This window comes from Miniopterus natalensis, chromosome 5 (assembly GCF_054644295.1).
Source record: "Miniopterus natalensis isolate mMinNat1 chromosome 5, mMinNat1.hap1, whole genome shotgun sequence".
Classification (NCBI taxonomy): domain Eukaryota; kingdom Metazoa; phylum Chordata; class Mammalia; order Chiroptera; family Miniopteridae; genus Miniopterus; species Miniopterus natalensis.
The window spans coordinates 70,829,839-70,951,734 of NC_142085.1; the positions used below are offsets into that span (position 1 = coordinate 70,829,839).

The 121,896-nt window shown below is 38.8% G+C and overlaps 2 protein-coding genes across 4 annotated transcripts; one reads left to right on the top strand and one right to left on the bottom strand.

The window, feature by feature from the left end:
- The first annotated feature begins 65,216 nt into the window (after positions 1-65,216).
- Positions 65,217-74,990, top strand: ARG1 (arginase 1). 2 transcript variants are annotated; one of them, XM_016204896.2, is made up of 8 exons: positions 65,217-65,288; positions 67,923-67,995; positions 70,365-70,539; positions 72,353-72,512; positions 73,729-73,823; positions 74,165-74,269; positions 74,471-74,607; positions 74,824-74,990. In XM_016204896.2, the coding sequence occupies exons 1-8, from the start codon at positions 65,232-65,234 to the stop codon at positions 74,988-74,990; spliced, it is 969 nt and encodes a 322-aa protein (XP_016060382.1). In that variant the 5' UTR covers positions 65,217-65,231. The 2 variants fall into 2 exon arrangements, with proteins under 2 accessions (XP_016060382.1, XP_087673308.1); XM_087817182.1 differs by lacking the exons at positions 72,353-72,512; positions 73,729-73,823 and having other exon boundaries at positions 65,232-65,288.
- A 5,838-nt stretch (positions 74,991-80,828) lies between these two features.
- On the bottom strand, positions 80,829-121,517 carry MED23 (mediator complex subunit 23). 2 transcript variants are annotated; one of them, XM_087817626.1, is made up of 30 exons: positions 121,447-121,515; positions 121,063-121,094; positions 120,814-120,901; positions 118,427-118,551; positions 116,852-116,963; positions 115,373-115,471; positions 114,413-114,514; positions 113,948-114,017; positions 112,496-112,608; positions 110,809-110,904; positions 110,243-110,260; positions 105,030-105,230; positions 103,028-103,171; positions 101,052-101,197; positions 99,913-100,158; positions 98,057-98,199; positions 96,638-96,812; positions 94,772-94,935; positions 93,550-93,674; positions 92,426-92,628; positions 92,159-92,339; positions 90,552-90,722; positions 89,930-90,146; positions 88,246-88,482; positions 87,114-87,279; positions 86,485-86,557; positions 84,996-85,210; positions 84,386-84,506; positions 83,515-83,646; positions 80,829-81,953 (listed from the first exon to the last, which is right to left on the bottom strand). In XM_087817626.1, the coding sequence occupies exons 1-30, from the start codon at positions 121,492-121,494 to the stop codon at positions 81,786-81,788; spliced, it is 4,131 nt and encodes a 1,376-aa protein (XP_087673752.1). In that variant the 5' UTR covers positions 121,495-121,515; the 3' UTR covers positions 80,829-81,785. The 2 variants fall into 2 exon arrangements, with proteins under 2 accessions (XP_087673752.1, XP_087673751.1); XM_087817625.1 differs by lacking the exon at positions 110,243-110,260 and having other exon boundaries at positions 121,447-121,517.
- Between the last annotated feature and the right edge of the window lie 379 nt (positions 121,518-121,896).

Genomic DNA, 121,896 nt, shown 5'->3' on the forward strand with positions numbered 1-121,896 from the left:
CCACAGGGTACCTAGCGCATCTAGAGAACTGAAGTAAAAGTGGTATGGCTATAGCTGGAGCAGATAGTGAGATACAGAGAGCAGCTCAAGAAGAGGTAGAGGTAAATGGGGCCAACATCAAGGGGCCTCCCAATATTTATTTAAATGTAGCGGAAAGCCACTGAAGAGTTTTAGGTGGGCAAGCAACACAACCGATCTGAATTTTAAAAGATTCTTCTGGTTGTTGGAGGGAGGATCGATGGAAGGTCTTTTGCAGGATCCAGGTAAGGGCTGGCAGTCACTTAGGCCAGGGTGGGGCTATGGAGATAGAAAGATAAATCTCCCATTTATGTAGGACACACAACTAAGAATATTGAAAGGCGTGGGTGAGGAATAGGGGTGAGGGAAAGGGGAGAGCTAGAGATGTTCCCAGATTTTCTGCCTTTAGGATTGAGGTGGATAGTGCTGTCATTTTCCGGAGGGAAAATTCTGGTAGAGGAGCAGGTTCACCGGGAAGAGACGAGTGTCATTTTGAGAATGTTGTGTTTAACGTCCCTGTGGACATCCAAATGGAGACGCTGGTAGTTGTATATCTATGGGCTTGAGTTCAGGGGAGAGAGCTAGGATAGAGAGAGAAAGGACTGGGAATTATTAGCCTCAGGATGATAATTAAACCCAAGGAGGCGGGTGGAATGACCCAGGGAAAGTGGGCTAGGAAGAAAAGAGAGTTCTGAAGAACATCGACATTTAAAAAAAAGGAAAGGGAGGGCGGAGCTGACTATCATAAGTAAGAAGAAAGTGCCAGAGGGAAGGCAAACAAATCCAGGAGACACACGGTTTCAGGGAAGCTGGAGAAAGCTTGGGTTTCAAGGAGAGAGCGAGCACAAGTATAAAAACTTGCTGAGAAGTAAAGCAAAATAAGTATAGAAAATAAAATGAGATGAAATGTAGTCCAGACAGCAAGAGGCAGAAAGCAAATGCAACTTGAAGTCAGCACAAAGAAACAGGAAGCAAGCAATGAAAGGACTGAAGTTAGATCTAATGTAACGGCCAGGCCAGCAAGGCAAGGGACGAAATAAAGACCTTCAGGCTGCTTTTAAAGTAAAAATTCAAATATATGTTGTTTACAGGGTGCTGTGCAGAAACACAAGATACCACTGACAGTTTTTGATGGAATAAGCAAACACTGCTTGGAAAATGTAAATAGTAAAATTAATGAATAAATATGGACTGATTCTACAAAGAAGCTAGTACAGGCTCAGGAGTTTAGACAGTGATTAAACTTGAAAACCTGTAAGATGAAAATGTTCTGAAAAAAATCATTAAAATGAATTTAAAAGCAGGTTTTTTGGGGGGGGGTGGAGGTGAGATGAGGAGGGTGACATCAAACCATTTTATTAAGGGAATTGAGGAGAGGGTGGAAGGGCTGGGAGGACAATGAGAGCTGATGTCCTCCACCTGGCCGGGATCTTCCTAGCTTCTCAATCACTGAAAGCCAAAAACAGTTTCATTTTTATTTTTTTAAAAAAATCAATAAATAATCAATAAAAGAAATAAATAAATATAAATAAATAAAAGTTTCAATAAAAGAAACTGAAAATATTTCTTTAAAAGATTTGAGGGTTGAAAGGTCTTATCTATTATGTCTTTAAGTTTAACAAATAACTTAATTCCTTGCTACATATATAAATCAAGTATGGAAAAGTTAAAACATTTTTCAAAATTGAAAGAAATAAATCGGACTTTATCAAAATTAGAAACTTCTGTGCATCAAAGGACATCATCAAGAAAGTAAAAAAAAAAATAATAATGGATGGAATGGGAAAAATATTTGCAAATCATAAAGGTTTAGTGTCCAGAACTTATAACCAACAATTAATGGTGACAATTAAATGTGACAATAAAAAGACAAATAACCCAATTTTAAAATGACCAAGGTATTTGAACAGACTTTTATCCAAAGAATTGAAATGGCCAATAATCCCATGAAAAGATGTTTAGTGCCATTAGTCATTAAGAAAATGCAAATCAAAACCACAATGAGATACCATTTCATACCCACTCAGATGATTAGAATCTGTATCTTCCAAAACCATAAACTCAACTTTCATCTTAAGAAACTAGAAAAAGAAGAGTAAATGAAACATAAAGTAAGCAGAAAAAATGATATAGTATCAGCTGAAGTCAATGAAATAAAAGAGAGAAAACAATATGGAAAATGAATACAACATAAAACTGGTACATAGAGGAGATTAATAAAATTGATATAACTCTAGAATCTAACATCAGGAATGAGAGAGGAGACGTGACTACACATTTTGCACATATTGAAAGAATAACAAAGGAATATTTTGAAAAACTTTATGCCAATGACTTTGACAACTTATGTGAAATTAAAGCATCACTTGAAAGACAGAAACTATCAAATGCCATTCAAGAAAAAGTAGATAAACAATATCTATTAAAGAAGTTGAATTTGTAGTAAAATTTTAAACAAAAGACTGATGAAAGCAACCAAAGGTCTAACTGGAGAGGTACTGCATGAAAATGAAAAGGAAGGTTCGATATTATTAAGATGCCAATTCTTCTTAAATTGATCTTTACATTCAAAGCAATCCAAATAAAATCCTAGCAAGTTATTTTGTGGATAATGACCAACTAATTCTAAAGTTTATATGAAAAGACAAAAGACCAGAATATGCGACACAATATTGAAGAAGCAGAATAAATTCAGAAGACTGACTACCTGATTTCAAGACATCATAAAGCTATGGTAATCAATAAAGTGCAATATTGACAAAATAATAGAAAGTAGGTCAATGGAACAAAATTAATAACCTAGAAAAAGGCCCATACAAAGAAGATATACAGATGGCAAATAAACATATGCACAGGTGTTATGCATGTTATGAAAAGATGTTATGAAAATAAGCTGTCAACATGAAATTAAATTTTAAAAAATGAGGTACTACTATATACCTATTAGAATGGGTAAAATCCAAAGATACTAATGACAGTGTCCCAGAAAAAAAATTTTGCTTTGTTAAAGAATGCTCATAACAACATTGCAATAGCAAAAATAAAATAACCCCTCTAAACCTGGAAATAGTCAAAATGCCTGTCAGCAGCAGAATAGCTCAGTATGTTGAAGCATATTCTCACAATGCAGTCTTAGAGCAGTTTAAACAAACGAATCATGCCCATAAGAAACAACAGGGATGAAGCACAGACAGAAAGCTGAGTCCTAAAAGCAAGCTGTAGACAATTACATAGCACATGAGACAGTTTTTATAAAGCAAATGTGAACAATATGTTGTTCAGTCATGGATTCGTATGTGATAAAACAATTTTTGGAAACCCAAGGGAAAACTAAATTCACAACTGGCTGGTGGAGGGGGAGGAGAAGTGGGGGGGAGGTGGAAGAGGGTACAGGGGGGATAAATGGTGATGGATGGAGACCTGACTTGGGGTGGTGAACACACAATACAGTGGACAGGTGATGTGCTGTAGAATTGTGCACCTGAAACCTGTATAATTTTGTTAACCAGTGTCACCCCAATGAATTCAATAAAAATGAAAGACATGTATAAATTTCAACGAAAAAGAGGAGGGGGAACTGGCTAGTGGATTCTTTGGGGCCTGGGGTTGAAGATGACCGTGTTGTAGTTCTTAAGTCAGGTGGTGGTTTCATTTAAAAAAAATTATATTTCAGACCTTGTAAGTTTTATATATTATATTGTATGTATCAAATATAACACAATTTTAACTTTTGAAAAAGAGGTCTACACACAACCTAAGTTTGAGAAACACTATCCCAGAAAATGACAATGATTTTTATCTTTGAAAGAATTGAAAATTAGTGTTAACAAGTCTCTTTCATGCCATTAAAAAAACAAAAACAAAACCTGCCCTGGCAGGGTGGCTCAGTTGGTTGGGGCATCATCCTGTACACCAAAAGGTTATGGGTTTGATTTCCCGTCAGGGCACACACCTAGGTTGTGGGTTGTATCCCCGATCGGGGCAAGTACATGAGCCAACCAATCAATGTTTCTCTTGCACAATGATGTTTCTCTCTCTCTCTCTCCCCCCCTCCTTCCTCTTTCTCTAAGAAATCAACAAACATATCCTTGGGTGAAGATAAAAAGAAAAGAAAAGAAGAAAAGAAAAAAGAAAAGGAAAGGAAGGGGAAGGGGGAGGGGGAGGGAAAGGAAAGGAGAGGAAAGGAGAGGGAAGGGAAGGGAAGGGAAGGGAAGGGAAGGGAAGGGAAGGGAAGGGAAGGGAAGGGAAGGGAAGGGAAGGGAAGGGAAGGGAAGGGAAGGGAAGGGAAGGGGAAAGGGAAAGGGAAAGGGAAAGGGAAAGGAGAACCACAACAAAGTACTCTTGGAAGGCTAAAATTTAATATAATCTCTTATTACTTTTGGTACTTTAAAATGTAGTTTAGTTAAGTGAATGAGTTGTATCCTCAAAACGTTAAAAGTCATTTTCCAAAGATTGTAGCTTTTGCTTTGGAAACCTTGAGCTTTAGCTGTTACTTCTAGCAGTGCTATAAATAGCAGGACCCAGCTCTGTTGAGATAATCACTGTGGTGTGACAATGAATCACGTTGCCTGTACATGGAGGAAGACTTCGTGTTTTATTCCTTACCCATTTGGCTTATTGGAAAGTGATCTCAAATTTTTTGAGTCCAGGGGGCCAGGGCATGCCCCTCGTAATCCCAGCAAACACTGTTTTTCCGACCCATTGAAGAATGTTCCCACAGGCCCTGACACTTGCACTGATAAGAAGCTAGCTCTCTATTAAAATCAATAGCTGAGCTTCTATTTTGAATTTAAAGAGCTTAGTTCATACTTGGTATCATCCCCTGGCATCAAAGGCTGAGTATAGATGAGCAAAACTGAACAATCTTACTGCCTTAAGCAGGTTTTCCCCCTGAGGTGTTATTAGCAGGAGAATAGACACCCCTATTAGCTTAAGAGACCCAGATTTACAATTTATTAAGAAGAAAATTAATATAGACTTTACCTGGAATGACCAATGTGTTATTGGTTAAAATATGGAGGCAATAGAGGTTCACCTTTTTTTATTTTATAAAAGGATAGATTACACTATGTGTCCAAGCAAATATTAGTACTGGAGAGTAGATTCATGTCCTTGAAAAGGTCTGAAGGCAGGAAACACTTCCTGAGTACTTTATTTTTCTGGAGGTCTTCATACAACCTGGGGGAAATTTCTGAATCTAGTCAGAAAGAAATCTTTGATTTTCAAAAACACTTTTCAGCATTTCATGAATTTAAGACAATAAATATATTTAACAAATGCCATTTCCATTTTAAATCAACCTTCCTCGGTTAGTGAGCATGGGATTTTGACCTTTAGAAAGGATGAAAATATTTTACGAACTTTCAATGTGTGAAAAGTGGCAGAGCAAGAACCATCTTCATTCTTGACATCATGAAGGCTGGCACTCACTGATGGCTCTCCACTGGCCAGGCGCCAGGCTGAGCTCTTGAGTCCTCGCAATCAATCCTCAGATCACTATGAGGTCCGTGGTATTATCGTCCCCAATTGACAAATGAAGTTTGGAGCCTTAGAGATTAAAGTCTGCACTGCTTAGTCCCGAGACTGGCGCATTCACAACTCCCATACATGAACAAATACAAAATGTCTATCTGTACAAGACGATGGTATACAGGAGACATGGAGAAATTTATCTTCTATCAGTCCTTTTAGTAACACAGTTGACTCCTTGCAAGGGGATCAAAGGTCAAGGAATGGTTTGGAAGAGTTGGCACTTTTCCCTTTCTCTTCAAGGTTTCCTCTCTCCATCTCACCATGAGCAGTGAGTCTCCTGCCATCCAGTTCCTTCCCGAGAACTACTCAGGTTCTCATCCATCACTGCCATCCCTTCATTGTTCTGGCCATTGGTTTACCAACCAATTCAACAAACGCATGCTGGACTCCCACTCTAGATAAAGAAGTGGATAAACAAGGCAGAATGCCTGTCTAGTTGGCAGAGAAGATGCCATATAAGCGATGCATTCAATTACAACCCACTGGCGGTGCAGTGCTGTCTCCCTCCTGCACACGCTGAGTGCTCTTTTGGGATCATTTATGCCTGTGACAGATCCAGAGGTGTGCACGCTTGCAAGTGTGTGCATCTTTTGGTCTCTTAGATGCTGTCAACTCCTTCATGTGTAAACAAGGTGGTGCTTTACTCCAGGGGATGCTTCTGCAAAGCTAGGCTTTTCCACAGACTTGACTCATGTGGCCTTGTATTTGTAGATGTTTATAGCAAAGTCTAGAAATAAAAAGAATTTACTTCAAGTTTTAAAAAAGTATCAGCTGTTGACACTTGCAGTTCTTAAAAGAACTCTGTGTGACTGGAAGACAAGTACAAATATAAAACATTACATTTAAAACAGAAAATTATATCAATTTGCACTAAATTACAGATCCCAACTAATCTAATAATTTTGCTGTATGTGTGAGACAGTGAATAGTTTGGACATTTTTGTTTCAAGAATTACTAAAATTATTTCTTATCACTGATGTTTCTTTCTTCCTCTCCCTCTTCCCTCCTCTCTCTGAAATCAATAAATCTATTTTAAAATGAATTACTAAAATTATTTATGTGATATTTTATAAATAGGATGAGTTGGAGAATTTTCACTATTAAACCCTTAGAAGTTCCAGTTCTTTAAGAGTTAGCATTTCAATTTCTACAAAACTGTCCTAAAGAAATAATCAAATAGGGACACAAAAATTTAAGTATAAGCATCTCCAACATAGTATAATTTATATAATACTAAAAAAAAAGGATAAAAATGAAATAATCAAGAGGAAAATGGACATATAAAATATTTTCATGAAATAAGTTAATAATAATGTTAAGTTAAAAAGAAAAGATAAAGACTAGAAGACAACTATGATAATAATCTCAATTGTGTAATAACTATGCCTTCACCCAAATGGGATGCCCTCCAGCAGCCATATTTCTTTTCTGTGACTGTGACCCCTACCCAATGAATTTAGGATCAGGATTGGGATTGAAAGATACTCTTTTCTGGCTGCACATGGAGCTCTGTGCACGTGGAGCTGGAGAGAAAGAGGGCAAGAGAGAGAGAGAGAATAATAGATAAATAGGTGCTTGGATTCCTGAAGGCCTCAAGTACTATATTAAGGCCCTTACTAGTACCACTTCCTTCTTTCCCTTTCCACATAAACTGATGCCATTGCATTAAAAAATTACTCACCTTGGATGTTCATGTTAAGCTGATCCCATTTGTATAAAGATGTTGAAGTTGGGAGGGATTACCCAAGATGCCCAGGTTGCAGGCTCGATCCCCAGTAGGGGGCATACTGAAGGCAGTCCATCAATGATTCTCTCTCATCATTGATGTTTCTATCTCTAGCTCCCTCTCCCTTCCTCTCTCTAAAATCAATCAAAATAAAAAAACAAAGAAAAAAGGTAAAATCGTGCTGGAAAGGTAAAATCTCTGCCCTGCAACTGACTCATCAGGCAGGGATAACAGGCACAGATCAAGATCAAGCCAGCTGATAAGTTAACAGGAAACATTTCTGTGAAAGCCATGTTGCGGCAATAAAGTTTCATAATGGTTCCCTTCTTTGAGAGGCTCTTACTCTCTTACTCACTGAAAAATCTTGTTTTCTGTTATCTAGACTATCAAAGAGTTTACTCTTTGAAATCGTAAAATTAAGAATACAGCATCTCACTCCCCTTCCAGGAGGATTTCAGTCCTTTGACACAGAGAAAGAGCCTTGATTTCCAACCCATGTGCAGAGCCTCAGATAAGGGATTTCTAGCCACATCATTTCACATCTATCTTAACTTTGTGGTTTCCCGGGGAAAAGGACTCCGGCTCCACTTTGTAGTCCCGACTTCATGTTGGCTCTTTCATCCACAGCCCTGCTTTGCTCTGAGCCCATCAAAGCAATGCTCCTCTTAAATCCTATAAACCTATTTTTCTTTCTTCCATGAGGCACCCTACAGTTCCTCTGGTTTATGGTCTCCTTTATTGTAAAAATGTCAAGAAATGTGATTTTTCAGACTACAGTTTTCTCTGCTAGTGGCCTTTGGCCTATTGGGCTAGAACACATGGAAATGGTAATGGGGACTATCTTCATGCAATAGGATTGTCCTATGTATATTATACTTTCCCCAATTTTCAGTGAGAAATTATTTCTTTCATAATGTACGAAGGTTAGGCACTATAATTTTTGACTGAAATTAATCATATAAGCCTCACATTACACAAACACAGCACAATACTAATCATAATTATATCTGGATGGTAAAATTATGGGTGATTTATTTTTCCTTCCTTGAGCTTTTATGCTTTTTTTCCTCCCTAAAATCATTATAATAAAAACATGTTACTTTTTAAATTAGAAATGTCAGCAGTTACTATTTAAATACATTTGACAAAAAATTCTGCTTATTAAAAAAATGAAAGTCATGTTTCTTTACAATTATACTGCAGCAAGGGAGGGAGACAAATTCAGGGCCTGGCCAGAGAAGAGGAAAGAAGTGGTGCTTCTCCCAGTGAGAGGGTGGTAGCGATCTCCGTCACCTCTACAAGTGAGCTTGACCTCGGTCCTCATTTCCCTTTGGGCTCTGTGATCCAGAAGCTATGGTTATGTTTATGCCTTTTGGAAGCACAGTTTATTTTAGGGCCTTATCAAGAAAAGGCTGGAAGCCTTTGATTTAGGAATAATGAAATGCGAATTGCTCTTCTACTCTCTTCAATGCTCTAATGGTTTAATAACACCCCCAGTTTGATAACTAAGGCAGAGGAGGGGTCATTCTAGTGCTTTGGACTCAAACCAGAAATTAACTTTTCAGAAGTTTTATTGTCTCACTCATGGTGTGGCTTTATTGAAGTTCATCTTATGGTACTGTGCAGTGTTTCTGAGGCTCCTTTGACACTCTCAGTTAAAATTAAATGCTACAGGGAAGAAAATGATAAAGAAAAACTTTAAAACATTGTGATAAGATATATAAGCACATAAAATTTTCATTTTAATCATCTTTATTATTAACATATTTTTAAAAAAGTAATAGCATTTTATTTTTATTTATTATTATCATTTTTAAATATGTCTTTATTGGTTTCAGAGAGAGGAAGGGAGAGGGAAAGGGAGAGAGAGAGAAACATCAATGATGAGCGAGTCATTGCTCGGCTGCCTCCTGCACGCCCCCCGCTGGGGATCAAGCCCACAACCCAGGCAGGTGCCCTGACCGGGAATCAAACCGCGTTCTTCTGGATCATAGGTCAATGCTCAACAGCCGAGCCATGCCGGCTGGGCTCATTTTAATCTTCTTAAGTGTACAATTTAGTGACATTTATTACATTCACAATGTTATGCAACTATCATGACTATGTATTTCCAAAATCCTTTCAGCATCCCAAATAGGAACTCTGTACCATTAAAAAATAACTCCCCATTTTCTTCCCCTACTCAACCCTTGGTAACCTCTAATCTACCTGTTGTCTCTATGAGTTTGCCTATTCTAGATATTTCATATAAGGACAATATTTGTCTTTTAATGTCTGACTAATTTTATGTTACATTGTTTTCAAGGTTCATCCATATTGTAGCACATACCATTGCTTCATTCATTCCTTCTCATTGCTGAATAATAGTCCATTGTATATATATTCTTCATTTTGTTTATTCATTCATCTGTTAGTAGACACTTGGGGTTCTTTCCACCTTTTGGCTATTTTGAAAAACACTGCTACGAACGTTGGCATACAAATATCTGTTTGAATCCATGTTTTCAATTCTCTTGGAACTATTCCTGGGAGAAAAATTATTGAGTCATATGATAATTCTACTTTTAACTTTTTGAAAAACTGCCATACTATTTTTCACAGTGGGTGCACCATTTTAAATTCCATCAGTAATTTACAAGGGTTCCAATTTAGGAATGAAGGTAAATTTGGGACCTGATTTCTAATTCTAATTCTTCTAAGGATTTGGCATATCGTTTTAGCAAACCTAATTCTGAGTGGCATATCTCATTTTTTAATGCATTGTTTTTTCTTTTTCTATTGAATTACAAATGTCAACTGTCTCTGAGGACAGATAAGGAGATTAATTAATCACTTGCCTTGGTGCCTATGCTTGTAGATTACCCTTGGATAATTACTCTGGTATTTCAATAGCTAAAATCTTTTGGCTGGATTTCAAGATGGACCTTTTCAATGCCCAGTTCCAAATTTACAAAGATGATTATGAGGATATAATATATATATACTATATTGTATAATTATAAATTATATATTATAAAAGAAACTATAAATTATTTATTATATAATTATATATTAAGTATATAATTATATTTGCAGTATAATTATACTTTCATTATATTCTATTGTAATAAAAAATGCCTAGAAATAAAGGTCACTTTTGTACTATATATAATGAAATAGTTATTCTATTTTGGGGGAAAATAACCTAGGAAAGAAATTCCCACTTTTACTGTATATATATATCAGATATATATGTGTGTGTGTGTGTGTGTGTGTGTGTGCATATATGTTTAACAAAGGCATTTAGTTTATTCTCATCGGTGTCGCTGATGTTCTCATTCAGATACATATTTTTTGAGGAAAGATTCATGTTTTCAGATTAGCTAACTTTAATTCCAAATGTGACTAGAAGTCACACCCACTTTCCTAAAAAGCACGCTAATCCTTCCATATGGTAGTTTTCTATTTTGCTCCTAATTGTTCTTGGCGTTTGGCAGTGGAGTGTCTCAAGTGTTAGAATCACTAAACTCAGATGTCATACAATCTAATTGGTAGCAAGATGTTTAAGGGGCATGCGATCTCTGGTTATTACTACCTGGCTATCCTGGTTTTGTGAACTTTCAAGGAGACCCTGGTAAAGCTGCATGTGTCTCATGCACTGGCCTCCCTGGAGAAATGTCACATTTCAAACATGGAATTGCCTGGGGGGAAAATCACCATCCACATCCTCTCACACTGTCATTCCAAAAGCAAAGTGCCAGCAATCTCCCATTTCCCCCTCCAGGTTTACCTTCCTCCTGTTCTCTCTGCCCTCCAAGCCCTCTGGCTTCTGGTTAGGTTAGGTCACTGGGGAGCCAGCAAGGAAATCAGAGGAAGAAGATTGAAGATACAGATTTATGTCTCTTGCTCTGTTGCTGAGCAGTTGCCTCAGGCTGGCTGGAAACTTTATCAAAAGGTCACTATCAAGGACTTCTATTCTAGACAATTCTCTTTCTTTCTGGCTTCTAGTCCCTCCCTCCCTCCCTCCCTCCCTCCCTCCTAGACCAAGGTTCCTGCATGATTCTTTGTGGTTCTCCTACTTTTATAATGAATTTATTTGTAAATAAATTCTTCTTCAATTAGTTTAACATGACTGCCCATCTGTGTATTCTGTAGGGGACCCTGAATGATACAGGCAAGAAAAGGATTTTGGCCTCTTTAAATAAAGGTCACCTTGGGTAAGCTAGCAGTTTTCTATCTTGGGTTGTGACAGTTCTGGGTGACACTATTTATTTCAATAGGTATCGTGAAATGTTCAAAATGGTTTCAACTGTAATTTAAACCTAAAAACTTGACATTTGGTCCTTGTAACAGGTGGGAGTGAAGGCATATGATTGTTAGAATCATTGGCTCAGTCAGACTTGAGTTGATAATTGGCCATTAAAAAAGGTCCATTCCAGGAAGCTGGGCATAAGACCAAAAAGTGTCAAACACACGTGCCAAGGATGAGACGGGAAGACAGTAGGAAATATTGGATATTGTGAATTATAGAGTGGATGCTTTGCCTAAAGGCATTCAAATTCAAATTAATAAAAAAAACTAAGCTGTGATTTTGGGGATGCAAACACAACTGCATCGAAAAGTGACACATGTTTACCAATAATTGTAAGTCAAGCGAGTGACTATGTCTGAGGTGGGAGAGGGAGGGTGTTGTCATCAGGAAGGGACAGAAGGGTCCTTCTGGGGGTGTTGTGTTAGTTTGCTAGGGATGCCATAACAAAATACCACAGGCTGGCTTGGCAGTGTAAACAAAAAAATTGGCATGGCCCTCTGCACATCCAAGGTTTCCCTTCTTGTAAGGGCACCGGTCATATTGGATTAGGGCTCACCCTAATGACATCTTTTAACCTTAATTACCCCTTTAAAGGCCCTCTCTCTAAAAGCAGTCACATTTGGAGGTACTGATGGCTAGGGCTTCAACATAAGGATTGGGGGGGGTGCACAGTTCAGCTCGTAACAGGTGCTGATGCTCTATCTCTAAACTAGAAGATAGTTTCATGGGTATTTAATTTATAATTATTAAACTCTATACTTATGTATTAAGCATTTTTATGATTTTTATGTGTATTTCATAACTTTGAAAAGTTAAACAAATAAACATACCATGCTGGCCAAAAGCACAGTTCTGGGCCACCCTTTCTGACTCCTTATGTAGGCTAATAGCATTCATTTCTAGGAAGAGCATAAAGAATAAGGCATATAGTAGGACAAGGCCATTCATCTCAGCACTATTTTTTCTTCTCAAGAATGTTACAGTACAAAATTTTAGGATACTTTTTCAGAATACTTACTACATAAATAGTTTACCTGATTTTAGTTTTGGCATCTTTGAATATTAAAACTGTGTGTGTGTTTAATACAAATTCAGGTGTGTCCATACTCCTCACTTGCCCAGATCTGCGGGCACGATAGCACCTACCCTCCTGTGAGTTTATGCTTCAAATATGTCCACTGGGTTGTGGATGACTTTGTGAAACTGATGGCTCTGGTAATGGAGCTGTTCTATTAAAAGAGAACAGAATTTCCAAAAGGAGCAGTGTTACAATGCAGAAGGGGGGGAGGTGTTTTGTTTTCTACGCTCACCGGGGAAATAGGATGTTCATCACAAAGCAGAAGTTTGTCATGGTGTGTCCCTTCCCACACGCTGCCATCCAGATAGCCTAAAATGTGCTAGGATTTTGCATTATCTGCTTGTCGTAGGAAGGATCAAAAACTAGGCTGTGTAGTGTTACTTGGAAGGTACCAAAAAGCCTTTCTCCCCCCAGGAGAGTTTATTCACTAGCCTGCTACAGATAAGAGATTCCCAACATTCCAGTTTCTTACCTACCCACTCTCCAGCAGCTTGCCAGGTAATGAGTGGAATGCAAAGATGAAACGGATGCGGGATAGGAACTGGAGTTCCCCCTCTAGTGAGGGAACCAGGGAGCAAAATGGTAATTACAACATAGCATGGGGAAGCAATAATAGACGTCTATCTATGCAGGGGACTATAGAAACAGAAGGGGCAATCAAGGCAATTTGGAGGTTCAGGGAGTTCTTCCCAGAAGTGATTCTGTGCTTAAATGTAAAGGAGACTTAAAGGTTAATCAGGTTACAAGTCAGGTGATAATGTCCCAAGGAGGTGGAACCACATGAAAAAGTCACAGGGCATTAGCCACTTCAGGGTGTACCACTATGGTCGTGTCCATGTTCCTAAGGCCAAAAAATGAAAAATGTGTTTGGAGAGGTGGGAGACGTATTTTATGTTAGAAGGGGTGACATCATATTTCTTTTAGATGCCTTAATCTGGCTGCTGTATGAAGGACAGACTTGAAGGAAAAAGCATATAAATTAGAATGACTCATTAGGAGAAATGATGAGAGTCTGAACTCAGGGGGTAGCAGTGTGGACAGATAGGAAAGAAGAGATTTGCAGAATTGACAGGGCTTGGGAGTGATGCAAAGCTACACCTAGTTTCCAGATTTCAGCTTTGATGACTTTATGAATGAAAGTGGCACTAAGAGAGATAGGCAGGCCTGGGAGCAAGGTGGATGGATCATTTAGTTTGGGACTGGATGAGTGTGACCATGATAAGTAGTTAGATGTAGGTCCAGAAGTTCAAGAGAATTTGTCCTCACTGCCGTAGGTAAAGGTTCGGAAGTCGTTAGCACACCGGGGCTTTGGGATCAGGAGAGGAGATGAGATCATCCTCCTAAAACTGCCGGGTAGAATGAAAGCAGTGAACAAGAATGGAACCCTAGGAAATGCACAAGTGGAAGGGTAGGCAGAGGGTGATGAGCCCAAAGAGGACACAGGCAAGAAACTAAAATATAAGAGGGGAAAAAACCCAAGGAAGTCAAATATAGTGAAAGCCAAAAAGGTAGAAAGTTTCAAAAAAAAAAAAGGGAGCAATTAATATTGCAAAAATAGTGTGCTAATTCAGCACAAAATAACTTAGAAATATCCACGGGATTTGATAATCAAGAGGTGACTTATACAGCAGACTGCTGGCGGGAGAAGCCATGATGCTAGGGCTGTGCCACTCTTCTGAGATGTTCGGGTAAGATGGGGAAGGGAAGGCTGGGGCAGGGAGGCTATTTGTATGACGGGCAATACTTGACATATTCATAGGCTGAGGGGACAGAGCCAGGGGACAGGGAGAAGAGAGCATGACCGAGTAAGGGCCGTGAGTGGCTGGAAGTGAGAATGAAAGCAGAGACGGGATGTATCCACTTCCTAGGCTCCTGTAACAGCACCGCCAGCGGGAGTCACGAACAACAGAAATTTCTTCTCTCACTGGAAGCTTAAGTCCTCAAGAAAAGCTGTTCCCTGTTAAAGCAACCAAAGGCTGTCAGTCTGTCAAAACCTCCATTCTTTAGTCTCCAGGTTGAAAAACTCTTTTAGTCCCCTCCTAAAAACGACCAGAAGTCTTACAGTAGAGTAGACAATAATATCATTTTCGCCATGTCCAAAAGCGGTAGGTTGTGGTATAGCTGAGAGTTTCAGAGCCAGACCGGCGAGCGTGAGGCCTTTCCGTCTCCGAGCTGGGTAGACGGATAAAGCCTCAGTTCACCGGGAAGGGGAGCAGTCCCCTTCCTCCCTTCCTCCCTGCTACAGCAGCACAGGGCAGCCAGCTCAGGGGATGGGGTCCCCAACCTCAGTGGGCGACCCTTGATCAGTGGACTGGTGAACGTGCTGTTTCCGTTGCCAGCATTTCCCAGTGTCTTCTGTGGAACACTAGTTCACTGCGGTGTTTGTTCTCATTTAATTTTGGGAAATGCCACATTCTCTTCTATCACCATCTTAGAGACTCAAAACACACATTTTTATATTAATGCTGCAGATGAAGCCCTCACTAAGAAAGTTGCTTAATTTAGTGTTTCCTGTTTGTACTTGATTACAGGACTCTGTTTTCACATTTTACTTATTACCAACCATAGAAGTAGCCTTGCAAGAAGTACCCTTTGGGAAATGTTGCACGAGTATTTAATCATTGCTTGCAAATGATTTATGTTGAGCTTTAAAGCACCGAAGGACTATTTTATAGTCTATTTTCATCTAAATTATTTATATCTAAAGTATGTTCTCTTAGGCTAATATAAAAATTATCCTTAGCATCTTTATCTTGGAGGAGATGATTTGGTGAAATCCTGTGCCAAAGGAAATTGGCAGAGTTTTAAAAATTCTCTCCAAGTAAACATTCAATACACAAAGTAATTATTCAATACACAAAGTAAACATTCAATTGTGACTGTACACAGACACTTACAGGGCACTTTGGAAGTCCTTATACAACTTTGAACTGTAATAACTGTGTAAACACAGGCAATGCCTAACATTTTTCTAGGATAGACTTAAACATAACTGTGGCATTATGTTAGCCACCTGTCAACATGATTTCTCAACACATTATAAATACACAGCATACCATTTTGTCTGCTGAAAAGTTTTGTAAATTGCATCTCTCATTTAGTGAACACTGAACCAAAGATTTTTAAACAAATGCTCTGTCACAAATGTACAAATAAATAACATATATGTATTCATGCTTATTTTACATCTGATTCTGATAATGAAACCCCACAATCATCACTAACAAGAACAGAGCATGACCTGGAATCTGCATTCTCTTGACACGTGTTACAACAATATAGTGCCGTAGCAATTAGAGAGTTTCTTCTTGAGATGACCTGGAACTTCTCATTGGGAAAAATGTTTCTAGAGCCAAACCTGGGTCTCTGAAGGAATCAGTCATCTTGTAGGAGTAGGACATACCTCACAGGAATACAGTATTCCTCAACCATGTCCCTGCCTCACATGTTTTAGATTCATGCGCCTTTTCAGCTATTTCAAGTCTTACTGACACCTCAACTACAGGATATTAATTTTCAAAACATTTTATCCACATAAGGAAAAAACACCATGGATGGTGTGTGCATTAGATTGTGTCAAGGCCACCAAAAGATATCAAGTCCTAAGCTCTGGACTTGTAAATGATATCTTATTTAAAAAAAGGGTCTTGGCATATTTAATTACATTTGCAGATGTGATTAAATTAAGGATTTAAAATAAGGAGAATATCTTGTGCTAAAAAAAGAAAGAAAGTGCTATTAGGATTATTCATGATCTACTGCTTCCTTTCATTCCTTCCCTCCTGATTACCCTCTTTCACACCTTTCTCCCTCCCACCCTTGGTCTCTCCCTTCTTCCCTTCTTTTATTTTTACACTCTTTCTTGTTATCTTCCTGTCTTCTCTATACAACATGTGGAGAAAACAAACAAACAAACAAACAATTTTTAAAACCACAGGAAAGAGATAGTGGTTTTAAGCAATTGCAGTTAAAATAGCTTAATTTTGGAAATGTTACCAAACATATGCATTGAATGAACTGGTAAGGTCTCACCCAGGCACTGGAAAGGACCAGTGGCAGTGAGGGTGCTGCAGCTTTTAAGCTTCATGAACTTCCCAGTGACTCCACCTCTGCACCAAGGCAATCTCATTTCTTCTGATGCAAAGAAGAAATACTTTACTGACTAAGCTTCTAAGATGTGATCTAAGACAGACTTTTTCTTTTTTTTTTTTAATCTTTACCCGAGGACATGTTTTCACTGATCTTTAGAGAGAGAGGGTGGGAAAGAGAGGGAGAAGCATCGATGTGAGAGAGAAACATCTACCGGTGGCCTCCCATACTCACCCTGCCTCGGGATCTAACCCACCACCTTTTTGGTGTATGGACCAACACGCCAATCAACTGAGCCACCCAACTGGGGCAAGACAGACTTCTTTTTACAGAATTCTACTCTGTAGTTGATAGTGATGTAAGGATCACTGATTCTTATTTCAAGCCATCATTTCCCCTCATTAACAGTAGATTCTAAAGGAGTATGACTTTCAATTGATATTTTCATGTTTCACACTTTGAAAAAAGAGATAAAGGTAGTGCACCTATCACTCTACACCCTCCACCACCCCCTTCCAATAGTTTTCTTGGATCTAAAAACCACCCTCATGTGAAGTAGATAAAAGTACTACTGGGAGCATTTCCAAACAGAAGCATATGCACCAAAATGCTTCACACACTAATGAAATTTCTGTCATCACATTATTTTCATCTAAAGGTTTCAAACACTTGGAGCACAGATTATGAAATGACGTGTAGGCTGAAAAACTATGTCATTTTCAAGGACATTTTACATTTCTGAGAACACCCTGCTGATTTAACTAAAGAAGAAAAGCTTTATGCACGTCTAAGACCCAGCTGCAGGGTTTCAGCAATCATCTGTTCTTTTGTTTTCTCATCACGTGGCTCTACTTTTTTTCTGAAGCATGCATGAAATGACAATATGAAAATTGAATTCTTTTATCCTTGAATCTGACAGCAAGCCAAAGTCATACTGTTGCTCACACAGTCATGCAAAACTCATAAGAAATTTTAATGACTTTGAAAAATATTGAAAAGTAACCAGAAGCTTAATTTAAATTTGCATGTAATACGTGCTCAATAAATATTTGTTGATTGATATTCTAAAAACAAAACTGCTCTTGAGGAATGCACTTTCTCAGTATTTTTTGAAGTGAGATTACACATAGAAACAAGTAGGAAAGAAACATCTTTTGGAGCTACTTTGGAATTAACAGTATCTCAAAAATTATCTTGATTTAGCAATATTTAGTGGCATAAAATTTTATTCATTCTATCCTCATTATAAGATTAAAATCTATTAGGATTAGAAATTTTAAGATTGAATTTTTAAGATTGTCAATCTATAATTGACTCTAATTTACCAATTGGTCATCACAGCATTTTTTTAAAAGAAATAAATCTTCACTGATTTCAGAGAGAGGAAGGAAGAGGAAGAGAGAGTTGAAACATCAATGATGAGAGAGTCATTGATCAACTGCCTCTGGCACGCCCCTGACTGGGGACCAAGTCCGCAACCCGGGCCTGGGCCCTGACCGGGACTCGAACAGCGATCTCCTGGATCCTAAGTTGATGCTCAACCACTGAGCCACGCCTGGCCTGGCTGTTATCATTGCATTTTTTAAACAAACATTGAATCAATATATGATATATACTAAAGTATGAAATAAATAAAATGGTATGAAGACTATTTAAAGATTTTGTCCAAGAACTCTTAACACGGAAAGAAAACAAAATATTACCATTAAATGCAACTTGGCTAGTAAAAGAAGTAAAATACGAACTGAAAATAAATGTTTTTTTGTTTTGTTTTTCAGAACAGGAGACTGTCTTTATAGTAATTGCTATTTTCCTTTTGGTTATAGGGTCTTTCTTGAGCCTCTGGGTTTTTAGTCAATGGCACCTGTGCACTTACATGCACTTAATTCACACCCTTTTACTTACTTCAGGGAAATAATACCTTTGCTAGAAATCCTTGTGAAAATCATGAAAAATCACCAAGATTTCCTGGAATTGAGGACTCGGTTTAAGTTTTGGACTTTTCAATGTTAATTTAATATGCATGCTTAGCTAAGTCATTTAATTGATCAAAATCCAGCTTTCCCATCTGTGAAATTAATAATAACGACCACGGCTCAGTCCAGATCGATGATGATGATGATGATGATAAACTTCAGAGTAAAGTCCAACTCTGCACAGCAGGTAACACTGCTTTCCCCTCCTTTCCTCAACCCCCACTTCACCTGGCCTTTTTTTCTGCCACTCCTATATTACCTCAGATGTAAAATAGGTTCTGGCAAGACAAAGAAATTTACTGATCCTCAAGTTCACCCTGAAGTTTGTCAACTCTGATTCTCTAACCTCATGCATTCATGCTGGTCTAGACCAGAGATCCTCAATCCTGGTACATGTTAGGCTCACTCAAGGAGCTTAAATCCACCCCCAAATCACTTCTCTAAGCATCAGTATTTTCTAAAAACCTCTCCAATTTGCTTCAAAACCCTAACATAATATGGGGAAGAGGGTGGGAATGTGTGAAGGTATAAATGAGACCAGGTTAGCTCTACCTAAATAATTGTTGAAATTGCATCATGAGTACAAGGGGGTTCAGCATTGTACTTTGTAAATGTTTGAAATTTTCCACAATAAGATGTATTTTTGCAAGAGAGTCCAAGTAAATATGTAAACAGAATCTGCTTCCTGAGGATCTCAACCTTGTAATAGAGACTATGAAAGTAGAATCTTTATTCTTTCTTATTTTTAATTTCTCCACTAATTAATTAATTAATTAGCTATTTAATTAATTAAACAAAATCTTATTCTGTGCTGGAATAGTCCTAGCCCCATGTCAGGTTCTGGAGACTCCTTATGAGGCTTATAGTATAGTTAGATGAGACATATTTGTAAACAAATAGGCTATCGGTCCTGGGGTAGATGATATGTTCAGAGTAGAGTAGGGCATAAAGGGTGTGTGTGTGTAGAGGTGATTTGCACCTTGGGAAAGAATCAAGAATTGCTTCATACAAGTGTGACTCTGAAGATGAGTTTGGTGAAATTCTACCCACCCTTTAAGATCCAGCTCAGATTAAACAAAGATAATCACTGTTTCCACTCTGTGTTGTAACCCTTTGCTTCTACACATTGTTTCAGTTACATTAGGCCTCATGTTATTGTAAATTCTCTGAGATTAAGAATTGTTTCGTCTTTGCATCCTTCAAAACCCTCTAGAAAAGTGACCTGAACATTATAAGGACTCAACAAAAGGATGCAAATTCAATAGCATAGATTATCCTTATACTTTATTGCTACGTTAAACAATTTTGTCATATTGTTTGGCATCTGAGTTGACCCATGTACCTTAATTGGCAAATAATATTAATTTAGAAAAGAGAACTCGTTTAAAAGAAAAATATATCAAGTTGGAAAGAGAACCCCTTTTGTGTTGGTCAAAAATGGGCACTGCTCTTTTCTGAGAGCTATAAATACACACCCTAATTTTTCTGCTCACTGAAAGAGGCCCACTATCTAGCCAAGTGCAGCCATGAATGTTAATTTAGTTCTATTGAGAGCACCTGGAACTCAAAGGCTTTTCCTTCTCTTGCTTGTACAAGAGCTGTTTTATCTGCTGCACAGAATTTGGAATGACCCAATTCTGTCATTTTGGTGGGAACAAATAATTAAAAGAAAGTTGGTTGACAGAGATAAAAAGCACAGAAAAAGAAAAAAGCAAAGCACAGGAAAAAATATCAGTGAGGTGCTTTCTTGGCACTTTTGCTTCAAATGAAGCCCTATTTTTGCTTTGAACTTGATAAATACAAGGCTGTTTCTAATGCTTGGCTTACAAGTTCTGGCCTGAAGGCTCACACCGGAGTAAACCTACAAATCAAGGGTGGAACAAGGAGTGACTCGGCTCAAGAATGACAGTGGCACAAGCAGCACAAGGAAGGACTCTCTGCCTGCCTGTTGGGAGACTGACTAGATCCTTAACCCGGCTGTTTCTTGAACACTTAAGCCTAATCATTTGCAGCCACTGCACAGAAGCAGGCAATTTAGAGATGAACTCCATTATGAGAAACAAATTCCCAAATAAATGTTTCTGCTATCAATTACATAGTTTTTGCTTTTGCTTTTTCGGACACCAGTGAGGACAGAACCATGACATGGTGGGTCAGGATTCAATATAAGTATATTTACTGCAGAAAAGCTGTTTTAAACACTAGAAAACCGGTATTTTTAGAAAAGTGACGAGATACCACAGCCACAGGCATTTTAAAAACATACTGTCTGCTTTTTGCTGACTAACACCAAGAGCAATTAGAAACACAGGATAAAATAGTACAAAATATCTACTTGAAAGCGTCAGAGACCTACCAAGGTGGTTATGGCTTAGGGGACCAAAATCCCAGAGAGGAAAAAAGTACAGTCATGTGAAGTAAAATGACATGAGGCCGACATTCAGCCAGCTCAGCTCTCACAGCGTTGCCAGTTCAAGAGCAGCATTGAGAAGCTATGAAACAGAACTCCTACTAGTCTTAGGAGACTGAATTTAAAAAAAAAAAAAAGGATTCAGAATATTCTAAAGAGGACAGACCCAGGTTTTCAGTTGGGGTCTCAAAAATGCGTACACTGGGAGCAGGAGAAACCCTGGCAATGGAGCTCAGCTTTGAAATAGCTCAATCTGTGATTAGATTAAGGTGATTTGTCCTTGCCTTGATTGGTTGCCAGAAGGAAAAACACCTTGGAGAACCTTACGTTTTATTTGGATTTTTAAAAATACCCAATATCTGACATTCAGTAATAGGAAACAAGATGAAATAACTAAATACCAAGAGAAAAAACAAGAAAACACAAACTGACCCATAGAAGATCTAAATTTTGGAGTCCTCAGACAGAATTTAAAATATCTATGATGATTGGGTTCAAATATTTCAGTAGAGGACTAGAAGCCTATATTTTAAAAATCAAAAGTAAATTGTGAAACTGAAAATTTTCATAACTGAATTAAGAACTTAATATATAGATTAATTAATATACAAGCTAAAGGGGATAGTGCCTACCTCCGGGGAATAGGGAGGGATGGCGACGTGGGGTACAAGGAGCCTTCTAGGATTCCAGTGATATGCTTTTTCCTTTTATCTGGTTACATGATGTGTTTACTTTATAATAACTTCTCAAGCTATAGATACATGATTTGTGTTCTGCTCTGTATGTGTGTGAACTGATGAGACTTGTTCGTTGAAACATATGATATACCCCCACAAAGACACTCTGAAATTCTTGGAGGGATGGGTATTTCAGGAAGCTGAGCTCCTGCCAGTGAAACAAACACAAAGAAAAAATAAATAACGTTTTATCTATTTTATCTAACAGGAGGAAATGTTAGATTCTGAAATGATGTCCTCTGAACTGACTTGCTGGATTAACTGACACCACTCCCTCTGTTCAACCTTCTGAGGATGTTCATGGAATGTTGGACATTAAGCCGGTAGGTTCACAAGCTTCTTCCATTTGTTAGCATGTTTGATTGTAAGAGTCAACTGTGCTTGCTCTAAACCTGAAACTAAAACTACTGTACTTGTTTCTTTATAACAGGATTTAGTTAAATATTATAAACTAATGACATTTAAGTACAAAAAGGAATCGTGCCTATGGAAAGTTGAATGCTTCCTCAGTAAAGGTGAGCCAATAGAAAAGAAAAATAGACTTCAGGATGAATAGGAGGGCCATTGAGGAACAGCTTTTTGTGAGCCCACACTATTAGCATATTCATTGAGACGGTCATGTACAAATATGAGTATGATAGACATAACCTAATGATTGCTACTTCATAGACTTGTTCTGAGAAGCAAATTAGGTGATATATCTAAATGGCTTAGAAAAAATAGACTAAATGATAGCTATTATTATTAGTCATTGATATATAAAAAGCCAGAATTTGGATTCAAGTCCTTAAACAGAAATAGCTGCATTGCATGAGGATTATTTCTTTAAGTTCTATTATAAAATAATTTGTTGACTTAGGTGAAAACCTGTGGTCTCCCCAAAATGGCCATACTCTGGCCATATCAAAATCAAGTGAACCCCTAGTAATAACTGGAAATGTATGCAAATTATATTGATTAATGCTATTGAAGCTCATTTTCTGTGCTGGATGGGAACAGTCATAGAAAATTAAAACTGGGCAAGTAAAATCCATGTATCTTTTGAAATGAGACATAAATGATTCTTTCCCCCCCAAGAAATTTTTGTACAACTGTAATGATAACAAAAGCCTACCTAATTGATTTGTATCTGAATGTGTTAAGTGCTTACTAAACATTTATTGAATGCTGAATAAATGTGCTAACACAAGCTTCCTATTTGTAAACATAATTTGATGAAAGGGTTATGATGAAAGATGGAAAATTCTTCCTCATGGGGCTACCTCCCATGAGGTCAGTAATAGGGACCAGTAGTGCCTGCTGCAGCCTTTTCTGCACTTATGCCTCCAGAACTCACTGTGCTAACCTTGTGAAAAACATCTGAGCTTCATGTTCCAGAAGTAAGCCTTTTTATCTTACTCTCTCTTGAATTCCATAATCCACTCAATCAGGGCATTTTAGGTTCTGAGAAAATGGATTCAAAGTCTGATTCACCATTTTTGTTCTGGCTCCCAGCTGTTAAATAACCCTCCAATCAGTAGGTAAAAGGGAAGTTTCACTTAATAATCAGGCTCCTTCAGATCCCTGCTGAAAATAAATCAGGCTCTTGGAAGGGTTCCCAGGCATGGGATCCAGGTACCATGTCTGGTCCCGGTGCAGTGGACACACCGTTTTCTGAACTGGTAACTAACTTCTATCTCCACAGTTGGGAGGAGGTGAGCTGCTGACCCTCCTGCTGCAGAGACAGAGGCTGACTCCCACTCTACCTCTCAGAGCATAGGCCCAAAGCCCTTACTGTGCCTAAAAGTCCACATTGCCATCACCTCCAGCCCCTCTCCCTGCTTAGGCCACTCTAGCCACACCGGCCTTGGTGTTACTCAAAAGAGGCAACTCATATCTGCCTGTTCTCTTTACCTGACAATGACTTCCTCTGGAGCTGTGCATGGCTCACTCCCTCACTTTTATCAAGTCTCCTCTCTAATACCACTTCTTCGAAGAGGCCTTCTCTGACCATCCTACTTAAAGTAGCTCACAGCACCCCACTTCCATCACTCTATTCCCTATCCTGCTGTATTTCAGTGCACCTCTCCTGACAAATATGTCAGTTTTTATCTGTCTATTTATTTATTTTCTGGGTCTCCCACTTGGGAGTGAGCTTCATGAAGACAGGGACTTTATCCACGGCTGTTCCCCAGCACCTTGAATGCTCAGTAGATGCACCATAAATATTTCTAGAATTAATGAGTATTGCCTTATTAGCTCTTAACTTTTCTTTGCATCACGTAATGTATCTCAAATGCACAGAAACCTGAGAGTATGACTTTAAAAAGCTGAATTGTGGGAAAGGCTTAAAACCCAACCTTGGACCATCAAAATTAACACTATAAAATTTGAGCCTCTGCTTTTTCAAAACTACACAAGGAAATAACTGTATTTAGGGCTACCTGGATAAACCAGGATGGTAACCGCATCTCAAAGCCCCAAATTTAATGACATCTGCAATGCTCTTTTTCCAATAAATTAACATTCGCAGGTTCTGGGAAGTAAGACCTGGGCATATATTTTTAGGGGCCCACTAAAATTTGAGTTCAATGTTTCTGATTTATAGTTAAACATACTCCGTCTGTGATTTCCATTCAGATGTCAATATTTCAAAAACCTACTTTCAAAAGGAAACATAAAGTGCCTTAATCTAAAAGACAAGACACAAATATTATTTGGTATTTGACTAATTGGGGATAAACTTAAAGTGACTTTTCACTGTGCATACTAAACAATCATTCCAAACCAAAACAGAATTTCTGGCAACCAGAAATAAGCTGGGAAGAAGCAAGGAAGGATCGTACCCTACAGGTCTCAGAGGAAACATGGCCCTGCTGATGCCTTGATTTCAGACTTCTAGACCCCAGGACTGTGAGACAACAGATGTCTGTTGTTTTAAGCACCCAGTTTGGGGAACTGTGCCATGGCAACCCTAGCAAACAAATACAAGTCCTAAACTATACTATCTCCTTTCCTTTAGCATACAGAATTCAGTTTCATCCTGCCACTGCCCTCCTAGTTGCTGTATGGCTTCAGTTTCAGTACTGGTGAGACTCAGAACAATGCAACAAAAGGCTGTTTGTTTGAAGCTCCAAAGAAGCCTTTAGGAGAACTCCAAAATTGAGTGAAAGCATGACTAATAGGCTCAAGATAAGGGCTTATTTTATAATCTCAAATTGGCTAGTAAATATGTTGGTTCATATCAAGAAGCTGCATAATCATTGACTTAAACATGATGATTTTAGATGTTTAAGAAGACAGGAATCCTGTTGTGAGAATAATTGGACACTGGGCTAAGTCTGCAGTAATAGACTCATATGAATTTTCCCGTCTTCCTCACCTTTCTTCCTCTTCATTGGTGTGCACCCAGTTTCTCCAAAGGGCTCCACTTCTGCTCCTGCAGGTGTGGCATGTCCCATCTCCAGAGACAGAGAGCAGAAGGAGCCACTGTAACCCCAAGGATGCTGCGGTAGGCTGGGCCCTGTTGTGGGAGGTTTGAAGGCTGCCTGTGTCTCTTGCTGAGGAAAGTGCTTCTCAGTGGGTAGTAATATTATGGAATCTCCTCACCATTTTAACATTGTTTAGGTGGGAAAAGACGTCTGCATGAAATGTAATTAATAGTTTTATACTATTTAGAACTATGGGAAGAAAATTCTCCCTCTAAAGCACATTCATTGTTGGTATTTGGTTATCTAACATATGCATGTTTTCTGATTTCCATTCTATATGAAAGCAAGATAAAAATTCACATTCTTAGAAAATGAATTGCTTTCCCAGAAAGTACATGTATTTTGCCATGGGCCTTGATCCAAAGACATTAATACTTGTATTTCTTATACTCTATAGAGTTGGTGAAGGTGGATTTTTTTTTTTTTTGGCATGGGCTTACCTAAGGTGTCTCAAAGCACAGAGCAGGATGGCTGCCCACTCTGTCTTTGCATAAAACTTATCCAAATTCAGCACTATGTGCAAACTCTGAGGGTCAAACATTATGTGACATCCCCGCTCATAGGAAGGTCATCCAAAGTTCCCAAGAGGAGTGCTTGTCAATCCTGCAGGACACTGGGTGATCGCTGTCTCCTGCCTCTGAGACCAGTGCTCCATCACACTCCCCACAGACACCGTCTCATGATTTTCCTTAAGTAGCAACCAAGCAGCACTGGGTCATTGTCACCATCTGGTGACTGGTGCTGCAAACTGTCTAACCTGAAAGCTGTTCACTACTTTCTTGAGCAAATTAGACATAACAGACCCAACTCCTATCTGCTTTTCCTCAAGTGTCAGCATTCACAATAAAAAAATTGTTCTCGCCCTGTTCTCCTACCACACAATGCCACCTGCTCAGGTGGAGAGGGTCCTTGTTCCTCCATCAGACCCCCATCTGCTTTCCTGGTTAGAGTAAGCTCAGTTCAGGTCACTCTGCACCCCACACCAAACCCTAAATCCATAGACCTCCATTCCTCACTCACCACCCCCATAAAGCAGACATTTAAAAATCTTTTAATTCTGTGCTAAAGGAAGCCACAGATCTTCTGGACTTAAATCCTTATTTGACATTGAGGTCAGGATTGTGGGGGAAAGATAGATACTCCGCACTCTTTCTGACTCTTGCATGGGCAAGAAAAATAGAAAGCAAGCAAAAGCAGAAAAGAAAACAAACAAAAAGCTCCACAACATTAACATCTTATAAACTGTGCTTCAACATATGTACACTTGTGATTGAACTTGGATTTTCTTAATCTTGTCAGGTGTTGTCCACACTCTGAGCAGTTAAACATCATACTTTATGAAATTGTGTCTTTGAGTCTTTGAAAAGGATGATGGTAGATACTGTTTGGATTGTATTTTATGTGACTCTAAAGGTATATCATTCTGATTTTTTAAATTGAGATTATTTCAGGAAGGTTTCACCTTGGTGTAATATGTGCACCCAACTCCAGAATATTTGAAAATGATTTTTGAGGTAAGAGGCCAGGTTTGGTGGCACAGTGGCAGGTGCTCTTGTGTGATGCTTCCCGTGGAAGGGAGAGAGCCAGCACTAGCTTTTCTTTTCTTTGCTCCCCTCTTGATGTGTGCCTCTCTCTGGAGCCATTAGCATAGTCAGAAAGTTTTAAAATCCATGAGGAATGAATCTATTATTAATTTTCCTCCAAGGAAAATTATTTCAGGATAAAGATATGGATGTTGAATAATACATTTCAGATTTGAATACATTTTTGCAATGGCTTTTATCAGATATTTTATTGGTTGCGGCTGGTAGAGCAGGGAGTGAATCTGCGTCTGAACAAGTGTGGGGATGAAGTGACCCTGCCTCTGAATCACCCTGTCTCCTCACAAGGACCACCTTAATCCTCACAGCAGCTCTGAGTGACCAAAGCTAATCCCATGTGACAAAGGAGGAGGCTGAAGCCCAGGGCCCTTCATGCATTCACCACCCTTCTCCAGGACCCACACCTGAGCCATCCTTTGGAGCTGGGGAAAGTCCGTGTCTCCTCCACAGCCTCTGGGTGCTGAAGAGGCACCTAAAGAGTGTGTTACATTGGGACCCAAAACATTAGTGGGAGTGGGAGTATGGATCCATGAGCAAGGTTAAGTGAGTCTCTGCTTTGTTTAGAATAACTAAAGTACAATAGAGAAGAGACAGAACCATAACTGTGTCCATCTGGTGCAATAAACATAAGGATTATTTTAAGAAACTTATGTGTCATGCATGCACACAGAAACAAAAGCATTCAAAGGCCTTTGTTAAGTCCTCAAAACCAAATGCCTTTCTCTTTGTCATTTTCTTAGCTTTGATAACAAATAATAAAAGTCATAATGAAGAATATAACCTTTAAGAATTTTTTTTTCAGTTATTTAACTTCAATTTGGACCCTGAGTCTTTAAAGAAAAAATATATTAGGGCATATTCAGAATATGATGGAAGAGGTAGAGAAAATGAGAAATCTGTAATGTGTTTGTCCTTGTCTATCAGAGACCAGAACAAAGGGCATCATGAGGGAACTTTAGGTCCATTCTTCCTGTACGCCACGTCTTCAGGTCCAGTGTTATGCAAGCAACAATTATGCTGCAATTGTTGCTACCGATGCAAGTACTTCAGTAGCTGAAACAAAAAAAATATTTGAAATCTACCCAAATCATAAATATTGGGTAAAAGTTCCCTCTTGAGAATATTTGAAATCTACCCAAATCATAAATATTGGGTAAAAGTTCCCTCTTGAGAATATGTTACCAAAAAGTATGCCTGGATTTCATTGCTCTGAACCCAGAATCAGTAACCTCGTTCAATGAGTCTCCTGAGAGGGACAATTTCCCAGGCAGTATGGTGACCCTGGGCAGCTGACAAGAAGAATTACTGATCTGCCCAATGAGCTCAGACTTTAAAAATGACTACTAACCATCATCATAACAATATAGTGTATTAAGGTAAAATTATCTGATGGAACTTTATATCCACCCTCTTACGTAGCTGCATTCCATGGGGTGGTGGTCAGCTTCAGTCAGTGTTCTGACAACAGAGGTTTTAATTCTCAGGAATTTTAGCACTGATCCAACATTTCTGTGTGTGGGTGGGGGAGGGGAGGTGTAGCTGATGAAACAGTGGAAATGATGATGGGACAGGGAGGAAAGTGGCTGAGGAGTCAGTGCCCCGGAGGAGACGGAGAGGCTCGGGGCTGGAGCTGAGCACAGCAGGCAGGAATGCTGCTTGGACAGAGCGGACAACTGGGACTTGGTCATTTGTGTGAACACAAACCAGGGACAGAGAGCAAAGGGGTGGTGGCAGGAGATGTGGAGTTAGCAGGGGATCTGAGCAGGCAGGGCTGGGAGACAAAGCACAGAGCAGGGGAAAGGCCCTATTGGGTTGACAGATGACACAATTGGCTCGCAACGGGGACCGAGCCCATGGAGTAGAAAGCTGGGTGCAGAGGTGAGAGTGGAGGCAGGACAGGATAAAGGCCAACGACAGGCAGGTGGGGGACCAGGGAGGGTATAACTACGGGGGTCGGGGGAGGGTTCAGTGTCACTCAGGAGGTATAGGAAGGAAATAGATGAAAGGACTAAAGAAGGAGATGATGGGTGGGACTCAGGGAAGGCGGCTGCAGACGGGGGGCCTGGGAGCCACCGGCCTGGGGTGAGCTGTGATAATGGGGAAGGACTCGGGCGGAGGCAGGGACAGCGGGGAAGGGAAAGGGGCCTTGGGAGGCGAAGGCGGAGAGGGTAGAAAGGAAGGCGTAAAATGAGGATGGAGGTGGAGAAAGTGAGAAACGGGAAGAAAGGGACATGGGCTAAGAAAGGGGGACTCGGAGAGAGACGAACAGAGGCAACGTGTTCAGTGAGTGTGTGGAGACAGAGAGGCTGGGGAGGGGATGCAGACAGGAGAGAGGGAGAGGCAGCGAAGAGAGGGGGCGCCTGGAGCGCTCAGGCTGTCGCCCCTCCCCTGGGACAGAGAGAAAGCCTGGCCCAGGCAGGGCACGCGGGCCGTGCTGGATGACGGGCCAAGGCAGGGCAAGGGCAGAACACAGCCAGGGCAGCGGAGATCAAGCGAGAGGGACCGAGGCCTGAGGTGCTGTGAGCCATCAGGAGTGCAGGCAGTGTGAAGGGAGAAGGAGGGGACAGAGAAAGCGCCTGTTCTCGGAGCGGTAGCAATTCAGAGCCAAACGGATCTGTCCGCAGTGAAGTGAGCACATCACCACCCCATCCAAACCTTGAGATAAGAGATTCGGCCAAGCTCTAGCATGACCTCCAGCGCCTAAGGCTGTGTCCTAGGATGCCCCCCACCCTTAGGAGGCTCAGGGCTGCCAGGGTAAGTTACTATTTGTTCTAGCGGACACCTGATGACAGGCCCCCGACCTCCTTTTCTTAAAGCAAAATGCATTTTTCTTTGAAAACCAACTTCCTTCACTTTTTGTGAAAACCCTGCAGAGCTGGTGATAAATCCAGCCTTTGGCCAGCTTTCCTGTGTTGGAGGTGCTGATGTAGTTTTCTTTTTTTAGTTATTTCAGGGAATTGAGCTCATTTAAATTTTACTATTTAAAAAAAACAAAACCACCCCCAAACAGTGCTGTTTCATGTTGGTTGAATAATTCACGACTGGGCAGATGGAAGTGCACATATAGCAACAAACTGAGTGTCCCTTAATGTAAGCATCCTTCAGTTAAATGTTCTCTATTCAGTTCCATCATGGTTAAAGCACTCCCCATGGGAGGGATCAACAACTCAACTTCTCCACCAAAATACCACATTTGCGTGGATTAGAAATTTCCTAGCAAAGCACTAAGTCTTCGAAATCTTACAAAGCAAGGTCAGAGTAATTAGAATCCAGGCATTGTACTACCAAATAAACACCCTGTCAAAGAATTGTGCTCCTGGTTCTGCGTTTCTTTATTTAAAAAACATTTTTGTTGAAAAATACAATTACTGCTTTACCCATCCAAAAAACATAAACAGGAAAGTAGCACTCAAGCCACTGCCATGATTTCTGAGACTCAGCCCAGGCCTCCTGCAGAGCAGCAGTGGGCACGTCAGGGCTGAGAGAATTCAGCTTGTGTTCAGTTCCCAGAGTCTACTCTTCAGTGACCTTGTGAAAATTACTTCAGGTGTCTGTGTCTCTGGCTGCTTTTAAGGTGAGGAGAATATTAGCCTCCTACCAAGAAAGTATGGGGGTGAACAGCAAATGAGCGTAGTTGAAAATGCATTGCTCATACTATGTGGAGAGCCATGTGGAGCGTTAAATGATAACCCTACTCAGTCAGAGTGATGACAAATAGCCTGCTGTATTTCTAAATCTACACTTCAGCCATGCTGTAGCTTAGAAGTTGTTTGAAGGCCTTGTCATGGTCTAAAGGGCATGAACAATTCGTTTTAGTCCTAAACAAATGAAACATGAACACTTGCGTAATCTGGCATTTCAACAACAATTTGGGAGAAATATGTCTACTTCTAGTTTAGCTTTAGATCCTAGAAGCTCAAGAAGTCATTCAGTTCACCGTTGCCCAGGCCCAGTGGTCCAGGAACCACATCTCAGAGGAGGGTCATTTCCCAGAGGAAGACACTCACCACCTGCTGGCGACTGTGTGAGGCAGCAATTCTTCCTAGACTGTCTGGGATTCTGATTCCCTATCAGGTCTGTATGTTGGCTCTAGTTCTATTCTCTGAAGCAACAAAATCAGTCTATTCCTTCTGCCATGTGACAGACTTTCACATTTTTGAAATCAGAACTCCCACTTTTCTTGAGTTTTTATTTTCAGCTACTAAAGTACATGCCATTTCAGTCCTGGTATCACATGGTACTGAAAGCTTCTCATCATCAATGCCATCTTCTTGTCATCCAGTCTAGCCTCTTATTGTTCCTCTTCAAATGTATTCTTCAAAATAGGTCGCCACCTTAAGAGGAGGCTCTAGTAGTTTAAAGCACAGTGAGGACTCTTGCATTTAAATTTTAATCGAACAGACATATATTGAGTGTTCGGCACTGTGGATATAATGAACAAAATAGACATCATTCTTGTTTCTATTACGCTTATGTTTGGGAACGGTAGAGGTGCAGGAAGGAAATGCCCTTCCCAAAGACAGTTACAAAGAAGTCAATAAAAATAATTCCATGTCTTTTTAAAATTATATTTTATTTTTATTGTTGACATTATTACAGATGTCCCCCACCCTCCCTACCTTTGCCTCCCTCCACCCAGACCCCAGCCTCCCCTTCCTCTGGCCCTCACCACGTTGTTGTCTGTGTGCGTGGCCTATGCGTATGTGTTCTCTGTGTTGTGGTAGATATGGCTTATTGGTCCTGAGCATCATTCCTCCTTTCTTCCAGTTTGCCTTTCTTTTCTGTATAGCCTGGTAAGCCAGTGTTACTCTTCCCAGATACTCTTTTAGGTAGGATTCTGGGTGAGAATTAAGTTGCACCAAATAAATGCAACTCAGGCGGGTCCTTATTAAGGAGTTTTATTCTAAGTGCACTGAAAAGCCTTTGAAGAATTTTAAGCAGTATTCTAACATTTATAGCTTTAACACTTTTAAATTTTTGATAAGGCTAATCTCCCCTTATTTCTTTTTATTGTTGAAAAATTTAACCTATTTTTTGCTCAGTTATTCTTCTAAATGAATTTTAGAATAATTTTATCAATTAAAAAAATCCCACTGGGGTGAGTGCATTGAATTAAGCTTAAAAATTCATTCGAGAAGAAATGATTTAATTTTCCATCATTGACATATTATCCCCCTTAACATACATTTTCTCTCTCAGTAAGTCAAATAGTAAACTAAACATAATAACTATGGCTATAATAGGAAATTATTGGGGGTACTGTGAGAACTTACAATACTGGAATCTCAGCCAGACTCAGCAATTCTGTCCAAAATTGGCAGCTCAGTTGCGTCGTAGAGAATGAATAGGAGTTCACTGGTCAGAAAGAGATGTGACCACTTGACCAACTTATGGGAAAGTCCAGAAACAAAGAAGAGTTGGGATGGTGCTTCAAGGCATTGAAAAACCATTTGTTGCCCATGGCCTCAGTTCTCCACGTTGGATCCTTCTATATCCTTCCAGGCCCCTAACACTATACTTCAAGGAGCTAACCTCTGCCTGCGCACCTGCACCCTCACTGCCTCAGCACCCCACCTTTTATTGGCTATACCTCCACACCCAACCCTCTCAGGGGACCTCTTTGATCTCCACATTCTATACTTCTGGGCCCAGGCGACAGGCCTGGAGTGTATTCTCATGTACAGCTTCGTACAAGCAGCACTGTCTTAAAGTAAAAGCTAATCCAGACTTTTAGAGAGTGCCAGGTTGCAGGAGAAAAGGCAATTATTACTCTTTTTCAGGAAAAAAGATCTCATATAAAGGACTTGATAACAGACGAACGCATGACACTCCACCTTGCAGAGCCACCCTTACATAAAAATAGATAAAACTCACAAATGAAAATTACATTCTTCATTTATTTGCTCTTTCATCATTTTAAATGATATTCTTTGTTTCCAGCTGCCATTGGGAGAAAGAGAAAAGCAGAGAAGGTATAGAAACTTGACCTGTAATTTATAAAGAAAATGTCTCTACTTAGGAGAACCCTGATGGGTCAACACAGCACATATTAGAGCTGAAACAACAAATAAAATGGTGTCAGCGCGCCGTGACACCGTCTGCCACCAGACAGCGTTTCACCAGACAAATGGGCAGACTATCAGAATGCCACCAAACATGTGCTCAGAAGGGGTTTGTATAATTGTTCTCCTGTGTGCACAGATTTTTCAGCTTCTAACTTTCTTGGATATTAAATGCACTGTGCTGTATTTTGCATATTCTGCCCTTCTGTGTGGTTGTTGGGTTGGTGCCAGAAGATCATCCAAGGACCTTTGTTCTATGCTTTGTTTTTTATAGTTAAGTGGCATTTTTCTTCTAAAGGAATCAAAGTGGCAAGGTACTATTTCGGTATTGTCTTGTTTTCCCCTCCCTGTATTTTCTTTTTTGAAACACCTCATAAGTCTGGCCCTGTCTGCCTCCAAAAAGAAGGGGCAGAATACATTTGGAAATCCTGGTTTTTATTTTCCGCGACCTAAGCCCTGGAGGGAAGAGAAAATTTGTGGGCCCGGGGAGAGCAACCTTAATAAGCATGGTGGGTAGAGAATTTCACAAGATGAGAAACATTGCCCAGTGCCCAACACTTTGGAGAAAGAGATGGCACAGCTCATGCCCTGCTGCCTGGTGGTGCCACCAGAGTCCGATGTACGCTTTTTGCCTTTACACAGAAACTACTCCTTTACAAATCCACCGGTAAGTTTGAAGTCCTTGCCTCCATCCAGGGGTGTCTTTGACACAACTGCCCTTTGGTGGTCCTCTCACCTGTCCAGGAGCTCCTTCTACGCTTCTCCGAGCGCCTCTCCCTGTTTGCCAAGTCTTTATCCATCTATGTTTTAAAAGGGTCTTTCCTGGGGCCTCTTCTCTCACTACTTATTCTCTAAGTGAAGCATCTAATCCTGTGCCTTCAATTCCCACTAAAAAAAAAAATCTCATACTGTAATTGGCATCACTCTTGTCTCCACTGACTCAATTCACGTATCCAATCTCCAAATCTTTTCGCATCTTCACCTCAGTGTTTTAAACCCATGCAGTGCCCCTCGTAGCCATTGCTCAAAACTAACTTTAGCCTCTTGTCATCACTCACTCAGACTTGTCAGGTAGCCTCCTGGCTGGGCCTAGTGCCTCTCTTCTTGGTTCCCTCAAGTCAACATCACAGCCAGAGAGATCTCCCTAAAAGAGAGGTCAGCCAACTTTTTCTGTGAAGGGTCAGATAGTAATCACTTTAGGCTGTGTGAGGCCTCTGGGTTCTGTTGCGACTGTTCAGGTTTACTGTTACAGCATAAACTCAGCCATGCACAATACGTAAATAAATGGATATAGATGTAATTCAATAAAACGAGTTACAAATTAGGCCGTGGACCAGATTTGGCCTCTGAGCCATGGTTTGCTCATCCCTATTTTAAAACATTAACTGGAACGTGTTCTTCCCATTTCTTTAGAATCAATTAAAAATTCTTGAAAACAGCTTGCAAGCCCAGCCAGACCTCTTACCACCCACTTCCATCACAAATTCAGCTCTAGCCATACTGGAGAACTTGCATTCCTGCACTGTGTTTTCATCCACGGCTGACTAGATAGATCTATTTGGCGCTAATATTCTAAATAATACAGGCTTAAGAGGCACCAAGGGATGTAGGTTTGAGTTACAGCTCTAGCCTTACTAAAATGATGATCTTAGGCAAGCCTCAGTTTCTTCATTTGTGAAAAATAAATGGGGATAATTATGTTATCTGGGAATAATAATATCTGCCCCCTAGATAATTCATTTGTTTAAACATAAATGGTGTAGTGAAGGAAAAAAGTCATTCGTGAACTGTGGAGCGCTACGTAAGTGTCCACGTTGCCTCCCCAGGCTTGGCCAGTCCCCCCTCCCCTTCCCCATCACTGTCTCAGCTGGTGCTCCCTACATCTATCTGCTTTTTGGCAGTGCAGGTCAGCCGCAGCTCTGCAGAGCCCCGGAGGATCCAGGTCACCTGAGTCTCCCTCAGATCAACCTACTTGTTCCTTTGCCAGATTGGCCCTCTCCCACTGCCCTGCCCAGCTCTGAGTCTGATAATGAAAGTCCCAGCCACCACCCCCCCAGCCCCATTTCTGGAGCAATTAATCACTGCCACCAGGGCAAATTAGAAAGAGTGTGTGTGTGTGTGTGTGTGTGTGTGTGTGTGTGTGTGTGTGTATGTGTGTTGGGAGAGGTGGTAATAGACAAGGGAAGAATTAGGCTAGGCTACTCACCACATCTGGCCCTGTTCCCTCGATGTTCCACGGAGAGAGCAGTGCATTTCCAAATAGAGGAATTATGGCCTGAGCAGGTGCAGTAAGTAAAAGCAAGTAAAACCAGTGCATATTTATGGGTCATCTATTCTGTGAACCTGGGGATTATTTCCACCTATTTGCAGCATCAGAATATAGTCCATACTTAAACATTAAACAGGATCTTTTATTTTTTAATTAATTTTTTTTTAAAAGCTGCCTTGTACCTTTTAACTTTGGCTGTCTTATTATGCAAAGATTCTCTGCCTCATTCAGGCTTCTTTACTTGCCTATTGAAATTTTCTGATGGGCATCAAAAGCACAGGGAATTAATCCTCCACATTCCTGAAGGTTTTTAAGAAACAGTAGCTCTCACATCTGGGCACCGGGGTGAGTTATGCAGGGGGCACTGTAGGGAAGCAGCAAAGGAACAGGGCTCAGCTGTTTTTCATTTGCTGCCCGGGACTAGATCGAATTACCTTTTCATGGTCGAGAAGTAGAAAATGTACTTCAGAGCACTTTGTAGGACTTTCACCTTTTGGATTACAGAATTACCAAGAGCATCATGGCAGGCATTTACATAAATAAAGCTCATTTGCTGCAAGTGGTGCCTCTTACAAAGAATCACATATATGCACGTATATGTATGTATATAAACATTTCCACAAAGGAGGATGTTCTGGGGGTTTCTAGAACTGATTTGCATTTCAGATTTGATTAGGAGCCTACTTTGTTGTCTTACTCATTCTTTTTCCCCGTCTGTCTAAATTCTACATTCCTTTATGTAGTAAATTAACCACATGAAAGCTTCTAGGCCCTGTACATGTTCCAAATATTATGTTAACTTAAACTGGAAACCATAAGGCTACTCAATCTATGATTAGATTACTTAGGCATCTTGGAAAAAGCTGTGGTCCCTTTAAGTTTCTGAATGGCTATAGAGAGGTTTCATTATTAAGCAGATATAGCAATTATAAATGTATATACACCTGACAACAGAGCCCCAAAATATGTGAAGCAAAAACTGAGAATTAAAGGGAGAAATAGACCATTCCACAATAATAGTTGGATAATTCCATACTCTACTTTCTATAGTGGACAGACAGAAGATCAATAAGGGAATTGAGAATGTGAATAATACTATCAATAAACTAAGAGATGCATACAAAACACTACCACAGCCAGCAGAATACATCTATTTTTAAGTGCATGTGGAACATTCTCCAGGATAGAGAATAGGTTAGAGTACAAAGCAAGTCTTAATAATTTTTTTTAATATATCTTTATTGATTTCAGAGAGAGGAGAGGAGAGGGAGAGAGAGAGATAGAAACATCAGTGATGAGCGAGCCATTGATTGAGCCCGCAACCCGGGCATGTGCCCTGACCAGGAATTGAACCCCGGTCGCCTGGATCCTAGGTTGACGCTCAACTGCTGAGCCATGCCCGGCTGGGCTCAACAAATTTTTAAAGTTTGAAATCATCCAAAGTATCTTTTCCGGTCATAATGGAATAACACTAGAAATCAACAACAGAAGGAAACTAGAAAATTCACAAATTTGAGGAAATTAGATAACATACTCTTAACACAATTCAACCCATAACAAGAAGGGTTATTGTTTTTTTCTCAGTTCCAGTTAGAAAGTAAAGCTGGAGAATGGCTTCATTGGCCCAGGTGGAGATTAGATGCTGCTTTGGGCCAGTCAACTGGGGCCAAGGTAATGAATCGGGTAAGAAGATGGCTAATCCTGCTGCTGGCACACAGTGGGGTCCAGGTGATTCCCTAGGAGCAGAAAGGGGTGCGGCCAGATACTTACAGAGCATCACACTGATAGTGTTTCCATAAGGTCAAAGGAACTCTAAGGAAATTCATATGTGAGATACACCTGGAGAAAGAAGCTGGTGAGATAGGGTCTCCCATTGCCCTGCTGGGTGAGGGCAAGTTGAGCTTGGTTGTCCAGGCGAAGTGAGTTCTCTGCATCCAGAAGTGAAACTAAGAGTGGATGCCTCTGGCTTTTTCGCCAAGGAGAATAGAAGCGAATCCAAATGTATCATTAGAACAATGTCACCTGAGCTAAACATTGAGAGCTGAAGTATAGAGGAAAATAGGTTGCAGGTTGGATAACCTACAAAAGATAAGAGGAAGAAAGAGGCTGAGCTTAGACAAATACCAGAGACTGGGCTGTGCCCCACAGGAGTATATGTGCACATCTCTAGAAACACGTGGAAAGGGTAGGCTACTTTCAACAGCAAGACCTGATGGGTATCTTTATTTTAAGGTTATCTTTATTTCCTTATTTTTATTCTCCCAAAGGTCTTTCATTTCTCTCCTTTTTCTTTGGAGGTGAAATGGAAAGGACCTTTGTTTTCTAGGACCAAGGGTTTATATTGTTATTGTCACTTAAAGGGAGTAGTCCTGGTAAAAGGGAACAGGCCCCTCTTTCACTTCAGGGAATCTTCCTGAGTGTTGTTTGCAATGTCCCACATTTAATGGTGCTCAGCCACTTACCTGGATGCAGTGGAGTGACAGAGGGAGCCCCACGAACAGCTCAGCGCTGACAGGTGATGGGTGGGTTTCAAGGCAGACTTTTCTTTTGTGCAGAAACTGCTAAGCTCGTCTCTATTGTTGATAATTAAGAGACTCTTCTTCACTCTTGTTCAGGGAGAATTTCCTTTTATTCTTGGCCCTGGCAGTGACCGGTCATACTTTTTAGCTCAGTTAAATTCCCAGGAAAGACAGGATGAGAATGGCTCTTAGCAAATTGCTGGCAAGAGGAAATTCTTTTTTAAGGAGTATAAATTAGAAAATATATTGGCTTTAAACAGTGTTTGTCCCCTTTTGAAAACTTTGTGAAATGTCTTCAAATATTATAAATTCATTTAAATTTATTTGGCACATCAACTATGTGACTTAACAACAACAACAACAAAAAACCTTCCTGAGTACTCTAAAAACATAAGAAAATAAAACTTCCAATATTGGAGAAATTGCATTCTCTTAAATGTACTCATACTGTACATAAACTGAAGATTTTATTTTGAAATCACAAGTATAACTTAATTAGTCAATTATACATTTTAAATTGGAATTACAAGGCTGACCTGTCACTTTAATTAGCCAAGTTCTTATAAACATAAGTACATAAAATCTAAAAAAATATGTAAAGATACATTAACAGATATTAGTACTATGGTTCTGATTACTTACATGCTTTCACATTTAATTCTAAATTGTTACAGAATTGAAAGATGCTTAACCATCATGAAATAATTATACCTTTGCAAACAACTTTGAAGGATATCTTCTCTGCCAGTTGAAATTTTTAAGGGTGGAAGAATTTCTGCTGGAACACTAATTGGATTCTTGTTTATGACGTTGATGGGACATGTTATGGCCTATATTATGATTCTCCAAGTAGGGTAGTCTGATGGCTTTCATGGCCCATATTCCTGTGTTTAGGTTATACGTCACCCAATTCTTATACCTACTCACAGAGTATGAGACCCCCATTCAGCAGCTACATAAATTATTCTCATTTTTTTTTCTTCTTTCAGGGAGTGCTGACAGAGGATTCTTGTACTAGCTATACATAGCTATATAACAAACTACTCCAAGACTCAGTGCCTTAAATTTTAAAAAAAATTTTATCTCACAATTTTGTGAGTGATGAATTTGAGCAGGAATCATCAGCTGGTTCATTCCTCTGTTTCATTATGCGACCTCCACTAACACTACATGGAACAGAAGAATCATCCAACAGAACCCTGTAGCATTCCTGACCCACAAAACTGAAACATAATGAAAGGGTCTGAAGGTGGTTTCCCTCCCATGTTTTGTATTTTAGGGGAATGGCTGGAAGGCTGGGCTTAGAGCAGGGACTGTCCACTGGAGCGCCTGCATGTTGCCTTCCCTGGCCGAGTGACTTCAGAGCAGTCAGACTTTCATAGCCTCTCGGGACACTAAGAGCCAAGTGTTCCTGTAAGTAAGGTGGAAGCTGTGTGGCCTTTTGTGATCTAAGCTTGGAAGTCACACAGGGCTGACTGCCGCTTGATTGGACGAAGGGTCTCTAGCTCCCTCCATGCTCAAGAGGAGGGGATATAGACTCCTCCTTTCTATGGCAGGAGTGTCAACAAATATGTGACTTTGTTTTAAAATTGCCATAAGTTCTTAAGATATTTAAAGATCTTTTCCGTTTCACTCAGAAGGTCTTTGACTTTGATGTGTATTTGTCTCATATACTTGCTGTATTTTACAAATACATACTTCTTAGAGATACTAAAACGTCTGATTAAATTCTAGATCTATTGCTTCATATCATCTGATAATCTGGTCATGACTTTGAAATGTCATTCTACCTGATGAAATGAGCTTTAAAGGTCATTCTAGCTGATGAAATAATTGATAAGAAAATCTCTGTGTTTTATTCACTGAGCCACAGATGCTATCTCTTGAAATGTAAGACTGAAAAGTCCTGGCTTTACGTTGATGATTTCTTAAATTTTCTCAGCTGAAAAATATGCTATGAAAAATATTTCCTGTTCTCATGTACTCAATTCAACAAATATAAAATGAGTGTCTTCTATAGTAAAACGCGTATTAAAGGAAGGTTTGGGTTTCATTATTAGGTGTTGATGGTTAGAGAGTCATTCAGGAGGAATGGAACAAGATGAGCAATTGAGGTAGGAAATCACTCAACATATTTGAGGGTGACTGCTAAGAAAAGATGCAAGCAGGTCTGTAACCTACTTCAGTCAGGCTCATAGTCCAAGTTCCTTTTGAGTCTTTTTCTATCTGGCTAGCTCCTATAAGGATCTTTATCTTGATTCTACTTTTTGGGTAATTTTGTCATTGCCCCTCATTGAAATAAGAATAAATATTTTTTGAATAAATAAATGACCAATTTTCAAATAATTTGAACATATTAAATCAGCTCTTCACACTAAAATGAAAATGCTTGTAAGTTATTTTTTCAGGGATCAGAGGAATTTTAGGTCCCCTGGTTGTGCTCCATGGTCATCATTCTAAATGTTATCATTGTTTATCCCAGTCACCTTAATCTGCTTTTCTGAGTATTTTGATTCCAGATAAAGAGGCACATACTCTGTTGCACGCACTCTCTTTCTCTCCAACTGAGTTTTCTATGTAAATAAGATGATAGAAAATCAGGACTTCAAGAATTCAGAGTGAGCTCACTGATGCACAAATTATCACCAGCTCTTCTCAGTGGCAACTGTCGTCAGGTAGAAATAAAATATCCTTAGGAATAAAGCCTGGCTTGGTTCCAGTGAAATACACTGAAGGGAACACAATGTTTGATGTGTGCTAAAAGCAAGATAAGATTATAAAATTGCAGTCCCATAAATTCAGTTGGTTTTGCCCTCTCCAAATTGTGTCCTATAATGTGGGTCTGGATAGAGATTTTCTCGATCTAACACTGACTTTTATAAAGTTGCAGCATTGTCCCACCTGTTTATTTCATTGGTTGGTTCTTCCTTCACATGAATCTCCTCCTTACCCTCCAAATACCATGCTCTCTTTGCTTTGTCTTACATGCCTGGTGCAACTCTCGAAAATGACCTACTATAGTTAAGGGGACCCAAGAGGAGAAGCTATACTTGTGATTTATGGTGATGATTTCAAGTCTCAAGTGCCCTCTAAATATAGCATCTACTTGCTTTAAAACATAAAAGTGTTAGAATGGGATCAGCTGTGGCAGATTTCTTGCTCTTAAGAATCTGAAGGGAGTTCTGAACAGAGGGGAGGAATGAAACATGAAGTGAGTTTCATATTTCTGTACCTTGGCAGGCTGACTGTGTGACGGTGGGAAGCAATTCAAGGGGAGCGGCATGGGCATGGGCAGGTGGATGTGTTATGTTATTGCAGCTAAGTGACTGGAATGTCCATGTTTCACTGTCGTTTAAAAACAAAAACGGGTTCCTGATAGGAGGGCCTCTAGCCATTTTGATTTATTACCTAGTTTTCAGACACTAGAAATTAAAAACCACAAGAAAAAATAAAAATGGGCAGACAATAGCAGAAGGTCCACGATGATGACTCATTCATATAAATAAACAGCATTCTTTTCAGCATTAAGACAAACAAGGTGTGGTCATTTAAGAAATATCAAGTTTTATTTATTTCCTAGAATTTCATCATTGTACACTACATATTGTACATTGATGAAACTGTACAAACATCTGATTATGAATCTTAACTTATTTCCATACTGGTCCATAAGATTTTAGTAAGTAGTCCTTGGGGGAAAAAATGTGTTTTTTCCCCTTGAAAAGTTAAGTTTGAGCAAGGAGGATTGCTGATCTAGTGTGCCTAAAATTGTTCTAAAAATTTAGTGAAATAAGTTTATATCTGCAAGATTTTAGTGCTGATCTGGCCTCCTTTGCCATGGAATATGAATTTGTTTGATTCAGCTAATTTTGCCACATGTTGTTTTTGTTGTTGCTGTTTTTTACCCAGGTTATACAGCAATGCAGAAAGATATTTCAAGACAGAATGTTAATAGCATGAGCATGTTGTTGTAAGAAAGAACATGGGGGGCAGGGGGGGAGCTGGCCAATTTGCAAGCAGAATTGAAAGAAGGGAGTCCGAGCAATGCTGATGGGATAATGAAACTGTTTCTCACTGAATAGTAGCTATGGCAATGAAGACACAGAACAAAGGCAAACCAAAGATGGGGCCTGTAGCATCATCTGTTAAGATCTAAAAAAAATTAAAGTAGTGGTAGAACCTTTAAGCTCTTATATCATAGATTCACGGCAAGAACTGTGAAAGGCCTGAGACCTTAACCTACTTGCAAACTAACAAGTTATCATGGGTGATGCTAGAAGACGTGAGACTCCTGGAGCAGAGATAAAAAATATTATTACACACAATAAAAGCAGTAGGCAGATCTTAATGTTCAATTGTGTCAGTTTCCCATGCCCCCCAAGTCCCTCAGGGGCAATGCAAAGAGTCCATGATGGATGCCTGCAGGCACATTGAGTTTCATTACAGAAAAGGAACCCTGGTCATGGGAAATCTACCACTTTTATAGATGTATACTCTTTGTCTGGAAAGATGTACCTCATCCCTCAAGGTTGCTTCCAGCAAACACAGTCCTAAGAATGGCCTGGGAAACAGCAGTCAAAGCCTTGCATTCTGGGTACTCCAAGCAAGGATGTGCAGGAATGCTCTCAAGGCCCATGACAAAGTTGCCTCTCCCAACAAGTCAGAGGTTACAAACAGATTGCCATCTGTTTTTGTATGAACCAAGAGCTGAGACTGGGTTTTGTATTTGAACTCCAATTAAAATATTATTATGCCCCACAAAAGAGAATTCTATTCTTCTCATTAGGAGACCTACATTACCAAAAAAATACTCTATTGTTAGTAAAGTATTTTAATTTCATCAATAAAAAATATCTCTCTTGTTATATAAGTTCCTATATAATATCCTTGATTTTGCCTATTAGCCTGCAGACCTTTAAACTCTCTGGTTCTTGACAGAAAAAGTTTGCTGGCTCCTGATCTAGGTAATTGAGAAAAAATTCACGAAGGGTAATGTTTATTTGCCGTTTGATTTCACTGTTAGGCTTAGAGGAAATGTGTGACCGTTTTGTGCTGGTCTCGGCCTATCAGTAACGAACGTTGTGGCTGGACCATCCCTTAAGGTTTTTATTATGACTGCAAGATGTCGTTTAGCCATAACCATCAGGAAACTTGTAAAAGATGCAGGTTTATAACTCACAGGACTTGGAAACTGTACAGCACACCTTGGGGCCACATAAGGAGGTGGGGTGGAGAGAGAGAATAGGTTTGGGGTTCTGCTTTTATTGGAGTAGAGGGTGAGAATCTAAGATTTAGAAGGCTCACTCTTTATTGGTGAAAATAAAAATATAAGAGTGGGAATTTAAAGCAGAAGAGAAAAACAAGTGGCCCAAATGGTCAGTTATTGAAATTAACTAAGATCTGTAAAACTAAGGCGCCTCAGGCAGGGGAGCTGGCCTGGCTCCCTGTTCAGTCCTGCTGCTGGCAATGTGTTCGTTGAGGTAGCCAGCCCTGCACTGGATGCCTGGCAATCAATGCTCAGGCCAGGTACTTGCATTACAAAAACACACACACACTCTGTCAGGGTTTATACTACACTAACCAAAGTAGTTCAGGTGTCCGCAGATTCTTTTAAAAAATATTTTTGAATAGGCAAGCACGCACATTTTATTTAATTCAAATCAGAATTTCAAAGGCTCCTTTTCAGCCTTTTTCTACTAGTCAGATTGATCTTCGAAGTCCCCGTTGCAAAGGCTGAGGTTTATCACTTAAAAACACCTTTGCTTTCTATTTAGTCTGGTAATAAAGGAGGCTATATGCTTAAATTAGAAGGGTGGAATGTTGCTTATCTACACTTATTTTTGTATCCTTTCCTCTTCTTTCTTGTCTGGATTAATTTTATTTAATACACAGTACAAGTGTCAAGCTAGTTAGTGATGGTGTTTTGGTTGTGTATTGGTATATAGCAAACTGCCTTGAAACTTAGTGGCTTAAAGCAACAACTAATTTCTCACCATTCTGTGGGTTGGCCAGGTGGTTGCCCTGCATTTTGGGGTGTCAGTTGGGGTCCCGGGATGGCTGAAAGGGCTAAAATAGCCTCACTGGCATTGTTGGCCATTGGAGGGAGTTCAATTGGGGTTGTCAGCTGGGGGCCTTGGCTTTTCACTAATGGGCCTCTTATGTGGTTGCTTGGGCTTTTTACTTTATGGAAGCGGGATGCTAAGGAAGAGCATTCCAAACACAGTCTAGGAAATTACACACCACCGTGGAATTCTATTGATGCAAACAGATCAGAGAAATGTACCCTGGTTATGTAAGAGGTTAATGTCATGGAAAGCTGGATGAAGGGTAGACAGGAACCCATTGTATTATGTTTGCAACTCTTCTAGAAATTTGTATTTTAAAGTAAAAGTTTATGAAGTAATAAGCCACAGGTTCAGCCCAGATTTAAGTGGAGGGAAAATAGACTCCAATTGTTGATGGGGGAGTGACAAGGTTATGTTACAAGAGAGAACGTAGGATGGGAGAGGTTGTTGCAGCAACTTCGTGAGCTTCTAAAATCTGTTCACAACATCTAAGTCATGGCATGATTTGCAGTGGGGGTGGGGTGTCTGATTTCTAATGCTTTACCACTTGAATTTGACTATCTCCCTCTTTCACTTTGGAATCAGCTATTAGGAAGTATTTCTGTATTTATAATCCTCTCCATTCACCCTTGGATCAATTTTTCTGAGCATTGAGCATGATCCAGAAAAAATAACTTGACTTAGATAAAGCTAAGAGGCAGTCACCAACTTGACTACTGTGATGTGCTGACCCGGAGACTGAGAATCAGACATTTAAGTCCATCATATGCAAACTGTAGAGTTAAAGTAGACAGTGTTTTTCCCCAAAGAACCTGGGTCTCTAGGTTGCCATGTCTAGAATCTAGATGAATGCTAATCATCAGTATTTGTTTTGTGAGCTAATAAGTCACAAAACACCCTTATTTTTTAAAAAGCCTGGCTGTGATAATTTCCAAGTCACTTGTAAACCCCTCGGAATTTATTTTTTATTTTATATTAAAAAAAAAAATTATCGTTATTGTTGAAAGTATTACAGATGTCCCATTTCCCCCCCCAATTGACCCCCTCCACCTCATTCCCACCCCTCCCCAGGCTTTCACCCCATTATTGACTGTGTCCATGAGTTATGCATATATGCCTATAATTTCTTTGGTTAATCTCTTCCCACCCTCCACCCTCCTTCCCTCTTTCCTCTGAAATATGATCATCTGTTGCATGCATCAATGTCTCTGGATCTATTTAGTTTGTCAGTTTCTTTTGTTCATTAGCTTCTTCTTAAAGAAGATCCTTCAACATTTCCTGTCTTTCCCACTGAGGGTAACAAGAAAGTTGATGCTGATACTGTAGATGGCCTAGGGGAGACCTGGGTACTTTTTTACATCATTGAGCTGTGAAATTAAGCAACACAGAAATCTATCCTACTGTTATGTGAGCTAATAGATATCCTTATTTCTCAAGCCAATTTCAGTTGTTTTTCCTGTTACTAGCAGCTGAAAGTATCCTAATGAATGCATCATGCGTGTAGTATAAAATGAGGTGTCTCTAGCAACTTTACGACTACACATGAACATTACAGATAAATTTGGACTAATTGCATTATTCATAAAAGGCTGTGATGGTCTGCCTGAGAGAGACTTGTGAGTTTTTTGTTTGACTTCAGATTATAGTTCAAGTATCAGTGAATTAGGTTGATTTCAAGAGGAAAAAACTGCATAGAATTTTTCTATACTTTAACACTACAGTATAATGACAAGGGGCAAGAAGTGAAGAAAAATGCTTCTAAATGAAATAGATAATAAAGGCTGGAGGGTGGAAAAAAGTCAAAGACAATGATTGTCTGATTATGACAATGATTGTTCAGGGCCCTGTCAGACTCCCTTTGTCCCTGGACTCCAATTGTCTTTACAGTCTATGCCATTCATTTGACATGTGTTACCTGTGACCTTGTACATTATAATTATCAGTATCATAATTATGAAACAACAAGTGCTGCATGAAGTAGCTGTAATACATACCTTGTTTAATTCTTATAATGTCCCCTCTTCTAGGATATAACAAATGAGGAAACTGAGGGTCAAAGAAGTCAAGTAACTATCCAATGTGATCTTCTGCTATGATCCAAATGTCTGAGTATCTCCAAAATCTATAAGTTGATATCCTAACCCCTAAAGTGATGGTATTAGGAGATGAGGCCTTTGGGAAGTAGTTAGGTCATAAGTGTGGAGCCTTCATGAATGTGATTAGTGCCCTTGTAAAAAGGCTCCAGAGAGATCCTTTGCCTATTCTTCTGCCATGTGAAGATACAGTGAGAAGTCTGCAACTGAAAGAAGGCCCTCAGCCAACCATGTGGGAACTCTAACCTCTGGCTTCCAGCCTCCAGAATTGTGAGCAGCACATTTCTGCTGGTAATAAGTCACCCGGTCTGCAGCCCAGATGAACTAAGATACCCCCTTACCAATACCAGTAAGTAAATTTACACTACTAGCAAATCCTAGCTATTTAGTCCCAAACCTAGACAGAGTCTGGCAAACAGAGGTACTTATTATTTTGTTTGTTTGTTTTACAGTTTTAATTTTTATTTTATTAAGTTTATTGGGGGTGACAATGGTTAATATGAACATATAGGTTTCAGGTATGGGTTTCTATGTTACAAGATCTGTATATTGCTCTGTGTGCCCACCACTGAAAGCCGTATCTTCTCCCGCCACAGAGGTACTTATTAAATGTGCACTTAGTGACTCAGTTCGCTTCGTTACATTGGGAGTTCATAGTGCATCGCCTCAAATTTAAATCCCTGGGAACTTCCCCACGATATCATCATCCTTACATGATGGCTGGTAGAACCTTGAATAAGAAAACAAAAATGGACTATTTCTCCAAATAATCTCCTTTTATACACTGACACTGTCTTTGTGCACCACAATCCCACATACTGTCACCATGCCAACACACTGTCCTTATTAGTCCCACACAGACCATTAGAAATACTTTATAAGACTTGCCTAAAATCTCTCACACAAGCAGCATCTGGCCTCAGCAGCCCCCTGTCTCTCACTAAGTGGTCCTAGGCCTGGCACTAGCGACAGCACTTTTTTCCCTTGGACTTTAATTAGAGCTTTATGATACTTTTTCTGCTACATAAATTCAAAATTTTATACTTTGGGAATTTACTGGATTTGTTTGAAATAAGGACTTGAGTGTTTCCAGATATTCTCACTCCTGAACATTTTGCTGATTTGGCCTGATGGTTTCTAAAAATAACTCTGTAGGATGGGGAAGTGTGAAGTCAGGAGGAAAAGCCTGCTAGAATGAACTGTGCATTCGGGATGGCACACGATTCCCTTAGAGATTTAAACCGAACAACCATGTAAAAGAATAACCTTTTAAAGGACGTGCTGCATCACCGATAGAGTTTACTTAATTTTGACAACTGCTTCTAATTACCTAGTATAACACGTTACAAGCGTAAGAAAAATGCTTAATAATATGAGACTTCATTGATATTTCAGATCAAGTGAAACGTATGTATATGTATTTGCCAGGTATTTGTGTTTGTGTGTATGTGTGTGTGTGTGTGTGTTTGTTGCAAGGATTCACTCAAAGGGAGTTGGAATTTTAGCTGTACAGAGAGATTAAATCCCATGTGTAATGTGAAAAGATTCTTTAGTTAGTAAATATTGCCATTTTTAGCTCTGAAACAAACAATGGCTAAAGTTTATTTCAGGTTAAATTATATACTAATGCTACACTAAAGCTAACTTAAATGTAGTCTTTTGTCAGGGACCTATTGTATGTTAATCTAGCGCCCCCTTGTGTAATAGTTTTTAATAACAAAGTTTGGGAGTCAGTATTTACGATGTTTTGTTTTCTAATTCTAAAGGAATATATAGTCAGTGGACAGTAGCACTATTTTATCTTCTTTGTGAGTTTCTTATGGCATTTCCAAGGGCACACATAATAAAAACTATAAAAAAGGAGAATACAAGACATTTTTAAAGAAATTCAAATTCACTCTCAGGGGCCAAAGGAAAAATAATTTTGTAAAACAGGACAATTAGTTCTCATAGATTCTTGAAATTTGATGGCAAGAAGAAAACGTAGCTATCTAATGAGAGTGGGATGTGGTTGGCACTTGTTTCTCCTGTGCAAATGAGGCTGCAAACATGTGGGGCTGGCACAGGCTAAAGTCATTGTCAGTGCTTCATACAAAGCTTCATTTTCTGACAAATTTTTTTAAATGTGGTACAAAGCACATAACATGAAATTTACATTCTTAGCCTTTTTTTTTTTTTTTTTTTAATCATTACCGGAGGACATGTTCATTGATTTTTAGGGAGAGGAGAGAAGGAGAGAGAAACATAGATGTGAAAGAGAAGCATCAATCAGTTGACTCCTGCACCTGATTGTAAAGTGATTACTGATAGGTATATAGTTATTGCCATTTTATTATTTATATTTATATTCTTTTTCTCCCCCCTACTTCTTAAAGAAGTCCCTTTAACATTTCTTGTAATACTGGCTTGGTGGTGACAAACTTATTTAGCTTTTTCTTGTCTGGGAAGCTCTTTATTTCTCCTTCAATTTGAAATGATAGCCTTGCTGGATAGAGTAGTTTTGATTGTAGGTCCTTGCTTTTCATTATTTTGAATATTTTGTGCCAATCCCTTCTGGCCTGAAAAGTTTCTCTTGAGAAATCAGCTGATAGTCTTATGGGAGCTCCTTTATAGTTCACTAACCTTTTTCTTTTGCTGCTTTTAAGATTCTCTCCTTGTCTTTAACCTTTGTCTTTTTAATTATGATGTGTTTTGGTGTGGGCCTCTTTGGAATCATCTTGCATGGGACTCTCCTGGACTTGTGTGTCTTTTTCCTTCACCAGGTTAGGGAACTTTTCTGTCATTATTGTTTCAAATAGGTCCTCAATCCCTGGCTCTCTCTCTCCTTTTTCTGGTACCCTGTGTTGCAAATGTTGTTATACTTGATGTTATCCCAGGACAACATTTTTAAAAATTCTTTTTTTCTTTTTGCTGTTTTGACTGGGTGTTTTCTGTTACTTTGTCTTCCAAATCACTGATGCGATCCTCTGCTTCATCTAATCTGCTGTTGATTCCTTCTAGTGTATTCTTCATTTCAATTATTATATTCTTTATTTCTGATTGGGTGTTTTTTTATGGTTTTTATGTTCTTTTTTTGTGTTTACTATCTCTGTTAAAGTTCATGCATTCTTCCTTCAAGTTCCTTCAGCATCTTTATAACCACTATTTTGAACCCTGTATCTGGTAGATTGCTTCCCTTTATTTCATTTGCAGATTTATCCTGTTCTTTCATTTGGGACATGTTTCTTTGTCTCCCTATTTTGGCTGCTTCTCTGTGTTTGTTTCTATGTATTAGATAGATATGCTACTTTCCCCAGTCTTGGCATGGTGGCCTTATGTAGTAGGTGTCTGGTGGGGCCCAGTGTCACAATCTCGCTGATCCTCTGAACTAGCTGCTCCAGGAGGGTCTCTTGTGTGGGCTGTGTGCCCTCCCATTATAGTTGAGCCTTGACTGCTGTTGACATGCCACTGGGTGGGATTGACTCTAGGGCTGGCTTGATGTGAGGATTGGCTATGACCACAGTGTACAAGCTACTGTGCAAGGGCTGGCCCCACAGAGTGAGTATTGCCCCCACAGGGTCTGGTGCCTGCCATTTGTGGAGCTAATCAGGTAGTGCTCTGTTGTGGTCTAAAGCTGGCCATCAGGTATGTTGGTACTGGGGCCTCTTGGGAGGATCTCGAGTGCAAATCAATGCCAGATACTGCCTGACCAGCTGCTGCCTGCCAGCTGCTCATAAGGCTCAGGCACTGAAAGAGTGTCAGGCAGTGTGTGAGTTGGGTGTGGCAGGGTCTCAAGGCATCACCAGAGTGGGTGAGTGGTTCACCAGGGTATACAGATTCAGATTTGGTACCAGTGCTGGGCCTGAGGCCACTCAGCAAAAGTCTCAGGGTACACAGAAACCAGCCGCCACTGGCCTTGGGCCTGCAGACCGCTGTAGTGGGGTGGGGTCTCAGGGAGTCATCAGGGTGGAGCTAGTGGAGTTCACCAGGCTAACGCAGATTCAGATTTGCTGTGTGGGGGCAGGGCTCAATACAGGGACAATGGCAGCCATCCCTCCAACTCTCACCCTGAAGCCACACAACTCAGTTTCTCTCTATATGATTCTGGCACCCCTTCACTCCCAGCTTGGCTGGAATTCCTTAAAAGTTTTTTTTTTAAAAAGACTGCTACATAAGCCCAGGCAGGTCATGGCTGAGAGAGCCTCCTGCTGATCGGATATTGGGTAGGGTGGGGTCTCAGGAGTCATTAGGGTGGAGCTAGTGTTACTTACTAGGCTAATGTAGCTTCAGATTTGACTGTGTCAGGGGAGGGCTCAACACAGTGACAATAACAGCCATCCCTCCAGCCCTTGCCCCAAAGCCACACAACTCACTATCTCCCTGTATGTCTCTTGTGCTTCCGCCCAAGCCACTTTTTCTCCGCTGGAGCCCAAGGTGAGTGCCTATGAGCGCGAGTTTGTGTACTGCCACTTTAAGAGGATGCCTCTGTTTCCAAAAGCTTTTGATCTCACCTTGACAGATGAAATTTATGCTGATTTTCATAACCAGATGTTATGTGGACTCCTCTCCCCTGCATTGGTGTTCCAGACTGGGAGGTTAGCGTGGGGTTGAGTCCTCAGGGAGGACCTCTGCAACTGAGATATGGCTCTGGATTCTCAACTGCCGCAGCGGGTGCGGGGCCAGCTGTTTTGCGTCTCTGTTCCTCCTACCAATCTTAATGTGGCTTCTTTGTATCCTTAATTATAGGACTTCTGTTCAACTAGTCTTCAGATGGTTATTCATTCAAATGGTTAATGTTCTATAATTTAGTTGTAATTTCGATGTGGTCATGGGGTTACCAGGAAGACGATGAGGAGAACTCGATTCTTGTCTTCTTGAGGGAAAGATTTCAATCAAGAGACAAAGTGTAGAAAAGAAAGCAAGCATTTACTGGCCACAGCAAAAATATACTTAGGACAGTGAAACAAGGAAGGGCATAGAAGATGCAACAGGAGAGCCAAGCTGGGCTGCTTTGGCTCACTGGGAAGTCAGAGAGAGAGAAGGGGACAAGTTCGGGGACCTTGGAGACAGGTTCAGGGGGTAAGCCTGGGATGAGTTGTTGCTGCCCATTGCTCCCCTGGTTGCAGGTCTGGTGGGGTCCCTCCTGAGGGGAAAAGGAGATGGCACTGGCATGCTCCCCTGATGGGGAGTGGGGGAGAGCAAGTGGGTCTTTTGTCCTAAGGGTATTTATCTCTTTCTTGCAGATGGAAATATTAGGGGAGGTCTCAGGGGAGGGTCTCAATAGAATATTCATTAGCTTTCCAGGTATGCTCTTTCAGGGTGTGGTCTCCACTGATTGCTCTGTGCCAAGGCAGAAGGTCAGTAATCTATGTGGCTGGTCCTGAGACTTGTCTGGTTTTGCTTCTTTTCTGGGCCTGCAGCTGAAATACAACTGAGGCCTAGATGTTACCTTTAGGGAGGAAAAGGTCAGGGGGCTCTAAACCACATGACCAGCCATAGGCTAGGAAAGGATAGATTACCCTGGGGACAAAGTTTCTGTTTTCCCAGTTTCGCCCCTTGTAGGCATCCGGAGCTTCCTGTCCTGGTGAGTTTCTGTACCTTAATTTCCATACCTGGGTTTCTGTACCTGGCCCATCTAACACAAACCATTTACTCTCAACTGTCCTTTGTTTAGGGAAGATAGGATTTACTACGTGGCTTCAAACTGCTGTTTAACAATCTGTCTCAGTTTCCCTATTCCACTTGTCCTGGAATTTTCCTAGCTTCATACTGCCCTATAACAATGGGAGGAGATGAGTGTAGTGTCCACCTACTCTGCCATTTTTACCAGTTCCCTGTCTTCTTTGTTTCTCTTCTCTCAGGGATCATAGTTCTGTTTGGCCTATTGTCCAATATTTGAAAACAGTTAGTTCTCGTAGGAAGGCAATCTTGAATTATTTGCTAATTACACTGCCCCACCCTTTCCTGAGAAACCCCCCTGTGCAAAGTTGCCTTCTGCTCTGTACTAGAGAGAGGATGACTAAAGCACTAGGAACTCCATCGGGGCCGAAGGCAACTCCTTAAATCTACATAACAACTTTATCCGTGTCTACTGTGCTTTGCCCAATAACCTCCCATAACAGGAACATTGTTTTTCCTCCCCTATACTCAGAGTCTTTCTTAACATTCATTTTTATGTGGAATTGTTTTAAAGTAACTTCCTGGACATCAAGACATTCCACCGTAAGCATATCAGGTAGATCTTGAAAAAAATGAAAACATTTCCCTATATAACTAAAATAACATTTTCTTGGTTAAAAATATTGTTTTAAATCTTTTGTATTACCTAATAACCCAGTCCACATTCAAATTTCTATAAATGTCCCCCAAGTCATATATAATTACAAAACAGGATCCAACTGAGATCACACATTGCCTCGGACTGCTAGTTCTTTAAGCCCCTTTCAGTCTGGCCAGTCACATTTTAATGGCACTGTCTTGCTGAAGAGACTGGCTCACAATGATTTATTTATCTGATTGTTGTCTGTGGCATCATTTACCTTTTTTCTGTAAGTTGGAAATTGAATATAAAGGCTTGATTGGATTTGAACCTTTCTGGCTACAGTACGTCCTAGGTGCTGTGCTTTACTTCTTATTGCATCTTGTTGGAGGACTCATGCTACCTGGCTGTCCACCGATGGGATGCTGAGAGAGACCAGCGGGGCTGGGGAAAACATCCTGTCCCTCCATTAGGGTTATTGTAGCCCCGTACAGGTGCTCAGTTCCCCATCAATCATTTGGTCAACACCAGTTTCTTGCCTGAACTGGATTGTTTCGGAATTATTACTTCTTAATTTTATCATTTACTATATGTCGATTGGAGCATTCCTCATTAGCTGGGGCTACCTGGTTACCCTGGTAGGGGAGAAAAAATAATTTTCCCTCTACGCTTTTAGATTCTTGGCTGAGACCTCCCTGTGATAAAAAGACAGATCAACAGGAGAAAAAAACCAACAGAAGTTTAATAAAAGGCAAAGCACAGTAAACAGGGCAGATTTAAAAAGTCGCCTTTTCTACTGGTAAGAGTTAGCCATCCTCCTCTTCCTGGTACAGGAACGAGCACAATAACCGTGCTCCCTTGGTTTTGTACATAATAATATATCTCGACACTCTCTCCACAACCGTGTATCTCTACCTTTTTCTAGCTTCATATGTTGAGTTCACTCATCCAGCGTCTTTTGAATGGTCTCACTGTTTAGGGACTGTGTAGCCCCACAAGGGTAGATAAAGCCGAGAAAAATGGATTCTCGTGCCCCACCCCCGCCTTGCAAAGTGGTAGCAACAGGGTGCTCTGTGGGCAGCTGTCAGGGTGATGATCCCCTGCCAGGCCCCTCTACAGTGATGTTTGGGACCATGTTCCCTGAAAGCCTTGAGTCTGGTTTTCCAGCCCATCCGCCATTTCTCTGGGCTGCCTGGGATCCTTTTAATAAGTGCCTTTTTCTGCTAAATTGGCCAGAGTATTTTAGTCTTGCTTACAACTAGAAACTCTGACCTAAATATTCTTTATGAAAAAAATAATGATTAAACAATACTAAATATAGAGAGTGAGAAAAAAGAGTGTACCATCTGTCCTTCATGTGTAATAAATTATCTTTGACCCACTCCCTCTTAGCTTGTCCTCAATATTTCTTTTATCCTAATTCTTTTTTTTTTTTTTTTTTGCTTAAAAAGGTAAAAAAGAAAGAAAAAAGCAACCAAGTTTTGAATTCTGTGTTTTCCTTTTTCCTTGTGCACCAGGATTATCATTGGAGATATTAAACTGAAAGTTATCCATTACCCTTCTCCTCTTACTCTGGCAGCAAAGATTGCTCTGGGAGTGACTGTGCTCAAGATAGGAATAGTACAGAGAGGAGATTTAAATTGTTGACTTTTGGGTTCCTACGGAGATTCTTGTATATTTCCCTCAGCTGTGGAGACGTTAATCTTCAAAACTTAATTTTCAATTTCAAAAGCCAGATATTTGAGGCTACCAAGAAATTTGGTTAGTTGGTTTTTAGAAGTCCAGAAATATTATCTTTAAATATGTAGGGGTGGAAAAATGTCCCCTTCATCCCTTCTAGGTTCTTTGGCTGGTCTAATAATCAGATAAATACAGGACAGATTAGCAGGAGAAAAACAAATTTAATAACATGCATAAAGGAACCCCACAATGACATGAGGCTCGAAGGCAGCCAGGCGATTGAAACGCATATATCACCCTGAGCTAAGGAAACGGGGGTCCTGTCTGGGGCTTCAAGGGGGAGAAAGACCAGAAGGATAAGAGCTAATGTTTGGTAACCAGTTATTTGCCCTGCCATGCAGATAAGTCTTTCTGATTTATTTATTATTTATTTATTATTTTACTTATCTTTATTGATTTCAAAGAGAGGAAAGGAGAGGGAGAGAGAGAGAGAGAAACACCAATGATGAGAGAGTCATTGGAGATCGAGCCCTCAACCTGGGCATGTGCCCTGACCAGGAATCAAACCTCGATCTCCTGGATCCTAGGTTGACGCTCAACCGCTGAGCCACGCCCTGCAGGGCAAGCCTTTCTGATTTAAAAAGTTATTTCTAAAGGGGGTATCTGTAATAGTGTCAACAATAAAAATAAAGAAAAATAATAGTAAAAAAGTAAAAAGTTATTTCTGGTATAGGTCCCCAATCTAAATTCTTTTAGGCAGTTAAGGGGGAGAGGTAAAAAGTTTTTCCTGAGTCTGCTGGGTCCTAATTGCCTTCAGCTCAAAAAAATCCATATGCCAAAGTGGCACATTTTGGGATGGTATATTCTGCTCCCACTCAAATATCAAGAGCAAAACCAGGAGAACATTCAGCATATGTTTATGCTGAAACATAGAACTGAGAAGAGTGAAGGATGTCATAAGGAGGGGTCTGAATTTGAAGGAGCTGTGGCTGGGTGGGTGAGGGGACTAGGAAAAGCCTTGGGGTGGTGCAGAGAGTAGGAGAGAGCTTTGCAAATCTGGCTGCCCAAGAGCAGAGGGGCACAGCAGGAGTAGTCAACAAGGGACTGTAGGGACAATTAACATCAGCAGCAAGTGTCCACAGAGAAGTGACCATATGACAGACCCTTGCCTGCCCCTGATACCATGTCCTTGTTAGGTGTCACTCAGCTCACTGCCCAGAAAATGGGAGCTAAGCAATAATGTTGCTCCTGTTGTTATCACTGTTGTAGGCAAGAGCACTCCTGAGACACTGCTAGAATCAAGCACTTGCCCAATTACTACTAAAAGGAGGGACTGGCTGATTCCCAAGAGAACATCAGCACCCAGAAGAGCTCTGGCACACTGAGACCTCCTGGGAGGGTCAGAGTTGGGAATGAAGTGAAATATTGGATTCTGGGAAGCTGGGCGCCCTGTGCCTCACTGGTGACTCCAACAGTCTCTAATGCAATCAGGCTGCATAGATTCGGGGAATGGGAGGAGGTGCTCTGAGCCCGTGGCCCAGAGAGAAGACTTGGGTATTCAGGCATCGTGGGACCCTCAGAGGCCCATCTGGGTAAAGCATAGTGTGGCCTAGACGAGGCTAGTAATGGGGACTTGATTTTCCCCTTCCCCTTGTGCTCTTCTCTAACAGAGGTCTTGGATGCTGTCCCTGACTCCTCCATTTCTGCCTAACCCTCCCCCGAGACTCATTACTTCTGTTTTTCATCTTTTGATTCCTACCCACCCATCTGTAAAGGATCAGGCTGATCTTTATGGTTAACATACACGTTTATTTTTTAAAATGTGTGGGGATTTGTACTCCTTTCTTCATAATAGAGCGTAAATTCCTATGAGACAAGGAGTCCACCTTCTACAAGATGCTTTTTATTGCGTACTATGCAAACAGGGGAGTATTTTCAAACTGGCTGACATCAATGCTGATGACAACACTCCTGGCTGTCCTCAGCGTCACAGCCGAAAATGTCAAACAGCACTAAATGTTCCAAATATGTTTGTTTTTCTTTCCCAAGCGGACTAGCTTGCATTTTCCTAAGCAGTGTCATCTTAGTGGCTCATCGAACCACAGCCTTGTCCAATACATTTGTCTGGCACCTGACGTCATAGTAGCTGAAGCTGATAACCTTTTGGACAAACCAAGATTTCTGGTTTTCCCTGTTGGCTTGAAGTATTTGGAGTGTTTGTTCATGCTTTCTTAACTTTGTTCTACATTGCATTTAATTAAAACCTTTGCATTGATTGGTGTATTAATGAGGTTTACTATGATACTTAACACAGCTTTGTCACCAGACAAGTTCTCCCAGCGGGAGCTCTTGTTATGACCTGACCTTTAGAGAAATCATCGTCTTCTTCCTTCTCAAATTAACCATATGCCATGTTCAATGAGAAAGCAGCATCTCAGTTGTTGCACATGCCTCAACTAGTTCCTTTGCATTTTCTACTTTTTAAAGTGGTCACAAATATTGGCACAGGAAGAACTACATGAAACTGCATTCTCTGTGCATTATTCGTCTCCCCCATCAGCCAGAAAGGACTGGCCTACTTTCCTGTTTCCTCAAGGACATTTTGCACAGCCACGGGCAGTGTGACTGCTCCAGGTCATGTCCAGGAATATTTTATTCAGCCAAATCTAAACATTCACACAATCTTAAAACCTGATAAGAAAGCTGAAGCCCCTCTTGGAAAATTGATTTGCAAGAAATTCGTTTGAGTAGTATGCCCATTCTGAAATGGATCTCTAAGGACCCCACGGTGAGATTTACATCTGTAAGATGGGTAAGGGACAATTTCCTGGGTCGAACATGCTTCTCCTTCAGCCAAGGAAATAGTGTTACTTTTCCTACCAGGGAGCTTTAAATGAGGTTTAGTCATGACGGTGTGTGCCTCATCCAGGAGTTCTCAAATTTTCTTCTACATCAAAATCATTTGGGAAGTATGAGAAAAGTCAGAATTCAAGGCCTCACCATTCCCAGGTCCTCCCGTACACACAGAGTCTAATTCGCTAGGTCATGGAGGGGTCTCGAGAATCTGCCTTTTAAACTAGTGCATCAGGTGACTTGTTGGCAGGTGGTGCACAGACAATAATCTGAAAAATGCTGATAAAGTCCATTTACAGCCTTTCATTCAGGGAGCATTTAAAGAGTACACAGGACATCCTGAACAAAAACTTCATACAATGTATTAAAAGAATACAAAACACTGATGGAATAGTTCTCAAAAGGTGCTCCCATCCAGTGTTTCCTCTCCCCATGAGAAAGGCAGAGTAGCAGTTACTAGTTCCATTTCACACACAAAAAGAACTTCAGTAATTTCCCCAAGTTTCTATGGTTACTAGATGACAGACATGGCTAATATCCAGAATTTTTGATGTCTGGGGCTGGACGGAGGAAAGCTGTAATGATAGGTACACGGACCCCCCCCGAAAGACAGGGGCAGGAAGCTGTATTTACATGACGTTCGTTGCTGTGTTTATCATAGGGAGGGATTGGAAATAATCTAAATGTTCATCAGTAGGGGCCTGGTTTTAGAAAAAGCAACAACCGTGTATTCATATGATGGAATATCCTGTAGTCCTTCAAAAAGAAAAGAAAGGTCTTTATTAATATAGAAAAATATTTCCTTTTGTGGAAAAATTATGCATGAATTTAAAACTCTGAAAGGTCATTTGCTTCTACACATGGAGAGAGAGAGAAAGAGAGAGAGGGCTGTAAGATTGAGCTATAAGAGGTACAGAGTACAGCTCTCTTTCTTGGTATCCTGGTGGAACACACTAATCAGTAGAGACTTCACTGGATGTATGTATCCAACATGATAATATAATAAAGGTATTAGTTTATGAGCCAACTATTAGAAAAATAAAACCTAATATTTTTAAAAATAATAATTGTTATACACTTGTCAAAGGGGAAGGCTTTTAGGAATTCTCTTGGAGAAGGTGCATCTCAGAGTCTTGAAAGGCAAGAATGGGCAGGGAGGAAGGAAAAAAACACATATTTAAAAAAGATAAAAGTTTACCAACTCACAACTACAGTGCACATTAAGATGCTATTTTATTAATATTTCTTATATGCTCTTCAGAATTGAGTAATGTATATTATCAAAATCATCTACTTTCAATCAATCACTGTGTGCCTCTCTCGGGTGGGCCCTAAGGGGACAAAGGTACAAGACTAACTCCCTGCTCTGGAAAGATAACAGTCCTACCCTTTCTTTTTCAATCTGCAATAAATTCTGTTCAAAGTAAAACAAGCACATATGCATTCCTCAAAAGATGGTCCTTCATTTGCAAAAAGGCTCTTAGATGACAGGCTAGTGTTTTCGGTGTCTGGTTTATTATTTTTAACAAGATGAAATGCTTTTTATGCTTGTCATTACTAAAATTTACTTTTATTGGAAAACAAAAGACTACTTTTATTTTTTCCCCATTTATTCATGGGGAAAAAAGCCTAAAGGAAAATAACATTTATTCCCATAAGAGTGGCTTGTAACATTTCTAGGTTATGCCCTGCTCCCTGCCCCCCCCCCCCCCCCCCCCCCCGGGCTTAAGGATCTGGTGAGAGTGTGGAACTGTCCTCTGTATGCACTTAGGCACATGCCCATGAAATATTGCAGACGATTTCAGGAGCTCACAGACTCAAACACAGCCATGGACACCAGTTACTCAAGCTTGTTCTAGAAGTTTGTTCTTTTCAAATGCAAACTTGGCACTATTTATTCAGCAAATATTTTTAGAGCACCTATACTACGCAAAAGTGTTGTTAGAAGTAGGGTAACAATCTGTGCTTACCAAGCCCTCCAGGTGATTCTGACGTTGAAGAATCCAATGGGCTAAACCAGAATGTGCAGTTACCGAGCCCTGCCCCGTAGACATTCTGATTTATTTGGTCTTGTGTAGGAGTCAATCATTGCTTCATTTAAAACCTCTCGAGGAAATTCTCGTAGGCAGACATAGTTGAGACTCATTGGTTTAAATACTGGAAATGTGCTTTCTGGTTCCTGAGAAACATACATAGTTTCAAAAGGAAGAAAATTTGTCATCCACACCTGTGTACCTGTGGCTCCCAGCATGCATGGTGGCTCTAGGCTGGGAGCTCTAAAGGTGTCCAGCATGACCAGGCAGCCCTGCTTCATTCGTGAGGGCCCACTGGAAGCTATGCTCCAATGCCCTTCCTCCCCACAGCTGACTTACTGTTCGAGAGCAGGAGCCCTGAATCTTGCTTCCCAGTTAGTGAATAAATATTAATATCTCTTTTAGACTTGTTTTAATGGAAAAGATAAGTTACAACCTCTGAGTGGTCTGTGTGAAACTAGAGGATAGGAAATCCATTCTTGGGGTGGAGGCTTTCAACTTCCAATTGCTTTCCTTAGTGACAAATAGATCAATTTTTGTTAATGATCAGCTGCTCTGCTAACAGTTTCTGTTAAGACACCTATTTCATAAGTAACTTTGTTTGGAAGAGTATGTAAGCTTTTGGTTTACATGAGGGACAATATTTGCAAGTCACTGTCCTGGAATTTCTGCAGGGAGTTGCTAACGTCAGATAGAAAACACTGCCTTGCCCAATCGAGGGGTTTTAATTTAATAATGAAATACATGTAATTAAAAATAATAAATGTCATGATTTTATTGGGCATTTATTATAAGTGGGCACTGTATTGGATATATTACATACACTAGTTAATATATTCTTATGAGAATCATTCAGTTACTATTCCCATTTTGTAGATGCTGTTCAATGTCAAATACTCAGAATCCAAACCCAGGCCTTTCTGATTCCAGAATCTATAAACTTTTCAGTGTATTGCACTATCTTCCATTCTATTATGACACATTGAATCCCATTATTCATACGCTTCATGAATCACCATGAGTAAAGACTCAGATATCAGGACTCCAAACTCCTTTTGCAAATGAACATTGAAAATGTTGGAGAAGGTAGCTGCACAGTGCTCAGCGTCTACCTGTTCTCGCTCCCGTGAGAGCGGCCTCGCTTTAAGCTGGCAAGGTGCTCTCATTCAGCACTGGATTTATCTCGGCAGTGTTATGGGAGCCCGTAGAACGGAGTAACTTATTCACACAAAGACCATCTGTTACTGTGTTGAAGTAACATAGAGCAAAATACTGCTCCAAGATGATCTGCTGTCAAGGTGAAGACAAGCTGACCACATTGTTTAAGCCATGTACTCTCCACTTAGGGCCTGATGAATGTGAGATAGCTTTATATTAATGGGAATAAACAAACTTTGCCAAATCTTTACTTGCTTCAGTTACATGATCCTGACATGACAAAGGCCTGTGGGAAGAGAGAGTTTTAGGCAAAGAGGAATTTTGGCACACGTGCTATCTAACAACACCATGGTTCTTCCAACTATTAATAATTAGAATGGCTTATTTGGCTTGCAACAAAATACTCATACTGTGTTCCCTACACATAAGAAGTAGATGTGAAGTCTTTAAGAGTTTCCACATCTGTCCGCCTATTCTTTTAGAAGCCCGAAGAACTGCTTTACAACCCCCCCAGGGAAGGCACTAGAAGTCTTTTGGCCCCACAAGGTTAATTACTTGTTCAGGTTCACATGTAGTAAACACACAATTGTACAGTTCTGCATTCTACCCATAAGCCTGTTTCTCCTCCTTATGTTACAAATTTGATTTATGAGTGATAATGATAATTTTCACCCTCAGCTTTATCATGTTGGATTAGAGAGGGACATTTCATAACAAGAAAAAATAGAATAAAGAAGACCAGCTTAGAGGAAAAGGAAAGTTTCAAGCAAACATGATAAAAATAAGTTTAGTCTACATCGCTTGTTTTCTCATGACAACCATGGTCCCTCAATGCTCAGGCCTTGTGTTGGCCTGGAAGTGCCAAATTTTCAAGAAAGAGAAATTATGCTTATTATCTTGCTTTCTCCATCCACAAATGTGTGTTGATTTAGTACATCAATGAAACTTTTCAGAAAATTAGGGTTTTTTAATCTATAAAATATTTATCTGATCAGGTAGAGGTAAAAAGAGAGATGTTTAAGTTCAGCATGGGTTATATCTAATGCCACTGTCATTCATTTGCATATTATTTATGGAACATCAGATGTTAAAATAACTTTTAAAATCTAATACAGTATTTTTAATAGTGAAGAGGGAAACAATCTAAATATTCATCATTCAAGTAAATTATTATACAGTCATTTGATAGAATGTTGATATCTCTTTAGGAGCATTAGAAACATTCTTCAAAGACTTTTTAGTAATATAGGAAATGTTCAGAAAGTAATTCTAAGAGAAAAAACAAGATATAAAAATTGTTCCCAATGAGCAAAACATGTAAATGCATAAAATATTAGAAAGTAAGATAGTAGAATATTAGCAGCATTTATAAATGGGATGTAGCTTTTTGGGTTATGTTCATTTTATTATTATTTTTAAAAAATTTACAATGGACACATATTCATGTTTAAAATATTATGTTGGTTTTTCAGCAGGAACAAAAGTAAAAATTTTGAGGAATTTGACAAATCATTCAGTGAGTAACTAAAAGTTGCCTAATTGAAATAATAAATGTCCCCAATCAGTCTCATTAGAGGTATTCATGTCTAAATATAAAACTTTCATGAAAGTATGTCTGTTTTAACCCCCCCCCCCCCCCCCAGGTTACTGACATCTTCCTTTGGGATTTTGGTCTTAGTAGTGTAAGCATACTTTTCTCTAAGGCTTCTCTGGAACAAATAGTTTTACTTGCTTATATCAGCAGTATGAATTCAACTGGTACTAAAACTACATGTGTCCTAATGAGGGTGTGACTTTCTTCTGTCAATACAGAAAAGAAAGCATCAGACCTTGAACTTTCATACAATTCTTTGAAAGCCTTGAAAACAGTGAAAGCTCCTCCCAGAAGCACAAACCTTCCTGGGTATTCCCCTGTAATAGAGTTTGGCAATCAAGTCCATGGACATTACACAGTAAATACCACTCATAGTTCTGCTTCCAACTGCCATGCTGGCAAAAATTTTGAACTCTGGAGGCACTAGGTTCAGAAGCTAGACCTCAGTGGGAATGGAAAGCAATGGATATTCCCAAATCTGAGAAAACAGCAGTGTCTAGGTCCACCTAACTGAGAAACCACTTACCCTTCACTCATTTAAAAGCAGTGATGACCTAACATGACAGCAAAAAATCACAAGGCTAAAATTAAAATGGGAAGTGGGAAGCCCAAGGGGTAAGCTAGAACAGAAACTGCTTTTGCTCTGGGCCATTTGACTATTCAGGTAAATTTTGACTTTTGTTTTGATAGCCTTATGGAGTAAAATGGACATAAATAAAAGCCCAGGGCATATAAAAAGTTCAGAATTGAAGAGAGGACCTAAAAAAGATCTGTGACCCTAAAGAGCTAGATCTTCAGAGTAAGGTGAACAAAAAGTTAATCAGCTTTCACAACAATTTGCATCAAAGCTTTAATTCCCAAGTGGTACAGGGAACCTCAGCCTCTGAATTTGATTTAAAGTAGTCCTGCACTTGTTTTGCCCTGATGTGCCTGGAAACTACACCAATATCTTCTGGAGAAGAGTACCTTCATCATATCCTCACATTATTCCTGAAAATACAGGGTTGGGCAAAAGTAGATTTACAGTTGTACATGTGGAAATGGGTTCCATTTAGAAAACTGATGGATTATATAGGAAAAAGTATAGTTGGAGAACTTTCACAATATACCAAGATGTGTGCAGATGGATTAAAGAAGTAAATGTGAAAGATAAACCCTAAAGCAAATAGAAGAAAATATAGAAATATGTATTTGTGATTTTGGACTAGGAAGGACTTAATCAAAATTTCCAAAACACAAAATGATTCAGTTGCCTATAAAAATTAAGGATTTGGGGTGATGACATATACAAAATTATCAGATTACTGACACTTGGGAAATTTTTTTGGAATGTCAGCACCATAAGTCAGTGATTTTCAGTGTCCTGTGGCAAATGGATATACTGCAAGAATTTTTAAAACATACAATACCTGACTACTTAGGGACACTGACCTCTTTTATTTATTTATTTATTTATTTATTTATTTATTTATTTATTTATTTATTTTTAATTTAAGAAAATTTTAAAAATATATCTTTATTGATTTCAGAGAGAGGAACGGAGAGGGAGAGAGAGAGATAGAAGCATCAATGCTGAGAGAGTCATTGATCGGCTGCCTAGCCCACAACCCGGGCAAGTGCCCTGACCAGGAATCGAACCCCAAGCACCTGGATCCTAGGTGGATGCTCAACGGCTGAGCCACGCCCGGCTGGGCAGACCTCTTTTCTTTTAGATTGTCAAATAAAAAAATGACAGCAGCCCTAGCTGGTTTGGCTCAGTGGTCAGAGCGTTGGCCCATCGACTGAAGGGTCCCAAGTTCAACTCTGGCCAAGGGCATGTACCTCGGTGCAGGCTCGTCCCCGGCCCTGTCGGGGGGTGTGCAAGAGGCAACCAATCAATGTGTCTCTCTCACATTGGTGTTTCTCTCTCTGTCTCTTCCACTCTCTCTGAAAAGCAGTGGAAAAAATATCTTCGGGTGAGGAATAAAAATAAAACAAAAATTAAAACATGACAACAACCAACACAACAATAGCTGTCCGGTGTGAATGAATCAAAATTATACCTGTTTTTTTCATCAGATTGGCAAAAAATATATTTTTTGGTGTGCCACAAAAGTTTAGTAATTAGTTTATGTGTGCCATGAGATTTAAAAGGTTGAAAATCGCTGCCATAAGAGGTTAATAGTTAGCTATACAAAATACTACAAGTAAATATCTAAGATACACAAGCAAATCCACAAGTGAAAGATAGGAAGCCTATTTGGAAATGGTCCTATTAAACTGGACCCATGAAACCTTGGTTTCTTGTTCACATATTCCATAAATATTTATTGAGTGCCTATTGCATATCAGCCTTGTTCTAGGTTCTGGGAATGCAACAGACAAAAATTCTGCCTTCATGGAATTTATATATATTTTTAAAGATTTTTAAAATAGATTTTTAGAGAGAAGAAAGGAGGGGGAAAGAGAGAAACATCAGTGTGAGAGTGTGTCGATCTGCTGCCTCTTGCACGCCCCCTACTGGGAATCAAGCCTGCAACCCAGGCATGTGCCCTGACTGGGAATCGAACCTGCAGCTTTTCAGTGCACTGAGTAGTGCCCAACCAACTGAGCCGCACTGGCCAGGGCTGCCCTCATGGAATTTAAATACTCCACCACGATCTCTCCCACCAATAGAAAAAAGAAATTCGTTTCTACCACGTGAATTTTTCTTATAAATTACAATCGTGTCATTTTAAAGTTGGATGGATTTTTAGGGTGCATCTCTTCTAAATCCATACTTTTTATGACAATAAATGACTTCCCTCACAGATCTGAGAGGCACATATATCTGACACTTGGCTCTTGTGTGTCACTGTAAAGCCCAGAGGTTAGGTGGATCCATTAGGCTTAACAGTGAATTATGGCTCTTCCTCTACCATCTGTTCAAGACAGTTGGCAACCTGTCTGAGTTTCAGTTTCCTCATCAGTAAAATGGCACCAAAGATGAGATGACATAAAGTTGGCATAAGGTTTAAATGAGATAATATAAAGCAAACAGCATCTAGCATATGATAAAAACTCAGTGTTGGCTGTTTTTACTTCTATATCTTGATTATGTATTATGACTCCAAAGACTTGTATGGTAACACCTCTGGGTTATTAATGAGACAATTAACATTTTCTTTAATAATAAGCTTGGAAGTCATATGCTTTCCCTAAGACTGTACCCTAGTGGTGTATGATGTGTGTCTCATTGATTAACCATTAATCCTAGGGTGTGAAACCTGAACTCAGGATTGCAGGGCTTGAACAGATGTGAAGAGATCATCTTGCCAGTCCCAGCCCTTTTTTGACACAGAAAGACTCAAAGCCCTGGAGGAAGCGAGTGACATTCCCTGAGTATGTACAACTAGAACCTTGGCATTGTATATGTGATAATGATGAGTTGATTAGATTACAAAGATTATGATGATTAGGAAAGAAAAGACTGTGATGAGGGAAGATGTTAAGCCAGCTGACTTGTCAAATGGCTGTGAAGTGGCCACATGAATAACTTTGCTTAATTAGAGACCCAAGTTCCTCCACATACAAAGGATTTTAAGGCTTCGAGCTGACATTCTTTGGCTCAGTAGGTGGAGCCAACCTTCCTTATTAGAATAAGGTAAACAGATTCAGCCCAATTATAAGGGGAAAAAATATGTGCCTTCTGTCATTGAGGGTTGCAGACAGTGCTGACCGGCTGGAGAACTCAGGTGCAGTGACAAGAAACATCAGAGCATGAGTTCTAAGTCAAAATCCATAGGGGTCATCGGAGCTCCTTTCTCAAAGGGACAGGTGAGTAAAAAGCCTTCCTTTGAATAGCTGGGATTTATTAGAAAGTTTCAGGCTTTAAAATTAGTAAGGTGTTATTGTCTGGTTAGTTAAGTTACCCGATAAAGTCTAGCCCTGAAATAATATATAGACTAAAGTTGTTTCACTGGTTTGCAAGTTTGTACAATTATGGTCACAAACCCACTTATTCTTGGGGCTCCTATTCTCAGTCACAGCCAATTTTATTTGAATCTACTAAATTCTCATATTTTAAAAAAGAAAATATTTTTATTTGAATGGAAATGGACTATTTCTGCATTTTAGCTACTTATTTAGATTTCCATATTCTCAGTGTTTTGGGTGCTACTGTGTATATATATAGAGAGAATTTTAAGAAAACACATTTGTTTAGTTATGTAATTAATGCCTAGAGAAATTTTATAGGCTGGCATCAACTTCAGAGTTTTTTAAAATTTGGATAACTTATATATGTTTGCTTTATGAAACTTTGTGCATGATTTATATTTTTAAAGGGTTCTGATAATTCTAAAAAAGTTCATGGACTGAGTAGAATCCTTTGTGTACCTCTCTTTGAGGGAGGAAAAACGAAAAATGAAAGAAAGAAAATCTGACTGTAAATTCACAACGTTGAAAAGACTAAAGGACTAATGGGAACTCCCAGATCACCAAAATATGCCAGTAGCATTGAAATAAAGTACTTTATTTTTCTGCCTAGCCACACTCATTCTGGTAAATATAATGAGATTACAGATACCTTAGACTTCAACTTGTATCTGTCCTTAAGAGTAAGGGGGGAAAAAAATAAGACGAGTGTGAGCTGAAACTCCTAAAGTTGTTTTCTTGTCATTGTTTTAAACGGAGTTTTCTGCAGGGTTCTCAGGACTTCCTCTTTGCCAGTATTTTCCTCCTCTTAATTTCGAACTTTTGCTTTGCACTCTGGCTTCTCATTGCAAAACCGAAAGGGACAGGTCAGAGGTTAGAGACCCAAACTGCACCTGGACGTCAGTAAATACTGCTTCACTTTCCCTGGAAATCCTTCAAAGCCTTTCTCAGAATACAGAATCGTTGCTGACACAGAAATTGCTCTTCTAATGCTGGGCTTAACTGCAAAATCCACAGTATGCTCAGTGATTCTTGGACAGGTTCTAACAAAGATAGAATTGAAATAACCGACAAAAGAAAAGAAACAAGGGAAACGGAAGGTGGGAAGGAAGGAAGGAAGGAAGGAAGGAAGGAAGGAAGGAAGGAAGGAAGGAAGGAAGGAAGGAAGGAAGGAAGGAAGGAAGGAAGGAAGGAAGGAAGGAAGGAAGGAAGGAAGGAAGGAAGGGAGGGAGGGAGGGAGGGAGGGAGGAAAGAAGGAAGGAAAGGAGGGAGGGGGAGGGAGGGAGGGGGAGGAAGGGGGTTAAAAGAAGGGGAAATTATCTCTACTTGATTGGGGTGGGAGCGGGGAGTCAGGCACAAAGGGAATAAAGGAGAGAAACGTGTCGGGCAGAGCGTGTGGGGTCCTTTGCTGCCGGGGACAGGAATTTGGTGTCGAGGGTTTGCTTGGCAGCCAGGGCAAGTCATTTGCTGTTGGAATTGGGGAGAAGCGTTTGCTTGGTTTGGTGCCACAGCCTAGCCTAGGAACAGACACAGGTGTCTTTGGCACCTCTTCTCATCTGACAACAGGAAAAAACTTTGTACTATGTAAAAACCTTGTTGGGAATTAGGATCAGAGAGATACATAAAAGAACTAACTGTTTTTTTAGGTCACTAATCTGCCAGCAGGCTGGGGAAGGTTTACTGCCGGGAGGAAGCATGTTAGCTTCCCGGATGTAAATACAGCAAGGGTGGAATTCCTGGTCACTGTGCTTATTGAGCAGGTCAAAAGGTGAAATAGCAGGTTGGTCTTTGTGGGTTCAGCCAGCCTCCAGGTGATTTTCCCTGTTGCCTGCTTTGTCCCCTACTTTACCACTGTGAGGATCTGGACAGGGCTCTCTCCCGTGCTACACATTTAAAAAAATGCCTTTACTGGAGCTATTCCCCTGGTTTACAAAGTTTCTCCATCACCCTATTCGTCATCCTGAATTCGTATTGCAACACTAAGCTGAACTGTCATCTGCTCCACCTGACACCCTCTGTCCCTGGCAGAGACAGGTGTATCCTGTTCTTGTTATGACCTCTTGTACCTGCTTTGAAGCACATACCCAGGCGCTGTGATTGATATTAAATATCCAAATCCCCCCTTAGCTTATGATTTACTCAGAGACAGAAACCTTCTCCTTTTAACTATTGTATCTCCGTCTATCAGAATGCCTTTGCACAAAATAAATGTTCACTATGCTGGTAATATGCCAGGATGGGAAGAGGAGATGCAGGTTTTGGTATCCAACGGACCTGGATAAGTTCCTGAGGCTCTGCCACTTGTTAGCTGCCTGCTTGTAGGAAAATTAGGGAACCTTTCTGATTCTAGATCCTTGTTTTTCACATAGTAGTAGTCCAATCTACCTTGCTGTGAAAATCAAATGAGATAATGTAAATTCCTGGCTCTGTCGGAACAAAAAACAAAGTACTATTCAACTGGTTAAATAATGAAGTTTCCTATTGTGTGCATCTGATGGTCAAGATGATGCCTGACTTTATCTTTTAATTGTTCAGCCACGAGGAGGAGTGGAAGAAGGCCCTAAAGTACTGAGAAAGGCTGGCCTGCTTGAGAAGCTTAAAGACCAAGGTAACTTTTAAATTAAAAGATGATCAGCCTGAATTCCTGCTCTGCAGGAAGGAGAGGCCCCTGCTAACTCAGGGTGTGGGTGTGTCTGGAATGGCATCTGTATTACAGAATTGCAGCACTAGCTGGAACCCTAGACGTGCACCCTGTAAACGCAGCGCCGTGTGGGGGGGCTGCTCAATCAGTGTTGCTTATTTACTCAGATATTTTGTCTCTCCAGCCAGACCACTGGGGTGGGTGGTAGGGAAGCTGTGGGGATCGAAAGTGAGGCAGGGGGCGCAGGAAGTGCGCTGCCAGCCAGAGGAGCCCTGTTTGTAAGAGGAAATAAAGCAGCAATAGCACCGAGTCTCGGGCTGATGCCTCCACCGTCCTCCGTGGGCTTCGAGTAGGCCAAGTTCGGGCTGGAAAGCGTGCCCCTCGAGTGGGTCAGGTGGCGACCCAGGCTCCGGGGCCTGGTTCCATAAGGACGGGCCCCGGCCTTCCCAGCGCTGTGAGGGAGGAGAGCAGGTGGTCGCTCAGAGCCTCGAGGCTTGTCAGAGCCCTGCGCCGCCCGGAACCTCGTGAATTGGGTGGCCTGTTGTGTCAACTGGCTTTCTTAGATCCTGTCCTTCTGTCGTAGCTTCTGAAAACTGGGCTACTAGAAAGGATTGGAAATGGGATGGATCGGAGGCTTCTGAGTCAGGGTCAGGTGACTGTGTTTGCTGTGGCGCTGCGATACCTACGGGGCTTTCAGCAGTTCCACCCCGGCCCGGCCCGGAAGGGCTATGCCAAATTCCGTCTCCTTCTGCTCTGTTGAATAGTAATGTTAGAGCTTTTTGTAGATGGCTAGCTACCTCCACAAACGCCTACCACAAACATCAGAATGGGAATTACATCAGGACTTTATTTCTTTCCGGTTTCTGCCTTTCTCTCCAGCACTTCCTTGAACCAGCGGGAGCAGTTCCCTTCCCTTGGTTGTTGCAAGAACTGATACTTACTTTGATTTAGGATGAGACCTAAGGTCTCCAAAAATATGCCTATGGAAATTCACTGTAATATTGGAAATAATAAGGGAGTATTAAGTTTCACCACTTCTATTAATAAACACAGAGACTATAAAAACCCCAGTAATAATACTAATACGTGTGTATTATTACTCATATTATACACACATACATATTTACATATGTGAGTATGCAAATGAAAATACTTTGTATTTTAAAAGCACAGCTAAAGTAAATGTCATCTTTTTATGTAAAACCCTGATGAAGTGTTGGAGAAGATATGGAGCAACTGGAACCCTCAGGTATTTCTGATGAGAATACGTAATGATACAGCCACTTTGGAAAGGAGATGGGCAGTTTCTTAAATAAACATACATTTACCTTCTGACCCATCAAATCTATTCCTAGGTATTTACCCCAAAGTGAAAACACATGTTCTCACAAGCCATGTTCGTACTTGAAGGTTTGTAGCAGCATTATTTATAATAGTCAAAATATGGAAACAACAAAATGCTTTAAAAGAGAGAGAGACCCCAACAGAGAAGAGGAAACCTGGGTAAACGAACTGGACTAGTCCGTCAGTCCACATTTTATATCAGGTAAAGAGGACTTTTGAAGGTGTTCCTGACTCACAGATACACACAGACATGAACAAATACAAAACACAATGACCAGTCGTTCAGAACACTGAACTGAGCCCGCATCACAGTTTCACATGAAGTTCTGTACCTTGCGGCCTAATGCAGGGCCTTTTAGGGAGTGCACCCAGGTCCTTAGGAACATTGGGTTACCTTATTTAAAACTATAATAATAAAACCTTTATTTGCTGAGCTTGCTGAAGTGTTAGGACTGCTGGCAACTGCATACTCTTACTGACTTCTGACGACAGTGCCGTGAGGCAGTACAGCGGACAGAAGGGGGCTGAACTGCCCCAGCAGGCGACAGATTGGACTGAAACCAAGGGTTGTTAATAAAGTAATGGTATACTTTCTTCTGGGCATAGCGTATCTATCTATATTCTTTAAAAAATGATTTATTAGAAATATATTACATGCTTATTGTAGAAAAATAGAAAGCGCATAAGCACAGAGACAAAGACAGTGACACCACCCATGAAACCAAACCAGAAGGCCGTGCTGTTGTTCTTCAGCCTAACTGGGGGATCGCGCATTTATTGAGAACGTGGTGGGCAGCAGGGCCCAGTGGGTGATGACGTCAAGCTAAAGTAGACATGGTTTCCGCCCTCACAGCTCTTACAGTCTGTTCAGACTTTTGCTGTGCTTATACTTTAGAAAATATACCTATTTTGTACATTTAAAATCACCCTGCACAGACTGTTTTGTTATCTTGCTTTATTTAGTAACCTGCAACTTTTCATTTTAACTATAGAATGTGATGTAAAAGATTACGGGGACCTGCCCTTTGCTGATGTCCCTAACGACGGTCCGTTTCAAATTGTGAAGAATCCGAGGACTGTGGGAAAAGCGAACGAGCAGCTGGCTGGTGTGGTGGCAGAAGTCAAGAAGAGTGGAAGGACCAGCGTGGTGCTGGGTGGAGACCACAGGTGCCGGTTCCTGATGAGCTCTGGGAGGCTGGCACAAACGGCATGAAGGAAGTGCACCCAGAACCATGTGGAGAGAACATATGGAAGGGAGCGCACTGATCAATAGTTTATATCAAATTTTCTGCTTTTAAAAAACTATATTGGTTACTACTTTATTTTGGAAACAGATTTAGCTCTGTTTGAAGTCTTGCACTATCTCTATTATAGCAGAAAGTACATTAAATATGAAAGAATTTCAGCAAAATATTCAGTACAGGCTTATATTTCTAAATAAATGAGCACTGAGGAAATTCAGTCAACTTATTGTATTTGATCACAACCCATTTAAGTCAACATTTAAAGGTGTAGAAACAACCCATTTAGGTCAACATTTAAAGGTGTTTTCCATTATAAAAGTAATAATGAAACAATTTTTTGAAATACAAAAACATATAAAAAGGAAAAAAAACAACACAGTGTGATTGTAGTTCCCTAACAACCATTTCAACCGGAATTGAAAATGGCATATTTTCCTTCCAGCCATATTTTTTCCCTAGGACATGATTTTGTTTAACGTGTGTGTGTGTGTATTATCCTGTTTTGTTCATAATTTACAGTAGGAATTTCCTTATCTTACTTCATGATATACAAGCATATTTTTTACTGCTGCATAATTTTTTATTAAAATATCATCACTATATATACCCATATTGTCCGAATTCAGGTTATTTTCAAGTTTTCAGTGTCAGAAACAATGTGGCAAAGATACTTTTTCTGCATGAGCCTCTTTAATGTTTACTTTCAAGTTCCCAAAATAGGTTACTGGAAGTGTGATTAGATCAAAAGTCAATTACTCCCCTCCCCTCAGTTTTCTCCTCTAGTCAAGCTGCTCCTGGGGCTTCTATGACAAAACCATAGTTGAGAAACTGGGGCTTCCTTTCTATGTTAAGTGGAAAATTTAAGAGTGGCAAAAAAGACAAGAAACCTAAAGGGAAAACCAGCAGAGAGCTGAGTAATCAACACCTGAATGAACATCAAGGCACAATTGCTTCCACTTTGAGAATCAATATGATCCTCTGAATGGAACTCGAAACATTCACAAGTGGGTAAATAAAGCATCGTATGGCCGGACCTCATCTTTTCACTATTGTGTAAGATATCACTTAGCCGCTCCACTCAGGCACCTTTTCTGGAGCCTGGAGCCCTTGAGATGAGCTCCGAGGGTCCTGGGCCTGGCTGAAGTGGTCCTTAAGCGAGTGGTAGGAGGGTAGGAAGTTCAGGCAGAGGGCCTGGTTGTTGGATGGAGCCAGTGAGCACCTGCGATATGCTGCCTGAAGGGCCTGCAAGGCCTTCTGAGTGATGCTCCCCAATTGTAAGCAACTGGGTTTTAGGAAAAATGGAAGGACTCTGTCATAATTCACTTGGGAGAATTAAGTATTTACCAAGAGAAATGAAAGTGCAGAAAATAAGCCTGATTTAACCTTGAAAATGGAATAGTCTCATTCTAAGGAATTCCTTGTGTGGTAGCGTTTTCACATGTATTTAATTTTTGCTGAAACTATAATTTATAGTTTTATTAGGCAATTTTGAAAAATATTACCAATTATTCAGTGATGCCTTGATGTAACTATAACTTCTTAGTAACTATTAAGCATAAGCTCTACTTTCTCTATTGTTATAATTGTTTAACTGGCATCTCTGATTTGAAACCTGTGAGAAATATCAGCCACTTTGACTTAAAGGAAAACCAGGCACGAGCACTAAGTGAGTTAATAATATGATGTGTGTAATGATATCGCAAACCTGATGTTCACACACACTTTTTCCTCTAAAGTTTGGCGATTGGAAGCATCTCTGGCCATGCCAGGATCCACCCGGATCTCTGCGTCATTTGGGTGGATGCTCACACCGACATCAACACTCCGCAGACAACCTCAAGTGGGAACTTGCATGGACAGCCTGTGTCCTTCCTCCTGAAGGAACTACAGGGAAAGGTAAGAGGCTGGTTGGTATTCCATACACAATAATAATCTTTAGCAGAAGTTCAGGAGGTGGGGCAAGTAAGAACCCCTTTCCATCTTATTCTTGGAATCATCTCAAACTGTTTTCTTGGCAGCAGATAAGCAAAGGGTCAGAGGGTAAAGGTGGTGAGGCTCTGTACCTCTCCCTTCCTCGATAGTTTGCAAACTGACTTTATATCTTCCCTTTTGATTCTTAAACTACCCTTCTTAGTAGGTGGAGCAGCCAATAATCCTTTATAAGCAAGTTAGCGGAGGTTCAGAAGTTAGCCAACTCACCCAAGGTCACATGCCAAGCACAGAGCCAGGCAAGGGCCAGAACTGGTCTCCTGCTGACCTCTTTCCATTACATGCTGCACAGTCTCTCATTCTTACCAAGTGTCCCTCCACATCATAGGGCATTTTTAAAAGTGGAATTTTAAAAATGGGGATTACAATGGTTTATCATTTAACATCTTTACTATGAGAAGCACATATCTAAATCATAAGCAGAACCACCTCCTTGCTTCCTAGAAACTTCTTTTCTAAAAGATGCAAGATGAAATTCCAGATTAAGATTTAACATTGTGGTTTATCATTTCTATTGATATGCTTGTAGTATGTCAATAAAACAATTTCTACTGGTAGTCTGATGGTTTATATGATACTTGGGAATGTTCTGTTAAAAGCCCAGAAATAACATTTTCTGAACTGACAACCAAGTGATACAAATCACAAAATGTGTAGCTAGCACATGGGAACATCCAAGCTTGACTCCAAGAAATTTGAAGAGCAACCGAAGGGTTGGTAAAAAATTTCCCTTTGCCACTCTGAGACATCTTCTGGATTAAGTCCTTATTGAGAAAGAGAAGTAAAGAAGGGGTGGAAGTAATGGAAGCACATTGATTTCCTTAGAGTTCTGGAAAAGCAGGGACCAATGGAAATGGTGCACAAATGATTAAACGCTGGTAAACGTGACAAATGATTTGGGTTAGGTCTGGGCCTCTGGGCCACAGGGTGAGGTTGGGAAGAGCCAAAGCAGCTACCAGGGAGGCAGGCATTCTCTTCTTTATTTTGTATTGGCTTTCAATGATTCCTTAAAATTTATGTTCCAAATAGAAGGCATATATGATCTAACGAGTGTACTTAACTTTCAGTATAAGGTTTGCTCTAGAGAAGCATATTTAACCAGATGGAAACATTGCAATTTTAGATCCCCGATGTACCAGGATTCTCCTGGGTGACGCCCTGCATAACTGCCAAAGATATTGTGTATATTGGCCTGAGAGACGTGGACCCTGGGGAACAGTAAGTTTATTCCTTGATGCAATTTACTTTCATTTTTCTCCTTTTGCATGCTAGGTGTACTGGCCAAACCTATGAGAAAAAAATATTTTAAGCACCAAGTCTATATATCTATACCTATATCTAAATATATTTATATATATATGTACATACACATATATGTATATATTCAGATAATTTTTATATTGACTTGCTGTTAAGAATACATTAAAATATACACAGAGCTTACAGAATTTAAATATTTTATGTATCTTACCACACTGATCTTTTCTTAAAGGGGAATGAGAGCACAGAGTCAGACACCATGCTAACTATAGATTGTCTTAATATCTCCTCTTTCACAGCTATCTTTTGAAAACTCTGGGTATTAAATACTTTTCAATGAGTGAAGTGGACAAGCTGGGAATTGGCAAGGTGATGGAAGAAACACTCAGCTATCTAGTAGGAAGGTATGACGCTTGTATGTGTAACGTAAGTATTGTTAAAATAACTTGCTACTGACACTAATCAATGTAAGTTATTAATGAAACCTTTATGTAAAATCTGGAACTTTACTGGGTTGTTCCTGTTTATAGAGCAAAGTAAGAACTATATGAACTAAATATTAAACTACCAACTTTAAACTGAATTACTTTCCCACTTCTTAAAAGAAAGAAAAGGCCGATTCATCTGAGCTTTGATGTTGATGGACTGGACCCATCCGTCACACCAGCTACTGGCACACCAGTCATCGGAGGTCTGACTTACAGAGAAGGTCTCTACATCACAGAAGAAATTTTCAAAACAAGTAGGTATAAATTGGAGTGCATAAAGCAGCAAGTGTACACATGGCCAATATGTATTTATACTGCCTGACCTGAAAATCAAGCCCCCCGTTGACACTTCCAGAATGATGCAGTAACTGAAGTGGTTTCTCTTTACACTCCTGAGTAATATTTCAGAGATACTGAATTTAAAATGTCAACTATTTACCAAATTACCTTATTTTCACTTGTTGTTGTAGGGCTACTGTCAGGATTAGACATAATGGAAGTGAATCCATGTCTGGGGAAGACACCAGAAGAAGTACTGCGAACAGTCAACACAGCAGTGGCAATAACCTTGGCTTGTTTTGGAGTTGCTCGAGAGGGTAATCACAAGCCTATTGACTACCTGAACCCATCTAAGTAAATGTGGAAACGTTATATGAAAATCTCACAGCTACTAACATAATTACCAAACCTAATAGTTTACTTAAGCTCATTGTTTATCCTCTTACAGATTTGGTGTTTCAGAAAACATTTTACCTGAGGAAATATTAGTACAATTAGTATAAACTGTATCAGTTCCCTCTTGGTGTGAAAGATTTGGAAATTCAAATTTTTGTAAACTTAAAAACCTTATATTTCCCATTTTGGCAAAAGACTCACCCTTAGAAACAGAAGTATATATTAATTTCCGAATATAAATTTGCTGGCATTAAAAATAAACACACTCCCAGAAAGTAGTGGCAAGAAATATTCAAAGTGATGAAAAGCAAGGACCTATAACCAAGATTGCTCTACCCAGCAAAGCTATCATTTAGAACTGAAGGTCAGATAAAGAGCTTCTCAGACAAGGACAAGAGCTTCTCAGCTAAAGGAGTGCATCACCACCAAACCACTATTATATGAAATGTTGAAGAAATAGAAGAAAAATATGAACAATAAAATGGCAATAAATACGTATGTATCAACAATTCAACCTAAAAAACAAAATAAGCTAACAAACAGAACAGAAACAGACTCATAGATAGAGAATATTTTGAGGGTTGCCAGATGGGAGGAGGGTGGGGTGGGTGGGAGAAGGGATTAAGAAGTGCAAATTGGCAGTTACAGAACAGTCATGGGGATGTAAAGCACAGCATAGGGAATATAGTCAATATATGTATGGTGTTAGATTGATCAGGATGATCACTTAGTAAGTTATATAATGTCTAATCACTTACTAACTTATATAATGTCTAACTGGGGTGTACACCTGAAACTAATATTATGTTGTATGTCAACTGCAATTGAAAAATAACAAATGATTAAATGGCAAAAAAAGAACAAATAAAAAATAAATGCACAACTACATAGTGGGACTCCTGATATCAGGATATAAAGGACCATATTTCCATGTTGTTCAAAAGATGTGATTTTTGTAATACACTTTATAATAAGATTCTATCATGTCTATATATTTCTAAATATATATAAAATACACACATCCATCCTACTTAAAACTACTACTGTATAAGGATTTAAAAAGCCGCAGTGAAATTATCATCCCCCAAACATTGAGAACTTGGTGAAACTAAACTCTCTGGCTCTGGTTTCTTTACCTGTAAAATGGGTAATCATAAGGCTTGGGCAATCTCCAAGTTCATTAATGTTAGTTGACCAATGTCAACCCCAAACATGACATTGGTTTGTATTTTAAGCATGGTAGTCTTTTGGGAGGTGGAAGAAAGAAATCAAATGGCTATTTTGTTTCTAAGATCTGCTAATTCAGATAGGGATTCCACCAAAAATAATCTGTGACTTCCAAACATGCCACCCCTCACTCATTGCAATTACAGTGTGTCTCATTAACTGAAATCTTTAAACATCCTAAAACACTCTTCTTGACTCTGGAATATAGTGAGGCGGTGGAAATAATGAGAGTGAACTATAATCAAAACCAAGGAAACAAACTCTTCCCCTTTTCCACAACTTACACAGAACTCAAGTGGACTTGGCAATGAAGGGGGCCCCATGAAAGGATCTGTATTGTTGTTATAAGAGCCATGTGTGAGAGCCTCTACCATCTGATTTTTCATATGCAGCCCAGAATTTTAAACCTAACCTTTGACATGTGGACTTTATAAGATAAACATTTTACTAAATTACTTTTAGGTAAGAGCAATTATGCTGGATCTTGCTTTAGAATATATTGCCCAATACCATAGCCAATGATTAATTGTTGACCAATAATTTAAAAAATTATTTAAATTAAAACTTAATAAAATTTAAAATTCAGTTCCACATTTCAAGTGCTTAATAGGCACATGTAGCTAACTACTGTATTTTTTTTTTTTTAAATATATCTTAATTGATTTCAGAGAGAGGAAGGGACAGGGAGAGAGAGAGAGAGAAACATCAATGATGAGAGAGTTGTCACTGATTGGCTGCCTCCTGCACACCCCCCACCGGGGATTAAGCCCCCGTGCCCTGACCGGGAATCAAACTTCAATCTCCTGGATCCTAGGTCGATGATCAACGGCTGAGCCACGCCCGGCTGGGCTGCTAACTACTGTACTGAACAGCATAGATATGGAATATTTCTGCCTCTGTAGAAAGTCCTATTGAACAGAGCTGCTTTAAAGTCACTATTAGAAAAACTGAAAACTTTTAGGATGTAATGAACACGAAGACACTTTCCCCCTTAGGTGCATTCTAAACCCAAATAAAGCTTCTGCCTTCTATTAACGTCTCTTTATTATTATTAAAGAATTAATAATAATTCTTTTAAAAGCCCATTTGGGGGAAATCATATTCCTATTTTTTTAAGCTAGAGAAGGAAAACTGAAATTTTAATAAATGAATTGGAATGTGTATATCATTGAGAAAGTGATACTGATTTTCACTTCCTTTATTCTATTTGTGTAATACCAGTGTCATTCTAGGATCTCAAAGCAATACAGTCCTTCAGGTAGCAAGCCTATATTGAGACTATGCTAACAGGAACACTTAAGTTCCTTTCTAGTACAACATTTCTGGAGAATTTCAATATTACTAGCCTAGAAAAATTACTTATACCACTATAGAAATATTAAGCTGAATCTGCATGGCAAATAAAGATTTAGTGATAATAGGCCCTGGCCAGGTAGCTTAGTTGGTTAGAGCACTGTCTCAATACACCAAGGTTGCGGGTTTGATTCCTGATCAGGGCACATACTAGAATCAACCAATGATTGACTAATGAATGTATAAATAAGTGGACAACAAATTGATGTTTCTCTCTCCAAAATCAATTTTTAAAAAGTTAGTGATTGTAATAATATGAACCACAAAGAAGATAAAGGTCTAGGAAGATGTATTTGGAAATAAAAAATTGAAGTATAGTTGGTTAAACTTCCCGAATTCTTTTTTAAATTATTGATTTTTGAGAGCAACCAAGAGAGAAACATCGATTTTTAAAAAAATTTATCTTTATTGTTGAAAGTATTACAGATATCCCATTTTTCCCCCCAATTGACCCCCTCCACCTCATTCCCACCCCCTCCCCAGGCCTTCACCCCATCATTGACTGTGTCCATGGGTTATGCATATAACTTCTTTGGTTAATCTCTTCCCACCCTCCACCCCCCTTCCCTCTTTCCTCTGAAATATGATCGTCTGTTGCATGCATCAATGTCTCTGGATCTATTTAGTTCATCAGATTCTTTTGTTCTTTACCTTCGTCTTAAAGAACACCCTTCAACACTTCCTGTAGTGCTGGTTTGGTGGTGATGAACTCCTTTAGCTTTTCCTTGTCTGAGCAGCTCTTTATCTGACCTTCAGTTCTAAACGATAGCTTTGCTGGGTAGAGCAATCTTGGTTGTAGTTCCCTGTTTTTCATCACTTTGAATACTTCTTGCCACTCCCTTCTGGCCTGCAAGGTTTCTGTTGAGAAATCAGCTGACAGTCGTATGGGTGCTCCCTTGTAGGGAACTAACTGCTTTTCTCTTGCTGCTTTTAAGAGTCTCTCTTTGTCTTTAACCTTTGGCATTTTAATTATGATGTGTCTTGCTGTGGGCCTCTTTGGGTTCCTCTTGTTTGGGACCCTCTGTGCTTCTTGGACTTGAAAGTCTATTTCTTTTCCCAAGTAGGGGAAGTTTTCTGTAATTATTTTTTCAAATAGGTTTTCAATTTTTTGCTCTCTTTCTTCTCTTTCTGGCACCCCAGTAATACAAATGTTGGGCCTCTTGAAGTTGTCCCAGAGGCTCCTTAGACTATCTTCATATTTCTGGATTCTTTTTTCTTTATGCTCTTCTGGTTGTTTTTTGTTTCTTCATGTTCCAAATTGCTGATTTGATTCTCAGTGTCCTCTAGTGTTGATTCCCTGTAAATTATTCATTTCAGTTCATGTAGCTTTCATTTCAAATTGGTGCTTTATTATGTCATCGATTTTCTCAATTATTTTCATCATACTCTTACTAATATCCTTGAGCATCCTTATAACCATTATTCTGAACTCTGTATCTGTTAGCTTGCTTGGATCTATTTCATTTAGTTCCTCTTCTAGAGATTTCTTCTGTTCTTTCCTTTGTGACATGTTTCCTTGCCTCCACATTTTGGCTGCTTCCAGGTGTTTGTTTCTTTGTAGTAGGTAGAGCTGCTATGTGTCCTGGGATTTGTAGAGTGGCTTTGTGTAGTAGGTGCCCTGTAGGGTCCAATGGCTCAGCCTCCCCAGTCACCTGAGCTGGGCCTTCTAGGTGCTCCCCTGTGTGGGCTGTGCGCACTGTCCTGTTGTAGTTGAGCCTTGGTTGCTGTTGGCATCACTGGGAGGAATTGACCCCCAGGCCAATCAGCTATGAGGACAAGCTGCAACTACAGCCAGAGAGCTGCTGTGCTGGAGACACCCCTATGGAGCAGGATTTACTTCAGTGGGGCTTTGGTGTTCACCAAGTGCACCCCTTGAGTGTGTCACTGGTGGATGTGGTAGGGTTGTAATCCAGCGTGGTCGAGTCTGACCACCAGGTGCACTGTCTTGGGGCCTCCCGGGAGGTGCAAAGTCAGCCTCTGCCAGTGCCTTGCCCAGGGTCACCCAGCATGAGCTACACAGCAAACCATAGTTGGCTGCTACTTCTGCTGGGCTTGGAGGTGCCCAGGAGAGGCCAAGCTATGAGCCAGTGCAGCTGCCACTAGTGCCAGGCCTGGGGCCACTTATCAAGCCGTGTGGGGCCCGCTGCTGCTTGTTTGAGAGATTTTAGGAAAGTCCTAAGCATGAGGCTCAAGAGGCCACTTGCACAGAAAAGCCTCTGGAAATGGCCTGGATGAGCTGCAGGTGGGGAGGGGCGGGGCCTCCGGGAATCATGGGGCGGGGCCAAAGGTGAGAGTCAGGTGCTGGCGATTCAAATATGGCGCCTGCCTGCCGGCTGTGTGCGGGGAGGACTCGCCCCAGGAGCCATGGCCTCCGCCAGCCCTTCTGCCTGGGAGGAAGCCGCCCCTCCGCCTCTCGCCCGGATCTCAGGCAGGTTAGTTCCCCCCGAGTGTCCCGGGTCCCTTCAGGCCGCTGCCCGGCGCTGGGCTCAGAGGGAGCGCGTCCGAGTGAGTCCGTCCCGGGCCCTTTAGAGGAGCTGCTGGGGCTCCCGCAGCCTCTTCGACCCTCAGGGACAGTCCCCGCTGGTTTCACAGCCTGGAGTTGTGGGGACGTCTCTTCCCGGCCTGGGGCTGGGGGCCTGCTGTGGGGCTGGGACCCCTCACTTCTCCGGGAAACCCCCACCGCCGAGATTCCCTCCCGGGTTTAACGGGGGGCACCGGGTGTGGGCCCGCGTCCGCGTCTCCGGGATTCAGCCCCGATCCGCCAGCGTCTCCGCCCCTCCTCCCGGTCTCAGTGTTTCTTCAGCTCCCTGGTTGCGGGGTTTCTGTGCAGCCAGGTTTCAGGAGGCTCTGAGTGTTGGTGGTTCTGTATTTTAGTTGTGATTCTGATGTGGTTGCGGGAGGCAGCGGTGGCAGCTGTTACCTACGCCGCCATCTTGGTTCCTCCCACATTTGTGTAACATCGATTTCTTGTTCCACTTATTTATACATTCATTAGTTGATTCTTGTATGTGCCCTGACCGAGTATTGGGATGATGCTCTAACCTACTGAGCTACCCGACCTGGGAAAACTTCGCTAGTTTAAAAAAAAAAAAAGCAGAGCTCTTAATTCCTAGGTCAGTGTCAGTCACCAGCTGTACTGTACAGCCCATGGAAGTAGCCTGGTTCTCCGTTACAACCCCGACAGCACACTGCCTGGCACACAGCAGATGCTCATTTAAACTGAGTAACCAATCAGACAATTTATTCATTTAACAGATTTTACTAATTATTTTTAAAGTCTTTTACAATCTTAATGCCATTTTCCCCCCACATTAACATAAAGTCTCTCAAAATGTAATAAACCCTAGAGAACCAAAATGTACACTGCATTTAAAAAATAAATACTTAAAAATTTTAAGATTATAAAAATTCAAAGAATCACATCATCTGCCAGGTGAGTGACAACCTGGAAAGGCAATTTGTTTTTAAAAACAGAGATTGGAGAATCAATATTTAAACATGAATTTATTAAGTCTATGCATTTCTAGCTATGTTATTTACTTATGTCACTTCCAACTCATTTCATACAATTAACTTCAAGTCCACAGCAAGGCAAAAACTTGCCTTGATTAGAAACATTAGCTTATTTATCCAGAAGTCCATGATAAAAATTTTAAGCCATTTAAAAAGAACATGGAACTGTGTTTACTGCAATGCAATGAAATTTTCTTTACAAAAATCTCTTATCTTAAAGACACACCAAATGAGATTTATGTATAAAAGGATATGCAATAACTATTCTACATGTGTGGTGCCTTTAAAACAATGTATTTGAAGGCTAAATAAGTCAATAATAATAAAATATAAAAACAAAACCAATGGCTAGAATAGGAAAGATTGAGAGTATCTAATAAAAGTCTTTTGATCACAGATACCTTGATATTCCTAGGCTGCTCTAATAAATTGCTAAGGATATGAACAACATGTAGTTTACTTGATCTCTTAGAGACATAAGTATGGACAGGGAGATGGGAGTTATAAGGTGTCAACAGATTCACCACTGGAATCAAAATAGAACAATCTGAACGTCACTGCTTCTACTACATCACTGTGTAGCATGACCACGTTCAGATTTAATAGGTTTGAGTCCACTTTCAAAGACAGGTGTATCTCCATTTCACCACGGCGCACCCTGACTTCACTGAGTTACTGGTAAAGACACTGGCACCTGATTAGACTGAGGTGCTGGAGACCCACTATTTATGGCTTGTGGAGGTACTGTAGCTGGTTCCACCTTGCTAATATGTGTGATGAATCGAAGACGAAGTTTTAAAGCTGGTTTTAAATTACAGATAATCTTCTCTACCTAAAAAATGAAAACACATAAAAAAATATTTTAACAAGAGAACTTTAATTTCCCACCTTTTAAAGAAGTGATTCATATATATGTCCTGAGACAATAAACTAGAGAGTGGAGTGGATGAAAAATTTGTCTACATATTTTTTTGTTTTAACAAAAACAGATAAAATTATTTCTCTCTCACATGAGGAAATCATGTGTTCTCACACACACTCTATATTCTATGTATATAAGCATATATTTACAAAAACATACACCTACCTAGCTAGCCAGTAATACCACTGCCAAAAGCTAGTATACTGGAAATTTTACACACGCAACAGGTGATCATCCTTTTAAAATGCCATCTTCACAGAAACATGAAGCACATTTTGAAGTTCTTTGAATAACGTATATCTATAACATATATCTACAAAGCTAATTTTTTAAGTTCTGATTTATACTTGGAATTAAAACTAAATAATATCAGATCTATCCTTGCTTAAAATACTTTAAAGAAATAAATACGTCAAGCAGTTTCACAGGTTTCTTAGCTTTATCAAATGCCCTTTGACCTTGTGGGGAAAGATCAACCCATTAATAATTTTTCCTTCTGCAATTACCTTGTATCAAAGTGCCTTAGGCCCAAATAGAAAAGATATGTTAAATAAAACATGCCAGTATTGGTTCCCATTCAACTTTCCTTGACAATCCTGCTGAGGCATAAAGAATTCAACACCTCCCCAGCTGCAAGGGAAGAATCCAGTAGACTAGAATTCGTGTTTTTATATCAGTTTACCTCTCTTTGCCATTATAGAAGGAAATAACATTAAAGTATGGAGGGAGGTTATTTAATTTCTCCACCTTCCTGAAACAGCGAGATCGTTTCCTATAGGAAACTCAGTTATGGCTCACGTGGACCTGTCACTTTCAGGCAGTTCTACTAGGAAGAGGCTTTTTATATGTTGAGTCAGAATGTGCCTCCCTTTAACCTTACCAGAGTTTATATGCCCTCTGAAGTCACACAGAAAAGATCTAATACCTAATCCAAATGGCAATGCTTCCAGTAAGTGAGGACATAAACAATTCCCCAGGACTCTTAAAATTCAAGTCAAGGATTCCCAGTTCCTTCAAATTCCCTTCACAAAATTACTCTCTGGACTCTGCTGACTTCAGTCTGCTAGTATGCTGCAATTTATCTAATTTTCCCACATTGTACCCTAATCACCGTGGGGAAATGCAGGACCTCCTTCACTCATAACACAACACCTATCTAGTCTTTTCAGTAGCCATACTATACTGTTTCTTCCTAATGAGAATACTGTTAAGTAACTCCCCTAGGTCTTTTTCAGATGTTCTGCTGCAAATATCAAGGGGAAAATGTGAGAAATTATAACTTATTTACTTTTACTTTAATACTATATTCAGAATAATATGCTCATGTAGCCTAAGAGGGCCTGATATCAACCTTTTCCCCTCAAAGGGAAAAAAAAATTAACAAAACCACTCACTTAAATAAAAAAGTCTATCACCATATGTTTAAGTTTTCTAAACTAAGTATCATTAAAAATAATTAAAGTTAACTTACTTGCTCTTTTACGCTGTCACCAGTAAACATGTACTTCATATGGTACAGGAAGTCACAGATGGGATCCATGTAATTTAAGTGGGTGCTACACTGGTCTACATTCAGCAACATGTCATAAAATGCCACACCAATCTAGTTAATGAATAATATAAAATTATTTAAATGTCAGAAATGGTTCAATGATTCAGCACGTTGCAGCTGGATTCCATTCCAAGACTAACACAGAAGGTAACGTGTGCTTAGAACACATTGATCACACAAACTTCTGGGCGCCTGGGAGATATGGCATGGTCTGCATTAGGATGGACTCAATAGTGCTATAAAATGCACCCAACAGGGCTTAAATGCAATTTCTCTTTACAGCTTGGTAATTTCTCTTAAAATGAAGAAACCAACGATCCCCTTTCAGGAAACCATTTCTCAATTTCTGGGATAATCGCAATCTGGGGGATCCTTTAGATCATACTTCTTAGTTCTATTTGGTGGCTCATACATTGAGGTTCTCTTCCTGGCTCATTTTCTTTTCTCTGCACTCTTGTTATAGGCGATTTTCATCCATTCTCATGATTTTAATTAATTCCTCTGTACTACAGTGCAGGTTCTCAAATGCATTTCTCCATCCTTAATTTTCTTCTTGACCTTGATGATGGTTATTTCCCGCTGCATCTCCAATTCAAGACATTCTACACTAAATTCACCATAGGTATACTAAGTCATGAGTACACTAAGTCTTCCAAAACCACTCTCTGATCCCACTAAGCTGACTTCACTACTAATGACTATGATATGAAGTTTGAAAAACACTGAGAAAAAACCTAAATAGATATTTTAGAATTTAATTTTATTACAGAAAACCCAGGTTATATTTTACCTCTATCATACACCGAGTTCTCTCTTGCTGAAATCTTTGTAAAAATGGTCCCACAAGATGGTACACATAAAGCAACTGGAATTCAGTCTTCACTATAGGAAGAAGTACTTCAGTGAGAAACCTAAAATTTGAAAATAAAAATTTCTTATGACTTGAAATCAGTTGAATTTTGTTAATATAGTCTACCCAGTATTTGTAAAACTTGTAATACTTTTTAAAAAATTTCTTTGACAGAGGCATATAACCAATCTAATATAAATGCCATTTTCAAGAAAGTTGAATCTAATTAACACCAATTTTATAGCTAAGATAAATAATCAGAAAATAGGCTAATATCAGTTATTCTGTTCAAAAGGCAACTTTTGGAATACATTCTGGAAAAAGCCTCCTTAAAATGTAACAGAAAACTAGATACCAAATTATTACTTCAACATATAAATTAATTCTGAAATAAAAGAGGCTTTCTGATTCTCTAGAAATTCTACTTAACTCTTACTTTGCAAGTTGTTCTACTGAATGAGATATATACCTTATATGTAAATTAGGTTAAAAAACAAAACAAGAACAAGATGAAAAAAGTCAAATTTCTTTAAGAAGTCATAATACCTACTTGGGAATGAGAGAAAGCTGCCCAATGCTAGAATGGTGCCACACAGCATGTGCTAGAGCTAATGTATAGCTACAGCTCATCTCGGAGTAGGACTGATGGCAAGCAGTGAAATCGAAGAGGCGGAATGGGTAGCCAACCCACTCTGTTTCAGATGTCAAGCTGGGACTGCTGATAACACTCACAATTTGATCATGAAGGACAATCCAATATGGCTCCTTTAAAACCAGAGGAAAGCCTGATGAAAAATATCCGTCATCCAGTGTTCCACCCATATTCATTATCACCGGCCCACGCCTAAAAAAATAGCACTTTCTCATTCTTTAATGTTTTCTACTTATCCAGCTTGTCTTTGTGTAATGGAGATTTTAAAATAAAAACCTGGTGGCTTCAGAATAAGCCAATACAACCTGGAGAAAAATGCTTGTGAGTTAGAGGGCTCCATACACGCATCTGTCCTGTTCATTTAGTGCCTGATACTTACTACAGAGTAAATCTACTTTAATAATATTTACCATACAGACAATACTATACACACGTGTAACTCAGAAATCAATATATATATTTTGGAGCTGTGTAAGGAAAAGGTGATTCATAGAGGCGCATAATCAAAGAAGTCTGCAGAGTACAGGGTTAAGACAATATTATTGACACTCAAACATAGCACAACAGATAACTATGTGGTGCTGACTAGACACAGGTGGGGGTCACAGAAGGGCGCCTTCACATGAGTGGAGAAGCCAGGGCAGGGTCCCTGAAGAAGCAGGCTCCACACTGGCAAGGAGTGAGGAGCTTTAGAGGAGCTGACAGAAGGAAGGAGGGTTCTGGCATAATGTCTTATTCTCCAACGTATCAGAGGCACCTGACACATGTCTCAGTGAGCATTATTTTTTTTTATTTATTTTTCTGTTAATCCTTATCTGAGGATATTTCTTCCACTGATTTTTAGAGAGAGTGGAAGGGAGGGAGGGAGGGAGGGGCAGAGAGAGAGAGAGATTGATGTGAGAGAGACACATTGATTGGTTGCCTCTTGCACTCACCCAGACTGGGGCCAGAGATCAAATTGCAACCTAGGTAAGTGCCCTTGACCAGAAATTGAACCCAGGACCCTTTGGTCGAAGGCCGACGCTCTAACCACTCGGTCACACTGGCCTAGGCTCAACGAGCATTACTTGCATGAGAAAAGGATCTAGATGTATAATATGCTAAGTGGTCAAAACTAGATCAGACTTTAATATAAAAACTAAGGTTGGATGGGTAAGGTGGGACAAATGAATGTAGGGACCCAAAATTAGGTAGATTTCATTAGATTTGATGCAGAATGCAAACAAATAGTCACTGTAGATTTTTGAAGCAATAATAATATGAAAACTTTAAAAATATGAAACACTTCACTAACTGCATGATGTCCTTGTATGAAGGCACTCTATTCTTGCTGCCGACAGGGAACAGCTGCATTCCATTACTGTGTACAAATCACAATTTAACTCACGGGTAGGGCAGTGATGATCAATCCAATTGCGTTCATCCATGCTGTAATGTTCTCTCTCGGCACTAAAGGCTGACTACAAGTGAGAAAAAAGAACAAAAATATGGAATTATAAAAACATTTTATATGGTTGACAGTGGATCTTATTTTGAGAACATAATTCAGGGGCTGACAACTAACCTACTCCAATAAAACTAAAATAGATTTTTTATTGAGTAAAAATTTAATATACAGGAACAAAAGCAAAATAAGGCTTTTGTTTTGGGTTGTTTCCTTTAACAAATAGGCTGAAATACTATTTCCATTTATTTATACTTCTTCTCTAATCATTATCCGCTACTTTACGTTGGTCCTTAAGAAAGGACTCTTGAAAGACTGCCTTTACTGAGAAGTTAACATTATTCCTAAATTATATGCCAAGCAGCTAATGGAGAATATAAGTGGGAACAAACCCAGGTCTTCTGACACTGTCCAGGACTCATTCCACTACCCATATATCATAAGGACAAGATCTGGAACCAAAAGACAGTTACTATCCACTGTAAAGACAACAGGGTTGTCTAACAGCACCAAATAAAATATTCTCTTTACAAATAAACAAGGCATCTTACTGCATACAACAGGATACATACCTTTTCAGCACGACATTTAGAAGAGCATTTCCAACTTCTTTGCCTGAGACAGCTAAGGCCATGAGCTCCACACAGGTAACATGCAGTGCATGGGCAGCTGGGTTGGGAAACTCATTGAATCTCCAGTCACAGTTTGGAAATGGACCAGGAGATTTGCCAGCCATCGGTGCAAATGATTAAAGCAATAACTATTTGATTATTTTGAGATTAATGGCTCACATTTGTGTAGTGCTTTACAGCTTTCAAAATGTTTCACAAGCAAATATCTCATTTGATTATCAATTTATCTAATTATGAGCCCCCAAGAAGTGATTTATCTGAGAGATCAGAAGGTAAATAATACAAACCAAATACAAGTAAGCTTGACATGACAAATGTACTGATTGAAACCATGTGATCAACCATAAGGTATAAATGGTTTGTCTCATCTAGGTGGGCTCCTATCACTGTGATGTGACAGTTACCTATGCAACCAAAGCATTACTATAACTACCAATCTATTTCTTTTAACAGTTATAGGGCAGTTAATAAGAAAGTTACTTTATAATATGTAATTCTTTTACTTCGCAAAATAAATTTCTTTGTGTAGGAAGATAAATCATGCCCATTTACATTGCTCTATCTAGTAAATAGTGGCATGGTGCACGGGCATATTAAGTATAGTGCTGATAACTTACAACATAAAATAAAAATGAAGAAATAAAAATACCACATAGCAGCTCTTTTACTAAAAAAGAGAAAATAAGTTACATTATTATCTATTAACATCTTTTAAAATTTCAGTGATTTAAAGCAACAAAATTCTGTGCTCTCTCCAGTAGCAAACAGATGCATGTACTACAATACATAGGACATTTACTTAGAAATAGGATTGTTTTCTTTGAAACAAATCTTAAAAGCCTGTTTTTTAATATAAATTTTAATGGAATGAATTTCTGCCTCTCTGTCATGATGCTGTGAATTTAAGATTTCAAAACCTTTACAGAAGTAAAAGTAGAAATGATCTTTAAGAAATTTGAAGTCTTAGCATATATAAAAATATTATCTTGAAAACACAACACAGTTCATGTTCTCACAAACCATACATACACTTATTTCTAAAGAGTCTGGAAAACCACAGTAAAAAGGATATTATCTACTAGCCTGCCAATCAATCTGCAATAGTAGGAGTCGTCTGGGACCCAAGGATTGTCCTCTCGCGCATTCATAGCACACTTCAGGTAAGTGTCACTTAGACACCAGCCCTGGGGTCTATTATCCTTGAGTGAACCAATGATCGCGTGCACGAGTTTTCGTTTGAGAAATGCGCGCTCTCTCAGGTGCATTTCATAATAGTGCAGAGTATTATACAAATAAGTCACTGGACGATCTGCCAAGAAGAAAACAAATCACCACAATGCTTACCTGGTTACTGACAACTGTGAAAAACTAATCCTCCATTTTCAAGATTACCAAAAACAGCTCAGAAGATTATGAAGCCATTTCATATGCTGGGTAATTGCGGACAATGAATATTTTAATTTTAGAACAAGGCAGAAGGCTTCCAATAATATACACATTTTGTTTAGGATATTCATCATTCATTACACTTGGAGGTAGTGATTTCACTTCTGGAAGTTGATTCTGCAAAAATGACACCTGTGCAAGGACATTCCTTGCTAGAGGACAGGGATGGGGCATTTTACTGCATACCCTTCTGCACCATGTGCGAATATCACCTAATCCAAATGGAAAATGCCTTTAAAATGAATGCTCACTGAACTTCATACCTATTCTGTATGCTAAACGACAATTCAAGCTTCTGCATTGGAAGAAAACATCTTAGATCAAAGTCTAAAAAGAACTGCCTCCCAGATAAATATACTTTGTCCCCACAGTGGGTGCTCTGGGACTTCCACACTTCTGTTACTGACTCTGCCATTTTCCAGTACCAGGTTTAAAACTTTAGAGTTGTTTTTAATTTTTCTTTTACTATTCTTTCCACAACCAGCCAACCCAGTCCTATTCTTTCTTCCTTGACTATCTGTTCCCTCCTTCCTAATGTCCAGTGCCATCATACTTGTTTACACACTATTCATACATCTGAACTTTCTGACATAAGTCGTTGAAATGGCTTACTCCTTCCAGGACATGCTGCCAACTACAACTGGATTTATCTAAAATAAATGTTTTCCATTTAGGCTTTCTATGTCATTATCTTAATAGCTTCTAATTGATTCTTGACTACTTGCAAGTTATAAACTCAAAATTCAGGCAGGCATTTAAGGTGCTCTGTCAGGCACAATATATGAAATTTTAACTTAGCCCAATGAGGCAGCTGTTTTCAAAATGTCTTGTTTTTAATACCTTCTTGATTTCTCCAAAACGTTCTTTCTGCCTAGTATGTTTTTCTCTCTTTTCTGTTTATACAAATCACATACACCACGGCTGATATTCTATCCATCCAAGAAGCCTGTCAAGATCCAATTCATTCACAGTAACATCAGTCTGTTGTGAACACATACTTTTCTCCCTCTATACTTATTTGACAATTAATCACACACTATGTAAAATAAGGCATCTCTTGCATATCACTTTTCTTTTTTGCTATTTAATACATTTGCTGATTGCCTATTCATATTTTTATGTCACCTATTTTACACTTCCTGGTATCAATGCACGGCACTTACCCTCAAAACACTTTCATTGAAAAAAAATTAAAACATTATTAAAAATTAAAACATTAAAAATTAGAACAGCTATTACCCATATGGTCATGCCTAGCCTACTTTTGTTTATAGAGCTATTAGATGTGATTAAGATTTGAAAAAGCTCACCATGAAATTTATATAACCCTCCTAGGTGATCTAGTAGAGTCTCCAGTGATTTGGATACTGGAAGCAACTCTAAAAATCTGTGGATTACTATATCAAATACTGGCAGGAATCGGAGACACACATTTCCAAAATAGATGGGCAGATAGGGGGACTGGATCTGCACAGGAGGATCCACCTGCTCCGCCAGGCCCTCAAAGTACAGTTTTTCTGGATATTTCTGTGGAAGTGAGGAAATGGTAAATGTTTAGGGCATCTTTTTTATTCTCTTAAAAAACAGCTAAATAAACTTGCCATTTAAAAAATATGAAATCACATTTGCTCGTACAATGCAATGCAAACTAGAGTCATTTACTTGGTAAAAATCTCTTATCCCAAAGAGATACCAAAATAGATTATTCATAAAAGGGTTTATAATGACTCTTCATGTTGTACTTTAAGTACCCATGTCTATGAAAACTATAATTTTAATTTATTCATAACTTTAGAGATATTCTAGAACCTTGAAGAAGTTTAGAGACCAGAGAGAAAACAGTAGAACCACAGAGAAAACAGCCAAATCAATAGCAAAATATCTAAGTATGGCTTAAAAAGGATTAATTAAAGCACTAGTTTGAATTAGTACCTTGTGATAATTCATGTGCTTGGTGTGCCAGTCGTTCTGTAGCCAGTGCTCTGGGGAATTTTCCTTCACAAAGTCACTTACTCGGTTTCTAAAGTCATTTGGTTTGAGTAACAGCAACTGAATTATGAAATAACAAACCTGGGCTTCATTTCCTTCATGACTACGCATGGCCTTTGGAGAACAGAAAAAGTATATGAAAATGCCTAACTAGCACAAAGCATGGCTCTGCTGCTTGAAAGTCTAAACTGGAATAAGTAAAATCTTGCTATAACTCTATTTTATCCTTTTATTTTATTGATTGATAGATTTACATTATTTCCCCTAGTAGATTGTAACCATCTTTTTTTCCCTCTTTTTTTAAACACTTCTTTTGCCTGGCCGGCGTGGCTAAGTGGCTGAGCATCAACCTATGGTCCAGGAGACTGAGGTTTGATTTCCCCATCAGGACACTTGCCCGGGTTGCAGGCTCGATCCCCAGTGAAGGGCAGTCGATCAATGACTCTCATCACTGATGTTTCTCTCTCTCTCTCTCTCTCCCTCTCCCTTCTTCTCTCTGAAATCAATAAGATATATTAAAAAAATAATAAAATGAAATAAAATACAAAATGCTTCTTTTTTAAAAAATATGTTTTCATTGATTTTAGAGAGAGAGGAAGGGAGAGGAATAGACAGAAACATCAATGATGAGAGAGAAACATCACATCAATTGGCTGCCTCCTGCATGCCCCCTACTGGGGATTAAGCCCACAACCCAGGCATGTGCCCTGACGGGGAATTAAACCAGTGACCTCTTGGTTCATGGGTTGATGCTCAACCACTGAGCAACACCACCTGGCTGGGCAAATAAAGCTTCTTTTATTAAAAAAATTATTTATTAATTTGAGAAAGAGAGATAAACATCCATTTGTTGTTCCACTTATTTATGCATTCATTGGTTGATTCTTGCCCTGACTAGGGATCGAACCCATAACCTGGGCATATTGGGAAGATGCTCTAACCAACTGAGCTACCTGGCCAGGGCTAGACTATAACCATCTTTATATCTATGCTTCACAGCTAAGAGGTTAATGTTAATAAACTAAGCGACCCCAAATATCACCAGTATAGTACATGTATTTTAAAAAAACGTAGTATTGTCCATCCTGATTCATTGTCTTTCTCTTAAATTTTTACTTGAAACAGAATCAAAGTCAAGAGAAAACATCATTTCGGGAATATTGGGTAGCTATGAGAAACATTCAGTTCTGACTGTACTACCAAATTATACAGAAATGTTTGTTGGCGCTCTGCAAAGAAATGCAGTGAGAGACTTGCAAGTCAACTGTGTCTAACTGCTTCTACTTTTAGAGCACCACAAGGCCAGGATCATGTCTGTCTTATTTACTCTATACCTTCTGTGCAGAAAACAGTAGGTACTCAACACATACTTATTGAATGAATGAGTAAAGAAAGTGGGAAATCACTAGTTCCTTAAGGAAGTGATAGCTATGCTTGATTATAGTATAAACTTATTAAACCCTTTGAAGCAATACAGAGTAGATCACAATCACACACCTTGATCCAAAAGAGAACAGACAGCTTAGAAACTTAAGTAAGCATATTCTTACCAGGCAGAGAATTAATCTGTCCAATGTTACAATGTTGTACTTCCATACCATGTCATTAAGAATTTCAATGCATTTGTTGAGTTGCTGACCCCCAGCTGATGTAGAGAACTCATATACCAGGAAATCTGCAAATGTTCTCACATGGGCTACCAAGGCCCTGGCTCCAATTCTTTCTAATACTCTGGAAAGCAGAGTAAAAAAAAAATTATATTGCTGTATGGTATAACTGGTTGCCAAATGGAATGCAGATCTAGGTTCTGGGCTTACCTATAGCCAATCTGATTAATATGATCTGTTTCCAAGAGCATTTTCCAGAGAAGACAAAGGAAGAGAGGAGAGCTTTGATTAGAAAAGTGAGCAATGATGTTATTTTCATTGCTCATTGACTTCCACTTCCTATACTCCTCCTCCACATTTTTTTTCAGATTAAAACGGCTTTCCTGAGGCACATTATTTTGTTTGAAGAATGCCTAAAAAGAAGATCAGAAGTATATTTCAATGGTTATAGTAAAAAGAGCACTGGCTATAGAGTCAAGAAACCAGTTCTAGACTTGACTCTGACACTAATAAACTGTCCGTGCCTCGAGCAACTCAAGGCCTGAATTTCTGTATTGGGAAAATATAGAGGCTTGAATTAGATTATCGCTAAGATTCCTTTCTTAGATATTCTAAACAGAAATTCCAAGCAATTGTGAATTCAAAATTCCTTCAATCATCTGTTGATACTTCCGTTCACCTTTGGAAAAAAATGAAACAAAAATTTATGTGCCCTTTGGTTACATATTTTCGTATCTCTATAAGGAAAATCCATTACACTAGCCCAATGGTTCTCTGAGTAGGGCCCCCAGACCATTAGTATCAGCAGCAATCTGTATCTAAACAAGCATTCCAGAAGATTCTGGCAAGTTTGAGAACCACTGCTCTAGCCCTGTTAGAAGTTATAGAAAACAGATGTTCATTATGCCTAAGATTTTTTCTGAAAAGTAGAAGATAGATGAGGTTTTCTTTCTCTATACTATAAAAACCAAGTTTTTCTCTCTGTGTGATTTTTTTTAAACTCAAGTTAGCATATGTGTATTCCGTGAAGCTCCATTAAATTACATTTCTCTCCGTTTCAGTTCTATGAGAGAGAGAAAGAATTTTTCAGGTAATGTGTTAATTCTCATGAGAATTAACTAATAAGATGAAACCACAATAATCAAAATTTTAGAAACATACAGTCCTAGACTAGGACAAGGCACAACTAAAGATTTTGGAATGGCAATGATTTAAAAAATAATAATAAAAGCTAACTTTCTTTGGCTGTCACCATAACTAACTCAATAGAATAACATTGTAAATGGGGAAAATTATTTCATACATATTCAATATGTAATTCAAGACCAAATTACCTGTAGTGGGCCTGGAAAACAGCTAAGAGTATGTGAAGCCCAATTATGAGGAGTAAAACTCATGATGGTCTGTAGTATATCTTTACACCAAGTTCCCTGAATAGAGTCAGAGCCTGTAAAAAAATCTAAACATAAACAAACAGATGTAATCCAGATATAAATGATCATATCTGCAATTCATACAGAGATCCTAGAGAAAGTCATGAACAATTATGTACACTCAGAGAATTTCACTGCAGTGCATTTATTGCATAACTAGTAATATTCAGCTTAGGACCTAAATTTGAAAATATGAACATAATGAGTGAAAAGAACACCAAAGACAGCTACAGAGCACCAATGATATAATTGTTGTATAGGTCTATCATGATTGTTCATTTAGTTTGCTCTGACAATGAGGTATTAGCACAAGAGACTAGAATTAAGAAAGTAAATATCTTTTCTGGTGGTTGAAACAGCTGTAGACTACAAATATCTCCCTAAATCAAAGAGATTTATTTATGTAAAATACGATAGTTCACACAAATGTATTTCAGGTTACTAAATTCAACAACTACTTTTTTAAAACAGCAGTTCTCAAAGTGTGGTCTGTAGATTCTGTGGACCCCAATACAGTGGTTCAGGAAAGGCCTTCCCAATAAAGGTAACAACAGAGGCCTGAAGGAGGCAAGGGAATGAGCAATACAGGGTGTGGCAAAAGTAGGTTTACAGTTTTAAGTAGGAGAAACAGTTTATTCTTATATTATTTATTAATTTTTGTATTTCCCATATGAACAACTGTAAACCTGCTTTTGCCCCATCCTGTATAAATATGTTTTAAGTGCTCGATCTGTACTTGGCTCACTCTACTCCAGCCAAATTAGCCTTTTCTCTGAACCAGTGTTCTTGCTCTCCTCTGGGTCTTGATACGGGTTCCTTCTACCTGAAATGTCCCACCCCCCCCATCCCCTCAATTATTTTTTTAAGAGTATAAAGTGGTCCTGAGACCAAAAAGCTCAAGAACCACTACTGAAAAAAGGCTGAAAACTGATGCTCAACCTGATTAAAATGAGAGTACGCAGAAGAACCTATATTAATGACTGAAATAGTGAAGCTATCAAAACAATTGTTTTCTCTTGAGCAAATGAAAAGCATTTTTCAGTATGTCATCTCCTTCACAATAGGTAGAGGCCCAATACACTCTCATTCCACTGTTTTGTTAGTGGTGGTGGAGTCACTGTACCTGTCACGTGAGTTGCTCTAGCTAACGTCAATATCAAGGCTCGGTTCAGTTCTTCAGATTCTGCAGAGAGCACTGTTTTGGGATCACTAAGGAAGCGTGTGAACTGTGGCTGTACCTCCGAGCTTCCTAAGGCTGTTATAAGCCTAAGTGCAGTGCTCTCAACACTGAAAGGTAAGAGAACAAAAAGAAACATGAACAAGTTAACTTGCATATAAATTTCAGAATTATGGAATTAAATCTAATTCTAGGTCAACTAAAATGGAAACACATGCAAATTATGACTTTACCTTCTTTGATTGGGGGAAAAACTCTTTTTTGACATGAGCTTTGCTTAATTTGTTTTAAAAACTAGAAGTGGCAAATTTTATAGTGAAAACCACCTGATATGTTTGTATATTTGCAGAATACAGCTTGTAGCCCACAGGACTAAAAAATTTCACCTGGATAAACGGCACTTCAAAAATTACATTCTTTTTATTTGCACTATATCTTCACTTAGAGCAAAATCAAAATTACATGATTCATACTTTAACCATAACCTGAAGTATATTTAAATCCAGTATCCTAAAGGGCTAAGCTAGAACATAATGTCAAAGGCCTTGGAATTTATTCTCAGCCCAAAGATCCTAAGGCAAGGACTCAACTATCTTAATAATTAAAATGCTGGACTCTGGGAGAACACATTCGCCAATGATACATCTGACAAGGAGCTAATATTCAAAATTTATAAAGAACTTATTAAATTCAATACCAAAAAAACCAATCCAATTAAAAAATAGACAAAGGACCTGAACAGACACTTCTCCAAAGAAAATATACAGATGGCCAATAGGCATATGAAAAGATGCTCAATGTCACTAATCAGAGAAATGCAAATTAAAACCACAAAAAGACATCACCTCACATGTGTCAGAATGGCTATCATCAATAAATCAACAAATAAGTGTTGGAGAGGATGTGGACAAAAGGGAACCCTCATGCACTGTTGGTAGGAATGAAGATTGTTGCAGCCACTGTAGAAAGCAGTATCAAGTCATCGCAAAAAATTAAAAATGGAACTGCCTTATGACCCAGTGAGTCCACTTCTGGGAATATATCCGTAGAAACCTGAAACACTAATTCTATGTTCATTGCAGTCTTATTTATAATAGCCAAGATTTGGAAGCAGCCCATGTCCAACAGTAGATAAGTGGCTAAAAGAGCTGTGGTACATTTACATAATGGAATACTACTCTGTCATAAAAAAGAAAGAAATCTTACCCTTTGGGATAGCATGAATGGACCTGTAGAACATTACGCTAAGTGAAATAAGCCACTCAGAGAAAGACAAGTACCATATGATTTCACTCACATGTGGAATCTAATGAACAAAATAAACTAACAAACAAAACAGAAATAGACTCATAGATAGAGAATAGACTGACAGCTGTCAGAGGAGAGGGAATTTGCAGGGCTGGGTAAAAAAAAGGTGAAGGGATTAAGCAAAAACAAACAAAAGAACTCACAGACACACACAACAGCATGGTGATTACCAGAGGGAAAGGGCCAATAGGTAGGAGAGAGTAAAAGAGGGGTTAAATGGTGAAGGAAGGAGACTTGACTTCAGGTGGTGAACACACAATACAACATAGAGATGACGTATTATACAATTGTATACCTAAAACCTATATAATTTTATAAACCAATGTCACCCCAATAAATTCAATAAAAAATAAAAAAATTAGAAAGCTGGACTCCATTCTATACTGGAAATAATATAACTCCAGAGCAGAGGAATTTTATGACAAATGAATAAAAATATTATAAGGCAAAGTTTAAGTTCCCATCTCCAAAATCTTAAAGAAAGATAATCTACAATGAGCTCACCAGAGATGGAGCTGGTTCTGGTTTGTCTGTGCAACTGCAGCCAAGGTATGAAGATGACTCAAGAGCTGAACTCTGTAATGAGGCTGAATGTGATGCATCCGGTAGCTGAACATCTCAAGAAGAGTGTGTAAGATCCCCCAGGCATGAGACTTGAAAACAGTGGGCAAAAGCTGACCTTAAGAAATAAGAGAATTTAAGACACCAATCAGTAAAAGCTGTGTATTAAAAGGTATTTACCTCAGCTGGGCGTGGCTCAGCTATTGAGCGTCGACCTAGGATCCAGGTGATCGGGGTTTGATTACTGGTCAGGGCATGTGCCCCGGTTGTGGGCTTGATCAATGACTCTCTCATCATTGGTGTTTCTATCTCTCTCTCTCCCTCTCCTTTCCTCTCTCTGAAATCAATAAAGATATATTTAAAAAAAAAAAAAAAAAGGTATTTAAAGAAAAGTCACGCTGAGTAAAATCTATGTAAAGATTTGATTGTGAACACACACAAAGAGGCATACATAAGTGCACATAGTTTCCAAATTTTCTCTATGATTTCAACTTTATTTATAAGGGAAAAAAATCCAGATCATAGTTTTAACACCAAGTTTGCACCCCCCCCCCCCCCCCGGAATTTGACAACTGATACTCAAGTTCATCTGGAAAAATAAGAGACAAGATATGAAAAAAAATTATTCTAACCTTCCTCACTTCTCAGTTATTTTTAAAATTATTTTTACGAAGTTAAGGTTCTCAATGTTTTGAAGCAAGAGGATTACTTTTTAACACACAAATTGTATCACACATGCTCTTATTCCCTCCTCCCTCCCAAGAAAGTTTTATTCAGATTTCAATTCTGATAAGAAGAGTAACTAAGGTTAAAATTAAAATTATGTTATTGGGGAAAAGTTAGAATTACCATGAGTCAGAAAAACACTTCCATATTAGAAAGTATTTATTATTCAGAACGGCATAATAACTAACAGACATAATAAGCTGTCTTCTGCAATACAGGAAAATGCCTTCCATATTGCCAGTCAGATTTAGTACTCATTGCTTCTCCAGGAACAAACTAGCAAAAGAGGCAAATAGGACCATGATTCTTGCATGAAGACAATGACCATGTCCCGCTCACCGCATCCCAAGCACCTAGTACAATACCCTTTTCTTACCATAACTTTACATGGAAATGCAATTCATTTACATGGAAATGCAATTCACTCCCCTGACCTTATCCCCTCTTTTTTATTTTTCTCTATACTTATCACCTGATATACTTCAATTTTATTTATTTACTTTTTTGTCTGACTCCCTCATTAGCAGGTCATCTCTATGATGGCAGTGACGCTGCTGTATCCCCAGCACTTAGAAGACTACTTGTTCAATTAATGAATGGGTTAATGGTTATAAACACTAGAAGGTCCTGGCTTACTGATAAATCCTTTGATGCCCAAAGACTCTATTTCCATATAGACCAATAACCGACTGTAAGTTTCCACCAGGGCTGGAGCCAAGGCAACACTGGACTTTGCATGAGCAAGTTTTATCACTCTGGTAGCAATGCTGTGGATAAGGCTGAGGAGAAACAAAAGGAAAGAAAATAAAAATCCATATTTTGACATAAATACGAGAGTTATCTATTGATAGGGAACTTGATTTAAATCTGAACTTAAATATATAAACTGAATCAGTCCCACTTTAATCACTTAAGTTGTGCAGGACACTTGGTAGTGATGTGCTGCACAACCTGAGACTAATTCTGGTTCCCATAGTGCTTCCAATGTGTATCAGGAACCCTCTGCTCGTGGAAAAGCAGGATTTGGGTACAACTCATAACAACAAGTTTAAATGGTTTCAGTATGTTTTTCTTTAAAATATGTAACTAAAACCATTTGAAAAATTTAACTTTTGTTACAGAATTACTTAATAAATCACAGCTAAGACCCAAATGTTAGGTTCCAACAGGGTTTCTCTCAACTCTGTCATGTGTGCTGCTAAAGTACATGTGTAATTCTATCACAATGTTCACCCTCTGAAAAAGAGCACGGCTTTTCCAGAACTGAAGCCCCACTTAAAGGCCCACATATGAATTCTCTTTGACTTACAGGGTATTTGAAGTTTGAGCCAATACTTAAGAGCTGAAAGACTAGAAATAAAAATGTGAATTTCTAGCCCCTCTCAAAACTATTTACAAGAGCTAGCCATACTAGTCTGCATTCTTACATTAGAGAAATTAGCTAACGTGGCAGCACCCTGAGATGAGCCCTGCATGCTCTGGTCAGCTTCAGTTCCCTCCGTACTCCCATGCTTCCATGTGCATAATATCTGGCTCTCCTTCACTCAGTACCAGGAGTCACTAATTTACATATCAGCTTGGCTCTTAGGGACACTTGAGGTTCTAGAACCACACAATAGAATCTGTCTGTCTTTTAGAAACCATGATGTCAATTCTAAAAGTGCCCCTATTTGTAATCAATACTGTTAAGGTATTGCAATTTTTGCATCCCTGGACTCAGCAATTCTATCTCCGGCAAGTTTATTTAATGACAATATAATTATGTATAAGTACAAAGACAGCCATAAAGACAGTCTCCATAGCCATCTTTATAAACTAAGATATTGCAAGTAACCTCAATGCCCAACAATATGGCACTGGCTAAATAATCATTTATAGCCAGTCCTGGGTGGGTAGAGCATCGTCCCGCTATGCCAAGGTTGCAGGTTCGATCCCTAGTCAGGGCATATACAAAAATCAACCAAGGAATGCATAAATAAATAAAAACAACAGATTGATGTTTTTTTCTCTCTTTCCCCCATCCTCCTTCCTCTCTCTCTAAAATCAATCAGTAAATAAAAATTTTTAAAAAGTCATTTACAGACACAACATTTCTTTGTAGTAATTAAAACATATTTTTGAAGAACACTAAACCTAAAAAGGTGTTTGATAGGTTATTATGGGGAAAAATGGTTATAAAATTGTATTGCAGTAAGAGCCAATTTTGTTAAAAAATCCATAAGTTTATATATTTATGCATAGAAAAAAGACTCAGAATATACACAAAAATTTTTACAGTGCTTATTTCTCATGGAGGGATTGTGGTAATTATTTTCTCTGGGTTTATTTGTATATTCTAGAAATCCTATATTAAAAAAATTACCATTTTATAATTTAAAAAACCTAATTAAAAAAAAATGTACATGACCATAAAACACACACATAATCATGGAATCAAGCCTATACTTATACTATACTGATATCAGTTCCATGACCAAATAAATAGACCATACCTCATTTTGGCATGAACTGTCAGTGAATCCAGCAGGTTCATTGGTAAGGGAGTAATAGATGCTGAAGCCAAACAGCTTGTTCCAGGAAGAGGTATCCTCATAATTCCATTTCCATAGATAGTTTCTACCAGAGCTCCCATGGGTAATGTAAAACATTCTGAGTTTGTAGAGTATGCATTACACAGCAGGGCAATCTTATAGTCATTCATTTGTAAGCTCTTATTTCTAAGGCTCTGCTGTAGGAACCTAAAATTTCAAGTCCCATTAAAGAGAAAAAATGCAAATGATTTCCAGAAAGTTAACTTGCATTTTTAGAAAAGTTTAATTTCATGCACCTATTTATTAATATTATCTTTATTCCTACAGGAATAAAGTTTCTGCCCAAAATGTAGACATACACATAACAAAATGCAGAACAGAAACACACAAGTAGCATTTCAGAAAGAATTTAAGTAATTATAAGTTAACAATTAATGAATATTTTTAAGTACGTACTATATATACAGCACTGAGATTCAGAAATGAATAAGTCACAAATTCATGGACTAGGTTTCTGCTTAAGCACAACAAAATGCCTTCATTACAGATGTTACTAAGAAAAGATGGTCAAGGGGTGTCTCATAAAATGAAAGCTAAATGAAATACGAAGTTTGACTATTCTACAGTCTCTTAAGAAGTCCTTTTCAGAAGTTCTGCGTGGGAAGCTCAGCCATTCCTAACATCTTTGACTGAAGGGAGCACGCCAGACAGATCAGATCAGTTCAACCAACCTTGGCAGCCCAGGGAGTGAAAGGCATCTCAGTCAGATCATGCTCAAATCCCAAGTACTTAAGAAACTTTGAAATATTTTCACATAGTTTTGGAAATAAATAACTTTAATTAAACTAAAATATATAAAAACAAAGATTAGGCCTGATTAAATATATATACATATATGTAAATAGGATTAACCTTCTAATTGTTCTCTGATGCAAATATTGGTCAGTTTCTCTTGGGATGATATACACATTAAATATTCACCCTTACTGCCAGTGAGCGTGGGAAGATTTTCATTCTTTACACAAATACTAAGAATAATATTAGTCTATAATCCACTATCTATAAAATAAAAAATTAACTGTTCAGCTACAAAAACTTACTCATGGTGAAGGTTTAGGGAATGAGGTATTGGAATCTGTAGCTTGGAGTTGTCATTTTGGGCTTTTCTATTAAGATGAATCCAAATGCAAGTCATTGCAAAAGCATGAGTTGACTGAGGTTTGTTAATATCAGGAACTGGGATACACTGAAAAATAATATTATCAGAAAGAGAAAAATTAACTAATTAAAATACCCTGTACTAATTTAGCTCCCATTGTTCTTTGATTATTCAATAATATAAATCAGAAGATATAACAGCTATAAATATTGAAACCATTACAAGATTGTTCTGACTTAACAATAACAAATCATTTAAAAATTAAACATTATGAAATCTTACTGAATATGATAACTATACTGAAAACATAAAATTTCTAAAAGTCACATAAATGCTTTTTGAGAACATAAAAATTAAGAATTTGCTTTTAAAATGTCCAGCATTAGTAAAAAAGATAAAAAGGAAAGATGAAACAAGAATATACTTTTCTATTCAATCTACTTTTTTGTGCATTTAAAAATTTCCATAAATTACCCTGGCTGGTAGCTCAGTGGATAAGAACATCTTTCTGATATGCCAAGGTTGCGGGTTCAATCCCCGGTCAGGGCATATATAAGTATCAACAAAGGAATGCATAAATAAGTGGGACAACAAATCGATGTGTGTGTGTCTCTCAAAAAAAAAAAATCAACAAATAAAAATTAGGAAAAAATTTCAATAGATATCTAAGGAAATGCAAATCAAAATCACAATGAAATATCACCTCACACATGTTAGAATGGCTACTATAAAAAAAATACAAGAAATAACAAGTGTTGGAGAGAATGTGGAAAAAAGGAAACCCTTGTACACAACTGGTGAGACTGTAAATTGGTGTAGCCACTGATTTATTCCAGAATAGAACCACCATATGATCCAGCCATTCCACCTCTGGGTATTTACCTGAAGAATATGAAAACACTAATTGAAAAGATATTTGAACCCCCCTGTTCACTGCAGTATTATTTATAACAGGCAACCTAAGTGCCCATGGACTTATGAATGCGCACACACACACACACACACACACACACACACACACACACACACGAATGATGGAATACTACTCAGCCACAAAAAAGAATGAAATCTTGCCATTTGTGATGGGAATGAACCTTGAGAATAAAATGCTAAATGAAGTTAAATCATAAGGAGAAAGACAAATACTATGTGATTTCCCTCATGTGGAATCTCAAAAAACCCCCACAAAACCCAAACAAACAAAATAAAACAAGCTCATATATACAGAGAACAGATCGGTGGTTACCAGAGGAGAAAGGGGGTTGGAGATGGGGTGAAAGGGGTGAAGGGAGTCAACTGTATGGACAGAAACTAGACTTTTAGGGGTGATCGCTTTGTAGTGTTTACAGATGTCAAATTATAATGTACACCTGAGCTTATATAATTAATTAAAAAAAAAAAATGATGGCCTGATTCAAAACTGGACAAAAATTTCCATAATAAAATGCTTTTTAAAAAATGGCAATCATAAATGCATACCATATTTTACTCAAATACCTTATGTAATAAAACACTGAGGGGGACACACTCAATTAGCAAACAAACAAAAAAAGATATTCACAAATACTAATGTTATGTGGTCACTCAATGACTTGTATAGATAAAAACAGCCTAATGCTTTTTAAAACTGTAAACCTACTTAAAATGTAGAAAAAAAGTTTGCTACACTAAATGTTCAATTTTGATTTAAGATAAACTTCAAAAATAATTTAGTTCAATTTCTTCATTATACATGAGTAAACTAATGACGAGAGACCTAATGTCCATCACACAATTATGGTTAGTCACAGAACTGGGAAAAGAATTCAGATTTCCAGCTTCTAAATCCAGTGTTCTTTTCAAAGTCACACTAAAATCCTTAAACATAAATTAGACACAACTCACTCACCACACTGTTAACTATCTAGTAAAACTTACTTCTTTTTCTGGGTACAGAAGGTCAAAGAGTTTCATGACGGGGAGAAAATCAGCCAGTGCGTTTTTCTGTATACTTCCGGAAATGAATTGCAGGAGAACCCACATCAGATGATCTCTGCCTTTAATCAGTCCTCGCCCTGCTAACTGTAAAAGATGGTTATATACATATCCATTCATCTAGTTAAAGAGGTGGATGTAAAGTTTAAAGAAAAAAACAAAAAGGAGAAACCCTGCTTTCAGAAAGTTAGCACCTAACTTTGGCACTTGCTAATTACTCAGTCTGAACTCAAGGCACACCAAGAAAAGCCTTTTAAATTATTTTAATATAATTTATATCTTTCCTCCCTGACCCCCCCCACAACAACTGGGCATATAAAAAATCAAATGTTTTAGGACATAATTAAGTTGATCACGTGAGCATGAGCATCAAGTTTAATATGGGATAATTACGAAAAATATCAAAACATAAGAAATGCTTTATTGTATCAAAAAAAATTTTTAATTTAAAATTCTCAAGCTTCTCGGCCTTTTGGCTAAGATCAAGTATAATTTAAAATCCTTGCACGGCCGGGTGTGGCTCAGTGGTTGAGCATTGACCTACGATCCAGGAGATCTCCATTCGATTCCTGGTCAGGGCACATGCCTGGGTTGCAGGCTCCATCCACAGTCAGGGGCATGCAGGAGGCAGCTGATCAATGAGTCTCTCATCACTGATGTTTCGATCTCTCTCTCTCCCTGTCTCTTCTTCTCTCTGAAATCAATTAAGATATATTTAAAAAAAAAAAAATCCTCAAGGATTGGCTATCAAAAAACACTTTTTCTGGTTTCCTATAGATTATAGCAGAAATCAGTGGTGGTGGTGGTGTGTGTGTAGGGGGCAGGGGGAGGACTGGGGATAAGTGGGGCTGAAAGGATTCTAGAAACTCTTGAAAAATTTCCCCCCAAATAATCCATGCTGTAGAATTGTTATAAATATAACACTTATTTTATTCCCATTCAATGTGTCTAAAACCTTATGATTAAAATCAACTATTGCCACAAACTTCCACTGTATTCTCTGTTTTGCATTCATTGTCTTACCTTTCCATTCATGGCCAAAGTAGATAGCGGTGGGTGATCTTACACTCCTGTTACTCCCTGTTACCTACAGTCACCAAGTTCTATTTCTCTCAGCATACCTGATCTCTGGCTTCTCCTCTCTGTCTGGTTCAGACCTTCTGCATCTCTCATCTAGATCTCTGCAACAGCTCTCTTACTAATATCCTTGCCTCTGATTTTGGTCCCATCCATCTCTATGTCACCATCTTCCTACACGTGGCCATTAACAGCAATCTTTTCAACTTGAATATGATAATGTCATTCCCCTCCTCGTTTGCCTCCCAAAGAAAATCTAAACTCCTTAGAACAAACACATGGCCATATAAAGTTCTCCATGTCTGGTCTTGCCTTCCTGTCTTCCTTATCTCACCAACACTTTCCCCTTTACATTTTCCTTTCCAGTTCTTACACACTTCTATCCCTTTCCAAATGATGACGTTATTGCTATGGAAACACTTTTCCAGCTTTTCCTCCTGGCAAATTTCTACTTGCCCTTTAAGTGCTAGCTTCAAGATCTCTTTGCTAAAGCCATTCCCATGTCTTTAACTGGGACTCTTCTTCATCCCTTAAGGGAAACATACTTTCATTATGCAAACTATTAAATTATAATCAAATTGTTTACATCTATGTCTTTCTACTAGTAAAGAGCTCATTGAGGGTCCTATAGTGTCTTTTCATCTTGTATCCCCTGATCCTTGCACTGTGAATATACAGAATGAATGACCAGATCCAGTTTTTACAAGGAAAATAAAGTGAAAAGTTAAGAAACCACTTAAGCACTGAACAAAACATAAATTAGGACTCAAACTTCTGCCAGTGCTAAAATCACCGGGCAATGTCCATACCAGTCTAAAGCATACTAATCAACAGGTGAAGCAGCTCTAACGAAAGATTTAGTACTAACCTTCTGATGAAGAGAAAGGACCATATGTGGAAAACTTGCAAACTGGAAAAGCACAAAGAAAATGAGCTGACTCGAGAGATGCTGCCACAGGAGTTGGCTTGTTCCCCCATCATCAAACTTCTCCTCTGTCTCAGATCGCTCCATGGCATAGACCACCAGATCCACCAACTGGTCCTCCAGCACAGGGCAGCGCTGCTTGTGCTGTAGGGCAGAGATTAAATACAGTATTCCAAAAGCCTCCTGGTTAGTTTCCTAAGTTACCAGTTAATGGGAATTATTTGTAACAAGAGGCTGAGAAGCATGAAATGAAGTTGAACTTAGAAAGTTAAGGTTAGATTTAGTCTATTAAAGCTGCATCATGTTACATTATCATGGAGGATGTTTCATAAATAATCTTTTTTTTCAGGTCTCACACAGACAGACTTCCCATTAACTTTTGACTTTTACTACAGACATCATTATTTCAATTTGACAAAAAGGCACTTCAGAGTAGAAAATTTTGTTATTTATCCTTTGAAAAAAGTTAATATAAAAGGCATATGAAATGGGGATATCAGTATTAATTTTGCAATCTAATTCAAAATATGAAAATCCTGGATCTGTAGGAATCAAACATTTTGATAGGAGAGCAAAGAAGTGTGTGAATTTATTTTAAAGTAATCATCACAAGGTTACTCTAACTTAATATACATAGGTGTACAAAAATAGCTGCCAGATTACTCAATAAATGTTTTTTAATGTGTATTATGGTTCCTGATACTGAAATGGAAACTTTCTCTACAAGAAAAAAATGGTCTCAAAGTTAATCTCTGCTCTTCTCTCTTAGAAGTCAAACATAATGCAGCTTTAATTGTAAATTAGACTATTTTAAAATCTAAAACAAGAAAAAGAACTGAGTTTAAACACTAAAAATGAAAATGCAACTTCCCTTTCTAGAGGCAAAATGATTTAGGCTTTTTAAAGTGATTTAAAAAAAATATTTTTACCAAAAGATGTATGTTAAGCCATATTTTATACATTTTCATATTTCTTTTAAAAAATATGTTATATGGCTTAATAGCCAGGCAGTTAGATGCCTTTCTAATGAACACAAGTACTAAGATACATGCTTTCCTTGCAGACTTTAGGCGTAATCAGTTTTTTTTGCCATGAAAAAGGGATATGATTTCCTTAAATTTAGGGAAAAAATGCAAAATGGGGACAAATTTGGAAAAAAAACAAAACATAATGAATAGCATCCCCTCTTTTGCATGCTCTTTGCCAGCTTCAAACTTGTAAAGCTCCAATATAGCTGCACTTTCTTAAAGCATGCAAATAAAACAAACATCTATCCAAAACAGTAAGCATCAATGGTTGTTTCATATTTTTTCCAAAAACACAATGCCATGTTCACAGTTCAACCACATTACAGGTTTACAAAGAGCAATATTAACACCACCAGTTGAGACTACAGTACTTTTCCTCCAAATGTAATTATCATTATGAAGCAGAGCAAAGTGCAACAGACAACACTACAAACTATTTCTTAAACAGCATGCAAAACTACTGTGTACAGGGCTTGAAATTCACTAGTTCTGCCAACCACCAACAACCTAAGAAATGTGCCAGACAACACAAATTTAGAGTGAGATCATTCAAAGTATATAAGAGTCAGAAAAATTCGTGAAAAGAAGTAAAGCCATTATTTCCAGTAGGAATTTTTCATTAGTGATGGGAATTTGCTTGTAGTTTGGAAACTAACCAATCTGTTACCTATTCCTCCATCCATAATGGTCTTTCATCAATCTGCTTCAGGGAAAAAGAGCAAACTAAATAAAATTGGTTTTAGCATCTGAGTCATTTGGGAATTACCCTTTTTAACATCTGCTATTTTTTTTTAAAATCTGGATTTTTACCTACATATTTTAGGGGTGTAGTGATGGTCATACAGTTAATGATTTAAGAAGGAAAACAAAAATATTAAGATTTCGACAAAGAAATATATTTTGACAAAATAAGAAGGAAATTTATAGTTAAAGCTGATGATTTTTCAATACATACCAAGACTCAAGATTACATCCAAATTTTCTGTAAAGAATTAAATCAGTTAGGGATCTCTATGGTGCCTAAATGCCCCAGTGTGTGAGGGTGGCAGAACATCTCTCAGGATTAACTCTATATTTTTCAAGTGTTTTTAGTTAAAGCCAAGCATATTTCTCATACCAAGTTTAAGGATAGCTTAAACATGTTTCTTTGTTTATTTGCCAATTTTAATAATACCAAAAAAGAAAATGATCTATGCTACTAATAACTACTTTAGAATAATAAGTTTTGCTTTAGTTTTTAATTACTAAAGTAAGTACTTTAAAATTAAGACCCTCCATCACATAGATTTTTTTTACAAAGTGGAACAAATGAAAATTTGCAAAGCGGTGAAATGATCTATAAATAAAGGTTAATTATCAGTCACTAGGCTGGATAATTATGTAAGCCAATGGGCACTATGTCCGTCAATGGTTACAACTTGCTTTCGGAAAGCTTTTATAAATTTAAGACTTCATTATATAAACATATAAGTTGAATTAGTTTACATCATCTCTATATGCATACTTAGTTAAAAACTCTTTTAACAATAAGAATCTAAATTCAGTATTTTAACAATTCAAATTCTGCATAATTGCTCAAACTATATTAACATTTAAAATTTTCCACTTTTATTAAAAAGTGGAAGCACTGACACAAACATTAACGTTAACCTCCACCCATGCCCCTCTTTCCCATCATGACTTCAAATGGCAAATGATAAGGCTTTTTTCAGTCTTAGTAACCATATTAGGGTAAGTGGCCTCTAACACTTTCAGGTAATAGTTCTGATACTGCTTTTTTGGTGAAATTTTAACATATTGTACTTACGTGGACTTAATTTTAAATCATTATTTCAGTGCTAGAAAACAATTTTAAAGCAATATCTATTCAGTACCAGTTGGGAAAAAAATATCCCTTTGTATGTCATTTATTATATTCTCTGCCAAAAAGAACTGGAGAACTATGCCAGTTAATATCACTTTCAATGGTGCCTTTCAAAGATAAACAGTGATTAGTCTAGTACCTCACTGCCTCAGGGTAGCCAGAGTTCACACACCACCACACAAGAGCCTGAGGAATATGTTTCGTAATGCTCTCATTCAATAGAAAGAACACAAACTCGTATAAACACACCAAACAGTATTCTTCTACTGTGAATACTCCACCCTGCTGGTCACAGAACTGCGCTATTTATGACATTCTAAATGTGACCAATTTTAAAATAAAATATAGCCCAATTCCTACTGGAAAATGCAATATGGACAGCTCTTAAAAGGTTTTAAGCTTTCATTAATTACTGCATTGCTAGAGAAAGGACAAGAAAGTACAGTGCAGGCTATAGTTTTGTAATGATATAAGAGGTGACAACTTGCTTATTTTTAATCATATGCTTCTTATACTGTGTGTTCTCATTTTCTTCTCTACTTTACAGGTGGTAAACATAACATAGCAAGTCAATTCAGCATATATCTTCCATCTACAAGTACACTCACTACAGAGTTTTCTACCAAAGCAACTAATGATGAATTGTAAATTTCTGACAATGTTTACACTTCAGTGGGACCAATAGTAATAATGTTCTGTCAGCATTTCCATTATAAACTTTATTTTTTATGGATTTATGTCTTAGTCATAAACTTTTTTTAGGTTGAAACTTGTTATTAAAATGATCAGATCAGAGATACTCTTCTCTGAGTTGTTTTGTCAATTTTGGGTTTGAGTAGAGCTGCCCCCCAAAAGAAAGAAGCAATGATAGCTAAGGCTATCTGGGAGAAGGTACTCGCAGCTCAAATGACGATAGGTACATTTATCCACCAAACTGTAAAAAAACTGAGGCAAGTCTGATTTAAAGTTCTTTGCAAAAATTTGTTTTTAAGACACAGCGTGAAGCGTTTTTTCAAAGGTGACTGAATACTTACCTCTAACTCAAGTGACAGTTGAGAATTAATGACTAGGTATTTAAGGTGTTACATTGACAGACTGTTTATATGAGGTAACTGTCAGCTACTATAGTGTGAAGCAGTTTCATTTTCACATGTACAAAGGCTTGTCCAAACAAGGAGGCTTGGTAAATTTTTCAGAAGGAGAAACTTAAAATAATAAGAGATACTGCTACTAGGGTGAGGTTTGGCATGCAAAGTTTCAACACTGAGCAAGTTTTATGGCCAAGCTATATGTCCTTAAAAATAGGGCTTTATAAATGGAAGCACTGGCACAACCTTCACTATAGTATTGCAAACAGTAACGCTATTTTATATAACCTAGACAAGAACGTCTTTTTAAAATAAAAAAGCTGGTCTATTTTAATATGTTGGGCTCAAAAATTTTTAACAAAAATAATTGGAACGGCTATTTTGCTTAAAATCTCCAAGGTGAAAAGTCCAGGAACAGACTTGGGACTGTAAGAGCTTGATTTATAAGTTTGGCCATAGTGTTCTTCTCCTGCCATAGGTGAGCATCAGCTGAGAGGAGCCCACTCTCGGAGGAGGACACCTCTGGCAAAGATTGACAAAGAAGGGTGTTTGTCAGGCAGGTGTGGGGTCACCTAAGAGTGTGACATTTCTTAGTCAAGCCCCATATTTCCAAAAAAAAAGCCTTCCCTGTATAAGGTTTACCACTCCAACTTTTAAAAGTAACATCTCTATTAAAGTGCTTTTTTTTTTTTTCTCTTCTTTGTTTTGTTTTTAATTTGTTTTCTTTTTTAAGGCAAAGCAACATAAGTATTTTTATTGATGTTATTATTTATGTATGTTTTAAAAGTCTGGAAAGATAAAGGCCACCACAAATCTTTCCATCTCTAAAAATTATACCAGGCTAGCTTTAGCCCTAAAGTATGAAGAAGAGTAAAATGGAGTGGGAAGGAAAAATAACCCATCGAAAAGTGACAGGCTTTATTGTGTGGCAGGTGTTGTCTCTTTGGTAAAAAGAAAAAAAAGAAAAAGAAAAAAATACCAAAAACCAAAACAAAAACAATCCACCAAAAACAACTCTCATATCCCAAGAAGAAATTCATTTTCGTGGCCTTGGTCTCAGCATGGTCCTGCCAATTTCAAGCCCCGACCATACATGTATTCTCTAAATGGAATCAGTGGCTACAAAGCGGCCAGCGTATCGTTAGTCACAATACAACAGTAAGGTTGTGAACATACCTGAGCAATGTTCAAGGTCTAGAGCATTGGAGGATGGGCAGGACAAGACAGGACAGAACAAAAATAAAGGAAGAAAAAAAGAAAAGACAAAACAGTGACTATGAGGCCAGCCTCAAGGAACCCAGAGTCAGCACAAACCCTCCCACATGTTAAACCACCAAAAACAAACATACACCAAAAAAAAAAAGAAAAAAAAGGTCAGCAATGAGCCCACGCTGAAGATACTAAGGGTTATAAAAAAGGATACCCCAACAACAAAAGAAGTAAATTATGGTTAAGTCATGTGTAGGTTTCTCTGGCAAAAGGTATACTTGAAACTGGCCTTATAGAAAAAAAAGCAATGCAAAATAAATCAACTTTAATATCTCCTTTTCAATTTAAACATTCTTAAAGCAATATATATATATGATAGGAACAATACATAGGTTTAATAAATCATATATTTAAAAATGAAAATCACCAAATAGTTTTTAACTGTTTTGCTCAGTTAGCTATAGCAAAGAAAAGAGAAAGGAATAGTGCAGATTCTATGCAGAATTTACTAGGTTTCCAGCATAGTACAGTACCTGCTTATTTAAACCTAGCATATTGCAGACCATATCCCTGGAATAAGGCTGCTCCAATACATATCTCAACAAAGCAGTCTGTGGTTCAAACAGATCCTTTAAAGAAAATAAAAAACAATTATTGCTTCAAGATCATAGTAAATGTTAATTCAAATAATTTGAAATTGGGATCAAAAAAATCCTCTAAAGGCACTTGTTACCTGCACACAGTAGGCAGTATCTAGTGAGAAAAAAAAATCATAGGATTTTAGTGCTTGCAGTTAATCTATTCCCACCTTTTATTTGATAAGTGATGACTGAGGCAAAGCGATTTGCCCAAAGTTATAGAGTATAAACTTAAAAATGACTTCAGCTAGCCTCATGAAAGTCTTAGGTATCACTGTCAGGAAAGGATTTTCTGCTCAGAATCTAATCAAAGAGAAATGGAGGCAGTTTCCAGTGACCTCATACAAGTGAAAACAAACACTATTTCCAAATTTGGAGAGTATAAATGACTTGATAGCACAGGGTTTAAAAGTATAGGTTCTGGTATCACATTGCTTGAGTTCAAATTCTGATTCTACCACTTCCTAAACATGGGGCCTTAGGCAAGTTACTACCCACTTTGTGTCTCAGTTTCATCATCTGTATAATGGAGATATTAAGATGATAATTAAAAATAATGATTTTGCAAAGTAAAGTTTTTAGAACACTGCCCAGCACATAGTAAGCACACAATAAATTTATGTTTTCATTATTATTGCTATCATGATGACAGTAAATTCCATTTAGTTTACCACTTCTTCACATTCCAAAGTTTTCTGACTATATAGGTCTTGTAACATAGAAACTCACACTTGAGGCCTGTATGTCCATATTAACCATTGTCACCTCAATAAACTTAATTTTAAAAAAAAAGTTTCCTGACTAATATGCCAAGAGCTCAGACTGCCACCTTACTCTCACTATTCCACCCTCCTCACATTTGGAAAGTTTCCTAATTACTCTATATATCACTTTTGACATGAAACATTTACACCCAGCCCTCCCCATACCTGCTCTGTTATCACGCCAACCACCAGGATAACAAAATGCTAGATCAAATTTCATTATAGCTTTATGTCTTTACCTCATGTTTAATTTTATTAATATTTGTGGGTTTATTTTCCTTTGAGATTCTCTACTGCACTTTTGTCCCGTCCCCACTTTAAAACTCTAACAAACTGGAGGCTCACTCTGCAAATTTTAAGGACACTGCAAATTCATTCCTCCCTTTGTAAAGCAAGAATAAAAACAAGGAATCAATTTTAAAGTCAGTTTTCTCACTCCAAGTACTCTGCCAGAGGTGGACTGCTGGAGCCTAAATACCTGAAATATCACAAACCAGAGTACACTTGGATACGGAATGACACGTTAAACCATGCACTGTCTTTCATTAAATATTTACTTCTTCAGCCCTAGCTCAGTTGGTTAGAGCACTGTCCCGATACAACAAGGTTGAGGGTTTGATTCCTGTCCAGGGCACATACAAAAATCAACCAATGGATGCATAAATAAGTGGAACAATGAGAAGAAGTTTCTCTCTCTCTCTCTCAAAAAATCAATAAATAAAAATTTAAAAAATATTTATTTCTTCAATTTAGCATCACATATCTAATGCAGGATAAAGACTGTTAGGCCAAAAGTTCCTTTTTATTTAGCAACATACCTTATCATATGGCAAAAGGCCTTTCAAAGGAAAACGAAGAGTTGCAGGATCCAATTTCCATGAATTACAAATGGCACCTGAGTTATTTACAACTGGTAGAAGGCTGCAGCGGCCTGTATTACAAAATATGTTTTTAAGTAAATGCGAACATAACAATGCCTGGTCTTTCATTACACTACAAATAGTTAATAAATATCTACACTGAACCAGACGCCGGTTTTAAAAATGTTTTAATTAGATAAAAATTTGGAAATTTTCTTTATTTTTAGTCCAGATGGTTGGAGACCAATTTGTAAGGTTGTGAACATACTGTGGATCTGAAGGCATCTCCGAAGTCCAATACCAATTTGTACAGGCCTTCCAAACTCAAAAATGTTGCATTTGTCCAAATATCTAGGACAGAAGTCAGCCAACTCTAATCCATGGGTCAATTCCAGCTTGCTACCTATTTTTGCCAAATTTTATTGGATCACTGCTGCTTTTGCACTACCATGGCAGAATAGAGTAGCTGCAACAGACCGAATAGCCTACAAAACCTAAAATATTTACTGTATCATCATTTACTGAAAAAGTTTGCAGACCTCTCTAGTTTAGGGTCAACATGATTAACTTCAACCATGACGTTCCTAGAGGCCTTAGTTGTAGCATATGACTGCCAGCACATATATCTAACTGCCTGATGAACATTGCCACTTGGATGGCCTGTGGGTATGTGAAGCTCAACTTAATGAGTTAAACTGAACTCATCACCATCCTTCTCAAACCTGCATCACTTCTGTAATTCATTAAATGATATCAATATCCACTCAGTTACAAAAGCTAGAAGCCTGAGAATTATCTGTCTAGTGCTTATTTAGTTTATTTTTGTATTTCAGTGTGCAGAAGAGCACCCAGCTCGTAGGAAGTGCTATTGGCTAAATAATGGTCTATATTCCCAGACAGTTCTGAAGCCACCATGATTACTAGAAATAATTCAGGAATATATATGGGCACTGCAAACACTGCCAAATCATGTTTTTTTTTTAAAAGAAAATTCTGAGAATCTAATAAAACATGAAAAAATGGAAAATAAAATAAAATGAAATAGCAAAGGTGTGAACTGGAATGGGCTGAAAGAGCCTGACAGCATTGTGTATTGTGTCCACAGAGGAACAGGTCTATAAAGATTTCCATCTGCTTAGATTCCACGGTGCTTTACTAGCTCTATTCGAAGTTCCCTTTAATCACCAGGATGGTTTTATATGAAGCTTAGACCCAGTCCTGACATTTGCTTTTCCCTCCCTTCATTCAGCACACAGAGTACCTGAAAACAAGTTAAAGACTATTATTAAGCTCCTAGAGAGTTACTAAAAACACAAGCCACCAAAACATGTGTAAGAGACTGTCAACTCTGTTCTATAGTCAGGTCATTAAAAATCACACACTATTTAGTATTTTAAATTATAATCCTACCACAAATGGAGTTTATCCTTGCTGTGGGCCTGAAGGTATCCACAAAGTCTGATACCAGGTTTCCAAGTAACTAAAAACAAAACAAAAAACAAGAATAAAAATAAAATCAAGACTGCTCTGAATATCATGTACATAAAATGAGATAATGTGTAAAGATTTAGTATAAAGCCTGGCACATTAAAATTATTCAAAGGTTAGTTCTCTTTTTCTTCCTTCCAAACAATTACTTACCAATACCACAATGTCCCTAGCTATATGATGAAGCAATGTATATTTTAATCACATGGTATATAAACTGTTTCATCAGAACAGCAGAGCAATGAAAGAAATAGAAAATAATGATAAAAAATACATAGTATCTAAGGTTAAAAGTGACCATTTTAAAAATAAGCACAAAAAATAAGATTAACAAAACTATTTTTTATAAAAATTGCTATTAAAAAATTTGGAAAATATCAAATTTACCCAGTGTGGAAGTTTCCCCTCAGGATATAGTTTTCTGATCTCTGTGACTGCAAAATAGGCTGGTAACAAACAGGCATTTCTTTCCAAGATGTATGCTATAACCTGAGAAAAATAAAAGGGCAATGTTATTCTTGACTAGTCTCATAGATAAGCCCTTTAAATGTAACAACAACAAATACATTAACAAGTAGAAATATTATTTCAGTAATTTATTTGGCTTAAACTCTAGGACAAAGGAATTCACTTATATGTGAAGAATCTCTAAAAATGAATATTAATAAACAATGGAACGATTGCTGATGGTTAGTAACATTAAAAATACTTTAAATATTGGTAGACTCCAAGAGGAGAGCAAAAGACCAAAGCAACAATTCTTGCAACATTAGTTACAAAGCACAAAGATCTTTTAAGTGGTCCACGGGCTGACATCTTGTAATGGCCAAAAGTACTTTACTATCTATATTGTTGTTTTTACAATTAAAACCCATGTAATTAATCAAAATATTAAAAAGTAAAATAGCATCTTTAAAACTAAAAGTGATTTTTGGGCATGCTCCTAAGAGGCATGAATCTCCTAACTCTAAGGGTCCCCAAGGGACTTCCAACCAGGGGAGCAATGAGCAGCCCCCTCCCACACCTGCCTCCAAAGGACCCCTTTTCTCTGACTTTCCAGTGAGCCAAAACAGCCCCACCTAGGCTCATTTTTTTCCTATAACATTTTTAGGAGCCAAAGCACCCACTACTAGGCTCTGTTCTGTTGCTTCCTCTATCCTAAGCCCTTCTTTGTTTCACTATCCCCAGAATTAATAAACATTCTCTCTCTCTCTCAAAAAAAGTGATTTTTGTAGAAGTAAACAAATGGAACATTCCACAAATTACTATAAGTTTTAAAAGCACAGAACTATATAAAACTATTTTTTTGAGGTTAAGATCAATGCATTGCAGACATGTTTAAATTACCTCTCTCGCTGTTAGTAGCTGCTGTACAACAGCTGAGCTCACTGTATTGGGAATTGTCAAGATTTTCTCCAAAATCACTTTTAAGAGATCTCGAACACCCTAATATAAGAAAAAAATCCATAGGTTAACTATGTAATGTCCCCTCGGCTGGTTAAAATATCTAAAGGTTTCAAGATTATACACTCAGAAAAAAAGTTCCCTTCAAAGTCACACCTCCAATTCTTCTGAATCAGAGCTAATATTCAAATCCCTAACATTAACCCAAGAGATGAGTTATGTTCCAAAACAGAATTCTAAACAATGCCTTGTCATATGAATGAACCAAGAAAGTCACTAATAAATAAAAATTTAACTTTCCACACTTTGCTAAGAGTTTCTATAGTTATGAAGGTCAGAAAAGCTTGATTTTGGCTTACAGACAAATATATTTGAATAGAACCTGAAAATATGGACAAAAATATTAAACTTTTCTGGCAGATGACCCTTTCTGCTCACTCCCTTTGGCATATTCTAACTTTTGTTTCCATTCTCATCCATTACATACCGTAATCCTTCAAATTTATCCAACAAGGCTAGTTTGTTAATCATTCATCTCCTTATATCTATAACAAGTTACATTATTTCAGAGCAGAATCTGATATACAGAGAAGAAATTTCATTCAATATGCATTTGTTGAGTATAAACTAGGTGATGAATCTTGTAAAAAAGATAGAGAAAACATATAAATGAGAAAAATTAGAAAAAATTATAAAGCACCATGTAAATAAAAAGATAAAAACTGCGTATTAACATGCTAAGGAAACTGAAGTAAAGAAAAAATAATCAGAAAAAGCTTCTTAGAAAAATATTGTATTAAGTCATAAATCAAATACGTAATTATCAAGTCATTTTAGAGAAAATACAGGCATAAAGCACAGGGTCAGGTATTGGCAATTCTTTCAAAAAGAAAAATAACAAAAGCAGCTTGAATGAAGCAGAATGTCTTTTGCAGCTATTGAAATACTGAGCTGTATTACGAGACTAATTAGAGAGTATACGCTGCTGTTTTTGGTCAAGTTCAGAGTGTCAAAGATACTAGTTAAGAAAGGACACATGGGCAAGGAAGGTCAAGGTAGAGGTGAAGCAGGGCTTGCTCCCTTCATCAGCTGATGCCTACATCTCTTCTCAGTTCCACACACCCCTCCGCTGTGCTTTCACTTGAAAGGGGCCCCAACATCATAAGATCTGTGGCATGAAAAAAACCCAAAGTCTGCTTGGCAACTTGCCAACTCATCATAAAAACATACTAGCCACCTGCATTTTTATTTTGGGAAGAGAGGAAGCTGTAGGAAACATTAATTTTAAAGCCTTTTAGGAAATAAACAACACAAAATAGATTTTGTAAATGCTTCATTTCTCCCATGTGAAATTAAGATGCATACAACTGAAAAATTAATTCAGTCTGAAAGAGATCATTTTTTATAATTAGCAAAAAATACCTTGTAATCCACTCCACCAATTATTTTCCGAACCAGTTTAAATGTTAGGGCCCAAAGCTGTGTTCTTTCCCATTCAAGAGTATCAGAGTTTATCAGGGATTCACAAACCATCCTAGAAAAAAAAAAAACCCATTCCAATTATAAGACAGAATTTTGGAAGTTCTCTAATAGCCAAGGTCTGTATACTCTGGATATTATATTTGTCATAGTATTTTTCATAAAAGTACATTATCATTCAAGCACATTTAAAAAAAAAGTATAGTATTTTACATATTTTACTTCTCTGAAAGAATAAACACAAAGTAGAACTAAATATTACTCATTATACTTTTACTAGAAAGAGATCTAGCTAAAGATAGATGGTTAAATGTTTACCATCTATCCGCTTGTGGCATATTGTATTTTCCCTAGATGGCTACAGTAAGATTTTTCATCCTCATGCTCGCCTGAAACGTGACACTGATATTCCTCCCATGAAGAGCTTGGAGGAGATTCTACATTCTCCTCCCTTAAATCTGGACAGGCCCAAGGCTATGGCAAAAGGGACGCTGCACGACTTCCAAAGCAAGACGATACAGCTTCTGCCAAGCCCTCTTCTGAATGCTTGCTCTTGGAGTCCCCCACGCTTTGAGAAAGTCCAGTCACATAGAGAGGGCATGTGCAGGTTCTGGCCAACAGCCCCAATCGAGGTCTCAGATGATAGACCGGCATCAGCCACCTGACATACGAATGGGGAACCTCTGTTATGACTCCAGTCCTAGCTACTGTCTGACTGTAATCACGAGACCCTGAGAAAAAACTGCCTAATAACCCCAGTCAACCACCATTAACCATGAGTTTTAATAATAAAATGATTATTGTTTTAGGGTATGAAGTGTTGAGGTGAAGCAAAAGTTAACTAGAAAAAGGTAATCAAAGTGAGTAATTTTAGCCCCTGGGCTGAAAGGCAAAGCCAGCCTGTTTTAGAACCTGTAAATATACAATTCTAAGAATACGGTACCCTAGCCCTGGCCAGTTAGCTCAGTTGGTTAGAGCATCATCGCACTATGCCAAGGTTGTGGGTTTGATCACTGGTCAGGGAACATACAAGAATCAACCAATGAATGCATAAATAAGTGGAACAACAAATAGATGTTTCTTTCTCTCTCTAAAAAAAAAAAAAAAAAAAATAAATCAATAAAAAAAATTCTTTTCAAGAATACTGTATCCTAGAAACTAAAACCTGAGGTATTATATGAAGGATTGCTTTTTTTAAAAAAATTTTATTTATTGATTTTAAAGAGAAAGAGAGAGAGAGAGAGTAGGAGAAACACTAATTTGTCATTCCACTTAGTTATGTATTCATTGGTTGAGTCTTCTGTGTGCCCTGATGAGGGACTCAACCCACAACCTTGGGGTAGAGGGACGACACTCTAACCAACTGAACTACCCGGTCATGGTTTAAGGATTGTTTGTTGAACCTAACTTCCTTCTTCATTTCTTTATCCTTTTACAACAACAACCTCGACCAATTTCCAAGCATTAATAAAAAAAATAATAATTCTTTGGATTGCTCACACCCACCATTAAACATACCTGGGTGGAAGAAGGCCAGTCTCGACTGCCATTGCTAAGCAGTCATAAAGAAAAGAAATTCTTTTAGGACTATGCTGGCCATGAATGAATTTAACAAGCCACTGGATACACTGTTCATGAGATTCCTGGAAAATTAGAAAATGATTATATTTTAAGTCTAAAGTTATATCTTAAAACTAACAAATAGCTAAGATTATACTTGTGAGTATATCAAGACTGTGAATGAGATACTCTACTATAAACATTTGTGGATAAAGGCAATTAAAAAAAAGATTCAGATTTAGTATTTCAGTTATATTAAGCTTAAACTCTTATAATTGTATAGATTAAACCCCCGTTTTTATTACATGGGAACTTTAAAAGGAGTAAGATATCATTAACATATTTGTGGTCAATAGAAAACTCTAACACAGATTGTGTAAGGCATTGTAAGCAGTAATCTATTTAATGGCAGATAGAAATATTCCTGTCACTGGGGGGAAAATTCATTATGGGTTAGTTAGTACATCAGGCTCATGAGAATTTAGTGTGAATCTGATCCCTAAGAGTCCAAATATGAATCCAATGACACAGCTAATTTCTAAACTTGTATAACTAAACCTGATACAGAAATGTAGTGCCATATCAAAGTCTGTCTTCTAGGATGTCCTCAAGAGTCTATGTCCTGTTCCTCTGTACTACCACTGTCCCTCATAGTGTACATACTTCTATTGTTGAATGTATCACACAGATTTAGAAATACCTACTTTCTTCCTGGCTCCCCATTACAATATAATCTTCTTCAAGACAAGGACCATATCTTACCTCATAAAATGTTTAATGAATTATTAAAAATTTTAAATATTTTGAAAAGATGTTCAACATTACTCAGAGAAATGCAAAATAAAATTATACTGAAATAAAATTTCTCATGCTTTAGATCGGCAAAGATCAAAAAGTTCATTAACACTCTATTGTGAGACTACTGGGAATATATAGTCTCATACATTGCTAATGAGAGTATAAACTGGTGACCATTATAAAAGACTACTAGGGCCTGGCTGGCATGGCTCAGTGGTTGAGCCATGAACCAAGAGGTTCAATTCCCAGGCAGGGCACATGCCCAGGTTGCAGGCTCAATCCCCAGTGCAGGGTGTGCAGGAGGCAGCCAATCAGTGACTCTCTCTCATCATTGATGTTTCTATCTGTCTCTCTCTCTCTCTTTCCCTCTCTAAAATCAATAAAAACATATTTTTAAAAAATATAAGACTAAGCAATTTCTACTAGGCAATACTACTTCCAAGTATCTGCTCTGTGTCCGTATATGATATCATTCATTTTGTATTGTTTAATGTAGAAAAAGTAAGAAGCAACCTAAATGTCAGTTAGTAGGAGACTGGTTAAGGAAGGTACAGCCATAAAATAGAATATTATGCTGCAAGACAGGGAGAAAGGCAGAAATTTTAACTTTTAGTGGATTGCTGTAGAATTACTTTCAGTATTTACTGAGGGAGAAAAAAGCAAGGTGCGAATGAACAGTGTACACAGTATATAACCATTCTGTAAAAATGATCCTATGTGCATAAAATACTTCTAGAAGGAAACATAAACTGAGCATACAGGCTGCAGACAGAAAAAAAAGAGCAGGTAATTAAGCTAAGAGAGGTGAAAGGAAAACTATTAATTGGGTCTACTTTTTCACATTTTGCACTATATGAATATATTACCAATTAAGATGCTTAAAAAAATGAATGTATTGCCATCATCTGATCCATGTCTGAGCAGCAAGTCTTACCACCAGTGCCTCAACTGCAAACATTTTCCAACCTATAATGAACCATGAGAAGAAAATGCACTGCTGGAACTCAAACTCTTTAAGGATCACACGTTTTGTCTTTTTCAAGGATACATTTCCTGGCGAATGTTCTCTGTTACTAAATTTTACTGTTTTTTCCTTTACTTTTATTATATCTTCATATCCTTATTGTAAAATCATGCATCCTTATTGTGGCATTTTTATATCTTTAATATAGTAGTAGCTTCACTATACTATGCCAGTTCCTTTGTTGAGAAAATGAATGCAATTTTTATCCTTTATAATCCCTAACACAGTTGTTTTCAAGTGCACCAAACAAGTCAGAATAGGATAAAAATGGTATTATATAATCTAACACGGGGAGATTTTTAACACCTCACACTGTGCTGTCATCCACTTGACTTCTCAATACGGGGTCTCCACTGGAAGAATACAAATTGGAAAAAATGGAAACCAGAATAGACAAATAAAAGATAAAGACAATTTTCTCTCTCCCTTCCAAGGAAAACCTCAACAGCAACATCAAAGTAAATGTTTAAAACAGAAGGGGTCAAAAATCATCCACTGAATGTATTAAAAATGCGGTACTCACCTGAGGAAGACCACCCCAAAACTGTCTGAAGGCCGCCAGGCAGCTAATCAGTTTTGTCTTTTCATCTTCAGGAGTGTCCATAAACATTCTATAAACAAAAATCACTTTATTTGCCACTAGTATGAAAAAGGTCATCCAACATAACTAGAACAGTGGCTCTTAGAAACCCCCAAGGCAAAACTAAGCAAAATCTTAGAAAGATACACTAAGGTAAAAAACACAAAAAAAATCTACCATGCATATACTCACCCAGGGAAAGCCTCTTCTATAATTTCGGTTTTCTGTAAAAAAAAAAAAAAAAAAGGATGCGAATTTACAATGTGGGGGGCTCCCCGAGCAAACTATTATAATGTAACATACGGGAAATTATCTTAATCAGCTACATGCCGAAAGGAACGATCCCCGCCTCGCCTGTCACCATGGGTGTTCCGAATTCCAAGAGGACTTCGAATGTGACAGCAGTTCGAGAATCGCTAACCTCTGCACATATACACGGAGTCTCAACAAAGGAGCGGCGGGGAGAGGCGGCCCAGGCAGATCCCTGGCCCCGCCGCCCCGCGTCCCCGCCTGGCCCCGCCGCCCCGCGTCCCCGCCTCGCCCCCCGCCGGCCTGGACCCGGGCCCTTCCACTCACCACCACCTCCTCAAAAATGCTCTGCAGTTGCGTCTCCATCTGTACCATCGCCTCCGCTTCCCTCCGGCGCCCGGCTCGCGGCCCGGGGCAGGCCCGAGCTCGGGGAAGAGACGCGCGGGGGGGCGGCGACGGCCGCGGGAGTCGGCGCGTAGACGGGGTCGCTCAGCACTCGGGGTCCCGCAAGCGCCCGGGCCTGCGCGGAAGCGCCGGGAAGTGGCAGGTGCTCGCTGATTACCAAACCCCTAGAAACCAGGGACGCAGCCTGATGGTTCCGCCAGGGGGGAAAGGAGGCTCGCAAGCCGGCCCGAAGCGCCCCCAAGTGGAGCCCCGAGCCGAAGTCCCTCCAAGGCGGTGTGGGCTGCAGGCCGCCACCTCCCGGCTGGAGCGGGATTGCCTCGGTGAGCTCCAAAACTGCCTGCAAGACGGAGCATCACTCTTATGCTGGTCGTG

What these genes read in the sequence shown, in the direction of transcription:
- ARG1 (XM_016204896.2), top strand. Translation starts at nt 65,232, where the DNA reads ATGAGTTCTAAGTCAAAATCCATAGGGGTCATCGGAGCTCCTTTCTCA. An exon ending in GTGCTGGGTGGAGACCACAG is followed by an intron (nt 70,540 to 72,352) that starts GTGCCGGTTCCT and finishes TTTCCTCTAAAG; the next exon opens with TTTGGCGATTGGAAGCATCT. An exon ending in AGAAGAAATTTTCAAAACAA is followed by an intron (nt 74,608 to 74,823) that starts GTAGGTATAAAT and finishes TTGTTGTTGTAG; the next exon opens with GGCTACTGTCAGGATTAGAC.
- MED23 (XM_087817626.1), bottom strand. Translation starts at nt 121,494, where the DNA reads ATGGTACAGATGGAGACGCAACTGCAGAGCATTTTTGAGGAGGTGGTG. An exon ending in ATAGAAGAGGCTTTCCCTGG is followed by an intron (nt 120,902 to 121,062) that starts GTGAGTATATGC and finishes TTTTGTTTATAG; the next exon opens with AATGTTTATGGACACTCCTG. An exon ending in GTTTTCCAGGCCCACTACAG is followed by an intron (nt 92,629 to 93,549) that starts GTAATTTGGTCT and finishes TCTTCTTTTTAG; the next exon opens with GCATTCTTCAAACAAAATAA.